The sequence below is a fragment of the Quercus robur genome, chromosome 2 (assembly GCF_932294415.1).
Source record: "Quercus robur chromosome 2, dhQueRobu3.1, whole genome shotgun sequence".
NCBI lineage: Eukaryota > Viridiplantae > Streptophyta > Magnoliopsida > Fagales > Fagaceae > Quercus > Quercus robur.
In genome coordinates, this window is record NC_065535.1 from 63,740,458 (window position 1) to 63,884,636 (window position 144,179).

The following is a 144,179-nucleotide window of genomic DNA, read 5'->3' on the forward strand; positions in this document are numbered from 1 at the left end:
ACATTCGGACACAATGTAAACTCTTTCATTAAATGAAACACTACTCAAGCTACGTCACCATTTGTATAAAGAAGTCTTCTTCTCTAGCTTTGTTCTTCTTCTCTACATTGCAAGTCTAAGATTCTATTACCTTAGATATTTTCTTGTTATCATGGTTGTATTCACAAAGGTATACACGATGGTATTCACGGCTGTAATTATGAAGATTATTAGGATAGCTGTTAAGTATTAGGGTGGCAATCCAAAGCTTATAGAATAATATTATAAAGCTCTATAAATAGAGCATGACCGTATTGTTTATGCTTTAGTGTTTTCCAACATAATTTCTTAGAGTTATTCAGATATTCCTCTCTATTTTTTCTTTGATGAAACTATACTGTTGGTTTTTTAAGTTTACCTTCTGTGCACTTTTGGTTTATGAAATTTCAAGTGAGTGCTATTGGTCCTTACAGTTTAAAATATGAGCGTTATTCGTCTCTCCGTTAACTTCCGTTAGTTTTTTTTTTTTTTTTGCCTATGTGTTTAATGGAACAATGACATGACATGTTTAACTGACATGGCAACCCTTTAATTATTAAAAAATTACACATAAGATATTCATAATTTACATGTTACAAACATCGTCGTCTATCCACTTTAAGAAACAGTGAGTCCTTCCTTCGCCATCACACACTGTCATTTTCTCTAAGCGATATTGTACTCCCCCGGTGACATCATCTTGTGAGCAGGAACAGATCCATGATTTTAAGTTAGAGGGGGCCAGAGTATAAGTCAAACTTGATCTTTGAGGCTTGTAATAAGTTCAATATTTTTAAGACCACATCCTTCTTACAAGTTGGACATATGTTCGTATCGTATCAGTTCAATACATCATGCCTATCCATTGGCAACTCCACCTCTAAGCTAGGGTGGTCATAGGACCACCCTGACTTGCAAAAAAAAAATGTATATATATTTGCCACAAAAAAAAAAAATTTATATACTACGCTAACCTATTGTGACCATCTTGATAACAATGTTGAACACTATTGAAAATCACAAGAATTTGAGTTCAAGAAAAATAAGAGTAATGATTCATCTACAATAATTTCACAATGATTTTACAACAAATCCTATGTAGTAAGCAGTTATTGATTCTAATTTGGGCCCAACACTAACATTAATTTTAAACCTACCAATAACAAGTTGTTGTATATACGTTTTTAGACCCTTTAAAACACAACCAGATTAACCTAGTTAATTAGCCAAGTGATTACTTAGTCAAATTATCAAATCTAGGTTAACACACATATATCATATTATTGTAAAGTATGGAAAATAAAGACCACAACAATATGATAACACAGGAAAACTAAACCGGTAAAAAACCTGGGGAGGATTTAACCTAGCTATCCTCAGGGTAAAAAGCAAATCCACTATGAAAGAATTGAAGTTTACACAATAGCGACTTAGACCACTAACATCCTATTGTTACCTCGAGTAGGAAACTTACTACCATGACCCCATGATAGCTCCGAGTCCACGAACTACTTCTTTCTTAGCCTTTGCAAAAACACAAACACCCACGTTTGTGACTTTGAGATCACACTCAAAGATTTAGCAACACAAACTCTCCTGTTTGTGACTCCAAGACCACCTTTGAAGGTTTAGATCATCAGCACCTTTGATGACTAGAGAAGGCAGCAACTTCTACAATACCGAATCTTGAGATTCTTCAAGGAATAACACTAGTAGAAGACATGAGAGAGCTTTTTGGGTACAAAACCCTAAATACCAAAGAGGCACGCTCTTCTCTCTCTAAAAAGCCTTATAAAAAGAAGTAGATTTGAAACCCTAATCCTTAATGGGCTTGAATTGCTGTTTGGGCTTAGTTAAAATTATGTAGATACGAATCTCGATCGGTCGAGCCTGTCTCTTGATCGGTCAAACCAGACTAATTATGAAATCTTCTTCCTGCAGGTTGTATGTTCTTGAATCTTGACTTGAATCACCTTGAGCATTGTCTAATAATACCTATAGACTCTAGGATCTATATCTAGACAAGTTTGTGTTCATGATTTACCAATTGTTCTAAACTTTTAGAACCTAACATTGTATAAGATTTGTTACAAAAATGTTGTGGACGTAGCATTCCTCTAAAAATAATTTTGGCCCCCCAAACATAATCCTTAACCCCTTAAACCCCCCCCCCCCCCCCCCCACAAAAAAAGCTTAATGACAACAATAAAAATTATCCCAAATAACAAAAAAAAAAAAAAAAAAGCCCAAAAAGAAGAGACTAAACCAAACAACAAGTGAACAAATTATTCAACAAAAAGTCTATTAAAAAAAAAAAAAAAAAAATCTTAATCATTCAAACTTATAACTCATTTCATGTTAACCAAACATAGCTTGAAAGATAGACAACCACCTGAATTTCTAGTTTTTGCGCTAATATTGTGTTGTCTACAGCTATACGCGATTATGGCGATAGTGATATATCCATAAGAGATTACATAACAATAACATTATATATATGTGGGGCTGCTCTTGATTAATGAAAATCACAGATATCTTCTAAAAAAAAAAAAAAACTCAAGAAAAAAAAATCTACTCATTTTCTCTCCCTCATTAATTATACTCACAAATACCCTAATTTTTAGTGGAAGAGAAAACAAACAAAAAATTTTGCACAGCCGTGTGTATCACTCCAATCTACCTCCACCTTGTCTCTTTACCTATGATACTTGAATAGTATTTTTCAGCCTTACAGTTACTCCTAGAGATTTCAAGAAGGTGCTGATGGGACAAGGATCAATGCCAGCAACCTAGTCTACACGTGGAGGGTGGAGATGAAAGAAGAAAGATAGTATAAAAGAGAAAGAAAACCCTAAGGGAAGGGGATCGAGGAATGGAGGGAAAAACACTATAACAGTAGGAACTAGACTTGTAGTCAAATTCAAAAGAAATATATACAAGAACTGATCTCCTCGGATTGTCCTGAGAATGATTTTCTCTCGGAACGTTGCTTTGGATGGCAGATCACACATTCTAACCTTTGCTTTGCTTAGACAAGGAGGAAGCCTCCTCGACCCACCTTCCCAAGCCTTCTCAATCGTAGTTTGCTCGTGAAGTTCTGACTCTTATGTCTTCACTATTGTTTATTTGTCCTCGGACCACTAAATGTCCTCGGATAAGGCCCACGGCCCAATATGTACTCTTGGGCCTTTTATCCTTACAATAGGCCCTCAAAATTTCCTTCTTTTTCTCCTTAAAAAAGAAAGGGATTTTGATACTTTAATCCTAATTCTGCTCTTCCCTCACATCATTCTTGTCTGTGTAGGTGTCTTTTTAACTGCCTATAAGCACACTTCTGACACTTTGGCATCTGGAACGCACCTGCAATTATTTCCTGCAACTTTATGTTTCCCATGTTCTACGGTATGATGGGGATCGAATAGCTAGGGATTTTACGGGAATACAAGCGGGAGTTTTCCCGCTCGCTCTTCTCTCATATATATACTGCTCAAAAGCTTTATCCATCTCACTTTTCGCATTCAAAATTCAAGAGCTAGTCCAAGGAGCATTTCTTCATTCTCGTAAGTAGTTCCTAGCCATTTCTTCCTTCTTTCTTCACTTTGGTCCTTCCCGTCTTTCTTTTTATTCAGAGTCTATTCTCTCCTCAACCCACTTAATTTTATTTCGTCTACCTATTCCTTTCCTTTCCCCTCTCAAATGGGTAGATTCGCCTACTTAGTAAACTCCCCTGAGAGTATAGAGAGCTTTAAAGCTCAATATCGAATCCCACCAGGAGTGTCCATTAGGCACTACAAATAGGAAGGGTGGCACACCGAGAGGCAAGAGGGAGAAGCAGTGATCCCCATGATTGCCTTCATAAAGGGAGGGATGAGAATCCCTATGGGTAGAGTTATTAGGGATTATCTTATAACTCATAGGCTTTCCCCTACTCAGTGCGCCCCCAATATGTTTAGGATCTTAGGGAGTGTAGACGCCCTCAATGAGAAGATGGGCTTAAACCTCACCCACCACGACGTTAATTGGATTTACAACTGTCACCACTTAACAGGGCATGGGTATTATCTAAAAACTAGGTACCCTGAAGTTAGGGTTATATCGTGCCTCCTCGAATCCAACAAAGGCATGAACAAGGATTACTTGATTGTCTCCGGGGAGTGGCACGATGGCCTCCACTGCCCGACAAGAAAAGGGACACCAGGTGGGGCTCGTGAGTCTAGGTTCTTTGTTCTAATGATAATACCCCTTTTTCTCACTAGTGTCTCTCGTGCTCCCCCTTCTTCTTTATTTTTTACTTGTAATTTGGTTTCCCTTTGACTTGCATTGCTTATACTAACAAGGCTCTTCTGTTCTTGATGTTTTTATAGATAAGTATTCAACCATTCTGAACCTGAACCTTGTCAATCAGCCAGATTTGAACTGAATACTTAAGTCCGAGGTATTCGTTCATAGCGATGGACAATTAAGGGCGGCACACCTAATCCTAGGCTACACTCCAATCTCATCTAGCTTCCAGGCACCTAAGTGTGCGATCAAGGCGAGGGATCCACGTCTGCACTGAATCAACATCGCGGTCCTCGGCTTCTTTGTCATCGACCCCATCCCAGAGGGCGTGCAACAGGTAGAGTTGCCATTCCTACACACTGCCGAGGAAGTAGCCACACCATCCCAACTAGCCATCAAGGAGGAGGAAGAAATAGTTGAAGTTTCGAAATCCGAGGACGATTTCGAGGTATTCAACCGACCTCAATCCCCCGAGGCTCCCATCAATGATTTCAGCCATTTCCTTTCAGCACAAATAAGCCAAACACAAGAAGACACTTCCATTCCAGAAGCTATGGGGCTACAATGCAAACCAAGAACGAGACTCTTCGATCTACTGAAGTCCCACGGTGGGGGCAACGTCCCTGAAAAGGCAGTTCAACCAAAGCCTTCCAACCTGCCCCCTACATAGGTCTCCCAACCTGACCTTGCTGATAAAAAGAGAAAGCGATATCAAAAGGAAAAGGAGGTTATGGAGGAGAGGAGAAACCCCCCACCCAAGGAAGCTGAGGTCCAAAGAAGGGGCAAGCAAACCAAGGTCATGCAGATAAGGTCCTCCAGTGAGGGTGTTACCATAGATAGGAGGGGTAACCAACAAATTGAAGTCCTTGCCTAGACCCCTTCCCTGGTGCTAGACAAAGCTCCTCTCCCCAATGATACCTCAATTAGGGATTTCCAGCAGGGCAACGCTGGATATGTGGCTAATGCAGTGGAGCAGGCTCTGCTGCTGCCCACTGATATGGCTGAGCTCAGGTCCATTAGGAAGCATGAGGTGTTCCTCAGCTTAAAGAGGGACCTAACCATGGTAAGTCCCTTAGCCCCTTTCTCTCCTTTCTCCCTTTATATATATATATATATATATATATATATATATATCTATATATATATATATATATATTTATATATATATTTTTTACAATTGTATTTCCTTCCTTGATAGGCCATCCAAGTTACGTTTAGGGCTGAGGAGATGGTAAACAGCTCCTATTGGCTGATGAAGGAAGAGGAGGGAAGGCACATTACAGTTGTAGATGCCTTCAATGTGGCCAAAAAAAGGATACTTGAACTGAAAAATAAACTGACTGAGGCAGAGAGGGACAAAAAGAGTGTTGAAGCTGCCTTAGAAGTAGCTGAAAGGCAAGCTGAGGGTTAATGAAGGCAATTTTGCCAGACCGTGGACTAGTTGACTGCCTCCAAGGAACAAATCATTACCCTAAAGAAGAAACTGGAGGAGGCTGAGAAGGCCAGGGATCAGCCGAGTAGGATGGGTATGATGTAGGGGTGGCAGAGACCGAGGAGGCCCTTAGAGCTGAGGTCTCGGAGGTATGTAGGAGCTACTACCTCCAGGTGTTGAACAAGGCCTTTAACCAAGCTAGGGTTAAGGCTTCTTTTGCACTTAGGAGAGTAGAGAGTGTATACTACCCTCCTGCCATCCTTACATCAAGCACTGCTAGCACCAAGGCTGACACTGCCTTCGAGGTGGCAGAGATTGGTAAGGACATCCCAGCCAAGGCCCCTCTCTCTCCTGACAGTCCTTCCAAGCTGGCCAAGCAGCTTGGGGTTATTGAAAAAGAAACAGACACAATCAGTGGCCCCTAATGCCATTAAGCCCCCAGTTGCTCCTTGTGAAAGTGTCTTTTTCGGGATACTCAGGCCCAAGGATCCCGAGCCTGAGTAAAAAAGAAAAAGGGGATTTGGTGGACTGGGCCTTGATTCACTGCAGCTAAATGGCTGTTTAAGAATCAAGCGAATACAGAGAAATATTCCTAACAATAAACAAGGATATCGAGGAGTGCCAAAATTAACAACGTAAGTTCAGAAAGAAAGATCAAACAGGATTAGCAAGACAATAAAAAAGAAGTACTGTGGGGATCCTGGGGACAATATTTCATTAAAGCATTATCTGTTTTGATTACAGCAAGCTTACTAGGACGTGATACAAGGTCCAATCAAGCTCAAAAATTGCAGCCTTGAATGGCTATTTCAGCCTTCAAAACTTGCGAAGTTTGATTCTTGTTGGATCCGAGTATGTGCCATAGTTGCTTTTACAGGATATCGGGAAGCAGTATTTGTCTTTCCCTTTAGTATTTTTCTTTCTGCCTAAACTTTCTGATGATTTTTCTGGTGAATCTCCTCTATTCTATTGTTCCTTTCTTTTTCTCCTGCCCTCTTCACAACCCCTCCTCCCCTTTTATAGTGGAGTTTTTCTGGGCTTCTTGGGGAATCGTTGGTTCCCCTGTTTTGGTCTTTTGTGAACAGAGTATGTTCTGTCCTCATCATCTCGGTAAGTCCCCTTTTCCGTTTTCTCTCATTCTTTCCTTCTCTTGGTTCTGATTCCTTCGAAAGTTTCTGGTTGGCCATCCTCTTTGGGGTGTGCTGAGGTATGCCCTTCTCGGCATCCTCACTTCTGGTGTCTTTTACTTCTCCGTTTCTTTCCTATTTGGGCGGAATCCTGTTCTGCTCTTTTGAAATCGTTTTGTTAACATTCTTCTTCCTTGTTTTTGGTTCCCCGACGCCTTTTCTGTCTGTGCCATGAAGGGTCGCCCTTTTGTTTTTTTCTCGTTTTTCTTTCTATCGATCTGTCCTGGTCTTCTTTTTTCTTCGCGCTCATTAATGGTGCCCGGGGATCCTTGCGCCTTATACTTTGCTGTGATGTTTTCTCTTTTTCTTTTTTGGTTGCTTTTCCTTTTCTGGGCTTCGGGATCCTCAGGGCCTTTAGTATAATACCTTTGGACTTGGTCTTTTTTTTTCTTCTGGGCTTAACTCACTCTTTCTTGGGCTTAGCTTATTCTTTCTTGGGCTTATTTTTGCTGTGATTTTTTAGACCTCAACATTTAGCCCCCCGAGCTCGTGGGTTGCCTGAAGCCCACGCGTGAGTGATTTAGGTTTCCTTAGGTTTTTGTGGGATCCCAGCTCTCTTATGCTGCTTTTGGTCGCCTCCTTTTTGCGTGTTGTGTTCTTTTACAATTATTACTTTTCACAGCTTCCTCTTTACACGGGACGTGGCAGTTGAGTATTTGAGATAAAACTCTTCTACCCACTTATCTCGTTTCCCATTGCTTCTCATTAATAACTGCTGATTAACCCCCTCTTCAAATTAAATTTTTTGCAACTGGCGCGTCTTTTCATAAACTGTTTTTCCCAACTGCTACTTGCGCCTTTATTGTAGCCGTTTCACCTTATCATTTTGCTTCTCTGAACTTTTTTCCATTCCCTGAGTTTTTTTTCTTCTCTGTTACTCTGGTCTTCCCTTCTTCGCACTTTCAATCTCTCTTCTTCTCAGAGTGTGTGCTGTTTCCATGGCTTCTTCTTCTTCTCGCAAGAGGAGAGAGCGCACCCCCAGTCCTTCTGAGGGGGAAGGTTCTTCTGGTTCTGCTCCGAGCGATTCCCGCGAGGTTGCTGAACGTCCGGCCTTCCCTTTACGGGATCCTTGGTATTCTCTCAGTTTATTTTTTCCCCATATATCTCATGGTGAGGCTCCTCCATCCCCTCACGTTTGGTTATTTTCTGGCCAAACGGGTTTCGCTGGTTCCGCTCAGGTTCCTGACCCTAGAGAGATTTTTGATCTCCAGATCAGACAAGGAATCCGAGAGGCGGTTCCTATTTTCTTTGATTTTGTTCCGGGCAAGATTCAGGGTTGGCCTATATGGGTAGACAAAGAACTGTCTGATGCTGAGTTCGTGGGTCGTTTGGAGCGCGCCGGCATCCTAAAGGCAGTGGCTATTTCCAGAAACCTTGAGGGTTTCAGAGACGCCAAAGGGCTCAGGCATCTGGTACGTCGTTGGTGTCCTTCCCTTCATACTTTTTTCTTTTCTACTGGTGAATTGACAATCACCTTGGAGGATGTGGTTAATAACTTCCTCCTCCCGGTGTTTGGTGAAGAAAATCCCTTTGATATTGATCTTTCTAGTGAGGATCTCGTGGTGGAAGAGAAATTATTTGGTCATTTTGGTGGCCGCTCCGCCTCTCCTGGTGGTAAACCGGCTAGGATGGGGAGATGGGTGATGACCCTCTCTCGTGAAAAGGATAAGGAAGTGAGGTGGGCCGGTTTCCTGGCTTTTTGGCTTAGTAAATTCTTATTCAGTGAGTTCCCTGGGTACGGAGTTAAGTCTTCATTTTTTCCGCTGGCAATCAAGTTGGCTCGGGGTACCCAGTATCCTTTGGCCCCTCTGTTTTTGGGTCATGTTTATTCTCAACTGGACCAGCTTCATGGAGACGAGGCTGAAGGTGACTCTTGCTATGTGATTACTTCATCTCTTCATTGTGCCATTCTTCAAATTTTTATGTGGGACCGTTCTGCAGCTACCTTGGCTAAGTGTAGAAATTTGAAGTTTGTGAAGGACAAATTCCAAGGATCCCCCGACATAGTGAAGGGTCTTTGTGGCAATTCTACTGATGCTTTTCCCATTATTTTTACCTGGATTAGCTTGAAGGGTGGTGGCCTTAATCTTGTGGAGTTGTTTGACCAAGCAGGGAGCTTATATTGGAGATCCCCTCGTGAATTTGGTCCTGGCTTTGCATGTGATTCTGTGTTATCTTCTTTTTTATCTTCAACAGGTAACACCTTTGACTTGCGTCGTGGTGATGAGGGCAGCCTGGCTTATCTTGCCTGCATTAGCCCCTCCTGGCTTCCCGTGCCTTCTTCAAGTGGCCCAAAGTACACTCATTATTCAGCACATCGGGTGCTTCGACAGTTTGGCTTTGATCAAGATATCCCGCCAGTTTTCAAGGATGTGGTGCCATCCCTTCCTTCCTTGGATCCTTTCTTGAGGCTGCAGGCCTTTTCTTATTGGTCTCGGAGGAGCCCCCAGTTCGTAGTGCCTAACTCCCAGAGAGGAGTCTTTGCTTCCAGTGGCTATACCGGTTATTGGAGAAGAGTACAAAAATCTTTTGTTGACTATGTTGGCACTGGTACAATTCGGGAAGTCCCGAACTCTAGCATTGTTTCTGCTCCGACAGCCAATAGACGTTTATCCCTTCCTACTGCTGGGATTGTTTCTGCTGCTGCAAGCAGCAAGACTGGGTTTGCAGAGTGGCATTCCTCCAGGGGAGGTTGGGTGACTTACGGACAGGATTTTCCTGAAGCCTGGCTGGGTGACAGTCTTATCATTGGTACCTCTTCTGGGGTACCCATCAAAAAGGGTGCAACAGAGACAATTAGTGCTGCTATTGCTAGAGGTAAGGATGTTAAGTTGAAGAAGATGAAAGCTGCTGAGGTTGGCGAAAGTGCAGGGGGTGTGGAGATAGGCTCTGAGGCAAAAAGAAGGAAATCGGGGAAATCTCAAGTACACTTGGCATCTCACGAAGGCAAGGATGTCAGGGAACCTTTAGTTTCAAGGACCCGGAAGAAGACCAAGGTAGAGTCTTCTTTTCCCCAGGTTCCTGTGACTGCTTCAGTCCATGGTTCTTTAGGATCCTCTGGTTTGGTATCCCAGCCTCCTTTAGGACCCTCTGGGCGTACTCGTAGTAAGCAAAAGACTTCCAGAGAATCTGTAGAGAGAGAGAGAAGGGCAAGACTTCTTTCCTTCTTCTCTCTTTTTTTTTCTTTGCATTCATTTTCTATTTTTGCTGACGAGTGGTGATTTTCTTTGCAGTCCAAGCGCAAGTCTGATTATAAGAAGGGTAAGAGTCAATCTTCCGGAGATGACGTGGTACGTGTGTTCCCCCTTCTTCTGTTCTTTCTGTGTTGCTAGTATTCTTGCTGTTTTCCTTTCTTTTTTTTTTTGCTTAGTATTGCCTTCTCTGCTTCTCCTTTCTTTAGGTGGAGGTATCCCCTCCTGTAACTGGCAAGGTTCTGGGGGAGGAAACTATCACAGCTCTTTCTGTCATTTTTCCTGTTATGGGGAGGAGCCCCCTACTGATGACCCTGCTGATGGAATTGGGCAGCCGATGCAAGGTTCCCAGGACTCTCAGGATCCCAAAGCTTCTAGGATCCCATCATCTCAGAGTCCCCATCTTGAACGCACTCCTAGTCCTATCAAGACTGTGTTTCCTCTGTCCTCGTCAGATAAAGATGCTTTGGGAGACACTCCTTTATCCAAACAAACAGGTAAAGCTTGTTTCTTTTGAAATAACGTTATGTTTCACTCTCTTTCCCAGTTTCTCTTGAGTTCCTTCTTTTCCTTTTAGGTCAAACCAGTGAGAAAGCCGCTCATAGTGTCGCCTCTTCTTTAGAATCAGAGAGCTCAGAAGGTGAGTGCAGGCTGTTCCATCGTGTTTTACCCCCTTTTTTTTTTATATATATGGCGAAGCCCCTTGCATCTATCCCTTCCTTTAGCCAATTTGCCATTGGTCCCTCACCTTTTCTCCAACTTGCCTTATGTTCCTTCCCAGAATCTTCGGGGAAGTCAGGAGATCAGGAAGAAGAGGTTCTGCCTCAAGAAACTGGAGCCGGTTTGTTCTTCTAGATTTGTTCTTCTTTTTTCTTTTTCTTCTTTCTCCCCTTTTTTTTTTTGAATACTGATACAGGCTTTGCAGGTTCTGAACCTGTTATCCCTGAAGGAATTGTGAGACCTGTTGGAGTTGTTGACCTTCATCCAGAGCAGAAGGCTGCAAGTCCTCAGGTTTCTGCAAGTGGTGACACGGTGATGGGGGATGCCTCGAAGGTGGCTGCATCAGATCTTGATTCGAAGCTTTCCTCTTTCCTGGCTCGCTTCGATCTTTTGGAATTCAACAGTCTTCCTGCCAGCCACTTTCATGTCTTTGGGTCTTCTTATGGCAGCTTCCTGCGCTTCTCTGTTCCTGTGGAGGGCTTGCCACTGCTAGAGAGCCTGCTCAAGAGTCACGGGGATTTTACCAGTGGCTTCAGGGGAGGCATTTTTCTAGGCAATATTCTGATGGAGTTGCTGTGTGCTGTGTTGATTTCTCTAAAGAATTCCTCTGTTGATTCGTTGTCTGAAGAAAAGCTTCTGGAATGGAGAGGTGTGGTGCAGGACCTTCTAGAGGCCAAGTTTAATTTGTCTTTCCTGCTGGATCACTTGCGTCTGCTGGCTCATATGTTGTTTCAAAGGCAATCATTCAAGAGTATAGACACTGAGATAGCTGTTGCTGAGGAAGCTTTGGCTCATGCTCACAAAGTTCTACAAGATTTGAAAGTCAAGCGGCAGAGGATCCTTTCTTCTTTGGCTGTTCCTGCTATTTCTCCAGATGCTTCTCTGTTGGCCGGCCTCATTCCTTAGCTTTTTTTTTTATTCATATGAACAATTTGGGGTTGTATAATTTTTTTTTTAGAACACTGCTCTGCTCTTTCTTTCTTGTGCATCAAAACTGCTTCTTATTTCTTGGTATGTGAATCTGCCTTTTTCCTTGGATGTATATATATTGTCTTTACTTTCTTGTGATTCTTTTCTTTCCTGAGTCCTGGACCATGGTTTTCACAGGTTTCACTGTAAGTTCTGGTCCAGGTACTTGGTGACTTATTGTGCAAGTACTGAACTGGGTACGCTAGTATCCTTCTCTGTGTATTTTTTTTTGAGATACGGTCCCAGTTCATGAACTTTTGACAGGTTCCCCTTTTGCCAAGTGCTAGGCTAGGTATCCTAGATATTTTCTTTTATTCTGTGACCCTAGACCTATGCACTTGGGACTATTTGTGGGATATCCGAAATTATTTGTGAGGTGGATCCTGGGCCATATGTAAAAAGGGTATTGCATATTCTCCCCCTCTTTTTTTTTGACTCAGGTATCCTTCCTTGAATTTATCCATGTTTGGTCTTTGCAGTAAAAAAAACTTAAATGTTGCAGAAAAAGGAATTCCATTAAAACATGATCATTTTTTTTTTGGAACAAAGCAAAAGTCTTTTGGTGCAGCATTGACCACAAAGTGTCAATCTATCACATGTTCCTGAACAAAATTATCTTAGGCTAGAATTTTGATAAAGGCTAAAAATAAAAAGACAAAATAAAAGGAACTTAGCAGATAGTGAAGTTGGTGAAAGGACCCTGAGGTACTGGGGATCCCGTTGTCCTCATGCATAATATTGCTTCAGCCATTTCCCGTTTATGGGTTCTGTCAGGACTGTCCCATCTTCTTTGGTAAGGTAATAATATCCACTTTCATGAGCTGTATTGATGATGTAGGGTCCTTCCCATTTTGGGGTGAACTTGGAAGGCCCTGGCAGGTTCCTCCTCACGTGCTCCGCCATCCTTAGCACTAGTTGCCCTTTGGTGAACACTCTTGGGCGTACTACTTGTGCATATGCTCTGGTCATTCTTTGCTGGTATCTTTGGCTCCTTTTCTTGGCCAGTTCCCTTTCTTCTTCTACTCCTTCCAGATCTACTAATCTCTTTTCATTGCTTGCGTCTTCACTTTCTCCCCGATTTTCCTCAAGAACTACCCTTGGTGTAGGAATGATTAACTCCACAGGGCTGATGGCCTCTGTTCCATAAACCAGGGAGAATGGGGAGAATCCTGTGGCTGTCTTTACGGAGCTCCTACATGCCCAAAGCACATCTGCCAAATGGTCACTCCATTTTCCTCCATACTCATGCTTCATTTTCTTAAGGATTTTTAATATTACCCTGTTGGTAGCTTCAGCTTGGCCGTTTCCTTGTGGGTAGTATGGGGTAGATCTTCCCTGCTTGATGTGGTATGCTTCAGTTAATCCCTTCACATCTTTGTTTATGAATGGGGTTCCATTGTCGCTGATCAATCTTCTGGGGATCCCGAATCTTGTAATGATGTGGTCTCGAATGAAATTTGCTACAGCTGCTCCAGTAGCTTTTTTCAAAGGGATGGCCTCTACCCATTTTGTAAAGTACTCCGTGGCTGCCAGGATCCATATATAACCATTGGATGGAGGGTTTATGGGCCCTATGAGATCGAGCCCCCAAGTATGAAAAGGCCATGGTGTTGTCATATCCTGTAGGACATTTGGGTGAGTGTGAATCGCATCCCCTAGGACTTGGCAAGCATGGCATGTTCTGACCAACTCCTCAGAGTCTCTTTTCATCGTTGGCCAGTAATACCCCAACGACAGTAACTGCTTGTGCAGCCTTCTCTTTCCTGGGTGACTTCCGCAATCTCCAGAGTGTACTTCTCTGACCACTTCTCTGGCTTCCTTTGGTCCCAGGCACCTGAGGGGATCCCCGTGGTATCCCTTTTTGAACAAAATATCATTTTGCAAGAAATACCTGCACGCCAGTTTCTTGAGCTTATGGGCCAGCTCCTTGTCGGTTGGCAGGATACCCTGAGCCAGGTATTCTATGAAAGGAACCCGCCAATCTTCTGTAACAAACACAGCGTAGCTTTCTTCTTTATCGATTGCCAAACGACATTCTTTACATTTCCCCTGTATGACTGCTGCTTCCTTGTCCATGTCTGGCCAATAGTACCCCATGCGTTGCATCCTCCTGTATAGGCTGACTTTTTCTGCAACTCCACACGTTTGGGCGTGCAATTCTTCTAATTTCAACTTTCCTTCCTTCTTGGTGATACACCTGGACAGTATTCCTCCTGGCAGTCTTCTGTACAATTCTCCTTCTATCTGAGTGTAATCCATTAGTTCTTTGATGTTCCCCCTAGGATTTACTCCTTTCATCCTTTCTTTGACTTCGTCCCTCCAGTCCCACTGTTTGGATTCCCCTGGGTACATTCCTTGGAGGATCCTCACAATAGAATGTTCCTGCTTTCCTATTTTTATCAGTGTATCTCTCCCATCAAATGGTATTTGGGATCCCAGGGTGGCGAGAGCATCTGCGAACCTGTTTTCGCTTCTTTGAGTGTATTCTATGCTGAAGGTTTGAAACTCCATTTCCAGTCTTTGTGCCCAAGTCCTGTAGGCTGCTAAGCTTTGTTCCCGTAATGCAAAGTCACCTTTTACTTGGGAGACTACAAGATTAGAATCTCCCAGCACTCTCATGTGTTTTACTCCTATGCTGAGTGCTATAGTCAACCCAGTCAAGTATGCCTCATACTCAGCTGCATTATTAGAGCATGAGAAACCAAGCTTGAAAGACAGGGGCATGACATCCCCATTTTCACAGCTTAGCACAATTCCTACCCCATTTGAAGTTGCTGTAGCTGACCCGTCAAACCTCATAGTCCATTTCTTCCCTGGGATCTCCATCACTGCTACCTCACCAGGGATCTCTTCGCTCAGCGAGCCTTCCTCCTTCCCTGGGAATTGAGCTAGCAAATCTGCTATGGCCTGGCTCTTTACAGCCTTGGGAGTTCTTGTGCCTATATCATATTGTGAGAGCAATACTAGCCATTGTGCCATCCTTCCCGTGAGGAGGGGCTGGTGCAGGAGTGCTTTTATGGGGTGGGACTTAGTTACCAAGAGGATTTGGTGAGCTGAGAAGTACCTCTTCAACCTTTGGGAGGCATAAACAATTACTAGGCAGGCTTTCTCTATTCTGGGGTACCTGGTCTCAGTATCCTTGAGTGTTCTGCTTACATAATATATGGGCTGCTCATTTCCTTGGTCATCTTCTTGCGCCAGCAAAGCTCCTATTGCCTGAGAGTTTGATGCTAAGTATAGCAACAGAGGTCGCCCACGTACTGGTGCCTGGAGGGTGGGTAGATGGTTCATGATGCTCTGAATTCTTTGAAAAGCTTCCTGCTGCTCTGTTCCCCAGGTGAATTCATTTCCCTTTTTCAGTAGTTTTGATAAGCCTGCCGTGGCTGAGGCCAAACCAGGCACAAACCTCCTGATATATGAGACTCTTCCCAGGAAGCTTTTGAGTTCTCTAACAGTAGTTGGTCTCCTCATCGTGGCAATAGCTGTGGCCTTGGCTGGATCCACGCTTATGCCTTTGTGATGTACCAGGAACCCAAGGAACTTTCCAGCAGACACTCCAAAGGCGCACTTCATGGGGTTCATACGTAGCTTGTATTTCCTGCATCTTTCAAAGACCTGCTCAAGTACTTGGAAATGTCCTGTTCTGGTTTTTGACTTGACCACAATATCGTCTACATAATCTTCCATCTCCTCATGCATCATGTCATGGAAAATGGCTGTCATGGTTCGTTGATACGTAGCCCCCGCATTTTTGAGGCCAAAGGGCATTACAGTGTAGTAAAAGTTCCCAATTGGAGTTCTGAATGCCGTCTTTTCTGCATCTTTGGCTGCCATGCGAATTTGATTGTATCCACTGTACCCGTCCATAAACGAGAACATTGAGTTTCCTGCAGCTGAATCTACAAGGAGATCGATATTGGGCAAGGGGAACTCATCTTTAGGACATGCCTTGTTCAAGTTGCGAAAGTCTACACAGCAACGGATTTGACCATTCTTCTTCTTCACAGGTACGATGTTGGAAAGCCATTTTGGGTGTTGGATGGGTTTGATAAAACCAGCTGTTAGTAATTTCTTGACTTCTTGGACTATTTGAGCTTCTACCTCAGTGTGGAAGACCCTGGCTGGTTGGACTACTGGCCTCACCCCTGGTTCCACATTAAGAGAATGGACTACTAACTCCGGGTCTAGACCAGGCATCTCATCATAAGTCCATGCAAACACATCTCTGTATTTTTGAAGTAAGGCTACCAGTTGTTCTCTTTCTTGAGCCACCAATTGACTGCTAATGAAAACAGGTTTCCGGGATCCTGGTTCTGTTCCCAGGTCTACTTCCTTCAGTTCTTCCTCGGGCTGAATCTGGGCCTCCTTAACTGGTTCTTCTGGGATTTCTTCTTGGGCCATCATGCAACTTGGTGGTCCGGGACCTTCCTGCACAATGCATTCGGGCCCCGCGCACCTTCACAAACGATAAATTAGCCTTCCCCCAGGTTCCCGCACCACCACACATTCTCGGGATCCTGAAGAGCTGGGCTCCCTCTTTTGTCTTTTTCTTTCTAAAAGGTTTCTCAGGTCACGGGTGCTCCTTCCTCCTTCTTCTTCTTCTAGGATAGGTGCCCCCGGGGTCCCTGGGGTGGGGTTCTCATCATCGGGCTCCAACTCATCATAAAACATTGTTTCTGCAAAGTTCACTTCTCCCTGGCTGAAAGGATTATGATTGGCAGGGATCCTTATGGGCCTCCCATTCAGTCTCCCTTTAATGCATTGATGGAACGTGGATGGAATAAGACGATGTTTGTGAAGCCACGGGCGTCCCAGCAGTACGTGATAAGAAACTTCTGCATTAATCACATGAAACCTTGTCAAAGCTACTATTGGCCCTACCCTTAAGGCTAGCTGTACGTATCCTTCTGTTGCTTCCACCGATCCTCCAAACCCTGTTATCTCCATGGGGGTCCCCAGGATCCTTCTGTCAGCTAAGCCAACAGCTTCCAAGGTACTCAAGGCTATGAGGTTGAGTGATGCCCCTGTATCCACCAGTGCTCTCCTGACTTGAACGCCGTTTATGGTGGCCATTAAATAAAGGGGTCTACGGTGGTCTGGGTGCTCAATCTCCATGTCCTCATCAGTGAAAGTTATTGCGTTGGTTGTCTCCAGGAAAGCTCGACTAGCATGTGACTCAGCTGTAAAACATTCCATCCCTGAATCTGCTGCTATACTCATGAGAGACTCTTTGGCCACTCTTCTTGCTTCTGGTCCGAATCCTAATTGATTGAATAGTGACCTGAACTTAGGATTCTTTTGGAGGGTCTTGACTGTACTCGGGTGGAAGGATCCTTCAGATTCTCCTGCCTCTGCTGGGTTCCCATGTATTACTACTGCTACTACCCCTTTTCCTTTGTGGTTAGGTAAGGGGTTCCTCTGCACTTCCGGTTCCTTCTGGGTGAGCTCCAGGGTTCCTTCTCTCAACTTTTTGTGGAATAATCTGCGAAGGGTCCAGCAGTCCTTGGTGGAGTGCTTCACATAGTTATGGATTCTGCAAAATAAAGGATTCTTTCTTTCTTCTTCGGTTGGTGGCCTGGACACAGTGAATGGCCTAACAACCCCATCTCCAATCCATTTGTCTAGGACATGGCTTAACTCCTCAGCTGTGCATGGGATCACTGGTGGTTCTTCAAACACCTTTCCGTCTGGTCTTTTCCTTTTTTCTCCCGTTGATGCTGTCATAGCTTGGGATGCGGGCAGCCTTTTGGTTCTCATGGTTTGCGCCGTCCTTCTGGTTCTTTGCAGCAGATCAGCAAATTGTGTGATACATAAATTTTCAAGGTTGAGCCTGTAGTCAAAAAGCATGTTGGCTATGCAGGTTTCCACGAGCTCCTTTTCTTCATGGTCTCCATAGCAGTCTAGAGACACATCTTCGAATCTTTTAATAAACTGAACAGGATCTTCTCCAGGTCTCTGCCTTACCATCTGCAGGTTCTGGAAAGTGATTTTGTCTTCACCAGGGTAATATTTGGCGCAGAATTTTTCCATCATCTCATCCCAGGTCTTGATGGACCCGGGTCTCAGCGTGGTGTACCAGGTGTATGCCCTATCTACCAAAGATTTGGCAAATTCCCTTAGACATAATTCTTTATCTCCTGCATAAGGGCCCATAGTGTGGACAAACCTGCTCACATGTTCCACGGCACTTCCATTCCTCCCATCAAAAGGATGGAACTTTGGGGGTTCGTATCCCTTAGGATATGGTTTGCCAAGGAGTTCTGGAGGGAACGGGGGATCCCGAGAGAATTGCTTGGGGATCCCTGAGAGTTTTTCCCTTTCTTGCTCCAAGAGGGCATTGACGTCTGCCAGTGTCAAATACTGAGGGTTGGCTCTTCCTCCTACTGCTGACCCTCCTTCTGGCTGGGTCCCATCTTGGTGGCCAGTAGGGGGAATGTTGTCTCTGACTTCCTGTGTTCTGCCTTCTTTGAGAAGACGAACTTCTTGCTCCAAATCCTTTAACATTGCTGTCATCCTGGCCATTAGGTCTGGTTCCTGTCTTGCGTGTCTTTGTTCCGACACAACCTCCTGTTCCACCAAGGGTATCCCACCTCCTTGCCTGGAGACTTCCTCGTTTTCTCCTACAGGTTCAGAGGCCGTAGGTGGCACATTGGTTCCTTTGCTGTTTCTTTGTCTTGGAGGCATTCTCTGTGAAGGGATTGTTTCTTCCTTCTTCTTTGCCCAGTCCCCAGCGGAGTCGCCAAAATGTGAAAGTGTCTTTTTCGGGATACTCAGGCCCAAGGATCCCGAGCCTGAGTAAAAAAGAAAAAGGGGATTTGGTGGACTGGGCCTTGATTCACCGCAGCTAAATGGCTGTTTAAGAATCAAGCGAATACAGAGAAATATTCCTAACAATAAACAAGGATATCGAGGAGTGCCAAAATTAACAACGTAAGTTCAGAAAGAAAGATCAAACAGGATTAGCAAGACAATAAAAAAGAAGTACTGTGGGGATCCTGGGGACAATATTTCATTAAAGCATTATCTGTTTTGATTACAGCAAGCTTACTAGGACGTGATACAAGGTCCAATCAAGCTCAAAAATTGCAGCCTTGAATGGCTATTTCAGCCTTCAAAACTTGCGAAGTTTGATTCTTGTTGGATCCGAGTATGTGCCATAGTTGCTTTTACAGGATATCGGGAAGCAGTATTTGTCTTTCCCTTTAGTATTTTTCTTTCTGCCTAAACTTTCTGATGATTTTTCTGGTGAATCTCCTCTATTCTATTGTTCCTTTCTTTTTCTCCTGCCCTCTTCACAACCCCTCCTCCCCTTTTATAGTGGAGTTTTTCTGGGCTTCTTGGGGAACCGTTGGTTCCCCTGTTTTGGTCTTTTGTGAACAGAGTATGTTCTGTCCTCATCATCTCGGTAAGTCCCCTTTTCCGTTTTCTCTCATTCTTTCCTTCTCTTGGTTCTGATTCCTTCGAAAGTTTCTGGTTGGCCATCCTCTTTGGGGTGTGCTGAGGTATGCCCTTCTCGGCATCCTCACTTCTGGTGTCTTTTACTTCTCCGTTTCTTTCCTATTTGGGCGGAATCCTGTTCTGCTCTTTTGAAATCGTTTTGTTAACATTCTTCTTCCTTGTTTTTGGTTCCCCGACGCCTTTTCTGTCTGTGCCATGAAGGGTCGCCCTTTTGTTTTTTTCTCGTTTTTCTTTCTATCGATCTGTCCTGGTCTTCTTTTTTCTTCGCGCTCATTAATGGTGCCCGGGGATCCTTGCGCCTTATACTTTGCTGTGATGTTTTCTCTTTTTCTTTTTTGGTTGCTTTTCCTTTTCTGGGCTTCGGGATCCTCAGGGCCTTTAGTATAATACCTTTGGACTTGGTCTTTTTTTTTCTTCTGGGCTTAACTCACTCTTTCTTGGGCTTAGCTTATTCTTTCTTGGGCTTATTTTTGCTGTGATTTTTTAGACCTCAACACTCCTCATGACCCACCCAAAGAGAAAGAGGTACCCTCCAAGATGGAGATTGTCCTGGCAACTCTCCTTGTACCTGCCAAGAAGGACCTCAAGGGTAAGGGCCCATAATCCTCAGAAGTAGCACTCACCCAGTCTACCAAGGCCCCAGCAAAAGATAAAATTGTAATAAAAAAGTAGTTTTTTAGAGTAGCCTTTTTTTTTTTTTTTTTTTTTTTTTTTTTTTTAACTATTGTTTTTGCTTCCATAATTTGTAACCGACTTGCTCTTTTGTAATCCATTTTCCTTTTTTTAAGGCTTAACTTAATGAAAATTATGAACTTTTTCTTTACTCTTGTGATATTCATACAAGTCCCAACATAGTTTTTGTTTCATTTAACACTTAACCATTATGAAAATGAGACATAACTTCATTTAGTTATCTGAATAAATGATAATGTGTTTACAATCTCAACAAAGTATATCTTTCACTTCAAAAACATACCTTAAGCAGAATTAACTCAAAGGCTCCTACATATCACTGGACTTCCTTCTAATTTTAGAAAATGATGGAGCATTTATCCCTCCAGGACTCCATATGACCTTCCACTTAACAGTAGACTTAAGGAATTGTAGATGACAATTAGCTCATGAATTGATCATAAAAACACTTGCAAATGCTTTGTCTAATGCTCAAAAGTGTCCCTTTGACTAAGTAACAACAATGAGAGTCTTTGTTACTCAGCATGGGGTAGGGCTGAGCATTAATTTTCTCAAGGCATGTGCTTCACGGAACCTAACATGGCCGAGGTTTTGTCTAGTATTCTCATAGTCAAAGGAATGTCAGCTTACCTAAGATAGGTGGCCTGAGAGACCGGACAAAACCATGGTTCTATTTAATACTTAGTCAAATGATAATAAGTATTAATTTACCCAAGGTATGTGGTCCGAGGAGCTAGGCATGACCAAGGTTCTGTTTAATACTTAAACAACTAATAAGAAGTATTAATTTACCCAAGGTATGTGGTTCGAGGAACTAGACATGATCAAGGTTTTTTTTAACACATAGAAAAATAATATGAAGTATTAATTTACCCAAAGTATGTGGTCCGAGGAGCCAGGCATGATTAAGGTTCTGTTTAATACTTAAACAAGTAATTGGAAGTATTAATTTACCCAAGGTATGTGGTCCAAGGAACTAGGCATAACCAATGTTCTGTTTAACACTTAGAAAAATGATATGAAGTATCAGTTTACCCAAAGCATATGGTCCAAGGAGCCAGACATGACTAAAGTTCTGTTTAATACTTAAACAAGTAATGGGAAGTATTAATTTACCTAAGGTATGTGGTCTGAGGAATCAGGCATGACCAAGGTTTTGTTTAACACTTAGAAAAATGATATGAAGTATTAATTTACCCAAAGTATGTGGTCCGAGGAGCCAAATATGACTAAGGTTCTGTTTAATACTTAAACACGTAATGGGAAGTATTAATTTACCTAAGGTATGTGGTCCGAGGAACTAGGCATGACCAAGGTTCTGTTTAACACTTAAGCAAATAAGAAGTGTAATGCATAATGTCATAAACAAAAATATGGCAGAAAAGACTTTCATTAATAATAATACATTCGCAGGTTATTTACATTCCAGGGGTGTGGTACAACATTTTCATCTAGATTTTCCAGATAATATTCACCTATTCCAGCGATATGATATGACCCTTTCTAGTTGGGCCCTAACTTTCCCCATGCTGGGTTCTTTGAGTCGTACCCTTGCTTGAACTTGTGTTGATAGTACGCTAATTGAACCATGACATTTTCTCTTCGCTCTTCAATTAAATCTAAACTCTCCTCTAACAGTCCATCATTGTTGCTTAGAGTGAAAGAGTTCGTCCTCAGTGTTGGGAATCCGGTCTCTAGAGGAATTAGAGTCTTGGTCATAAGTCATTAAAAAGGGTGTCCACCCTGTTGACTTATGAGGTGTAGTCCAATATATCTGAAGGACGTGTAGCAGCTCTTCCACCTATTTTCTCTTCGCAACATCCAGCCTCTTCTTGAGTCCATTCACTATGACTTTATTGACATCCTTGGCCTGTCCATTCCCCTATGGATAAGCCGGGGTGGAATACCTATTCTTAATGCCCAGGTCACAATAGTACCTCCTGAAGGCTTTGCTATCAAACTGAAGACCATTGTCCGAGATGAGAGTATGAGGGATCCCAAACCAAGTGACAATATTTTTCCAAACAAATCTCTTGGCACCCACGTCCCTGATATTTGCCAATGGTTCAGCTTCAACCCACTTGGTGAAGTAATCCGTGCCGACCAGTAGTCATCTCTTATTCCCTGCTACCTTAGGGAAATGCTCTACAATATCCAAGTCCCATTGAGCAAAAGGCCAAGGGCTGGACAAAGGATTGAGGACACCCCTTAGTTGATGAAAGTTTGGGACAAATCTTTGGCATTGGTCACACTTCTTTACATACTCTTGTACTTCTTTCTGCATGTTCGGCCACTAATATCCCTGAGTGAGGGCTTTGTGAGACAAGGATCTGTCTCCTGTGTGGCTTCTACAAACCCCTTCATGTAACTCTTTTAGGAGTAGCTTTACTGCCTCAAGTGTATGCATAGCAAATATGACCCAGAAAAAGAGCGCTTGTACAACTTTTGGTCCTCGGATAGCCAAACTGAGGAGCCTTTCTCTGCATTTTGTCAGCCTTGGACTTCCCCTCGGGCAGGATATCCTACTTAAGGAATAGCACAATAGAGTACATCTAACTAGGTCCCACCTTAATTTGATGAATATGGACCATCTCTCTCTTTATCTCAGTAGGTTTGCACAAGTCTTCGACAAGGATAACCCGAGGTAAGCTCTGCGCTAAAGAGGTTGCGAGAGTGGCAAGAGAATTAGTAAGTGTATTCCTGCTCCTAGGGATTTGTAGTAGGGTGAAGGACTCGAACCCTGATCGCAAGCGCCTAACCTAATTCAAATACTCCTGCATTCTCACATCCCTAACCTCCAACTCCCCCTCTACCTAGCCCACAACAAACCTCGAATCTGAAAATATCTCCACTGTTTTTCCTCCCATTTTCTGAACCATAGTCATCCCTACCAATAGAGCCTTATACTCAGCTTCATTATTTGTGACCGAGAAACCCAACCTTAAGGATTTTTCAATAATGATCTTCTAGGAGAAATTACAACTAGCCCCACTTTAGATCCTTTTTGATTTGTTGCACCATCAACGTATATTCTCCAAGATAAAGGCTCTTGCAAGGAGACCCTGCCAATTGATTTTCCATCCATGTTTTGCTTCTCAACTCCCTCTCCTAATGGGAATTCAGCAAACTCGGCCACCAAATCTGCGAGGACCTGGCCCTTGATAGAGGTGTGAGGCATGTATTTGATATCAAAAGCCTCTAGGATCTTACCCCACTTGGCAATCCTTCCTGTGAAATCAGCACTCCGAAATAGTGATTGAAGTGGGAGTTAGGTTAAAACATCAACTGTGTGGGATTGGAAGTAATGAGGGAGTTTACGAGTAGCATGTACTACTGCCAAAATAGCCTTCTCCAGTGATAAATAACGAACTTCTGCTTCATGTAACGACTTACTCACGTAATAAACTGGTCTCTGCACACCACTATCAACCCGTATCAACACCAAGCTCACGGCATGGGAAGCCACAACAATGTAGGTGAACAAAACCTCATCCACTTCGGGCTTGGACATAATAGGTGTCCGAGAAAGGTATTCCTTCAGCTGTTGGAAGGCCAAGACACACTTCTCGGTCCACTCAAATCCCTTCCACTTATTCAACAACTGGAAGAAAGGTCTGCATTTGTCCGTTGATCGAAAGATAAATCAATTTAAGGCGGCAGTCATTCCTGTTAATCTCTAGACTTCTTTGGGATTCCGAAGTAGCTGCAAATTGTTAATTGCTTTAATTTGGTAAGGATTGACTTCAATTCCACGATGAGTGACCACGTACTCCAAGAACTTTCTTGAACCAACACCAAAGGAGCACTTAGAAGCATTAAGGCGTAGCTTATGTTTCCTCAATGTCTCAAAGATATTCTCGAGGTCGCTAACATGCTCGGATTCTAACTTACTCTTTACCACCATGTCATCTATATAAACCTCAATATTTTTTCCTAGCTGTGGCTCAAACATCCTGGTCATCATCCTCTAATAGGTAGACTCTGCATTCTTTAAACCAAAGGGCATCACCTTGTAGTGGTAATTTCCAGTAGGAGTAACAAAAGCTGTTTTCTCTTGATCATCTGAAGCTAAAGGTATTTGATGGTACCCTCAGAAGGCATCCAAAAAGCTCATCTGAGGATGGCCTACAGTGGCATCCACCAATTGATCTATTCAAGGCATGGGGAAAGGATCCTTGGGGCAAGCTTTGTTCAAATCCATGAAATCTACACATACTCGCCATTTTTTGCTTTTCTTCTTCACCACTACCGTGTTGGCTAACCAGTTGGGGTAAAACACCTCCTTAATAGCCCCAGCATGCTTAAGTTTGATCACTTCGTCCTTGGCAGCATCAAAATGCTTTTTAGATGAACACCGAGGTGGTTGCTTTTTGGGGACGATAGTCGGGTTGACATTTAAATGATGGCAAATGAAGTTTGGGTCCACCCTAGGAGCTTCTTAAGCACTCCATGTAAACACATCAATATTCCTCTTGAGAAACACTATTAGCTCTTCCTTCTCTCGAGGAGGCAACTGAGCTCCAACCTGGAAAAACTTTTTTGAATTATCATCTATAACTATTTTCTCTAAATTCTCACACTTTGCCCCTTCTAGCACCGAATCCATAGATAACCCCGAAATCCTTGATTGCTACAAGCCCCCTTCAGTAGGGGCCGAGGACTCAACTTCAGGCTGATGCATAATTGCAGCTACCAAGCACTGCCTAGCCATAGACTGGCTCCCAACCAGCTCCTCAATCTGGTCCCTGGATGGATATTTCACTTTTAAATGCAGGGTGGAAGAAACAGCCCCCAGGGCATGAAGCTAGGGTCTTGCCATAATGGTAGTGTAGGGGGAGTAAGCATCCACCTCCACCACTTCCAAACTTGCTTGTATTGGTAATCTAATTTGACCCCTTAGAACAACAACTTTCCCATCAAAACCTAACAAAGGTGAATCATAACCTGTCAAATCCTCAGGTTTCAAGTTTAGCCCTTTATACAAATCAGGGTACATGATTTCTGCCCCGCTACCCTGATCCACCATGTTAGGACATATGTGATTTGATGTTAGGAACATATGTCAATTTAGAATTGGTTAATCCTTTGACAAAACGTACTTTACTTGTAATTGGATAGATCTAGGATGTATTTAATACTTTAAGGAACAAGGTTTTAAGTTCAAGTGTTAAAACCATGCAAGTTTGTCCAAGAAACAAGTGAGAAAGTGTTGGATTTTAAAGCTCTTAAAAAAAGCTACTGAAGCTCGAAGCTCGAAGCTCGATAGCTAGCTCGATAGATACCCTATTTGTCGAGGTTTATGAAAAACATATTTTTAGTTTTGTTTTGCGTCCAATCCGTGAGTACATGTTTAGACTTTCTTTTCTCATAACCCTAAACATATATATAGATTATTTTAAGGGCTGTCAAAGGGTGCGCAAGTGTGAAGCAAAGTTGTGTTCATGCAAATTGTGACCAGAGACAAAATTTGCCCTTGTTCATCTTTCTCTTGAAGAAGCTGCTGTGTTTGTACATCTTAGGGTTTTGTGACCAAGGAGTTTCGTGATCTTCATCATGTGATGAACTAAAGAACTTTGCAGCCAACATCTTTCTCAAGTTGGTGATTAAGTCGCGTATTAAGATCCGCGCATCTATTAGTTAGTTACGTACTGGGAGCCGTGCATTGAAAAGGAGAGATTGTCACTACAGAACAAGTCCAATTAGGTATTGGGATAAGGCTTCAATTGTAAGTTGGTATAAGGTACTGGGATTCCTTTACTTGTAACCGCTTGTTTTGATAATAGTAGATTCTCGGGAGTGGTGACCTTAAAATCACTCGGTGGGGTTTTTGCAGTGTAGGTTTTTCCCATTCATAAACAAATCACCATGTCAATTTAATTTCCATAACACTTTAGTTAATTGGTGATTTGTTTGTGCTACCATGCATTTTTCATGTTAATTGAGTTAATTAATTAACTTGGCTAAGTCAATTGGTTAATTTATCACAAGGGGTCAATACATTCTTGGCCTATCACACCAACACCCTCTTCACATCATACCCCCTATCTTAAGGGTGACCACTAGGGTATCATCATGTGGCTATATGGTTCCAACCTTGTCCTCATCCGAGAAACTCAACGGTGGTTGGACCCTCATCTTAGCCCTTTTTGGTTCAGGGGTGGAGTCCTTGGCAGGTGGCCAAGCTATGGACAACACTCGAGAGGGACAAGAACCAGTCCTCCCCAAAACAGCCAAAATAAAATTAATTGTGCCCAAATGGGCTCTCGAAGAAGCATCTCTCTGAGATCCTAATCCTGTTTGGCCCCCTTGCCTATTGGGCTGATATAAAAATTACTTTACTTTTCCTTCTCTGACCACCTGCTCCAAATGACTCCATAAAGTTCTACAATCTTCTGTGGTGTGCCTTCACTTTTGGTGGTATTGGCAATGAAGGCTTTGATTGTGCTTCATAGGGTCTCCTCCCAACTTATTTAGCCATTTAAAGTATGACTCATTCTTAATTTTTTCCAAGACTTGATGCACTGGCTCACGGAACACTGTGCCGACCACCTGAGTAGCAGTAGACCCAAATTGCCCAGCAAAGTCTCTTCAAGGCCGGTTATTGTTGTATCTGTCTAACTTGAAATCCCTCCTATCCTATGGGATAACCTTAGCCTTTCCCTTCCCTTGTTGTTGATCCTCCTTTACTCGTTTATACTCATCAATACAGTCCATGAGTTGGCGCACACTTCTTACAGGCTTCCTCATTAAAGATTTTCTCAAATTATGCTTGGCGGGTAGGCCGACCTTGAAAATCCTTATAGCTACGTCATCAAAATTCCCATCAATCTTATTGAACATCTCTCAATACCTATCAGAGTATGTTTTCAAGGTCTCTCCCTTTCGCATAGTCATGGACTACAAAGAGTCCAAGGGCCGAGGAACTCTGTTGCAAGTAACAAAACGAGATCTGAATGCCTGGGTAAGTTCCTTAAAGGAATTAATAAACCTACTCCCAGGCCATCAAACCACCTCATTATCACAGGCCCCAAACTGGATGGGAACACCTTGCACATCAGGGCCTCATTTTTGGAGTGCACAACCATTCTCTGGTTGAAGTGGCTCACATGCTCTACAGGGTCTGTTCGACTATTGTACATGGTGAATGTTGGCTGAGTAAAACACCAAGGAAGTTTTCCCCCCTCAATTTTGTATGTGAAAGGTGATTTGGAAATTTGGTTTAGCGCTCTACTCATAGTGTCGTTTCCCAGGCCTTTGCAAGATGGGCTCTTATGTCTGCACCTATGGTGGTGATCTTCATCACACGAGAAATACTCACTAGGGGGAGTCCTCGACTTGGGCCTGTAATTGCCATTCCCATCATCATCAAAAGAGAAGTCAGAATTTGAAGGAGTCCTCCTCCGTCGTTTGCAGCGCAACCTCCTTCGTAAACGGTTAATCTCCAGTTGCATGCTTCTAGTATTCTCTTTATGAGAGATGCGACTCCCACTTCGCGACTGGCTCCTACCAGTATTGGTGGTATGCACACGAACCTCTCGGTCCCTTCTCCGTTCAAGGTCGAGAAACTAGTCTTGACATTGGGAACCAACAGACTCCCTTCGATTCAGACTTGAACCTACCATAATTGAACGTTAAACTCACTACAACACAAGAAATTCCCATAAACGACGCCAATTGTAAAGGCACGTTTTGATCCCTAAGCCCAAATGGTGAAAGGATTTAGGCCCAAAGAGTCTAATACAATAAATTTGTCAAGAATGGGTTAGAAAACTAGGCTCTAATGAATTAGACAACAATTATAGTGGGTCAAGATGACAAGAAAGTAAAGATAAACTGGTTTTATCCAAAGAAAATCATCCTTGACACAATTCGAGGAGATCAGTTCTTGTATATATTTCTTTGGAATTTGATTACAAGTTTAGTTCCTGTTGTTACAGTGTTTTTCCCTCCATTCCTTGATCCCCTTCCCTCAGGGTCTTCTTTCTCTTTTATACCATCTTCCTTCTTTCATCTCTACCCTCCACGTGTAGACTAGGTCACTGGCGTTGATCCTTGTCCCATCAACACCTTCTTGAAGTCTCTGAGAGTAGCTGTAAGGCTGAAAATTACTGTTCAGGTATCACTTCCACATTATACGGTCAGAGAGTTAGCTGCAAAGCATTTAATGCGGTGGTGGTAGCAGCTTTCTCTTAGATATTTCATAACTTTCCTTTGTCCTTTGCTTTCATGATGTGTATCATTATCAATAGAATCTCCTAGAACGTTGCTCTGGATGGTAGACCACACCTTTTGACCTCTGCTTTGCATAGTCGGGGAGGCATTCCTTCTCGGCCCACCTTCCTAAACCTTCTTAGTCGTAGTTTGCTCATGAAGTTCTAACGTTTATGTCTTCACTATCGTTTATCTGTCCTCGGACCACTAAGTGTCCTCGGACAAGACCTACAGCCTAATATGTACTTTTGGGCCTTTTATCCCTACAGAAAGAATGATAAGAATCAAATATCAACTGTCCTCCAAGCAAGCAAAGTGTGATTGACATTCAATTTCATCTCTTTGTTATTAAGTCTCCAGGCCAAAGTTCATTTACTCTACCTCTTCAATCTTGCTCCTCGTTGGAGACCTCCTCAATGGCGGTTGGAGAGTGAAATTTATCTATAAAAAAATCAAAATCAAAATTTTTAATACACTTTCTTTCTCTACCCAAATTACTTCTCCTCCGGTCCTACTTCTACTTCTTACCCTTTTATGTTTTCTCTTTCTCCAATCCATATCTATGTCCTTATGGACCTTAACTGTGTGTCAAACCGTGTTTAGGTAGCTCTTCATGTTGTAATATGCGATTTGTAAAGTAAGGGTGATTATTTATGTTGAAAAACTTTTAATTGAGCTACTTAACATATCTATATACTTCTATGCTTAATTTGTTACATAAATAGTGTAGGAGGTTAAGGGAATTATTATTAAGAAGGGCGAAAATGTATTGTGACATGAATAAATTAGTAGTATCTTAGTATTATGCCTTGGTGAGCTATACTACTTTTATATGCCATGTTCATCATACAGCAGAAGAACCAAATGTTATTTTTTAATTTTTTTTTTCAATGTCCTTCTGTAGTGTTATCTGGGTGTTCGAATGGTTCCATGAAATGACATGAAAATTGGTTTTTCTTTTCCGGTCAGGTGTCTATTAAGGATAGTTATTATCCTCCTCAGTCCTCACACAAAATTAGAGGATAATTTTGATTTTACCCTTTATAATTTTAAATTTTTTATATATCCCCTAACATTAGACACCGACACCATTTGTAAGAAAGCTCTTTTGTCTGTGTTAGGTATTGATGTATTAGTTAAGTGTCACCTAAGATTATCAGTCTATCACATGTACTAGTTGACCCAATAAATTTATGTCATGTCAATTTCATTTTACCATGTAATTAAATAGCCTCAAAAATTAATCAAAAAAAAAAAAAAATAGCCTCAAAAAAATTTAAAACAAATTAAAATAAATCCCTAAATTTTAATATTTTCTGGATGAACTAACTGCATGCTGATTGTACTCTTCTTCCATTCTTTTCCACGTTCCATTACATTACATTCAAAGAAATTAATCCATAAAAATTGTTCGAAGGAATTGGAACCCCAAAATAAAAATTAGACAAAGATAAAAGGAAAAAAAAAAGTTTAAACCCAGCAAAGCTTCACCAATCAATCCCCCTCTGAAACCCCTTTCCAAATCATTCTCTGTACACAACCTTCACCAAAATCATTCAACCAAACCCTAAACACCAAATCACTCTTGCCCAAAAAAGAATTCCAATGTACAGAAAAAAAAACTGTGGCGTATTTGTTTGTGATCCAACACGGTATCAAAGAGACAACCCAAATGAAATATGGATCATTGTCTTTTCCCTTGGGTAAGGTCTTTTGCTTTTTCAACGCAGCCCATTACCTCAAAATTACACGAAATCGTCCTTTGCCCCACTTTACCTCCAAATTGTCTAATTTTTGCTCATATTTGCAAATCTCTGTGTCTTGCCTTTCTTGCATTTACAATTAGACTCATGTCGAGCCATTGTCTTAGTCGTCAACTGTTTTTGTTAGCACAAGTTAAAGAAGGAACCAATAGTAGTCATTTTTTTACTGAGATTAATAGTGCTCATTTCAAATTTCGGGACCAAAAGTGCATTATTGGAAAACTTAAGGTACCAACAATTTAGTTTCACCTTCTTCTTTTCACTATTTTCGTTTCTTTCAAGCTTACATTCTCACAGTAAGTAACATTCAAGAGAAGCCAGTTTTAGTTTTAGGCAGTAAGTCTTGTTGATTAGGGACGGAACTAGGATTCGATGTTGAGGGGGCCAAAGTATAGACCAAAAAAAGTTTACGAAAATCAAAACTAACATCTATTTTAATGTTTGTCAAATTTCATCACCTTCATTAATGTATTATCTCATATTTGCACAGTTTGGGATCACGTTGCAGTGGACCAATATTGATTTCATCGATGGTGATCTTCTGGGAATTTTGTTTGAAAAATTTCAAGAATTGGGACATCAACGTTGGCTTTTGAATTACTCGTATTTGTTTTCTTTTAAATAAATGTTTCATTTTATAAATCAAATAAATGTTTCATTATTTCCATATCAAATAGTTCTAATGTTTTAAAAATTAGTCCCAAAAAAAAAAAAAAAAAAAAAAACCAGACAAACGAACATATACCCCCACAAGCTACAACAAAATTAATGTTAATAAATTGTTTTCTAAAAATAGCTAATACTTCATAAAATAAACCAACAAACAAACATTATCAATTAATATTTAATAATGTATATTACTCTTCAGTAAGTATCCAAACATTTGATTCATAGCTCCCACAAGCTTCACTTTTTCTTTGCCGCAACTTCCCAGTTTTTCTATGTTTTTATTTATTTCTTTTCTTATCTCATTTGTCCTTTATATTTTAAAATTTTCAGTTAGATATATATACAATGCTGTATTTTTTGATTTTTTTTTGGGGGGGGGGGGGGGGGGGGGGGCATGGCCACCCTCAACCCTGACGTGGGTTCGTCTCTGTTGTTGATAATATATTTGTTCATTAACAAATTAATATTTCTATTGCCAAGGGATGCAAGCTTGCCTATAAATACAAGGACATTTATTTGCATCAACACAAAATTCTTAATTCTCACTGCAGACACAAATCTATGCATCTATGTTCACCACACACAAAAATGCAAGGACCAATAAAATGGAATACTCAACGCTTAACTAGGCTTAGTATTCCAAGTCCACCCCCCCCCGTTTTTCAAAGATATAAATTAAAATTAAGAAAAACATTATTGGAACCTTTCAAAATGGTTTTAAAAAGGAGAAAAGGAGTTGAAATCTTTTTTTGAGGAAGTAATTAATGCGTTAAGTTGGAACTTGGATACAAGACGGATGGATCTATTAAATGGTGCATGGTTTACAGCATAATTCGTTCTATGAATGTACCAATTTTATTTTGATTATAGCCAAAATTTGTAGATTAACATCATTCCCAAACTTTATTATTCTGGGCATCATTATATGAGTTACATTGGGCTACCTCAGGGACACTGGTGTCAATATTAAAGGATTATCAATTTCTTCTATATGCAAATAATTCATGGAAGAGGATTTCAACTTCTACTGCATATCACGTGCGGCTTTATGCCTTTAGCCATTGGATGAAGTTGTTGAAATTCTTTGAAGACTGACCATTATCTGATATATTATTCATCAACATTTTCTTAAGCTCCAAAGATCTTGCTCTTATGCTTTCATCACCAAGTAGTTGATCCACCTTCCTCTTAACTTCTTCCCGCAATACAATTCCATTTTCATCTAGCTCAAATCCTAGTCCAACCTTCCAAACATCACAAATGTAGATCCGGTCAAGGAATTGATCAGCAAAGTAAGGCCAGCACAAGAAAGGTACCCCATTGCTTCCACCTTCTATAGTAGAATTCCAACCACAATGGCTAATAAAACAAGCAATGGAAGGGTGATTTAAAACCTTAGTTTGAGGTGCCCAACCTACGATCTTCCCACGAGTGCCTTGAATTTCATTTGTATATGCAGTTTTTGACCAATCAACGATATCCAGACGTACCACCAAAAGGAAAGGTCTATTGGTAAGCTCAAGACCAAGAGCTAACTCTTGGAATTGAGTTGGTTCAAAAACTGTAAAGCTACCAAAGGCAACATACAAGACTGAGCAGGGTGGTTGCTGATCGAGCCAGTTTAGGCATGAGTGATCTACTTGCCAAAATTGTCCCACTGAATCTTCAATGTGTTCGCTTGACATCAATGGACCAATTGGTAGGAGCTTTGGAGCCAAAGAAAATGTTACGGGCTCGAGTTCAGGAACCGTGTTGCAAAGCCACCAATCTCCTAACTTCAAAGTTTGCATGTATTGTAAAATATATTTGAAGACAATCTTTTGACAAGTTGAATCACCTATACGAATCCAAGGAATATAGGCTGTGTCCATGACAGGCATGCCTGGGAGTGGTTGAATCATCTGTCTTTGGGTTGGGATTCCTGCAAGGCAAACAAAGAAATCAAGTGCTACTGATCACATTAATTGACTAATTGGATCATCACTACTACTAATATTTCCAAAGACACCCTTAGCATGATGAAATATTGTTAGGGTTTTAGCCTTTTAGATTCCAATTGTGATTACTTTACCTAGTTCTTAGCCAAGTGAAAAATTAGATTAATTATGTTCCAAATATGAATTAGTAAACATCAAATGATTACCTAGGAAAATCAATAGAACAAAATGTCCCACAATAAAAACCTAAGGGGATTTAAAATTACAATCCCAAGGTATATAGATCCATTAGAATAGAATTGAAATTTGTACAATAGGTTGCCCTAAGTCTATTGCTACCTCATGTAGTACTTATTAACATGACCACATGTAGCTCCAAATCCATTAACTCTTCTATTTTGGATCTGTTGCACTTGAATGTCCACACAACTTTAAGTTTACCTCTCAAAGATTTAAACCAAGAAAATGAATGTAGACTAGATGTAGGAACTTCACTTTATCATTGAATCTTCAGTATGAGTAAATATTTGGTTGATGCTTGTTGAGGCCTAAAAAATCACAATAAAATAAGCCCAAGAAAGGATAAGCTAAGCCCAAGAAAGAGTGAGTTAAGCCCAGAAGAAAAAAGACCAAGTCCAAAGGGATTATACAAAAGGCCTTGAGGATCCCGAAGCCCAGAAAAGGAAAAGCAACCAAAAAAGAAAAAGAGAGAACATCACAGCAAAGTATAAGGCGCAAGGATCCTCGGGCACCATCAATAAGCGCGAAGAAAAAAGAAGACCAGGACAGATCGATAGAAAGAAAAACAAGAAAAAAACAAAAGGACGCAAGCGACCTTTCATGGCACAGACAGAAAAGGCGTCGGGGAACCAAAACAAGGAAAAAGAATGTTAACAAAACGATTTCAAAAGAGCAGAACAGGATTCCGCCCAAATAGGAAAGAAACGGAGAAGTAAAAGACACCAGAAGTGAGGATGCCAAGAAGGGCATACCTCAGCACATCCCAAAGAGGATGGCCAACTAGAAACTTTCGAAGGAATCAGAACCAAGAGAAGGAAAGAATGAGAGAAAACGGAAAAGGGGACTTACCGAGATGATGAGGACAGAACATACTCTGTTTACAAAAGACCAAAATAGGGGAACCAACGGTTCCCCAAGACGCCCAGAAAACTCCACTATAAAAGGAGAGGATGGGTTGTGAAGAAAGGCAGCGAGAAAAAAAAGGAAAGAAACACAATAGAAAGAAGAGATTCTCTAGAAAATTATCAGAAAGTTTAGGCAGAAAGAAAATACCAAGGGAAAACAAATACTGCTTCCCGATATCCTGTAAAAGCAACTATGGCACATACTCGGATCCAACGAGAATCAAACTTCGCAAGTTTTGAAGGCTGAAATAGCCATTCAAGGCTGCAATTTTTGAGCTTGATTGGACCTTGTATCACGTCCTAGTAAGCTTGCTGTGATCGAATAGATAATGCTTTAATTAAATATTGTTCCCAGGATCCCCACAGTACTTCTCTTTTTATTGTCTTGCTAATCCTGCTTTTCTTTTTTCCTGAGCTTACGTTGTTAATTTCTGGCACTCCTCGATATCCTTGTTTGTCATTTTTGTGTGTTGTCAGGAGTATTCTCTGCATTCACTTGATTCTTAAACAACCATTTAGCTGCGGTGAGTCAAGGCCCAGTCCACCAGATCCTTTCTTTTCATTCAGGTCCGGGATCCTTGGGCCTGAGTATCCCGAGAAAAAGCACTCTCACATTTTGGCGACTCCGCTGGGGACTGGGCAAAGAAGAAGGAAGAAACAATCCCTTCACAGAGAATGCCTCCAAGACAAAGAAACAGCAAAGGAACCAATGTGCCACCTACGGCCTCTGAGCCTGTAGGAGAAAACGAGGAAGTCTCCAGGCAAGGAGGTGGGATACCCTTGGTGGAACAGGAGGTTGTGTCGGAACAAAGACACGCAAGACAGGAACCAGACCTAATGGCCAGGATGACAGCAATGTTAAAGGATTTGGAGCAAGAAGTTCGTCTTCTCAAAGAAGGCAGGACACAGGAAGTCAGAGACAACATTCCCCCTACTGGCCACCAAGATGGGACCCAGCCAGAAGGAGGGTCAGCAGTAGGAGGAAGAGCCAACCCTCAGTATTTGACACTGGCAGACGTCAATGCCCTCTTGGAGCAAGAAAGGGAAAAACTCTCAGGGATCCCCAAGCAATTCTCTCGGGATCCCCCGTTCCCTCCAGAACTCCTTGGCAAACCATATCCTAAGGGATACGAACCCCCAAAGTTCCATCCTTTCGATGGGAGGAATGGAAGTGCCGTGGAACATGTGAGCAGGTTTGTCCACACTATGGGCCCTTATGCAGGAGATAAAGAATTATGTCTAAGGGAATTTGCCAAATCTTTGGTAGATAGGGCATACACCTGGTACACCACGCTGAGACCCGGGTCCATCAAGACCTGGGATGAGATGATGGAAAAATTCTGCGCCAAATATTACCCTGGTGAAGACAAAATCACTTTCTAGAACCTGCAGATGGTGAGGCAGAGACCTGGAGAAGATCCTGTTCAGTTTATTAAAAGATTCGAAGATGTGTCTCTAAACTGCTATGGAGACCATGAAGAAAAGGAGCTCGTGGAAACCTGTATAGCCAACATGCTTTTTGATTACAGGCTCAACCTTGAAAATTTATGTATCACACAGTTTGCTGACCTACTGCAGAGAACCAGAAGGACAGCGCAAACTATGAGAACAAAAAGGCTGCCCGCATCCCAAGCTATGACAGCATCAGCACGAGAGAAAAGGAAGAGACCAGATGGGAAGGTGTTTGAGGAACCGCCAGTGATCCCATGCACAGCTGAGGAGCTAAGCCATGTCCTAGACAAATGGATTGGAGATGGGGTTGTCAGGCCATTCACTGTGTCCAGGCCACTAACCGAGGAAGAAAGGAAGAATCCTTTATTTTGCAGAATCCATAATTATGTGAAGCACTCCACTAAGGACTGCTGGACCCTTCGCAGGCTCTTCCACAAAAAGTTGAGGGAAGGAACCTTGGAACTCACTCAGAAGGAACCAGAAGTGCAGAGGAACCCCTTACCTAACCACAAAGGAAAAGGGGTGGTAGCAGTAGTAATACATGGGAACCCAGCAGAGGCAGGAGAATCTGAAGGATCCTTCCACCCGAGTACAGTCAAGACCCTCCAGAAGAATCCTAAGTTCAGGTCACTATTCAATCAACTAGGATTCGGACCAGAAGCAAGAAGAGTAGCCACAGAGTCTCTCATGAGTATAGCAGCAGATTCAGGGATGGAATGTTTTACAGCTGAGTCACATGCTAGTCGAGCTTTCCTGGAGACAACCAATGCAATAACTTTCACTGATGAGGATATGGAGATTGAGCACCCAGACCACCGTAGACCCCTTTATCTAATGGCCACCATAAACGGCGTTCAAGTCAGGAGAGCACTGGTGGATACAGGGGCGTCACTCAACCTCATAGCCTTAAGTACCTTGGAAGCTGTTGGCTTAGCTGACAGAAGGATCCTGGGGACCCCCATGGAAATAACAGGATTTGGAGGATCGGTGGAAGCAACAGAAGGATACGTGCAGCTAGCCTTAAGGGTAGGGCCAATAGTAGCTTTGACAAGGTTTCATGTGATTAATGCAGAAGTTTCTTATCACGTGCTGCTGGGACGCCCGTGGCTTCATAAACATCGCCTTATTCCATCCACGTTCCATCAATGCATTAAAGGGAGACTGAATGGGAGGCCTATAAGGATCCCTGCTAATCATAATCCTTTCAGCCAGGGAGAAGTGAACTTTGCAGAAACAATGTTTTATGATGAGTTGGAACCAGATGATGAGAACCCCACCCCAGGGACCCCGGGGGCACCTATCCTAGAAGAAGAAGAAGGAGGAAGGGGTACCCGTGACCTGAGAAACCTTTTGGAAAGAAAAAGACAAAAGAGGGAGCCCAGCTCTTCAGGATCCCGAGAATGTGTGGTGGTGCGGGAACCTGGGGGAAGGCTAATTTATCGTTTGTGAAGGTGCGCGGGACCCGAATGCATTGTGCAGGAAGGTCCCGGACCACCAAGCTGCATGATGGCCCAAGAAGAAATCCCAGAAGAACCAGTTAAGGAGGCCCAGATTCAGCCCGAGGAAGAACTGAAGGAAGTAGACCTGGGAACAGAACCAGGATCCCGGAAACCTGTTTTCATTAGCAGTCAATTGGTAGCTCAAGAAAGAGAACAACTGGTAGCCTTACTTCAAAAATACAGAGATGTGTTTGCATGGACTTATGATGAGATGCCTGGTCTAGACCCGGAGTTGGTAGTCCATTCTCTTAATGTGGAACCAGGGGTGAGGCCAGTAGTCCAACCAGCCAGGGTCTTTCACACTGAGGTAGAAGCTCAAATAGTCCAAGAAGTCAAGAAATTACTAACAGCTGGTTTTATCAAACCCATCCAACACCCAAAATGGCTGTCCAACATTGTACCTGTGAAGAAGAAGAATGGTCAAATCCGCTGCTGTGTAGACTTTCGCAACTTGAACAAGGCATGTCCTAAAGATGAGTTCCCCTTGCCCAATATCGATCTCCTTGTAGATTCAGCTGCAGGAAACTCAATGTTCTCGTTTATGGATGGGTACAGTGGGTACAATCAAATTCGCATGGCAGCCAAAGATGCAGAAAAGACGGCATTCAGAACTCCGATTGGGAACTTTTACTACACTGTAATGCCCTTTGGCCTCAAGAATGCGGGGGCTACGTATCAACGGACCATGACAGCCATTTTCCATGACATGATGCATGAGGAGATGGAAGATTATGTAGACGATATTGTGGTCAAGTCAAAAACCAGAACAGGACATTTCCAAGTACTTGAGCAGGTCTTTGAAAGATGCAGGAAATACAAGTTACGTATGAACCCCATGAAGTGCGCCTTTGGAGTGTCTGCTGGAAAGTTCCTTGGGTTCCTGGTACATCACAAAGGCATAAGCGTGGATCCAGCCAAGGCCACAGCTATTGCCACGATGAGAAGACCAACTACTGTTAGAGAATTCAAAAACTTCCTGGGAAGAGTCTTCTATATCAGGAGGTTTGTGCCTGGTTTAGCCTCAGCTACGGCAGGCTTATCAAAATTACTGAAAAAGGGAAATGAATTCACCTGGGGAACAGAGCAGCAGGAAGCTTTTCAAAGAATTCAAAGCATTATGAACCATCTGCCCACCCTCCAGGCACCAGTACGTGGGCGACCTCTGTTGCTATACTTAGCATCGAACTCTCAGGCAATAGGAGCTTTGCTGGCACAAGAAGATGACCAAGGAAATGAGCAGCCTATATATTATGTAAGCAGAACACTCAAGGATACCGAGACCAGGTACCCCAGAATAGAGAAAGCCTGCCTAGTAATCGTTTATGCCTCCCAAAGGTTGAAGAGGTACTTCTCAGCTCACCAAATCCTCTTGGTAACCAAGTCCCACCCCATAAAAGCACTCCTGCACCAGCCCCTCCTCACGGGAAGGATGGCACAATGGCTAGTATTGCTCTCACAATATGATATAGGCACAAGAACTCCCAAGGCTGTAAAGAGCCAGGCCATAGCAGATTTGCTAGCTCAATTCCCAGGGAAGGAAGAAGGCCCGCTGAGCGAAGAAATCCCTGGTGAGGTAGCAGTGATGGAGATCCCAGGGAAGAAATGGACTATGAGGTTTGACGGGTCAGCTACAGCAACTTCAAATGGGGTAGGAATTGTGCTAAGCTGTGAAAATGGGGATGTCATGCCCCTGTCTTTCAAGCTTGGTTTCTCATGCTCTAATAATGCAGCTGAGTATGAGGTATACTTGACTGGGTTGACTATAGCACTCAGCATAGGAGTGAAACACATGAGAGTGCTGGGAGATTCTAATCTTGTAGTCTCCCAAGTAAAAGGTGACTTTGCATTACGGGAACAAAGCTTAGCAGCCTACAGAACTTGGGCACAAAGACTGGAAATGGAGTTTCAGACCTTCAGCATAGAATACACTCAAAGAAGTGAAAACAGGTTCGCAGATGCTCTCGCCACCCTGGGATCCCAAATACCATTTGAAGGGAGAGATACACTGATAAAAATAGGAAGGCAGGAACATTCTATTGTGAGGATCCTCCAAGGGATGTACCCAGGGGGATCCAAACAGTGGGATTGGAGGGACGAAGTCAAAGAAAGGATGAAAGAGGTAAACCCTAGAGGGAACATCAAAGAGCTAATGGATTACACTCAAATAGAAGGAGAATTGTACAGAAGATTGCCAGGAGGAATACTGTCTAGATGTATCACCGAGAAGGAAGGAAAGTTGAAATTAGAAGAATTACACGCCCAAACATGTGGAGTTGCAGAAAAAGTCAGCCTATACAGGAGGATGCAACGCATGGGGTACTACTGGCCAGACATGGACAAGGAAGCAGCAGTCATACAGGGGAAATGTAAAGAATGTCGATTGGCAATCGATAAAGAAGAAAGCTACGCTGTGTTTGTTATAGAAGATTGGCGGGTTCCTTTCATAGGATACCTGGCTCAGGGTATCCTGCCAACCGACAAGGAGCTGGCCCATAAGCTCAAGAAATTGGCGTGCAGGTATTTCTTGCAGAATGATATTTTGTTCAAAAAAGGATACCACGGGGATCCCCTCAGGTGCCTGGGACCAAAGGAAGCCAGAGAAGTGGTCAGAGAAGTGCACTCTGGAGATTGCGGAAGTCACCCAGGAAAGAGAAGGCTGCACAAGCAGTTACTGTTGTTGGGGTATTACTGGCCAACGATGAAAAGAGACTCTGAGGAGCTGGTCAGAACATGTCATGCTTGCCAAGTCCTAGGAGATACGATTCACACTCACCCAAATGTCCTACAGGATATGACGACACCATGGCCTTTTCATACTTGGGGGCTCGATCTCATAGGGCCCATAAACCCTCCATCCAATGGTTATATATGGATCCTGGCAGCCACGGAGTACTTTACAAAATGGGTAGAGGCCATCCCTTTGAAAAAAGCTACTGGAGCAACTGTAGCAAATTTCATTCGAGACCACATCATCACAAGGTTCGGGATCCCCAGAAGACTTATCAGCGACAATGGAACCCCATTCATAAACAAAGATGTGAAGGGATTAGCTGAAGCGTACCACATCAAGCATAGAAGATCTACCCCATACTACCCACAAGGAAACGGCCAAGCTGAAGCTACTAACAGGGTAATATTAAAAATCCTTAAGAAAATGAAGCATGAGTATGGAGGAAAATGGAGTGACCATCTGGCAGATGTGCTTTGGGCATGTAGGAGCTCTGTAAAGACAGCCACAGGATTCTCCCCATTCTCCCTGGTTTATGGAACAGAGACCATCAGCCCTGTGGAGTTAATCATCCCTACACCAAGGGTAGTTCTTGAAGAAAATCAGGGAGAAAGTGAAGACGCAAGCAATGAAAAGAGATTAGTAGATCTGGAAGGAGTAGAAGAAGAAAGGGAACTGGCCAAGAAAAGGAGCCAAAGATACCAGCAAAGAATGACCAGAGCATATGCACAAGCAGTACGCCCAAGAGTGTTCACCAAAGGGCAATTAGTGCTGAGGATGGCGGAGCACGTGAGGAGGAACCTGCCAGGGCCTTCCAAGTTCACCCCAAAATGGGAAGGACCCTACATCATCAACACAGCTCATGAAAGTGGATATTATTACCTTGCCAAAGAAGATGGAACAGTCCTGACAGAACCCATAAATGGGAAGTGGCTGAAGCAATATTATGCATGAGGACAAGGGGATCCCCAGTACCTCAGGGTCCTTTCACCAACTTCACTATCTGCTAAGTTCCTTTTTATTTTGTCTTTTTATTTTCAGCCTTTATCAAGAATTCTGGTCTAAGATAATTTTGTTCAGGAACATGTGATAGATTGACACTTTGTGGTCAATGCTGCACCAAAAGACTTTTATTTGTTCCTAAAAAAAAATGATCATGTTTTAATGGAATTCCTGTTTCTGCAACATTTAAGTTTTTCTTTACTGCAAAGACCAAATATAGATAAATTCAAGGAAGGATACCTGAGTCAAAAAAAAAGGGGGAGAATGTGTAATACCCTTTTTACATATGGCCCAGGATCCACCACACAAATAATTTCGGATATCCCACAAACAGTCCCAAGTGCATAGGTCTAGGATCACAGAATAAAAGAAAATATCTAGGATACCTAGCCTAGCACTTGGCAAAGGGGGAACCTGTCAAAGTTCATGAACTGGGACCGTATCTCAAAAAAAAAAAAACATACATAGAGAAGGATACTGGTGTACCCAGCTCAGTACTTGCACAATAAGTCACCAAGTACCTGGACCAGAACTTACAGTGAAACCTGTGGAAACCATGGTCCAGGACTCAGGAAAGAAAAGAATCACAAGAAAGTAAAGACAATATATATACATCCAAGGAAAAAGGCAGATTCACATACCAAGAAATAAGAAGCAGTTTTGAAGCACAAAAGAGAAAGAGCAGAGCAATGTTTAAAAAAAAAAATTATACAACCCCAAATTGTTCATATGAATAAAAAAAAAAGCTAAGGAATGAGGCCGGCCAACAGAGAAGCATCTGGAGAAATAGCAGGAACAGCCAAAGAAGAAAGGATCCTCTGCCGCTTGACTTTCAAATCTTGTAGAACTTTGTGAGCATGAGCCAAAGCTTCCTCAGCAACAGCTATCTCAGTGTCTATACTCTTGAATGATTGCCTTTGAAACAGCATATGAGCCAGCAGACGCAAGTGATCCAGCAGGAAAGACAAATTAAACTTGGCCTCTAGAAGGTCCTGCACCACCCCTCTCCATTCCAGAAGCTTTTCTTCAGACAACGAATCAACAGAGGAATTCTTTAGAGAAATCAACACAGCACACAGCAACTCCATCAAAATATTGCCTAGAAAAATGCCTCCCCTGAAGCCACTGGTAAAATCCCCGTGACTCTTGAGCAGGCTCTCTAGCAGCGGCAAGCCCTCCACAGGAACAGAGAAGCGCAGGAAGCTGCCATAAGAAGACCCAAAGACATGAAAGTGGCTGGCAGGAAGACTGTTGAATTCCAAAAGATCGAAGCGAGCCAGGAAAGAGGAAAGCCTTGAATCAAGATCTGAGGCAGCCACCTTCGAGGCATCCCCCATCACCGCGTCACCACTTGCAGAAACCTGAGGACTTGCAGCCTTTTGCTCTGAATGAAGGTCAGCAACTTCAACAGGTCTCACAATTCCTTCAGGGATAACAGGCTCAGAACCTGCAAAGCCTGTATCAATATTCAAAAAAAAAAAGAAGAAAAAGAAAAGGAAGAACAGATTTAGAAGAAGCAAACCGGTTCCAGTTTCTTGAGGCAGAACCTCTTCTTCCTGATCTCCTGACGTCCCCGAAGATTCTGGGAAGGAACATAAGGCAAGTTGAAGAAAAGGTGAAGGACCGATGGCAAATTGGCTAAAGGAAGGGATAGATGCAGGGGGCTTCGCCATATATATATAAAAAAAAAGAAAGGGGGGAAAGAAAAAGGAAAACACGATGGAGCAGCTTACACTCACCTTCTGAGCTCTCTGATTCTAAAGAAGAGGCAACACTGGGAGCGGATTTCTCACTGGTTTGACCTAAAAGGAAAAAGAAGGAACTCAAGAGAAACTGGAAAAGAAAGTAAAGCATAACGCCACTTCAAAAGAAACAAGGTTTACCTGTTTGTTTGGATAAAGGAGTGTCTCCCAAAGCATCCTTATCTGACAAGGATTGAGGAAACACAGTCCTGATAGGACTAGGAGTGCGTGCAAGATGGGGACTTTGAGATGATGGGATCCTAGAAGCTTTGGGATCCTGAGAATCCTGGGAACCTTGCATCGGCTGCCCAGTTTCCTCAGCAGGGTCATCAGTAGGGGGCTCCTCTCCCATAACAGGAAAAATGACAGAAAGAGCTGTGATAGTTTCCTCCCCCAGAACCTTGCCAGTCACAGGAGGGGATACCTCCACCTAAAGAAAGGAGAAGCAGAGAAGGCAATACTAAGTAAAAAAAAAAAGGAAAACAGCAGGAATACTAGCAGCGCAGAAAGAACAGAAGAAAGGGGAACACACTTACCACGTCGTCTCCAGAAGATTGGCTCTTACCCTTCTTATAATCAGACTTGCGCTTGGACTGCAAAGGAAATCACCACCCGTCAGCAAAGATAGAAAATGAATGCGAAAAAAAAAAGGAGAGAAGAAGGAAAGAAGTCTTGCCCTTCTCTCTCTCTCTACAGATTTTCTGGAAGTCTTTTGCTTACTACGAGTACGCCCAGAGGGTCCTAAAGGAGGCTGGGATACCAAACCAGAGGATCCTAAAGAACCATGGACTGAAGCAGTCACAGGAACCTGGGGAAAAGAAGACTCTACCTTGGTCTTCTTCCGGGTCCTTGAAACTAAAGGTTCCCTGACATCCTTGCCTTTGTGAGATGCCAAGTGTGCTTGAGATTTCCCCGTTTTCCTTCTTTTTGCTTCAGAGCCTATCTCCACACCCCCTGCACTTTCGCCAACATCAGCAGCTTTCATTTTCTTCAACTTAACATCCTTACCTTTAGCAGTAGCAGCACTAATTGTCTCTGTTACACCCTTTTTGATGGGTACCCCAGAGGAGGTACCAATGATAAGACTATCACCCAGCCAGGCCTCAGGAAGATCCTGTCCATAAGTCACCCAACCTCCCCTGGAGGAATGCCACTCTGCAAACCCAGTCTTGCTGCTTGCAGCAGCAGAAACAATCCCAGCAGTAGGAAGGGATAAACGTCTATTAGCTGTCGGAGCAGAAACAATGCTAGAGTTCGGGACTTCCCGAATTGTACCAGTGCCAACATAGTCGACAAAAGATTTTTGTACTCTTCTCCAATAACCGGTATAGCCACTGGAAGCAAAGACTCCTCTCTGGGAGTTAGGCACTACGAACTGGGGGCTCCTCCGAGACCAATAAGAAAAGGCCTGCAGCCTCAAGAAAGGATCCAAGGAAGGAAGGGATGGCACCACATCCTTAAAAACTGGTGGGATATCTTGATCAAAACCAAACTGTCGAAGCACCCGGTGTGCTGAATAATGAGTGTACTTTGGGCCACTTGAAGAAGGCACGGGAAGCCAGGAGGGGCTAATGCAGGCAAGGTAAGCCAGACTGCCCTCATCACCATGGCGCAAGTCGAAGGTATTACCTGTTGAAGATAAAAAAGAAGACAACAGAGAATCACACGCAAAGCCAGGACCAAACTCACGAGGGGATCTCCAACATAAGCTCCTTGCTTGGTCAAACAACTCCACAAGATTGAGGCCACCACCTTTTAAGCTAATCCAACGAAAAATAATGGGAAAGGCATCAGTAGAATTGCCACAAAGACCCTTCACTATGTCGGGGGATCCTTGGAACTTGTCCTTCACAAACTTCAAATTTCTACACTTAGCCAAAGTGGCTGCAGAACGGTCCCACATAAAAATCTGAAGAATGGCACAATGAAGAGATGAAGTAATCACATAGCAAGAGTCACCCTCAGCCTCATCTCCATGAAGCTGGTCCAGTTGAGAATAAACGTGACCCAAAAACAGAGGGGCCAAAGGATATTGGGTACCTCGAGCCAACTTGATAGCCAACGGAAAAAGCGAAGACTTAACTCCGTACCCAGGGAACTCACTAAACAAAAATTTACTAAGCCAGAAGGCCAGGAAACCAGCCCACCTTACTTCCTTATCCTTTTCACGAGAGAGGGTCATCACCCATCTCCCCATCCTAGCCGGCTTACCACCAGGAGAGGCGGAGCGACCACCAAAATGACCAAATAATTTCTCCTCTACCACAAGATCCTCACCAGAAAGATCAATATCAAAGGGATTCTCTTCACCAAACACCGGGAGGAGGAAGTTATTAACCACATCCTCCAAGGTGATTGTCAATTCACCAGTAGAAAAGAAAAAAGTATGAAGGGAAGGGCACCAACGACGTACCAGATGCCTGAGCCCTTTGGCGTCTCTGAAACCCTCAAGGTTTCTGGAAATAGCCACTGCCTTTAGGATGCCGGCGCGCTCCAAACGACCCACAAACTCAGCATCAGACAGTTCCTTGTCTACCCATATGGGCCAACCCTGAATTTTCCCCGCCACAAAATCAAAGAAAATAGGAACCGCCTCTCGGATTCCTTGTCTGATCTGGAGATCGAAAACCTCTCTAGGGTCAGGAACCTGGGCGGAACCAGCGAAACCCGCTTGGCCAGAAAATAGCCAAACGTGAGGGGATGGAGGAGCCTCACCATGAGAAATATGAGGAAAAAAATAAACTGGGAGAATACCAAGGATCTCGTAGAGGGAAGGCTGGACGCTCAACAACCTCATGAGAATCGCTCGGAGCAGAACCAGAAGAACCTTCACCCTCAGAAGGACCAGGAGTACGCTCTCTCCTCTTTCGAGAAGAAGAAGAAGCCATGGAAACACACACACTATGAAGAAGAAAAGAGATTGAAGGTGCGAAAAAGGAAGACCGGAGTAACAGAGAAGAAGAGGAAAAGAAAGAGAAACACAGAGAGCGAAATAACCCAGAGAAGCAAAGTGATAAGATGAAACGGCTACAATAAAGGCGCAAATAGCAGTTGGGGAAAACAGTTTATGAAAAGACGCGCCAGTTGCCAAAGAATTTAATTTGAAGTAGGGGTTACAGCAGTTATTAATGAGAAATAACGGGAAACGAGGAAAGTGGGTAGAGGAGTTTCACCTCAAATATCCAACTGCCACGTCCCGTATAAAGAGGGAGCTGCGAAAGAATAAGGGAATACAACACGCAAAAAAGAGGCGGCTAGAAGCAGCAGAAAAAGAGCCGGGATCCCAAGTAAATAGGAAGGGAACCCAGTAAAAGTTGAAAAGGGGGGATATCACAAAAACCTAAGGAAACCTAAATCACTCACGCGTGGGCTTCAGGCAACCCACGAGCTCGGGGGGCTAAATGTTGAGGCCTAAAAAATCACAATAAAATAAGCCCAAGAAAGGATAAGCTAAGCCCAAGAAAGAGTGAGTTAAGCCCAAAAGAAAAAAGACCAAGTCCAAAGGGATTATACAAAAGGCCCTGAGGATCCCGAAGCCCAGAAAAGGAAAAGCAACCAAAAAAGAAAAAGAGAGAACATCACAGCAAAGTATAAGGCGCAAGGATCCTCGAGCACCATCAATAAGCGCGAAGAAAAAAGAAGACCAGGACAGATCGATAGAAAGAAAAACAAGAAAAAAACAAAAGGACGCAAGCGACCCTTCATGGCACAGACAGAAAAGGCGTCGGGGAACCAAAACAAGGAAAAAGAATGTTAACAAAACGATTTCAAAAGAGCAGAACAGGATTCCGCCCAAATAGGAAAGAAACGGAGAAGTAAAAGACACCAGAAGTGAGGATGCCAAGAAGGGCATACCTCAGCACATCCCAAAGAGGATGGCCAACTAGAAACTTTCGAAGGAATCAGAACCAAGAGAAGGAAAGAATGAGAGAAAACGGAAAAGGGGACTTACCGAGATGATGAGGACAGAACATACTCTGTTTACAAAAGACCAAAACAGGGGAACCAACGGTTCCCCAAGACGCCCAGAAAACTCCACTATAAAAGGAGAGGATGGGTTGTGAAGAAAGGCAGCGAGAAAAAAAAGGAAAGAAACACAATAGAAAGAAGAGATTCTCTAGAAAATTATCAGAAAGTTTAGGCAGAAAGAAAATACCAAGGGAAAACAAATACTGCTTCCCGATATCCTGTAAAAGCAACTATGGCACATACTCGGATCCAACGAGAATCAAACTTCGCAAGTTTTGAAGGCTGAAATAGCCATTCAAGGCTGCAATTTTTGAGCTTGATTGGACCTTGTATCACGTCCTAGTAAGCTTGCTATGATCGAATAGATAATGCTTTAATTAAATATTGTTCCCAGGATCCCCACAGTACTTCTCTTTTTATTGTCTTGCTAATCCTGCTTTTCTTTTTTCCTGAGCTTACGTTGTTAATTTCTGGCACTCCTCGATATCCTTGTTTGTCATTTTTGTGTGTTGTCAGGAGTATTCTCTGCATTCACTTGATTCTTAAACAGCCATTTAGCTGCGGTGAGTCAAGGCCCAGTCCACCAGATCCTTTCTTTTCATTCAGGTCCGGGATCCTTGGGCCTGAGTATCCCGAGAAAAAGCACTCTCACAATGCTTCAAGAGAGCTTGGAAAATTCTTAAGATTTGTGTAAAAAAAAAAAAAGTCCCAGCTCTCAAAAAGTCCTAAAAAACATGCTATAGGGTTGCTTATATAGTATATAGACTTGAAGTGCACGTAATCCTAGATCAAACGGGTTGACAGAAAAACCTTCAAATACAAACTACACAAATCTTGATCAGTTGAGATTTCTAGTTTGACTAGTCAAGTTAAGTAAAACTCAATTGATCGAGTTATGTCGAAATGTAGTACAATAACAGTTATGTTTTTGAGATCCTTAAAAGTCTTTCATAGCTTGAATCTTAACTTGTCTTTTTCTTTGATATATTTTCAATATTAAACCAAGACTAACAAAGATTCTAAGTGTTACAATTGTTCACAGTTTGTCAACACAATTCTATGGACGTAACAAATACCATATAACTTGATAGTATTCTTATGTTAAGGATGATAAATTATCAATTGTTTGAAAACCTTAATTCTTTAATTTATTAGGAAATAATGAATTTAATCTATCATTTCCCTGTTATGTGTAGGTCTAAATTGCCCTTTTTAAGTAGGACTGAACATGTGAGAATTTTTTAAATGGGAGGTAAGATGGAGATATGATTTGAACTTAAGACCTCCCAATTTGATTAAAAGAATTGTCAAATTTAATTAGATACCCATTTTTACCCACACACACACAAAAAAAAAAAAAAAAAAAACCTTTGTGGATTATCATGTTTATTTTGCTTTTTACCAATGTTATTTGGGTCACGAGTTTGGCTTATATGTGGTAAAAGCTAAAAGGCATAAATAAATACTATCAAGTATGATTAAAATATAGTTCACACCAAGTTAGGGTTTGAGTTTTGTTGAGCTGGGGTGCAGGCATTTCATGGTTAGTTGATGTCTTCGAACACATGAACTAAGCTCATAGTAGAATTCATTAACCAAGTTCAAACAGTTTTTTTGAATCAGTTCCAAAAATTTTGAGGCCAAAGTACTAAAAGAATCATGAGTCTCCATATAAATTTGGTTGCTATGTTTCACACTCCGTTATCTGCTCTAGCTATTGGATTTTTCCTTTCAATTTGGACTAGAAAAATTAGTGCATGCCAACATAGGTATGACAAGGATATGGTAAAATTAAATATACACTATACCAAAAAAAATATTATATTAGATATACAAAGTCTTAATCTTAACTAGTCAAATCCCAAATATGTTAAATAACTCTAATTTATTTTCATTATTTCTAATCCTACCTAGGTGCAAACAAAATAATAATAATCTTACTTATAGTTACGGGTGTCCATGACTCTAGTTTGGTCGGATGGGAGGTCAACTTGCAACCAACCTGAATGGATTGGGTTCAACAAAACTAGACCGATTGTTGATTTAAATTGAACAAGTATTTAAAGTGTAATCATCAATGAAGAAGATAGATTTGGGGCTTGAAGAGGTTGAATAGTGAGGTGATGGATCATAGTCTATAGTTGACGGGTCCATTTGGATGGGCTTAACAGATCATGATGAATGGGCTGGAAGTGGACGGATCTGGTATGAACGGATCATGGTTGACGGACCAGAGGGCCACGTGGTGCTAACTTGGTCATTCTGTGGTCTCCAAGGAATCTAAAATGGAAACAACTTGTGTCTCACAATTAATCCTAGCCCATAGAATCCCAACATGAATAGAATTTTAATGCGAAGAAGATTCTGGAAAATACGCCCATTAATGAGGATCTTCCCTATATGGAAAAGACTTGTTACGCAAGCATAGGAGTTTGATTCTACACTACTATAAAAACCCAAAGACCCTCAGAAAACAGGTACGCTTAATTGACCCGCTCTGGCACTCTAGAGTTGTGAGAAATTCTAACTTGACCTTCAAAGGGTATTTGGTTGACCCCACACCGATGCTCTCTGTTAGGTCTTCTCTGTTTATTGTGTAGGTATTGTTTTGAGCGCGCGAAGTGTGTAGCTCACTGGTGATTTTTCGGCATCATCAGTTGGCGCCGTCTGTGGGAAAGACAGTGACTTGAAAGCCATACAAACGCTTCCCAGACAAAGAGTTGCATGGTACTTACTCGCTCGATGGCAACCACCAACAACGTTTAGGGAGACAAGCCACGACTTATTGCCTTGGAAAGACAGGTCCAAACCCTTACAGCAGCAGTGGAATGCCTCACTAGACAAAACCAAACCCTAGAGTAACAGCTGCGACAAAAGAACACGGCGATGGGAACCCAAGAGGAAGATCAAGAAGGTACCAGTGCTAACCGGAGGAACCAAGAGGGGCCGGAGGGTAGTAACACCCCTAGTAGACCGGATAGACAAGAAATGAGCCGTCCATCCGTTACTAATACGGCCTTGCCCCACATTGTTGAAGAGATGCAGATGATGAAAGAATAGATGGAATGCATGATGAACGCGCTCAAGGGAAGAGTTTCCAGTGATCTTAACGATTTGGTCCACCAAACAGATTCACCATTCACAATGTCCGTCAACTCTTTCCCCCTTCCTCTAAAGTTTCGTATGCCATAAGTAGAAAACTACGACGGAAACAAGGACCCGCTGGATCACTTGGAGTCTTTCAAGACCCTGATACACCTTCAGGGGATATCGGACGAGATCATGTGTAGGGCCTTCCCCACCACGCGAGGGCCCCGCAAGGATATGGTTCAGTAGGCTGACGCCCAACTCCATTAGTTCCTTCAAAGAGTTAAGCGCCCAATTCGCATCACACTTCATCGAGGGACACAGGTATAAAAAGTCTACTGCATGTCTGATGAATATTAAGCAGCGGGAGGATGAGACATTGAGGTCCTACATAACTCGTTTTTATAAGGAAGCACTCTCAATCGACGAAGCTGACGACAAGATCCTCGTAGCAGCCTTCACGAACGGATTACGAAAGGGTAAATTTTTATTCTCCTTATACAAGAATGACCTGAAAACCATGTTAGATGTGCTTTATAGGGCCACCAAGTACATGAATGCTGAACATGCACTATTGGCATGCGAAGAAAAACCCAAGAAGAGAAAAAGGCAAGAGGAAGCCCGGCAGGATAAGGGTAGGAAGATGGCTAGAACAGGAGATAAAAGAGATGATCGACGATCCAAGCCCCCGACGGGGAGGTTTACAAACTTCACCCCCCTGAATACCCCGATTGATTAGGTCTTGATGCAGATCAAAGATGAAGGAGCCTTAACTTTCTCCGGCAAATTAAAAAGGCGATCCCAGCAAGAGGCCCAGGGATAAGTATTGCCGTTTCCATCGAGACCACGACTACAATACGTCTAATTGCTATGACTTGAAGTAACAGATAGAAGCCCTTATTAGGCAAGGAAAATTGCAAAAATTCGTTAGCAAGGAAGGAATAGAGCAAAACTAAGGCGCACCAGCCCAAAGAGAAAACGAGCGACCTAGGCCACCCATGGGAGATATAAGAATGATCACGGGGGGCAGCAGTTCCTCTAAGAAGGCACGTAAGGCATACCTACGGATGGTTCAGAATATTCAACTAACAGGATACGCCCCGAAAATGGCGCGGGTTGACAATCCTGTCATTAGGTTTACAAAGGAAGATGCCCTACGTCTCCACCACCCATATGATGATCCACTCGTAATCAGTATAGGGGTAGGAGACTATAATACCTACAGGGTGCTGGTAGACAACGGAAGCTTCGCTGATATTTTGTACTATCCAGCCTTTCAGCAAATGAGAGTAGAAAAGGAACGATTGATCCCAACCAACGCCCCGCTCGTAGGTTTTAGAGGAACAAGGGTGTACCCACTAGGAGTGGTCACCCTACCAGTGACAGTTGGAGATTACCCTCAGCAGATCACGAGGGATGTAACCTTCCTAGTCGTTGATTGCTCGTCCGCATACAATGCCATACTGGGGCGTCCTACTTTGAATTCATGGAAGGCTGTAACATCAACCTACCATCTGATGATCAAGTTCCCCACTGAGTATGGGGTAGGAGAAGTAAGACGTGATCAAGTAGCAACATGTGAATGCTACGTTACGATGCTAGAAATGGATGACCACCAGTAAACCATGTGCACGGAGGAACAACGAGTGGCAGAGCCTATAGAAGAACTAGAAGAAGTAACCCTTGACGACTCCAGACCTGAGCGGATGACTAGAGTGGGCATGTTGGCTAGTCAATCAATTCGAAACGAGCTCATGACATTTCTAAGGGAGAATCAAGACGTATTCGCCTGGAGTCACGAGGACATGCCAGGGATTGACGCTTCAGTCATAGTTCACAGATTGAATGTGTCGCCCTCATCCTTTCCTGTTCGACAGAAGAAGTGCGTGTTTGCTCAAGAGCGAGACAAAGCGATAGCGGAGGAGGTTCAGAAGTTGCTAGAAGCAGATTTCATTCGAGAAGTATACTACTCGAACTGGTTGGCAAAGGTGGTTATGGTTAAAAAGGCCAATGGAAAGTGGAGGACGTGCGTAGACTTCACGGACCTCAATAGAGCCTGCCCCAAGGATAGTTACCTACTTCCATGAATAGATACCTTGGTAGACTTGACCACGAGACATCAGCTACTGAGTTTCATGGACGCATTCTCTGGATATAACCAGATTAGAATGGATGAGGCTGATTAAGAAAAAACTTCCTTTGTTACAAGCTAGGGACTCTTCTGCTACAAAATAATGCCATTCAGGCTCAAGAACGTCGGGGCGACATACCAAAGATTAATGAACAAGATGTTTGCACAACAGATCGGGAGGAATGTTAAAGTTTATGTAGATGAGATGCTGGTGAAAAGCTTACAAGAAGACGAACACTCGAGCGACCTCCAAGAGACCTTCGACACCTTTCGGACGTACAAAATGAAGTTAAATCCAAGCAAATGTGTATTCGGGGTTACAGCGGGAAAATTCTTGGGATTCATGGTATCCCAAAGGGGTATCGAAGTCAACCCAGAGAAAGTACGAGCTATAATAGATTTAGCCCTTCTGAAGACAGTCAAGGAGGTGCAGAGCCTGAATGGCAAAATAGTGGCATTGAATAGGTTTGTCTCAAGGGCGACAGATAAATGCCTACCTTTCTTCCGTATATTGAAGAGATCGTTTGAATGGACAGACAAATGCCAGCAGGCGTTCGAGAATCTTAAGTTGTATCTCTTGACTCCTCCCTTACTCAATCCATCCAAACCAGGGGAAGAGCTCTATTTGTATTTAGCCATCTCACAAGCCACGGTCAGCGCAGCTTTGAAAAGAGAAGAGGACTGGTTGCAGAAACCAATTTACTTTACGAGCCGAGGGTTTCGAGGAGCAAAAGAAAGGTATCCTCAAATGGAAAAGCTAGCGTTCGCGTTGGTGACCGCAGCACGGAAACTCAAATTGTATTTCCGAGCTCATACTATTGTTGTCTTGATAGATAAGCCTTTGAGAAGAGCCATGAGTAGCCCCGAAGCTACAGGACGGATGGCATTATGGGCAGTCGAGTTTAGCGAATTTGATATATGATACCGTCCGCGTACTGCTATAAAGGGGCAGGTGGTAGTTGACTTCATCGCTGAATTCACACTCATGGAAGGCGAGGGGGCAGAGGTAGTTCCACAATGGAGCGTCTATACAGACGGATCTTCAAATAGGCAAGCTGGAGGCGCTGGTGTGGTACTCCGCATCCTGGAAGGAGATAAGATCGAGTGCATGATCCGCCTGGACTTTCCTACGACCAACAATGAAGCAGAATACGAAGCTTTAGTTGCAGGATTGGACCTCGCAAGAGCAGCAGGAGCTGAAAACATGGTCGTATACTGTGACTCCCAAGTCATCACTAGTCAGGTTAATGGTGACTATGAATGCAAGAACGGAAGAATGAAGAAATACCTTGAGGAGGTGAAGGGTCGAATCAACGGTCTCCAAATCAAATTCGTCCAAATCCAGAGGGAGGAGAACGAGTACGCCGACCGCCTAGCAAAGGCCGCCTCAGCAGAATACATGCTCATCCCCGACCAGGTACTATCCTTCGTTCAAACTTCTTCACTCATAGATGAAGTAACGAGTGTGCAGGAGATAGGTAACGAGAACAACTGGACCACGCCATTAGTCTCCTACCTAAGGCATGGCATGCTACCGGACGGGAAGGATGCCGCTAGAAAATTGAAGGTCCAAGCATCGCGCTTTGTTCTAATAAAAGAAGTCCTATACAAAAGAGGTTTCTCCCGCCCGTACCTAAGGTGTTTGGGACCTGAGGAGACAGACTACGTCGTGAGAAAGGTCCATGAGGGGATCTGCGGGAACCACTCGGGGGCACGATCGTTGGTAAACAAGCTGATTCGAGCGGGATACTATTGGCCTACTATGCAGAAGGACGCACAGACTTATGTCAAAGCTTGCGACAAATGCCACAGATTTGGTAACATCATCAGATAGCCTTCGGAGGAACTCACCCCTATGACAGCCCCGTGGCCGTTCGCTCAATGGGGATTAGATATCATGGGTCCCTTCCCAACAGCAATCAGGCAGCTAAAGTTCCTAGTAGTTGGCATCGACTACTTCACCAAATGGGTGGAAGCAGAAGCCCTAGCCACTATTACAGAGAAGAACATCCGAAGTTTCGTCTGGAAGAACATCATTTGTAGGTATAGGATACCCAAGATGCTTGTCTCTAACAACAGAAAGTAGTTCGACAACAACACATTTAAGGATTTCTGCTTGGAGCTAAGGATCAAGAACCACTACTCGTCACCTGCTCATCCACAAGCCAATGGATAGGTTGAAGTTACGAATCGATCCTTGCTCAAAATCATCAAGACTCAGCTCGAGGGGATAAAGGGCATATGGCCATAGGAACTACCAAGTGTTTTATGGGCATATCGGACAACAATAAGGACACCTACAAGGGAGACGCCATTTCGACTAGCATACGGGAGCGAGATAGTCATCCCAGCAAAGGTAGGGCTCACAAGCTACTAGGTGGACAACTATGACAGAAGTAAGAACGATGAAGCCCTTCGCTTGCAACTAGACCTGGTGGACGAAGTGTGGGCAACAGCAGAGCAAAGGTTGGCACGATATCAGAACCTTATGGCAAAGAACTACAACTCCAAAGTCAGGCACAGAGACTTCCAGGTCGGAGACCTAGTCTTAAGGAAGGTAATAGGCGCAGCCAAGGATCCTGCCCAAGGAAAGCTCGGCCCCAACTGGGAGGGACCCTACAGAGTCGCATCATGGCAAAGAAAAGGAACCTACCATCTGGAGACGTTAGACGGGCAATAACTGCAACATCCATGGAACGCTAAGCATCTACGAAAGTACTGCCAGTAAAAATGACGACGTGGAAAGCAACATCCGACGAATCCTCATTTTATTCACATTTTGCTAGTTTTGAGTTAATTATTGCAACATTCTCCGATTTCCTAGTTTTAACTACATAGACAGTTTATTTTTGCTACAATACTCTAAGCATTATTTTTAAGCTTCTTTTTCCCTTTAAATAACTACTTTTGGTTTAATAATAAGAGGAATATTCAGATATGACTGATGTGTTTTCTACGAAATTTTATTAAGTCCATAAAGTGGACAGTCCATCCAAGAAGGAAGTAAATTTTATTAAGTCCATAAAGTGGACGGTCCATCCAAGAAGGATGGAAACTTGTCCATAAAGTGGATGGTCCAATAAGGACGGAAATTTTATAAAGTCCATAAAGTGGACGGTTCATCTAAGAATGATGGAAACTTTATTTAGTCCATAAAGTGGAAGGGTCATCCCTGGAGGATGGAAATTTTAGTCCATAGAATGGACGGATGAAAGTTTTATTATCCACAAGGTGGACGAATCACCCACCCATGAAATGGACGGATCCAATATTGCTAGTCCATTAGTGGACAAGTTATCCCTAGAGGATGGAAATTATAGTTCATAAAATGGACGGTTGAAAGTTTTATTATCCAAAGATGGATGGATCCAACATAAAGACAGATCAATATTGCTAGTCCATTAGTGGACGGGTTCTGATTAGAATTCAGAGTACCGAACAGGACAGGTTAGATGTCGGACAGATCCAACTTAAGGACAGGTCCAATTCAATAAATATTCACAGCCCATAAGTGGACGAACTCATCCTAAAATGAATGATAAGAACCAAAGTCCATATAATGGATGGATCCAACTTATGGTTTAATCAAAAGCTTCTAAGTCCACAAATGGACAGACTTGTCTTATCATGTGAATACATCCATATAAGATTAGGTAATAATAATAGCCCGTCATAGAGGACAGATCTAAATTAGCTTAATTAATTGTAATCATTGTGCGGACGGGCTCATCCTAAAGGACGGATCCCCAGTGAAGACAGTTATAAAAAGTTGTTATAACAGGCTCGACAAAATATTAAAATTAACAATTCACATTTCACCAGAAGATGGATACGTCTAAAAAGTTGGTCTTTAAATCATTAGCTACATATCCAAAGTATTGTTTTTACATGCCACAAAGTGACGGATAAAAATTAAAAGATTGTTCCCACAAAGTGACGGACGTCACCATCAACAAGTTGGGCTTGGTTCTTGAGAGGAACTGACTCCCCGTCGCCAGGGGCTGCATTGTCAGCAAATAAGTCCTCCGTGCTCTCAAAGGTGATGGGTTGACCAGTAGCTTGGAGTTGTGTGTCTATGCTAAGTTGAGAAAAATCAACGTTGGGATAAGCCTTCTTTGCCTGACAGATAGCATCGTCAAAACCGTTCGCATAAGAGGTCCCAAGCTCCTCTAGGAGGCCGTCGGAGTCGCGATATTCACGGATCGCTGCCTCTTTTAACTGACGGAGTTGGTCCTTGGCATCCTTGATTTCTTTCTCTTTATCTTCCAAGACCTTCCTCAACGTTTCAACCTGCTGATCAAGTTCCTTCCTGACCTTCTCCGAGAGGGAGAGTTTCTTCTCCATACCAACTCTCCAAGTCTTAAGACTGTTCAATTCCTCCTCCGTCTCATTGGCCTTTGCCCTAACGCGGTCCAGCATCGTCTCGTGATTCAAACACTGTCCCATCAACCCGTTCATCATCACCATAGCCTGAAAATAAAGGTTATTAGTGACAGAGATAAGTGAATGAAAAAATAGGAAGTGGACAGCATAACATACCTGGGAAATACTAAACAACTCCGTCTCCCCCATGGCCTCAATAGCATGATTGCCTAAGTCCTCATAGTCATTGGACGACATGATGGACGAAAGCTTCTCAAGAGCGTATTTGGAGTCCTCTCGGAGGAGGACGGGTGGCTTTTCTTGGGTTGTGGACGGGCCCTTCATTAAACCCTTCCCTACTCCATGCTTTGCAGGAGTAACCGTCTTCCTGCCCTCAGCCTCTAAACCCACGACGGGCTTTAAAACAGTTTTGGGTTTCTTAGGTAGGCGACCTTGTTTCTCTGGGAGCTTTCTTTTTGAAGACAGATTGGACGAGCCCGTCTCCTTAGGTTGACCTTCAACCTCTTTCTTTTTGGTGCATGTTGCATGATGACGGCTCTTCTTTTAGCAGCATCCATTTCTGCAAAATAGAGGACGGACGTTGAAATTTGAGTAAGTATAACAAAAACTCAAAGTGATGAACTTACGTGCTTTAACTTGGGCTTCGTATCAAAGGGCGGCTCTGGTTGGCTCTAGTCCATCACAGTACCAATGCAGTGTGTTGAGATTGACCAACTTAGCCCACGTCCTCTCTTCGAGCTTGGTTTTGTTAAAAAACTTCCCCAAAAAACTGAATTGCTCAGGTGAGACTGGAGGATGGTCTCAGGCTGCATAGAAAGACGAATCGTTATGCATTAAAGAAAAGTTGAAACATAAACAAGTATTTGCTAACAGAGGCATACCCGACGGTGGCATTATGCCCCATGTTTTGTCAACGGGCATGAATTCGGTGTCACCAGGGTGACACATCCATTCGTCACCCTCAAAAAAGAAATAACGACTCTTCCAATCTTTGTTGTAGTTAGGATTCTCACAAATGAGCCTTAGTAACGGGCCCCTGGGCGTGAAGTTGTACATGCCCTTGGATTGGGTAATCTCGGTAGGACGGTAACAGTGGAAAAATTCTTCCACCATCAACCTCCATGCCCTATCCGACATAGCACCATATAGGACCTCTACACTGAGGAAGACCCTCCAAGCATTTGGGAAGATCTGGTTGACGGACAATCCAAGATATTAGGGGAGACGATGGTGGAGGGTGCTTGATGGAAACCTGAGCCCTGCCTTCAGCATTTGCTTATAAATCCCTAGGTCTTCAAGACCCTCGTAGTAACACTTCTCTGATTTATAGGGTAGACGCATGGATATATTGTCGGGTATTTGATATTTATCCCTAAGTGTTTTGAAGTGTGTTTCTTTGATTTTGGAAATAAAATCGTTGATTGTCCATAAGGGGAGAAGGATGAACTCCTTAAGCCCATCAGGTCCTATGACGGATTGGATTGGGGGGTTAGCATCCATTAAATCGTCACTAGAGTCACCGTTTAATTCCTCAATCCCTGGATCCTCGTATATTGAAGAGGAAGCTGACGGACTCCTTTCCTCACTAGGACTGTCAAGGTCTTTGTGACCTGACGGGTACACTTCATCGTAGCTGACTCCATTGCGGACAAACGATTGGTTACTTGATGCACTAGACATAACCTACACGTGACGGTAAATCCTAAGACTGACAGTACTATAATGGTTGACGGTTGTGTAAAGGTCTAAAGAAGTAAAAATGCATGAAAATTTGAAGTAAAAGGAAGAGGATGCTTACCAGGACGGAGTCAAACAATGAGGAGGTAATAGTGACGAATGCAACAGTTGAACGGTACAGGCTTCTGACAAGGGCGACAGGTGCGCTCTGATCTTGAATTTCAGAAGAAAGTAAAGTAATGAACAAAAGAAGTCTCAGTTTATATAGGGAGAACGGCGCGGAAGACGAAGGGGCGCTTCGATCCCTGTGAGCAACCATTCAGTAAACGCCATGCGTCCATCATTAATTATCCTAGGCCAGCTTGTCCAAGCGACATTTGTCAAAAGTTCAAATTAAACCGTCACCCTGCGTGTCCGTCCACTCACGGGGTGAGGGGGAAACTGAAGAGGATGAATAGTGAGGTGACGGATCAGAGCCTATAGTTAACAGGTCCATTTGGATGGGCTTAACAGATCAGGATGAATAGGTCGGAAGTGGACGGATCTAGTATGAACGGATCATGGTTGACAGACCAGAGGGCCACGTGGCACTAACTTGGTCATTTTGTGGTCTCCAAGGAATCTTAAATGGAAACGACTTGCGTCTCACAATTAACCCTAACCCATAGAATCCCAACATGAATAGAATTCTAATGCGAAGAAGATTCTGGAAAATACGCCCATTAATGAGGATCTTCCCTATATGGAAAGACTTGTTGCGCAAACATAGGAGTTTGATTCTACACTACTATAAAAACCCAAAGACTCTCAGAAAACAGGTACGCTTAATTGACCCGCTTTGGCACTCTAAAGTTGTGTGTTGTTTCGAGCGTGCGAGGACTGTGTAGCTCACTGGTGATTTTTCGGCATCATCAGGGGTGGTATCAATGAGGCACAACAGTTCCACAAACTTTGAGTGGCAATTAAGGGTGAAGGAGAAAGGTAGGGCATCGATGAGGCATGAAAAATATGGGTTGACATTGTTGACAACAATTGCAAATTTGGGGGGTAGTGGTGGCAAAATGGAGGAGGGAAGATGCCTTTGATTGGTTGGATCATAAAATTGGTTGTTTGGCAACAAAATTTGATGTCTGATCAATTTGATTTTGGTCTAGTATGTACATTGAAAACTGCAATCGTCCAAAGGAAGTTGTCAAAACCATTAGAACTTTGTCGGTCTAGGTCAAGCTAGTTGGTGGAATATATGGATACCCCTACTAGTGCAACAATTGTAACTTTAAGTTTGCTTGGTTTAAGATCTAAAAATTATAAAAGACATAGTTTTCCTCCAAATCAGTTTGAAATAAAGTTCCTACAACTTACTATGTGGCACCTCAAAATATTATTTACATGTATTTTTATACATTACCTACTTAATAATTAATCATGTGACTTATATAAATGATTTAATAAATTATGTGATTTAATATGTGGTCAGCTGCTTCATCCTTGCTACCAACAGATGCACTATTCTTTCAAATGAGTACTATTATGTATTAAAATAGGACAAATAGCACTAGGGGTGTCCACCTGCCCAACCCAGCTTGTTCGGCCCAAAAACTTGCCAACTCGACACCGGTGATGGTTGGCGGCGAGTCTCCACCCCCAAAACCCAAGACTGGCAGGTACGTTGGCGGGTCTGAGCATGGAAAACCAATTTTCAACCAACCCGACCGTCTACACACTGGAAACTAGCCATTCTTTGCCGATTGGAGAGGTTGGCTAGTCTTTTTTTGTTCGATTTGTCGAAATAAAAAATGGCGGAATTCGGCAAAAACCAATTGATTTTTGCAAAATCCGACAATGTTCACACAGTCCAAAATTGACCGAAAACAGACCGAAAATCGAAGACATCCGACCACCCGAACCGCCTCCTTCTATTGGTCGTGACGGGTCCAGGTATGGGAGACCCAACTAATTGGGTCAATTCTGGGTTGGGCACAAATCCGACCCAGACCAACCCGTGGACAACCCTAAACAACGCATTTGAAAAAACATATGCATGATCATAAAATAAAATAAAATAAATGCATACATGTTCAAACTAACATAAAGATCAAATAGTATAACAATTATCTTACCATCAGAATTTATAATGCCACCATCAAGCAGCCTTGGGATGCTGAATTGCAAGGCAAGCGAAGCTGCTGTCCCAGGCCAGAAGAAAGCTCTTTTAATTCCCATCTTAATGCCAACTTCAATGGCCCACCCCATACCTGCAGCATTGGCTACTATACAACTGATCTTGTCATCACCATTTGAAGCATTAATATAGTTTATGAGCTCCTCAAGCTTCTCAGGCATGGTGCGTAACATAGCTTCACATAACTTGCCCAACTCATTTCGGTCATCCTCAGGACCTAATCCATCTGGGATAGACACCAAACTAATGTTTGAATCCATGAGACTGTCCAACGCACCCACAACACGGTTGTGGTTGAAGTCTGTGTTTACAAATGTGATTTTGAACCCATGCTTCACTATTTTTCGTGACAAAAGCATCAAGGGGTTCACATGGCCTTGTGCTGGAAATGGTATGACTAGAATATGTGCCATGGCCATCTCTCTCTCTCTCTCTCTCTCTCTGCTAGTATTGCGTTTGTGTCCGAGTCCCCGAGAAGATAGACGATTGATAGTACATGGACACTAAAATTTTTTTTTGTAAAAGCAAAGTCAAACTTGATCTTTGGGGCCTGCACCAAGTGCAAATATTTTTAAGACCACATTCTTCTTACAATTTGGAGACGTGTTCGTATAGTATCAATTCAATGTACTGTGCATTAAACCATGCCTATCTTCTCACAATTATTTGCTACAACTTGCATGTTACTCGTACTAAGTGACAAAAAACTCGTACATAAACCTTTTACACAACAAGTCTACAATAATCTATGAATGAATTCCCTTTGACTGTCATTGTCCGTTCATTGCTGGAAAATGGGACCAATTATTTGCTACAACTTGCATGTTACTCGTACTAAGTGACAAAAAACTCGTACATAAACCTTTTACACAAGTCTACAATAATCTATGAATGAATTCCCTTTGATTGTCCTTGTCCGTTCATTGCTGGAAAATGGGACCCAAGCTTAGTCGATCAATCAGAACAGCACTACTGCATTAGTGGTTTCACGTGGGCTGCTGAAAACGGCAGGACAAGACAGCTATGCTGTACCATCTCTCCCCCTTTTTTGTTTTTTGTTTTTTTTTTTGGTGGGATGGGAACAAAACATGGGCGGCTTTACATTAAGGTCAGGGGTTCATTTGAACCCTGATGAACCCCTGACCTGGCCGAAACAAAATTTTTATATATAAAATTTTTAATTTTTTTTTTTTTCATTTTGACCCCTAAAATAAAAATTTGAACACCCTAATCCTAAATTTTGTTTGAACCCAATTGAAATAAGCTTGAAGCTTGAATATGATCATCTTAATTTTAATTTCACAATATTTTTACAATAATATGAGGCAAATTGCAATTGCTTTTTATCTGGACCCACAACAAACAATATTTTTTTTTTATCTACCTTTAACAATTGGCCACCTAGATTTTGTTGTGGAATTTTTTTTGAAAGTATCGTGTCAGTTCCAAAAATTTTGCTTATTCATTAATATATATATATATATATATATATGAATATTCTTTCCATAATTCTGGCTTACCTTGCAGTTGACAACGAAGTGAAATTGTTTTTCCTTGCACTTTTCTTCTTTATTAATAAAAAAAATTACATCACTATTACAACCAACACATCTGTACAAATTTATATCTATATCTGTAAGTTTTTCCTCATTCTCTCTATCTCACTTTCTCCCTTCTATTTTTTTCTTACTTTTTCTTTTTATCTCCAACTATCTCCAATTCAAAGAGAGTAACTATGTCTATGTGTATGTTTAAGAAGTCATCCACTACAAACGCAAAATTTTATATCAATTACTATTTTATTTTCTTAGTTTCACATTTACTCCTAGTCCTACTCCTAAGTATGTTACTAGTCTTCTCCTTCTTTATCATATATTTTTATATAATTGATATTACATATAAATATAATAAGTTATTATATATATATATATATATATATTTTTTTTTTTATGTGAAACTCATTACTTTAAATTAAGCTAAAACCAAAGACAGTACATCTTGGGACACCAGCTTCTCAATACAGCCTGGTGTTTCCTCAACCCAAGCATTTTGGTCTGACACACCTTTAGCAAACTGGGCTAACGTGTGTGCAGCCTTATTCCCTGACCGACCCACATGGCTAAATTTCACCTCTCTAAATCTATAAAGCTAGGACAAGGACCCAGTAATAACATTAACAATAGACGAGGGAGCCTCTGTGCGTCGCAGCATGGCGTTCACCACAGTGAGGGAGTCGCTTTCAAATAGGCAGTCTCGGATTCCCATGTCCCATGCAAAACTGACTGCTTCCTCCATTTCTTTGGCCTCTACCTCCATAGCACCCAACAGAGCCTTTATCCTCTTGCTAAGTGCTGCCACCACCTCCCCGTGATGGTCCCTTATCACCACCCTGATCCCGGTTTCCTTTTACTAAGAAAAAACTGCACCGTCCATGTTGGCTTTGTACCACGGAGGCTTGGGAGGTTGCCTCGTTGCTTCCACAGGATCTTTGAATGGCCGTGTAGAATGGTTAGCCATCACAAAGTTCTCCAAGAGTTCTTTTGTCCACCGAACGAGAACAGATGCTGGTTTTCTGCTCTTCCCGTGGCGCACCTCATTCCGGTTCGTCCAAATGCCCCATGCCGTCAGACCCACGTCCTCCTCCGGCCACTGCTTCACGTTTCGGGCATACCACAATAAGTCCAGGAATTCCGGGCATTTGTCCATCACCTTATCTGTATCCAAGCTTACTTCCTTCCACACTTCCTTCGCATGGTGACAGTGCCAGAGTGCATGACCTGTTGTTTCTTCAAAGCTTCCACATACCTCACAGGTATTATCTGCCGTTATCCTTCACCGAAAGAGGTTATCCTTTGTGGGTAGGATATTCCAGCATGCACGCCACGTGAAGTTTCGAATCTTATTAGGGACATTCAATCGCCAAATAAACTTCCAAAACTCCTTCATGCGTGTTGAGTTTGAGCTCTCCTTAGCGTCGTTGCCAGCTCTCTCATCAAGTGCCAATCTATAGGCTAACTTCACTGTGAACTTCCCTGAAGAAGTCAGCGCCCAGATAAGGCTATCGTCAGGCAGAGTCGGGCTCAGTGCAATGGAGAGAGTCGATTCAATATCCTTGGCCATGAGGGTTCGTTGTAGGGCTTCCAAGTTCCATTCTCCTTTCTGGTAGTCGATTAACGAAGCCACTAAAGCTTCATCACCACCACTCGGGCATGGTGTGACAGCTTTATAATAAGTTATTATTAACTTGACAAAAATGTATGATTAGTAATTTAATTATATTAATTTATGCATTCAATAGTTGTTGTCTTACCTATTTTATAACAGTTTTAGACTATTGTATAATATAGTTATATTGTATACTAAATTGTATTTAGAATATTATTTTAAATTATTGTATATAATATGGAATTTTATCTATACAAAAAAATATTAATCATTTAATTTTTTACTCAATCCTCATGACAAATGACGAATTCCTAACTTTGCCATTGCTAACCCCCCCTAAAAAAAATCCTGGAGCCACCACTCAACAAAAAGAAAAATAGAAGGGAAGATAAAAGAAAAATGGGTCCAGGAAATTAAAAAGACTGTAAATAGAATTAGTTATTTTTTCATAAAAACTTTTCTAAAACGATTTATGAACGTATGCCTAAAACCTAAGAAAAATAAGGGAGAAATAAAATATTTGTTAACTTGAAAGTTATTTCACAAAAAAAAAAGTCCAAACTTTTTGAGGATATATAAGAATAATTTTAGAATAGAAAAAATTGTGAGCCCAGCCCCCACAAAAACTTTTTCCCTCACATTCTCATTTCTTAGGGCATTCACAGTAAAAATGTTAAAATTGCTAAAAAGCTATTTTAACACCCCAAATCATAAAAACATGCCTACAAAAAAAATTCTATAGCTAAAATATTTAGCTATATTTTTTGCTTTCTGCTACAGTAAACTGTTATCAATAACTCACTGTAGCTTGAAAGTAAACATTAAAATCAATTTTTTATTCCCAACGTCTGTTTTGTCAACACTTCTATCTTCTCTCTCCTCTCTCACTTCACTGTTCTTTGTTCTCTCTTCTCTCTCACTCCCGTGACTTGCGATTGTTCTTCGTGGTTTCATGGTTGTGCTCCAGTGGTTCATGGGTCTAATTTCGTGGTTGTGCTCTGGCGAGTCGTGGGTCTAATTTCGTGGTTGTGCTCCGACTGGTCGCTGGGATTCGTGGGTTTTTGTTGGCTGTGATATGGGTTTGAACTTTGTGGTGGTTAGATTCGTGGGTGAGGACGTGCTCGATGGTGTCGTTGTCAATTTTGTCGTGGGTCGTGGGTGACTGTGCTTCGATGGTTCCGATCAATTCATGGGTTCGACTAGTTCATGGTTCGTGGCATAGTTGTCAATATCGTATGATATGCGATACATATCGTACGATACGCGATACGTATTGTACGATACATATCGTATCATGTGAAAAAAGTTCTGTATCGTATCGACGTATCTTAAGTGCTCATGAATCGTACGATACAGTGTGCATATCATATGAATCGTATCGTATCGTAAAATTGTACGTATCGTACGATACATAGACAAATACTTTAAAATGAGATTTTTTGTTAAACTTTGTACTTTTATTTGAATCTAACAAGTTGTTAAACTTGTTTTTAGCAAAAACTTATTAGTTTACTTAATTTAGCCTACTAAAATAACATATTCATAAGTTTTTTCCCCCTCTCTCCTATAATTGGACTACATAGTACACACTTACCTTTCACTTTAATATTTAAAAAAAAAAAATTAAAATTTTTTTATTTTTTATTTTTATTGTTATTGTTATAAGTCCAAGAATCTAGAATGCCAAAAAAAATTTATAAAAAAATTATTAAAATAAAAAGAACAAGAAGAGATAGTAAATGTTAATGACGAATAACAATGGAGAAAATTTTAATGAAGAAATAAATTTGCAAAATTATAAACATGATGATAGTGTTGACTTAGATGGGGTTGATTAGGCAATTTGATGAATATGATGAAAATAAATTATTATTTTTGGTTCATTTTTAATATATTATCACTTTTAAATTTAAGTAATTTGAATGTGTATGTTATAAACACATGCTATTTTGATTTGTTTAGTTAGCTTGTTAAATATTATTACATAAATGATGAATAAATTAGTCGCTAGTTGAATACATTCAAAATTTATAATGAGTATACCCTTTATATATGTATATTTATAATTTTTTATAAATTTTATTAAGTGTTTGTGTATCTTACGATACACGATACGATTTACGTTTTGACAACTATGGTTCGTGGGTTTTTTTTGGCTGTGGGTCGTGGTTGATTTGGTTCATGGGTTTTTTTTTTTTTGGTTGTGGGTTGTGGCTGATTTGGCTGTGGTTCATGGTTCATGAGATTTTTTTGTTTGGCTATGGTTGGTGGTTGCAGATAGAGAAGTGGTGGAAGAGGAAGGTTGTTGGGTTGTGGTTGCTATGGTTTGTGGTTGTGGCTAGTGGGGCAACAGTGGAGGTGATGGAGGTGGTTGTTGTTGTTGTCCTATGATGGATTTTGTGGTGGCTATTTATTATTATTTTAATAAATTATTTATATTATTTTAAATGGTTAAAAATATAAAACATTTGTGGTAGGGTGTATTATAAAGTGAATTGTTAAAATAGATAAAGTAGTATTTTGAATGGCTAAAAGCTAAATTTTATACATGCCTTACTGTGAATGGTCTTAGTAGTTTTCATTTTAACCAAACAAAAAAAATATTTCATTTCTCTTCCCTTCTTTTCTCTTATATGCAAACAAACATAGCCTGAAAGATAGACAACCATACGAGTTTCGACGCTAGAATGTCTTGTCTATAGCTCTATGCGATTGAGACGAAAGTATTATACCCTTAAGAGAGTACATAATAATAATGTTTTATATATATAGGGTCCGATTAATGTGTGTCCTTAGGGCATACATTAAGTCATCTATTTTTTTAAACATTTTCTCGGAAATTGAAAAAATTGTCAATACTTTTTCAATTCCTGAGAAATTTTTTTTCAAAAATGGTTAATTAATGTGTGCCATTAGGACACACATTAGCAAAATCTATACTGCTCTTGATTAATAAAAGTTACAGATTTCTTCTTAAAAAATAATAATAATAATAATCTACTCATTTTCTCTCTCCCTCATTAGCAAAATCCATGCTGCTCTTGATTAATAAAAGTTACAGATTTCTTCTTAAAAAATAATAATAATAATAATCTACTCATTTTCTCTCTCCCTCATTAATTATACTCACAAATACCCTAATTTTTAGTGGGTGAGAGAAAATAAACAATAAATTTTGCATGACCATGCGTATCACTCCACTCTACTTCCACATTGTCTCTTTATCTGTAACTCTTTTTCTCTCAACTGTTTATTTCTTGGTTTTGTGCTCGCCGAAAATTTGACTCAAGAATTTGAGAGAGCTAAATTCTTTAACTTGATTAAAAGAATAAATATCAGAGAGCTAAGTAAGAGCAAACCCCATTCAATTTTTCATTTTCAATTATTAAATTGTTAAAATCTTTATTAAGAAAGAAAAAAAATGAATGAAAGAATGATAAGAATCAAATCAGCTGTCCTCCAAGCAAGCAAAGTGATTGACTTTCAAGTTCATCTCTTTGATATTAAGTATCCAGGTCAAAGTCCATTTACTCTGCCTCTTCAATGCAAAGTGGTTGACTTTCATGTTCATCTGTTTGTTATTAAGTATCCAGGTCAAAGTCCATTTACTCTGCCTCTTCAATCTTGCTCCTCGTTGGAGACCTCCTCAATGGAGGTTGGAGAGTGAAATTTATCTTTAAAAAAAAATCAAAATTTTTAATACACTTTCTTTCTCTACCCAAATTTCTTCTCCTCTGGTCTTACTTCTACTTCTTACCCTTTATGTTTTCTATTTCTCCAATCCATATCTATAATCTTAACTGTGTCAAACCGTGTTTAGGTAGCTCTCCGTGTTGTAATGTGATTTGTAAAGTGAGGATGATTATTTATGTTGAAAACTTTTAATTTAGCTACTTAACATCTCTATATACTTCTATGCTAGTTTGTTACACTATAAATAATGTAAGAGGTTAAGGGAATTATTATTAGGAAGGGAGAAAAGGTATAGTGACGTGATTATAGTAATATGCCTTGGTGAGCTATGCTACTTTCGTGCCATGTTCATCATACATCAGAAGTATCAGATGTAAGATGTTATTATTATTTTTTTTTTCAATGTCATTCTGTAGTGTTATCTGGGTGTTCGAATGGATCCATGAAATGACAGAAAAATTGATTTTTCTTTTCTAATCAGGTCTGTTCAGGATTGTTATTAGGGTGCGGCTTGTGTCCAGTGATAACTTTCACTGGCTACAAGCCATTCCCTTGTTATTATCCTCCTCACACAGAATTGGAGGATAATTTTGATTTTGTCCCCTAAGGTTTTAAAATTTTGATATACTCCCCTAACATTAGACACCATTTGTAAAGAAACTCTTTTATCTGTGTTTGCTATTAATGTATCTGTTAAGTGTCACCTAAACCTATCACGCGTACTAGTTGGCCCAATAAATTCATGTCATATCAATTTCATTATACCATGTAATTAAATAATCTTAAAAAAAATTTAAACAAATTAAAATAAATATCTAAAATTTAATATTTTCTAAAATTTAGAGAATTTTATTTGTCTAAGTACTTGAGATACATTCCAAGAGTGAAAAGGGTGAATGAAGCTTTTGATTGATCACATTTAACACATCGCCATCCAGCATGACAATAGTCACTCCTACCTCGAGTGCTTTAGTTACCACCATAAAAGTTGCCTTTGCTTCTACAGAAATTGGATCTTCCCCTTTAATTAATTCAGTTCATACATGCTTAACTTCTCTCTTGTGGCCTTTGCACACAGCCACTAACCATGTAAAATGATCTAGAGCAACCACATCAAGTTGATGACAAAATCAGTTCTCTTATAATCTGCATGGGTTCAATTTGACTTGGGTTTTCAATTGACTGTTCCTTTTTCATCCACAACATATCACTACATGCTGCTAAATAAAGAGTGCTGTAGCTTCCCTCTTCCTCATGAGGGATACCAGGTAGTCTTTGATGGGCAAGAATCAAATTTATCGAGTCACAAATTGATGACAAAATTAGTTCATGGAACCTGATAGACCTAGTTGAATTTACTGTACTATCTCGTGAGGGAATATTTTACAAAGAGATGCTTTGAAGTTTCATCTGTCTCTTCACAAAATAAAAGCCAAAGATCTTTCATTATGAGTCTTGAATTTAGTATTGCTTTTGTTGGGAGTGTGCTCCAATATAATTTTCAAAGCAGAAGTTTAACCCTTCCAATCTTCTTTGGTCAAACGGACCACTTCCGAAGAAGTTTTCATTTACCATCCAATAGGTGGAGTTTGTAGAGAAATACCCATTAGAGTTGGGGGTCCATAAAAATTCAGCCATTTGTAGGGTTGAGGGAAGGTGAATTTTGAGGATATCCACAACAGATTCTTGGTCAAAACATTAATAAATCTTGCTACAATCCCGTTGTATTAACTCTTGGACAATCAAATTTGAGACCTACTTCATTTCCATGATGTGCTTGTTTGATTGTCTTGATTTAAATCCTGTGTTTTTAAGACCCATGGGGAAAAACATCACAAGCCATAACATCACCTATCTTGAGACAAGCCCCGGTCACAACACTTAAAATTTGACTTTGACGCTCAAGAACATTTTGTCATAAATGCAGAATTCAAGATGGATCTTCCTCTGAAATGTTTTGCTTGAAGTGATTTTGGATAATTGGAACTTGAGTTATGCAAATATATGAATATAATTTTGGATGGAGGTTTGGATGAACGATTGCTGTTTTGGATGGAACTTGGAAGAATAAGTGTTTTAGCTTAATAACTACTCTGATAACATTTATGCGAAGTAACAAAATGTGGAAAGTAACAAAATGTGGAAGAGAAAACTAATTTTTCTAGGCTGCCAAAAGAGGTGTCTATAGTTGTCGTTGGGTTAGTGTAGCTTTTAAGGTTAAGTGTAGGGATTTTGGGCTTTGGTTTAATGATGTAATGGAGGGTTTTTTGGCCCAATTTTCTAGTAAAGTAGGAAATGATTTGTGGAGGCCCAAAATGATTTGTAGAGGTGATTTGTGTATTTTTGCTGACTAAGTGAAATCCAACGAGGTTGGGACACGTCACACGTGGCATGTGGAAAATTTATCTGTCAAGAGTCATTATGCTTTTATTTGTGAAAATTTTGATGTGCACAATACTATTGGAGGGTGGAATAGGGACTTTTGCCATACTTAATTGTAAGATCCGAAAACAATCCAATAGACAATAATAGAAGTAAAATTATGTTGATGCCAATTTTTGACAAAAAAACTCAATGGCTGAAGAAGCCCAACAATAAGAAAGATAGGAGGAAGATAGAGTATAAGTGGTAAAAGTAAGGTAATAAATTCAATGGGCCAACGTGGCAGGAATGATAGCCAGCAAGCTCATAAACGCAATAAGAGGTAAAGGTAGAGTTGGGTCGGGGAAGTCTAAGAAGAGAGGTAATACTGTCAATGGGCCAACATGGCAAGAATAACAGTCAACAGGCCCTTGGGCACAATAAGAGGTAAAGACAAAGTAAAAGGGCCGAAGAAACCCAAGAAAATAGGTAATAAACCCAATGGGCCAATGTCGCAAGAATGACAGCCAACAGGCCCATGGGCTTTATAAGAGGTAAAGACAAAGTAAATGGGCCAAGGAAGCCCAAGAAAATAGGTAATAAACCCAATGGGCCAACATGGCAGAAATGACAGCCAGCAGGCCCGTGGGCATAACAGGAAAAGGAATGGTAGAAATAAAAGCCCAGTGGGTTGGAAGGGCAAAAACTTCTACCCAGACAATACCCAATCCATAAGGATATGAAGGGAAGCAATACAAGCCCAAAAGCCCATGCAACCTTCATACCATGGGAGATAAGCACAAGCCCAACATGCGTAGCAAAAGGAGACAAGGCAAGAATGGTAGGAATGTCGTGGAAGTAGAAGAAGACAAATGCAAAGGATAGTGGAGCTCACACAAAGGCTGGAGCACCACCTACTTGTACCCAGGCAATACAAAGGAGGTAGGCTCTTAGTCAAGGGATTCAGAGGGTGTGGTTTGATGGTGGAGAGAAAAGAGGGTTTATTCTGGAGTTCCTGCTGAGGCTTCTTTTGGGAGAAGTACCTTGCTAGGATGGCATTTTGCCCAAAAAAGGCAAGCAAAGGGCTAGGGCCATTTGATGCATGCCATAGAGGTAAGTGGTGAGGTAGCCTAATCCTGATCCATTAAGGGAGGCAAAATTTGAGAGAGGGGAGAAACTAAACAAGGAATTTTGTTTGGAGGTGGGGAGCGATGCAGCAAGCACGCTCTGAGCAAAGGTAGTGGCTGGGCAACCAAGTGGTTAGTGGGCAATCTTGGAATGATGCCCACAAAAAATTAAAAACGGTTGGTAAAGCCTTAGGGACAAAAGGAAGAAATCTCATAGGGTCAAGCGGTATAAAAGGGAAGAAAGGTAACCATGAGGGAGGGGGGATGGAAGTAAGTCGGAGAGAGGAGTAAGAATGAAACTAAGAACCAAAGAGCAAAAGAAAACTAAGTGGTAAAAAAAAGAAGGAAAAGAGTCAACATAGTAAAAATAAGGGCATGCATCAATAGACCACATTTTCTCTCCCTCATGACATTCCCACCCTTTGAGACTTTGTGAATCGGAACCCAAAACCATTTAGGCCCTTTCCTAAGCACGGGTAATTTCAATGGCAGAAGTCTGTAACGAGGTTGCCCGTATTAGGGTTTGGTTCCCTTTTTGGACCCCTTCCTACTAAACAATTCAGCCCAGGATTAGGAAAGCAATCCATTTCTATTATAGTTACTTAGAATTGTTGTTACTACCCTGTGGTGGCGACTTTTTATTTGACATTTCCATTGTTATTCATTTTGCCGTAGCGTTTTATATTATTGGTCATTCTGCTATGATACATTTTACTCTTTCTATCGTATCAATTGTTCTATTGTAACCCCTTTTTATCTGTGGTATTAGTTATTTTCTGCTATATCTGTTGTTCTGTTGTAACCCCTTCACTTAATGCATTTTATTGTAGAAGTCATTTTGTTGTAGTATTTTTTGCTATGCAAGACAGTTATCCCACCACGACCATACCTATTATGCTCAGCCTGTCGTACTATTCCTGAGTTGCCTCAACATTGGGCATGCCTGGCTTGTGCACAAGCTGGCCTGCAGTATAATTCCCAAAAGGCCAATCCCAACTCCCTTACCCACTAACTCACAAGCGTTAGTGTAGCAGACGGGCCCAAGCCCATCAACATAAAAAGGCCCCCACAAATTACATTTACAAATTAAACAACAACAAAAAAGTAGACATAAACTAACTAAGGAATCCTTACATTAACATTTCGATAAACTCAATTAGCCAAAATCACAAATTCTAATGAAAACCTAATTCTAAGCGATTTAAAATCTAATTCAGAAGTATAGTTTGTTGTCCTCTATTAGAATTTCCTTCTCTATTGTTGTAACTATTGAATTATAAATACAATAAAATAAAATAAAAATCCAGTTCTAACTAGGAAGTCTTTGTAACTTGCATCACCATTTTCTTCACAGCTTCAAGGGAAGCAAAGTTTCCCGATGTCCTTCTTGTTTGCATACCACTTAGGTATCAGCCTTGAAGCATAAGGGTGAAGATCCTTGAATGTCCCTTTGATGGTCGATTCTGAAACTTCAGCACTAAGTACAATATCTGCATCCATATATAATGGCTTTAATAAAAATTCATGGACATAATATATGTCACCCAGAAGAACCAATGAATGCTTGGATTATTAAAACATATCCAACAGTAACTGTAAGTGAGTCAAAATTATTTGATTAAAAAAAGGAGATAATTTCGGAGCATCTAATATAAACTTGACATGAAAGAGTTTGTTTATTTATTTTCGTTAACAAACGAAGAATTTCTTTGAATGACATGACACACAGTTATTAGATTATAACAGAGTCTAATATAAAAAATTATTAAATTTGACATGAAAGTTTTTTTTTTTTTTTTCATTAACAAACAAAGAAATTCTTTGAATGACATGACAATATGACATAAAGTCATTAGATTATAATTAGATCGTCCTGCAGATTGTTCCTAATTCTTTTTTTTTTTTTTTTTTTAATAGAGATAAGATAGAATTTGAATCAGTTCAAAACACAAATTGTTCCTAATTCAATAATTCAAGGAAAAAAAAAAACCACCACCTTGTTGGCACCGTTTATATTTCAATAGTTAATTGTGTTTTCCCATAAGAAATCGTTTTGTGCCCAAATTTAAAAAAATAAATAAATAAATAAAAAAGTGGTTATCATTGTGTTTTAAGAGGAATGTATGAAAAGATTAGGAGTGGCAATATTCAGGGTTACACACCTCGAAGAGAGCACTTCCGATCTGAAAGCTGTGTTATCATATAAATAATCGTTGCTAGAATAGATGTAGAGGTTCTCCTTATGTCAAACTCTTCAGATTTCTTCACGGTTTCTAGCACAGCCTTTGTTACTAGATTGTTCAAACCAAGATTGGAACAATAACGTCTTGCAAGATCCCCAGCATGTATTACTTTGTTACCAATCTCTAACTTTTCCTTTACCAACCTTTTGGCTCTGTATATATCCTTCCTTGTTGCTCCCTCAGTAACCATGGCAATCTCCTTCATTGTCCTTGGACAACCCTCTTCTTGACAAGCATAGTACAAGCAAGCAGCCATTATGGGACTCAAGTTCCTTCCCCTACAAGCATTTTGATCAGTCACCTTCTTGTATAACTCTTTGGCATGATTCTTAATAGTCTCCATTAGGCCTAACGTATCAGCCATGTTACCAATCCTTTTGAAGTTATTGATAAGAGAGGCATCTGGGTTTTGTGCAACTTTCTGCCACTGGTTAATTACTCTTGAAGATGAAAAAGAAGAATCACAAGAAGCACCAATCTTGGTAATAACCGTGCCAAGCCCGCCACCGAAGAGCAAAGGGTCTGAGGGGGCACCAACACGGTTGGGATCTTTATCTCTGGACTCATCGGCAAAGGTTCGCCACTCCGAGGTTTCATCTATGAAGCGGGATTCAAGAACGAGTCCACACTCAGAGCATATTGTGTCACCTGCCGTGTGATCAAACACAATAGGTGTATATGCCTTGCAATCTGTACAAAACCCGTCTGTCATCTTTGTGACTTTTTTTGGTTTTGGTGATTTTGGTATTAGAAATCACTTAGGGTTTCTCTCTATCGGTATGTAATCACTTTAGCAAGAATAAATTTGGTACTAAGGGATGTGATATTTATAGAGAAAGAGAGCGAATTTATTTATCCGCTAGTATTTAGGAGTTAGGACTCCAAACCGACTTGAAAAACAAGAGTGCAAACCGACTATATAGAGAACTACTAGTACTAGTACAAGTCGATATAGGATAAACTATTTTTCAGCCTGACATGTAGAAACAAATATTGGTGATTTTTAGGACCACACTCCACGAAATTATCACAAACACAAAGTCCAAAAAAAAAATATTCAATCAAAGTTCAACAAGCATACGATATCCATGGCTGACTAAAGGTGGTCCAGGTCCCACTTTCCACGAGGCAAAAAGTGCAATGGTGATGGGATATTGATGATGGCAAAATTAACAGTGTTTTGTTTTGAAAAAAACTAATACACACACCCCACCAATGTTTGTCAGCAACAATTACAAACTCTTTGGGAATCCACTTGTCAACCAATCAAATTTATCCTCGTGTATCATGGATAAGGAAACCCCACAAAGTAATATCATTTTCTAACACTTAAAAATTAGTTTTTTTTTGTTTCTTGTTCTTTATTCTTCTGCCACTGCACCATTGGAATTCGGTTAAATATTTTTTCGGCTTTCTTTCTCATATCACTTTCCCAATCATGAGTGGATCAGGTACAGATACTGATACAGATGGAGTTGACAAAAAAGTTTTTAGTTATTACAAATCGTCTGACGTGTCAGTGCAGCTTTGCTTTCAAGAGTCAATTTGATGAGAGAGAATGACAATCAAGTACTATGAATCTTCTCCAACCAAAAAAATACACACCCTCGTGTCACGTACAATAAAAGTCTTTCCTTGTCTTTTACTCCATCCCAACATAAAAATCCTCTTTTTTGTGACATTGAGGGACACAGAATCGATGTCTGAAACCTTGTACTTTTCAAAGAAAACAAATGGGTTTGTAAAGTTGTTAGTAAACAGAAGCTTCCGTGTCCTTTTCAGAGAGATCTTTTGCTCCCCCAATAAAATGAAAGCTGAACAACATTCACACGTGACTGAGGGAGAAGAAAATAATTAATGAACAAGTGCAAAGGTCACAGAAGCTTTTAATAATTTTCCATGTTTGTTGGGGATTCTTCAGGGAAGCATCTGATAAAACTTCATTATATAAATTACAAAGAGCTGTACCTTTCTAAAATATTTTATTTGACTAACTAATTGCTTGCTCTTCAAGATGCCAACACTCCTGTCTCCCAGCTCAATGCAGAACCAACCTGAAAAGTAGGTTGGGGGGGGGGGGGGCAAAAAGTAGGGAAAAGAAAAAAAAAACTACAAAACCATAGCTAAACAGATATACCTATAAATTATGTATATATGTAACAACTTGAGACTAGAGGCACATCCATACCAAAGACCTCTTTGCTATTTCAAAAGATTACTTATGGCACTACCTATTCTCCTTGGAAATTCATCAAAATATACAAGAAATAATATGTACTTCCTCAAAAATGACAACAATCAACCTCCGCTCAAGATTGAACGAGTGGCCTTTTACTTGGGGGTTGACTGGCTTTGCATTCTGTCAATAAATCCTCTTCCTTCATGGTGCCAGTACATATGTTGATGAAAGAGATCAGAGGTGGGCAGGATATGGAATGTATAGCTTAAATGAAAGGAGCATTCAATTGGGAAGGGGATCATGTAATTGATAATCACAGTGAAAGACATGGTACCCCCTCTGGTAGATTCTTAGGTATTGGATGCGCAATGACATATCTCTGAGGAGAGGGTTTTGGTGCAGGGGCAGTACTAGGTGAAGATGAGGTCGCGGAGGAATCTGCTGGTCGGACATGGAATTTGGCAAATCGGTTGATGACAGAAAACTTTTCCAACTCCTGGCATTCCACTCTTACATCTAAAATTGATGCTGCTGCCTTGTCCAGTCTGTATCATCAAAAGGAATGTATTAAAACATGACACAATTTTTATTCCTTTTCTTTTAACTAGAGGCCAACTGCATTTTTCTTTTCCTTTTTGCCTATGTTCCACAAGAACAAGAGAATAAACCCTAAGAATAGGATCCAATTTTCTTTGCAGTTGTGTAAGGGTTCAGGCATTTAATTTTGGTTTCATAAGCATCAAATCTTCTTTACAAAGTAAGTTGCAGATCTTCTGGCACATTTATAAGGTCATTATTGTTTATAAAATTATTGTAGGGTTTGCCACATCCTTTTATTAACATATAATTGCAATTTTCTTTATGCTGAAAGTGTCAAAATGATTACATGATTGCCAATACTTGTCTCATACCTTAATAAGTCATTTTCCAGCTTCTTTGCTCTAATGCTGAAGTCTTCCACAACTTCTGAAAAGCGATCATCGATACTCTCAAAACCTTTGAGCTTCTCTGAAATCCTGAACATATTTACAAACAGAAGTTATCTTTCTGGAGACTCGAAAAATTTTTTTTTATACACAAGTATTCCATGAGAAATTATATATTCATGCATTGATGATAGAACTTTTTAGTTCATTTTTAGAGTGCCCCATGATACCCACCCAACCCAACACCCCCCCCCCCCCCCTCCCAAAAATATATATATATATATATATAGACAAATCCTCTTACATTTGAAAAAGAAGCATAAAAATCCAGAGGAGCTACACTTACAAGTTATTGTTGTTCAGTGGTACACGAGACAAACCATTTCTTGTGTGAGAGTTCAAGCAGCATGCATCCCCTAGTGATAGCTTAGCAACAAAGTATGCCATAGTATCATAATGTGAAGCAGCATTTGCTGAGAGAAAGGACACTGGTGCTGGGCAAAGCAATTGCTGCATAAGCTGTGTTGTCAAGATAAGTCTTCTCTTTGATCTCAGCATTGACTGCCCATCTTCAATGAATTCAACATCATCTTCCACCTGCCATTAGAAATGAAAATATTACAAAAAATATTGATTTCCAGATACAAGAATATTTAAAGAGTGAGAAGGAGCAAACCTTCTCTATAAGTCGATTTGTCGCTAGCGCCCAGTCATGTTCTGCAACACTGCAAAAGCAAATGCACTCTTATACATTTACAAAATTAAAGGAGAAAGTAACCAGTGATTGAAATATATTATGGATAATTTCTTATATATATATATATAAAATGAAAAAGAAGAAGTAAAGAAAGTTAGAAATATTATATTTTATTCACCACCAGTCTTAAGTCATACGGTTAACAATAATTCTCAATTCCATCCAGGGGGAAAAGAGAAAAAAAGAAAGATAAATTAACAAGAATATCAGAAATTTTCAACACTTAGTTCTTTCTTTTGATCCGTCTTCTAAGAAATAAAAGTGAACATAAAAGGAAGTACTATAGCAAACAAAAGGGCTATAATGGCAAGTACCTGATATTTTGAACCCTTCGAGAACCATGTGTGACTTCTTTGTGCCATGGTGGAAGGTCAGACGTTGCCGTTTTGCGCTTCTTTGGTCTCACAATAGCCATACATTGATCAGTGTCATCTGAAGGCAACAAATAAGGGGCTGATAATGAATTGAGCTGCTGGGCTGCTGGGTTGAGCCAAACTCTGCCAGTCTGACTAGCATCAGCATCCATCCGTTCCACAGATGAAAATGTATCCAAATTCTGGGATGGCTTCCCAAGAAAGAACTGTGCTGCAGCAGTCTTTGCAAGTCTTGCATCATACATTGGTTGCATCTGCCCATTTCTGAAAGTTTCATGCTGTTTAAACCAGGAGGGTGCCATGGGCAGATTAACCTGCGGATGTTCTGCATGACTAGATACCACATTACTACTAATAAATTGACTTTGAGAATCACTTTGACCAGATGCAACAATCTCATGAGGTCTATCTACGAGAGCAGACTTTGGTGAAACATTTATGCCAGAATCTTCTCTTGCTTCTGTCAAGAAGCCTTGCATCTTGGGTTCCACAGATGATAATGAGTTGAGCTGGGATGCTGAAGTCAGTCCAGTATCCATTTGGTTTCTGGACCTGGAAACATGTTCATATATGCACTGCTGTCCATCATGCTGAACATCCTTCATTGTCTGCACTTGGTGCATTAAAGAGTAATTCGGATGGAGAACATGTGATGGTTTTAAAGAATGGCCAATAGACCCAACATTTGTACCAGAGGCAGCAGGGGCATTGTTGTCTTCGTATTGCATTCTTACAAGGTCTTGCTGGAGTGAATGAGCCAACAATGAGCCAGAGGCAAAAGCATTTCCATCAGGGATATCCGTTGCCAAACTATCTGTCGATGAAACATCAAGTATCCCAGATGATACTCGTAGCTGGGACCTCTCTTTCCCCGGTTGATCTGCCCCATCTTCAGAGCCTTGTACATTCATAGGACGTGCAGGGAATTCTGATGAACCATATCCAACTTTCAGGGAATTTTGATCATTTAGCCCCTGTGCAGCCAATGAAGTTTCCATTCTATTTGTTGATGTATCCATAGAGGGAACCTTCTGAGATTCCACACAAGGAAGACGTTGAATGGGTACATTTGTCCACACATTTTGTGGTTTCGCTGAAAATGCATCCTGCTGGTGCATGACTGACATACCAGAAGAATTGGCACTTATCTGTGCAGAACTATCTTGAGCAAGGTTGAAGGGTGGATATCTGTTAACTGTACCAGGAAATGTTGCCTGTGAAGATGGACGTGCTACAGGTGCATTGGGCATGAGTTGCATTTGAGCCTGACTTCTTATATATGGAGGACTAGATGTAAAAGTTGCAACAGAACTTCCATGCATATATGAAGATGAGGGGATGCTTGCCTGCCCCGAAGCACAAACTTTATTATCCCAATGTGCTCTTTGAGTTGACTCCTGTGATGAAGGCAAAAACTGAACGGATGGGGAAGCTAACCAGGTCTGGCTTTTCTCTCCTAACTCAGAATTGGCTTGCCTGAAATTCATATTACTTGCTACTTCCGAAAATGAGATAAAAGGGTTCACATTGGACAACTGTTGAGATGGGGGAGCCAATTTCAAAGTGAAGCCTTGAGAAGCAGGAGACTGATGATGATACTGTTGAGAAACAGACGCATCTGGCATTTCTCCCTCAGGCACTAATGAATTATAGCCTCTAGCTCCAAGATAAGGTATTGTGCTGTTCTCCTTTGACTGGTCAACCTTATGAAGAAGCTCAAGCATGTTTTCACTGCCATGATTAAGTCAGACAAAGCCTCCATAAGACAGACAAAAATATAAGTGAAAGAGTGGTCCCTAATGTGACTAGTTTTAGATAAATACTGAAAAATAAGATAAATAATAACTTCTGCAAAACAATAGGGATACAGGAGTACAGAAACAGAAGGCCAGTGCGATTTATAAGCAAGGGATGAACTAGATCAATAAAGGTTTGACTTATAAAGCAGTGAAATAATAACAATTAGTAAATGCAAACCCACATTTCCAAACCATCATTATTTCATAATCAACTACCTTGTTTGACCAGTAACATTTGCACAATGAGGACCAACTGATCTGTCAAAGGTAGTAGATTTATCAAGATCACCTCTAGAAGGCACCTTCTCTGAGGCTTTTGAGTGTCCTTGACCACCCCATTTATGAAAATCGTGTAAGTGCCCCTGTAACATAAGAAAATTACATCATCAACAATGGAAATCTGAAACAAAAAATCAACAGAAGTATCATAAATGGATATATATAAAAAAAAACCAGTATTCACCTTATCCAGGTTCATAGCACTGCTAGAAACATTACCAATGAATTTGAGCTGCCCTGCATGTTCTTGCTCTTGCCTGCCCAATCCTTTGGAACCATAGTTTTCATAAGAGTTGTCCTTTTGGTAGTAGTTCTGCTGCATCTCATACATTCCACCTGCTCCCACATGATAGTTATGCAAAACATGAGAACCATTACTCATCTGATGCTGGTTTTTTTCCATGCTCTGATTTTCCTTGTTCCTAGATACATCAACATGCTTAACGTAATCAAGTTGATTACTATGTTGGACTTGTTGACTTGTTTCCTGACAGGCCTTAGAAGGGCTTGAATTTGGTAGAGCAGCAAAGTTAAATATCTGAGAACCTTCTCTGTTGGGTAGAGTGCTATCTGCGCCAGAGTGTAATTGCTCCAATCCTCCAGTTGATCTAGAAAAAGAACTTACCCCACAATTACTATCAGCCTCCCACGGACATTCCTCAGAATCCCTCTCCTTGTATGTAGTAGCTTCATTAACATCACCTGTCCAACAATTGTCCAAAGTGTTCTCGTTATTATGAGTGCCAAAAATAGCAACACTAAAATGGGTGATCAAGACATAATATTCCTACCTTTTGGTCCACTGCATGTTTGGCTAACATTGTTACATGAGGCTATTCTCAGCTGATGGGCATCCGTTTCTGGGTGCTCGAAAATCTGACCAGCCCATGCATTGTCCAAATGCATAAGCGGTTGTACAGGTTGAATTCCTTCAATGGATGGCTTTTGTTTAGGATTGCAATCTAACCACTCACCAGTGTTTTTGGTGGATTTCTGAATTGATTCATGAGAGTCAACTGAGCGCAATGCATCTCTCTGCTCCATCGAGAATTGGACACCTGACTGCTGAAAGCCGGGAAAACTAGAGTTCACACTAGAATCATTAAACACAGGAAAAGGTTTAGAATTTGAGGAGGTAACCAGCAGGTTGCTATCAAGCCAACCCGTTTGTTGCTTTTCACTACCCATAGCATTTGACAGCTGATTGTCAGTTGAGGGTTCTGTATTTTGAAAAGTCAAGCCACTCCACTCCTCCTGTAGTCCAGTATCACTACTAGAAGCTTCTGCTACAGCAGACTGCATAAGAGCACTCCAGCTTCCACTTTGTAAGGAAGGAAACGTATTTGAATAATCTGTATGTTCCACTGTAGGCCCAAAACCTCCAGCACCTATGTCATTGCGCCTGCCGAAAGAAGCATCCCACATGTTATCATCCATATTGTACAGAATCTTCTCTTCCATCGGATCCAGGGGAACCAAACCCTGAGGAGGGCCAAGCTGCATCTTTTGCTGCAAGGTTCCAGGCCAACCAGCTTGCTCTTGCCTCCCATTAAATTCCACTGGGGATGCATTTTTTTGTAAAGTATTCCCCAGCTGGATGTTCCCTGAAATAACTCCACTACTCAACCCCTGAATAGGAACCTGTCCAAAAACATTTTTTCCCTGAAGTCCTTGTTTGGGTATGAAAGCTCCTTGGGGGAAGCAAACCCGATCTGAAGAAACATTAACCTGATCACCTACAAAGGTGTTACTGAAGGCTGATGACTGCATCATAGGTTTCTGTGTTTGACCACTAGCCTTGGTCAACAGATTGGTAGAATCATGAGACATCCCTTGGAGATGGGAATATTGGCCCATATTTCCTCTTGCACTTGTGATTGGAGTACCATATAAAGATACATCAGGCTGCTGAGAAGCCAGACCAATGGAACGCAAAGCCTGACCTTGATCTTGTGAAAATATAACCCTGTTAGATACACCTTGAGCAGTGGGAGGCGTACCTCGCTGCATCCAGTTCATAAACATTTGTGATGAGTCATTAACAGGTGTTCCATTGATGACAGGTGAAATCTGAGCCCCAGTAACCTGTTTAGTCAATGCAGAAATCTGGTTTGAAGAATTCTGTTGCCTTGGGTCACCAAAGTGCTGAAGTTGTTGCTGCCTCTGAAGTTCCTGCAACTGCTTGAACATTCTGTGCTGCTGCAGCATCTGCATATCACTGTATCCAGACTGCTGCATTAGGTGAGTTTGTGTTGTATCTGGTTGTTGGCCTCTCACAAACTGATGCTTCCCACCAACAAAGTTAAAGTCAGTGGAAGATTCAGTAATTTCTGACCTTTCTGAATTTGTTGTCAAGGTGGGACTGTCCCCAGATGCATTTTCTTGCTGTGGTATAAGGAAAGAGATGCCTCGGGAAGTTAAATTATGTGGATCATAAATTGTATTTTCCCCCAAAAACTCTGGTTGACTTTGGCTTGCCTGGAATTGCTGGCGTCCAAACATATATCCATTTGAATTCAGCTGCTGGTTTCGGGAGTAACTGTTGGGATACTCAGGTCTTGGCGTCAACTGTGTATGGGTTTGGTTGAACAAAGAATCTGCAAATATCAAAAGACATACAGTGTTATATATAAATAAATAAATAAATATATATATATATATATATATGATCAAATGATCTATTAAAAGGCAACACTATACAGTTTGTGTTATAAAGAGAATGAAATGGCTCTTTCAAATTACCATAAATAAATTTTGACTCAATGACTTAGAAAGCAAAAGGGTGAAAAAAAAAATTCCTCTTATATTGCCACTGTCTTCAATACAGAGTGATAAAGAGTCATTAAAGTAAAGATTATTACAAATAATATAAATCGCTGATACCTAATTGTTGAGTGTTGCTGTTTTTCAGCTTGAAACTTGGAGCTTCCCCAATCTGCCTCTGTTTTCCAACCCACTGACTGTAGTTAAGCACTGGCCAATTTCCATCCAAAGCTTGAGAGTGATACTGGCCTTGGGAAGAATTGTCTAGCTCATATAAATTATGGATCCTCTCTTCAACTTCGTTACCAGGCATTAAAAATCCAGCCACCAAGATTCACTCAGTTAATTCTTTTTGTGGAAAGTAGTTCTACCCATATATAAACATCATCATGTATCAAACCACCTCACACCAGCAAATCTACGATACAGCACATCTGTTCAAACATTACCCTGCACAAGAATGTTGCAGTTGATAAATGAGACATACTAGTCAACAATGCCGAGTAACAAAACATGATATTTATGGCAAATCATTTGAATGTACAAAAAAGGCACATTGAAACGAACCACACATGCAAAAGCAAAAGAAAATCCTAGTGTAAAGTAGTATCACACCATCACATTAACAGACATGATTAAATTTTAAACCAAGTTTATTATACTCCATTCTGCACTCGATACAGATACAACATATTTTGGAAACCAGGCTTTAAATGTCAGCCAATTGTCATCGACCATCACCAAAATGAACAAACCCCACAAGAGTTTAAACTTTAAACTTTGTGCTTCAATCAATTGCCAAGAACATGAAAACTAGGAGAAAACATTCAAAACAAAAAACCCAGAAAGATTTCAAAACTTCCTTCACTTTCTCAACCACCATTTAAGTAAACAATTGGAACTACTCCAAAAACATGATCTTCAATTGTTGTATTCCAGACCCAGAAACCACCAAGAGGCAAATTCAGTAAAATTTAAGCTAATGTGAGCTCTTTGAGACAAAAAACAATATATCAGAAACAAAACAAATTGCACACAAACACTATGCTTTAGACTTAAAAGACTACAATTCAAGCATAAAATAGCACAATTCTAGTGAAATTGAAAACCCAAACCCATTTACTTCAAAACCCTAAAAAAAAAAAAACCCACTACGTCCACACCAAAAAACCCCCAAAATTCTCAACAAGAAACACCATGCACAAACATTTCCAAGCAAATTCAACACAAGAAAGCACAAATTAATGAAGTGAATTCACAGTGAGGTAGAGAAAATTACTGAAAGGCCCACCAAGGAAGTAGAAGGTGCAGTTTGACTTGGAGAGAGGGAGAGAGAGAGAGAGATTGTGATCTGAGCTGAGCTGAGCTATGGCTAAAAAAGTAGAGAGAATTTTAGGGTTCTTCAAAGAGAAAGCGAGAGAGAAAGAGAGACTTACGGCGTCGTTTCCTAAAAGCTACAAGTAGTAGTAGTTGTAGACTTGTAGTAGTAGTAGTAGCTGATAGCTGATCAAAACAAAAAAAAAAATGTTTTTTTTTTTTTTTTTTTTTGGTTTTATAATTTATAGACTAAACTAAACACTAGAGTGGTTATAAAAGCTCCAAAACGACGACGTTGTAATGGCTCACAGTTTTTCTCTCTCTTTCTCTTTCTGGCTTTGTTTTAAAAGAACACTCTCTTTCTCTCTCTCTCTCTCTCTATCTCTGTCTAAAAGGACTTGCAGAAGAGAAGAGCGAGAAAGTTTGGATTTTCGGAACAGAGCCGAAGATAAAGCGATCCAAACAGTGACTTGGAATATTTTATTTCTTTTTACTTTTTCTTTTTCTTTTTTTTTAGTTTTCAACTAGGCGATGAAAAAAACGCCGGTCTAGGCCCGGAATCCGGGCCTTAGGTTCGGTGTACTATCCGAACCTAAACTAGATGAGAAACGTTGTCGTGTTTCGCGGGTCCATGTGGGTTAATGGGGTTTCGGCCGTTTGATTGAGATATTTTAGGAATTTTGGACGGTGTGGATTTGAATAGAACGTACTTTTGTTGTTGGAGGAGGAAAAAGTGGGGATGGGGATATGCGGATTCCACGCGCTTTTCGACACGCGTGGAGGTCGTGTACTTTTTTTTTTTCGCCAGTCACTTTTGGAGCTTTGTGGTTTTTTTTTTTTTTTTTCTTTCTTTATTTTTTTAAACCAAAAAAAAATTTTGTAAAATGTATAACGTAATGCTTCGAAATTGGGAATTTGCCTTTAAAAAATTGTTTTGGGTGTTTTTTTTTTTTTTCCCGCCGCCAGGTAAAGAAATCAAGATGAGAAACATGGTGGGGGTTAAATGGAAGATTTGTATATAAATCTATCTAGGTTTGTTATTTATTGGGCCAGCTTGATGATTAGCCCACTTGTCCTATCTAACCTTTTAGGCCCACTTCAGAAGCCATTTTCAACTTGTATTTTTTTTTTTTTTTTATATAGTGGAAACTTCATAGTAAATTAGAGTTTGTATTAACAGTTGGGGAGAGAAACAATAAATTAGTATTTCATGAATTACTTCACAAATCGTATTCAGATGCAGGCTGTCAACCAAATCTTAAGGAAAAAAAAAATTGACTCTAAACATGTTTGAAGTATCAGGTTTCAACATCCAATAAAAAGATGAAATGTGTTTTGTTATGTGTAACGCACATGACTCACTTGGTTAGTTGAGTTAAGTGAGTTATGTGTAACTATACATAATAAAAATAAATGTCAACTTTCTGGTGTTTAAAACCAAACTCAATACCAAAAAAAATGAGAATATAAAGTGATAAGCTAAAATTTCCTTGCGTGTAAACAGCAAACTCGGCCACAAAATAAATAATGGCAAAATTACTATTTTTGTCTCTAAAATGCGGGGAAAAAGTAAAATTTACCACTTGTGGTAATTGATGTACTTATTTTCGAGTTTTAAATTAATCCTGCTATGAAAATTAGAATCTCAAAAGCCCAGTATTCCAAACTGTAAATTCTTTTGAAAATAGTACGCAAGTCATATAGAATGAAAGAGTAAGAGGAGACATAAATTATTCAAGACACTCACCACAGCTTGTCTAAGAGTGAGACCCAAGCTTCAAGTTCTCATCAACTTTTACTGAGTATTTGAGGCTGCATAAGTTTCTTGAGCAAAATATCTGACTGTCCGAATGGCCCCAAAAGATTTTTAGAAATCAATATTGCTCAGGAAAAAAAATCAATTTTATAATTTAAAAAATTTAGTAACAATGTTATCTTTTATTTATTTTTTTATTTATTTTAAGATCATGCTAACGAGTGCCCTTAAGGCAATGGTTAACAATCCATTTTAAGTAACAATGTTATCTTTCTTTAAATGGATTGTTAACCATTGCTCTAAGGGCATCCACTAGCATTTCCTTTTTTTTAATACAAAATAGAAATTTTAGTTTAACTTAATCTAAGTGTGTGTGTATATATATATATATGTATGTGTGTGTGTGTGAAGTTCTCTCTTGGATATTTAAATCATGACCCTTGTCCCCCTTAATAATGACTTCGATGTTCCTAATTAATACCAACAATTGCATCGGATAAAAAGTATGAAGAATCTATGAAAATCACTTCAGAATTACATAATGAATCACTTTTTTCCTATTTGACTATCATAATTCTCCCTGCGAACATATGATATATATCATCAATGGAGTTACTAAATTGGAAATTCTCCCCAATTCCCTGCATGGATTGAATCAAAGAATACATCAAAGTAGCTACTTTCTCTTTCCTTCATCTAGTGTTCCCTTAATAGAACTCTTTGATGCAATTAACATAATCAAATCTAACTTTTTCTTTCCCTTATCATGGCTAGTTTCAAATATCCTTCTCTTTATGTCCTTTGACCAACCCTTTCCATATCATACTCTAAAATCTGCCCTCTCAAACTGCCATTTAGACTTCCTTTTTACCACTTTGTATTTTTCCAAAAGAATTATTCACATTGAGCAATTAAAAAATTGATAAATAGCAATATAAAGTTCATATTTTGCATACAAACCTCTGCAATTAAGGCAGCCACTACAGCTGCAGCTTGAGTTGTGAGTGAAAGTTCAAGAAGATAGCAGCCAAATTTTCGTAGGGCAACTAAAATGACTGGCTATACAAATAAAGCAGATACTTAGCAAGAAGAAACATACAAGGCACGTGCTTGGTTTATTGAAGACTTCATTCTATCAGGTGATGCTAGAATTTGGCACGTCATATTAAGGGGGTGTTTGGATCATCAATTTCCATAACTCATAACTCTGTTTTCATAACTCATAACTCAAAAATGGTGGAACCCATAGCTAGAAGTCCGTTTGGCACCACTATAACTCTGTTTCCATCACTCAATTCTTTGATTTTTGAGTGATGAGGTATGGAAACTGAAAACACATTTTAGCTGTTTTCAGTTTCCATAACTCATAACTCAATGACATTTTTGTAATTAAACACACATGGGGGACCCACTGGTCATAACTCAGCCGCACCTTTTGACTAATCTACCTTTTTTATTTTTCCTTTCTTCTCTTGGGTTCGGTCTCAGGTGTGGGTTCGATCTCAAGTATCTTCCTTTTTTTTCTTTTCTTTTTTTTCTTTTTTTTCTCCTAGGTTCGGTCTCGGGTGTTCTTCCTTTTTTTTTTTTTTTTCCCTTTCTTCTCCTGGGTTCGGTCTTGGGTGTTCTTCTTTTTTTTCCTTCTTCTTTCACTAGGTTCGGGTTTCTAGGTTTCTTTTTTTCTTCTTCTTCTTCTTCTTCTTCTTCTTCTTTCACTGGGTTTAGGGGTTTGGGTTTCTAGGTTTCTTTTTTTTTCTTCTTCTTCTTCTTCTTCTTTTACTGGGTTTGGTGATCTGGGTTTCTTCTTTTTCTTTTTTTCTTTTTTTTTTTTTTTCCTTTCTGGTTCGGGTTTCTGGGTACTTAAAAAAAAAAAAAAAAAAAAAAAAAAGCTACACCGAGTGACAAATATGGGGCCCACAAACAGTGTGAAAAATATTGAGTGATGGAAAGTGAGTGATGGTGCCAAATGGGTGTGGTATTTTAAAGTGATAAGTGATGAGTGACGGAAATTGAGTGATGAAAAAAAGCCATCCAAACAACCCCTAAATATTTAAATAATCAAGAAAATAGCAGCCATTTGAAAATGAAAAATATTGAGAATTCAAGTGATAATCCAATAGTAATGATAGTGTCCTAAATTTGTGGTTCAATTTTCATCTCTCTTCTCTCACTAACTTACCTATCTCAAAAAAAATAAAAATAAATAAACAAAGAGCAATGTTTTTATACAACCTAAATTGCAGGAATTTTTATGCAACCCACTAAGTGGTGGTTAAAAAAACCATCCACTTATATTATTTAAATATAAGTCACGTGACTTATTAAAAATGTCATGTGATTATAACCTCTATCTAATACATTTAAAAGAGATCTGGAGTTCAATCTCCGCCTACACCAAAAATTAATTGATGTTTTAGTCTGATGATAAAGGGCTATCATCAGGAGCGGACACCATAAATTGAAACTCTCTCTCAAAAAAAAAAAAAAATTCCCCTTAAGAATTTTTTTTTTTTTTTTTAAATTCCCGTCTCATCATTCCAGATGAAATTAGATTTAAAAACTTTTCTATTATTAATTATAACTAGCCTGATATGTTTCGGATGAAATTAGATCTAAAAACTTTTCTATTATTAATCTATATATAAAATAATAGGTGAAGCAGAGAGAGTGTGAAATTGAATTCCAAATTAGAACTCTAATTTTGTGCCATGTGTCTAGAATCTGAAATTGAAGTTGAATTTTGCATCATGTGGCTAAATGTATGTGGGCTCATTCTCATTAAAACCACTTCTATGTATCGGGTCAAGTGAGTTACTGTGCTAATTAAGTTTTTTCTTGATTTTGTAGTCAAACGTGAAAACCAAAGAGATTAATATTGGCGATAAGAACTTGGTTTGGGTACATTGCATAATTTCCAAAAAGATAGCAAAGCCAGAGTTTGCATCTTTGTTATAAATTGCTTACAAAGTTTGCATCTTTACATTTGCATTGAGTTTCGGATTAAAGTGCTTTCTTCTTGGTTCTGACATTAAGTATTGTTTACTGTGAGAGTGTCTTTTTCGGGATACTCAGGCCCAAGGATCCCGAACCTGAGTGAAAAAGAAAAAAAGGGATTTGGTGGACTGGGCCTTGACTCACCGCAGCTAAATGGCTGTTTAAGAATCAAGTGAATGCAGAGAATGTTCCTGACATCATACAAAAGGACGACAAACAAGGATATCGAGGAGTGCCAGAATTAACAACGCAAATTCAGAAGGAAAAATTAAGCAGGATTAGCAAGACAATAAAAAAAAGTAAATACTGTGGGGATCCTGGGGACAATATTTCATTAAAGCATTATCTGTTTGATTACAGCAAGCTTACTAGGACGTGATACAAGGTCCAATCAAGCTCAAAAATTGCAGCCTTAAATGGCTATTTCAGCCTTCAAAACTTGCGAAGTTTGATTCTTGTTGGATCCGAGTATGTGCCATAGTTGCTTTTACAGGATATCGGGAAGCAGTGTTTGTCTTTCCCTTTAGTATTTTCTTTCTGCCTAAACTTTCTGATGATTTTTCTAGTGAATCTCTTCTTTTTATTGTTCCTTTCTTTTTTTCTCGCTGCTTTTCTTCACAACCCGTCCTCTCCTTTTATAGTGGAGTTTTCTGGGCGTCTTGGGGAACCGTTGGTTCCCCTGTTTTGGTCTTTCGTGAACAGAGTATGTTCTGTCCTCATCATCTCGGTAAGTCCCCTTTTCCGTTTTCTCTCATTCTTTCCTTTTCTTGGTTCTGATTCCTTCGAAAGTTTCTGGTTGGCCATCCTCCTTGGGGTGTGCTGAGGTATGCCCTTCTCGGCATCCTCACTTCTGGTGTCTTTTACTTCTCCGTTTCTTTCCTATTTGGGCGGAATCCTGTTCTGCTCTTTTGAAATCGTTTTGTTAACATTCTTCTTCCTTGTTTTGGTTCCCCGACGCCTTTTCTGTTTGTGCCATGAAGGGTCGCTTGCGTCCTTTTGTTTTTTTCTTGTTTTTCTTTCTATCGATCTGTCCTGGTCTTCTTTTTTCTTCGCGCTCATTGATGGTGCCCGAGGATCCTTGCGCCTTATACTTTGCTGTGATGTTCTCTCTTTTTCTTTTTTGGTTGCTTTTCCTTTTCTGGACTTCGGGATCCTCAGGGCCTTTTGTATAATACCTTTGGACTTGGTCTTTTTTTCTTCTGGGCTTAACTCACTCTTTCTTGGGCTTAGCTTATTCTTTCTTGGGCTTATTTTTTGCTGTGATTTTTTAGACCTCAACATTTAGCCCCCCGAGCTCGTGGGTTGCCTGAAGCCCACGCGTGAGTGATTTAGGTTTCCTTAGGTTTTTGTGGGATCCCAGCTCTCTTATGCTGCTTTTGGTCGCCTCCTTTTCGCGTGTTGTGTTCTTTTACAATTATTACTTTTCGCAGCTTCCTCTTTACACGGGACGTGGCAGTTGAGTATTTGAGATAAAACTCTTCTACCCACTTATCTCGTTTCCCATTGCTTCTCATTAATAACTGCTGATTAACCCTCTCTTCAAATTAAATTTTTTTTGCAACTGGCGCGTCTTTTCATAAACTGTTTTTCCCAACTGCTACTTGCGCCTTTATTGTAGCCGTTTCACCTTATCATTTTGCTTCTCTGAACTTTTTTCATTCCCTGAGTTTTTTTCTTCTTCTCTGTTACTCTGGTCTTCCCTTTTTCGCACTTTCAATCTCTTTTCTTCTCAGAGTGTGTGCTGTTTCCATGGCTTCTTCTTCTTCTCGCAAGAGGAGAGAGCGCACCCCCAGTCCTTCTGAGGGGGAAGGTTCTTCTGGTTCTGCTCCGAGCGATTCCCGCGAGGTTGCTGAACGTCCGGCCTTCCCTTTACGGGATCCTTGGTATTCTCTCAGTTTATTTTTCCCCCATATATCTCATGGTGAGGCTCCTCCATCCCCTCACGTTTGGCTATTTTCTGGCCAAGCGGGTTTTGCTGGTTCTGCTCAGGTTCCTGACCCTAGAGAGATTTTTGATCTCCAGATCAGACAAGGAATCCGAGAGGCGGTTCCTGTTTTCTTTGATTTTGTTCCGGGCAAGATTCAGGGTTGGCCTATATGGGTAGACAAAGAACTGTCTGATGCTGAGTTCGTGGGTCGTTTGGAGCGCGCCGGCATCCTAAAGGCAGTGGCTATTTCCAGAAACCTTGAAGGTTTCAGAGACGCCAAAGGGCTCAGGCATCTGGTACGTCGTTGGTGTCCTTCCCTTCATACTTTTTTCTTTTCTACTGGTGAATTGACAATCACCTTGGAGGATGTGGTTAATAACTTCCTCCTCCCGGTGCTTGGTGAAGAAAATCCCTTTGATATTGATCTTTCTGGTGAGGATCTCGTGGTGGAAGAGAAATTATTTGGTCATTTTGGTGGCCGCTCCGCCTCTCCTGGTGGTAAACCGGCTAGGATGGGGAGATGGGTGATGACCCTCTCTCGTGAAAAGGATAAGGAAGTGAGGTGGGCCGGTTTCCTGGCCTTTTGGCTTAGTAAATTTCTATTCAGTGAGTTCCCTGGGTACGGAGTTAAGTCTTCATTTTTTCCGTTGGCAATCAAGTTGGCTCGGGGTACCCAGTATCCTTTGGCCCCTCTGTTTTTGGGTCATGTTTATTCTCAACTGGACCAGCTTCATGGAGATGAGGCTGAGGGTGACTCTTGCTATGTGATTACTTCATCTCTTCATTGTGCCATTCTTCAAATTTTTATGTGGGACCGTTCTGCAGCTACCTTGGCTAAGTGTAGAAATTTGAAGTTTGTGAAGGACAAGTTCCAAGGATCCCCCGACATAGTGAAGGGTCTTTGTGGCAATTCTACTGATGCCTTTCCCATTATTTTTCGCTGGATTAGCTTGAAGGGTGGTGGCCTCAATCTTGTGGAGTTGTTTGACCAAGCAGGGAGCTTATATTGGAGATCCCCTCGTGAGTTTGGTCCTGGCTTTGCATGTGATTCTGTGTTATCTTCTTTTTTATCTTCAACAGGTAACACCTTTGACTTGCGTCGTGGTGATGAGGGCAGCCTGGCTTATCTTGCCTGCATTAGCCCCTCCTGGCTTCCCGTGCCTTCTTCAAGTGGCCCAAAGTACACTCATTATTCAGCACATCGGGTGCTTCGACAGTTTGGCTTTGATCAAGATATCCCGCCAGTTTTCAAGGATGTGGTGCCATCCCTTCCTTCCTTGGATCCTTTCTTGAGGCTGCAGGCCTTTTCTTATTGGTCTCGGAGGAGCCCCCAGTTCGTAGTGCCTAACTCCCAGAGAGGAGTCTTTGCTTCCAGTGGCTATACCGGTTATTGGAGAAGAGTACAAAAATCTTTTGTTGACTATGTTGGCACTGGTACAATTCGGGAAGTCCCGAACTCTAGCATTGTTTCTGCTCCGACAGCCAATAGACGTTTATCCCTTCCTACTGCTGGGATTGTTTCTGCTGCTGCAAGCAGCAAGACTGGGTTTGCAGAGTGGCATTCCTCCAGGGGAGGTTGGGTGACTTACGGACAGGATTTTCCTGAAGCCTGGCTGGGTGACAGTCTTATCATTGGTACCTCTTCTGGGGTACCCATCAAAAAGGGTGCAACGGAGACAATTAGTGCTGCTATTGCTAAAGGTAAGGATGTTAAGTTGAAGAAGATGAAAGCTGCTGAGGTTGGCGAAAGTGCAGGGGGTGTGGAGATAGGCTCTGAGGCAAAAAGAAGGAAATCGGGGAAATCTCAAGTACACTTGGCATCTCACGAAGGCAAGGATGTCAGGGAACCTTTAGTTTCAAGGACCCGGAAGAAGACCAAGGTAGAGTCTTCTTTTCCCCAGGTTCCTGTGACTGCTTCAGTCCATGGTTCTTTAGGATCCTCTGGTTTGGTATCCCAGCCTCCTTTAGGACCCTCTGGGCGTACTCGTAGTAAGCAAAAGACTTCCAGAGAATCTGTAGAGAGAGAGAGAAGGGCAAGACTTCTTTCCTTCTTCTCTCTTTTTTTTCTTTGCATTCATTTTCTATTTTTGCTGACGAGTGGTGATTTTCTTTGCAGTCCAAGCGCAAGTCTGATTATAAGAAGGGTAAGAGTCAATCTTCCGGAGATGACGTGGTACGTGTGTTCCCCCTTCTTCTGTTCTTTCTGTGTTGCTAGTATTCTTGCTGTTTTCCTTTCTTTTTTTTTTTTGCTTAGTATTGCCTTCTCTGCTTCTCCTTTCTTTAGGTGGAGGTATCCCCTCCTGTAACTGGCAAGGTTCTGGGGGAGGAAACTATCACAGCTCTTTCTGTCATTTTTCCTGTTATGGGGGAGGAGCCCCCTACTGATGACCCTGCTGATGGAATTGGGCAGCCGATGCAAGGTTCCCAGGACTCTCAGGATCCCAAAGCTTCTAGGATCCCATCATCTCAGAGTCCCCATCTTGAACGCACTCCTAGTCCTATCAAGACTGTGTTTCCTCTGTCCTCGTCAGATAAAGATGCTTTGGGAGACACTCCTTTATCCAAACAAACAGGTAAAGCTTGTTTCTTTTGAAATAACGTTATGTTTCACTCTCTTTCCCAGTTTCTCTTGAGTTCCTTCTTTTCCTTTTAGGTCAAACCAGTGAGAAAGCCGCTCATAGTGTCGCCTCTTCTTTAGAATCAGAGAGCTCAGAAGGTGAGTGCAGGCTGTTCCATCGTGTTTTACCCCCTTTTTTTTTTATATATATGGCGAAGCCCCTTGCATCTATCCCTTCCTTTAGCCAATTTGCCATTGGTCCCTCACCTTTTCTCCAACTTGCCTTATGTTCCTTCCCAGAATCTTCGGGGAAGTCAGGAGATCAGGAAGAAGAGGTTCTGCCTCAAGAAACTGGAGCCGGTTTGTTCTTCTAGATTTGTTCTTCTTTTTTCTTTTTCTTCTTTCTCCCCTTTTTTTTTTGAATACTGATACAGGCTTTGCAGGTTCTGAACCTGTTATCCCTGAAGGAATTGTGAGACCTGTTGGAGTTGTTGACCTTCATCCAGAGCAGAAGGCTGCAAGTCCTCAGGTTTCTGCAAGTGGTGACACGGTGATGGGGGATGCCTCGAAGGTGGCTGCATCAGATCTTGATTCGAAGCTTTCCTCTTTCCTGGCTCGCTTCGATCTTTTGGAATTCAACAGTCTTCCTGCCAGCCACTTTCATGTCTTTGGGTCTTCTTATGGCAGCTTCCTGCGCTTCTCTGTTCCTGTGGAGGGCTTGCCACTGCTAGAGAGCCTGCTCAAGAGTCACGGGGATTTTACCAGTGGCTTCAGGGGAGGCATTTTTCTAGGCAATATTCTGATGGAGTTGCTGTGTGCTGTGTTGATTTCTCTAAAGAATTCCTCTGTTGATTCGTTGTCTGAAGAAAAGCTTCTGGAATGGAGAGGTGTGGTGCAGGACCTTCTAGAGGCCAAGTTTAATTTGTCTTTCCTGCTGGATAACTTGCGTCTGCTGGCTCATATGTTGTTTCAAAGGCAATCATTCAAGAGTATAGACACTGAGATAGCTGTTGCTGAGGAAGCTTTGGCTCATGCTCACAAAGTTCTACAAGATTTGAAAGTCAAGCGGCAGAGGATCCTTTCTTCTTTGGCTGTTCCTGCTATTTCTCCAGATGCTTCTCTGTTGGCCGGCCTCATTCCTTAGCTTTTTTTTTTATTCATATGAACAATTTGGGGTTGTATAATTTTTTTTTAGAACACTGCTCTGCTCTTTCTTTCTTGTGCATCAAAACTGCTTCTTATTTCTTGGTATGTGAATCTGCCTTTTTCCTTGGATGTATATATATTGTCTTTACTTTCTTGTGATTCTTTTCTTTCCTGAGTCCTGGACCATGGTTTTCACAGGTTTCACTGTAAGTTCTGGTCCAGGTACTTGGTGACTTATTGTGCAAGTACTGAACTGGGTACGCTAGTATCCTTCTCTGTGTATTTTTTTTGAGATACGGTCCCAGTTCATGAACTTTTGACAGGTTCCCCTTTTGCCAAGTGCTAGGCTAGGTATCCTAGATATTTTCTTTTATTCTGTGACCCTAGACCTATGCACTTGGGACTGTTTGTGGGATATCCGAAATTATTTGTGAGGTGGATCCTGGGCCATATGTAAAAAGGGTATTGCATATTCTCCCCCTCTTTTTTTTTGACTCAGGTATCCTTCCTTGAATTTATCCATGTTTGGTCTTTGCAGTAAAAAAAAACTTAAATGTTGCAGAAAAAGGAATTCCATTAAAACATGATCATTTTTTTTTTGGAACAAAGCAAAAGTCTTTTGGTGCAGCATTGACCACAAAGTGTCAATCTATCACATGTTCCTGAACAAAATTATCTTAGGCTAGAATTTTGATAAAGGCTAAAAATAAAAAGACAAAATAAAAGGAACTTAGCAGATAGTGAAGTTGGTGAAAGGACCCTGAGGTACTGGGGATCCCGTTGTCCTCATGCATAATATTGCTTCAGCCATTTCCCGTTTATGGGTTCTGTCAGGACTGTCCCATCTTCTTTGGTAAGGTAATAATATCCACTTTCATGAGCTGTATTGATGATGTAGGGTCCTTCCCATTTTGGGGTGAACTTGGAAGGCCCTGGCAGGTTCCTCCTCACGTGCTCCGCCATCCTTAGCACTAGTTGCCCTTTGGTGAACACTCTTGGGCGTACTGCTTGTGCATATGCTCTGGTCATTCTTTGCTGGTATCTTTGGCTTCTTTTCTTGGCCAGTTCCCTTTCTTCTTCTACTCCTTCCAGATCTACTAATCTCTTTTCATTGCTTGCGTCTTCACTTTCTCCCCGATTTTCCTCAAGAACTACCCTTGGTGTAGGAATGATTAACTCCACAGGGCTGATGGCCTCTGTTCCATAAACCAGGGAGAATGGGGAGAATCCTGTGGCTGTCTTTACGGAGCTCCTACATGCCCAAAGCACATCTGCCAAATGGTCACTCCATTTTCCTCCATACTCATGCTTCATTTTCTTAAGGATTTTTAATATTACCCTGTTGGTAGCTTCAGCTTGGCCGTTTCCTTGTGGGTAGTATGGGGTAGATCTTCCCTGCTTGATGTGGTATGCTTCAGTTAATCCCTTCACATCTTTGTTTATGAATGGGGTTCCATTGTCGCTGATCAATCTTCTGGGGATCCCGAATCTTGTAATGATGTGGTCTCGAATGAAATTTGCTACAGCTGCTCCAGTAGCTTTTTTCAAAGGGATGGCCTCTACCCATTTTGTAAAGTACTCCGTGGCTGCCAGGATCCATATATAACCATTGGACGGAGGGTTTATAGGCCCTATGAGATCGAGCCCCCAAGTATGAAAAGGCCATGGTGTTGTCATATCCTGTAGGACATTTGGGTGAGTGTGAATCGCATCCCCTAGGACTTGGCAAGCATGGCATGTTCTGACCAACTCCTCAGAGTCTCTTTTCATCGTTGGCCAGTAATACCCCAACGACAGTAACTGCTTGTGCAGCCTTCTCTTTCCTGGGTGACTTCCGCAATCTCCAGAGTGTACTTCTCTGACCACTTCTCTGGCTTCCTTTGGTCCCAGGCACCTGAGGGGATCCCCGTGGTATCCCTTTTTGAACAAAATATCATTCTGCAAGAAATACCTGCACGCCAGTTTCTTGAGCTTATGGGCCAGCTCCTTGTCGGTTGGCAGGATACCCTGAGCCAGGTATTCTATGAAAGGAACCCGCCAATCTTCTGTAACAAACACAGCGTAGCTTTCTTCTTTATCGATTGCCAAACGACATTCTTTACATTTCCCCTGTATGACTGCTGCTTCCTTGTCCATGTCTGGCCAATAGTACCCCATGCGTTGCATCCTCCTGTATAGGCTGACTTTTTCTGCAACTCCACACGTTTGGGCGTGCAATTCTTCTAATTTCAACTTTCCTTCCTTCTTGGTGATACACCTGGACAGTATTCCTCCTGGCAGTCTTCTGTACAATTCTCCTTCTATCTGAGTGTAATCCATTAGTTCTTTGATGTTCCCCCTAGGATTTACTCCTTTCATCCTTTCTTTGACTTCGTCCCTCCAGTCCCACTGTTTGGATTCCCCTGGGTACATTCCTTGGAGGATCCTCACAATAGAATGTTCCTGCTTTCCTATTTTTATCAGTGTATCTCTCCCATCAAATGGTATTTGGGATCCCAGGGTGGCGAGAGCATCTGCGAACCTGTTTTCGCTTCTTTGAGTGTATTCTATGCTGAAGGTTTGAAACTCCATTTCCAGTCTTTGTGCCCAAGTCCTGTAGGCTGCTAAGCTTTGTTCCCGTAATGCAAAGTCACCTTTTACTTGGGAGACTACAAGATTAGAATCTCCCAGCACTCTCATGTGTTTTACTCCTATGCTGAGTGCTATAGTCAACCCAGTCAAGTATGCCTCATACTCAGCTGCATTATTAGAGCATGAGAAACCAAGCTTGAAAGACAGGGGCATGACATCCCCATTTTCACAGCTTAGCACAATTCCTACCCCATTTGAAGTTGCTGTAGCTGACCCGTCAAACCTCATAGTCCATTTCTTCCCTGGGATCTCCATCACTGCTACCTCACCAGGGATCTCTTCGCTCAGCGAGCCTTCCTCCTTCCCTGGGAATTGAGCTAGCAAATCTGCTATGGCCTGGCTCTTTACAGCCTTGGGAGTTCTTGTGCCTATATCATATTGTGAGAGCAATACTAGCCATTGTGCCATCCTTCCCGTGAGGAGGGGCTGGTGCAGGAGTGCTTTTATGGGGTGGGACTTAGTTACCAAGAGGATTTGGTGAGCTGAGAAGTACCTCTTCAACCTTTGGGAGGCATAAACAATTACTAGGCAGGCTTTCTCTATTCTGGGGTACCTGGTCTCAGTATCCTTGAGTGTTCTGCTTACATAATATATAGGCTGCTCATTTCCTTGGTCATCTTCTTGCGCCAGCAAAGCTCCTATTGCCTGAGAGTTTGATGCTAAGTATAGCAACAGAGGTCGCCCACGTACTGGTGCCTGGAGGGTGGGTAGATGGTTCATGATGCTCTGAATTCTTTGAAAAGCTTCCTGCTGCTCTGTTCCCCAGGTGAATTCATTTCCCTTTTTCAGTAGTTTTGATAAGCCTGCCGTGGCTGAGGCCAAACCAGGCACAAACCTCCTGATATATGAGACTCTTCCCAGGAAGCTTTTGAGTTCTCTAACAGTAGTTGGTCTCCTCATCGTGGCAATAGCTGTGGCCTTGGCTGGATCCACGCTTATGCCTTTGTGATGTACCAGGAACCCAAGGAACTTTCCAGCAGACACTCCAAAGGCGCACTTCATGGGGTTCATACGTAGCTTGTATTTCCTGCATCTTTCAAAGACCTGCTCAAGTACTTGGAAATGTCCTGTTCTGGTCTTTGACTTGACCACAATATCGTCTACATAATCTTCCATCTCCTCATGCATCATGTCATGGAAAATGGCTGTCATGGTTCGTTGATACGTAGCCCCCGCATTTTTGAGGCCAAAGGGCATTACAGTGTAGTAAAAGTTCCCAATTGGAGTTCTGAATGCCGTCTTTTCTGCATCTTTGGCTGCCATGCGAATTTGATTGTATCCACTGTACCCGTCCATAAACGAGAACATTGAGTTTCCTGCAGCTGAATCTACAAGGAGATCGATATTGGGCAAGGGGAACTCATCTTTAGGACATGCCTTGTTCAAGTTGCGAAAGTCTACACAGCAACGGATTTGACCATTCTTCTTCTTCACAGGTACAATGTTGGAAAGCCATTTTGGGTGTTGGATGGGTTTGATAAAACCAGCTGTTAGTAATTTCTTGACTTCTTGGACTATTTGAGCTTCTACCTCAGTGTGGAAGACCCTGGCTGGTTGGACTACTGGCCTCACCCCTGGTTCCACATTAAGAGAATGGACTACTAACTCCGGGTCTAGACCAGGCATCTCATCATAAGTCCATGCAAACACATCTCTGTATTTTTGAAGTAAGGCTACCAGTTGTTCTCTTTCTTGAGCCACCAATTGACTGTTAATGAAAACAGGTTTCCGGGATCCTGGTTCTGTTCCCAGGTCTACTTCCTTCAGTTCTTCCTCGGGCTGAATCTGGGCCTCCTTAACTGGTTCTTCTGGGATTTCTTCTTGGGCCATCATGCAACTTGGTGGTCCGGGACCTTCCTGCACAATGCATTCGGGCCCCGCGCACCTTCACAAACGATAAATTAGCCTTCCCCCAGGTTCCCGCACCACCACACATTCTCGGGATCCTGAAGAGCTGGGCTCCCTCTTTTGTCTTTTTCTTTCTAAAAGGTTTCTCAGGTCACGGGTGCTCCTTCCTCCTTCTTCTTCTTCTAGGATAGGTGCCCCCGGGGTCCCTGGGGTGGGGTTCTCATCATCGGGCTCCAACTCATCATAAAACATTGTTTCTGCAAAGTTCACTTCTCCCTGGCTGAAAGGATTATGATTGGCAGGGATCCTTATGGGCCTCCCATTCAGTCTCCCTTTAATGCATTGATGGAACGTGGATGGAATAAGACGATGTTTGTGAAGCCACGGGCGTCCCAGCAGTACGTGATAAGAAACTTCTGCATTAATCACATGAAACCTTGTCAAAGCTACTATTGGCCCTACCCTTAAGGCTAGCTGTACGTATCCTTCTGTTGCTTCCACCGATCCTCCAAACCCTGTTATCTCCATGGGGGTCCCCAGGATCCTTCTGTCAGCTAAGCCAACAGCTTCCAAGGTACTCAAGGCTATGAGGTTGAGTGATGCCCCTGTATCCACCAGTGCTCTCCTGACTTAAACGCCGTTTATGGTGGCCATTAAATAAAGGGGTCTACGGTGGTCTGGGTGCTCAATCTCCATGTCCTCATCAGTGAAAGTTATTGCGTTGGTTGTCTCCAGGAAAGCTCGACTAGCATGTGACTCAGCTGTAAAACATTCCATCCCTGAGTCTGCTGCTATACTCATGAGAGACTCTGTGGCCACTCTTCTTGCTTCTGGTCCGAATCCTAATTGATTGAATAGTGACCTGAACTTAGGATTCTTTTGGAGGGTCTTGACTGTACTCGGGTGGAAGGATCCTTCAGATTCTCCTGCCTCTGCTGGGTTCCCATGTATTACTACTGCTACTACCCCTTTTCCTTTGTGGTTAGGTAAGGGGTTCCTCTGCACTTCCGGTTCCTTCTGGGTGAGCTCCAGGGTTCCTTCTCTCAACTTTTTGTGGAATAATCTACGAAGGGTCCAGCAGTCCTTGGTGGAGTGCTTCACATAGTTATGGATTCTGCAAAATAAAGGATTCTTTCTTTCTTCTTCGGTTGGTGGCCTGGACACAGTGAATGGCCTAACAACCCCATCTCCAATCCATTTGTCTAGGACATGGCTTAACTCCTCAGCTGTGCATGGGATCACTGGTGGTTCTTCAAACACCTTTCCGTCTGGTCTTTTCCTTTTTTCTCCCGTTGATGCTGTCATAGCTTGGGATGCGGGCAGCCTTTTGGTTCTCATGGTTTGCGCCGTCCTTCTGGTTCTTTGCAGCAGATCAGCAAATTGTGTGATACATAAATTTTCAAGGTTGAGCCTGTAGTCAAAAAGCATGTTGGCTATGCAGGTTTCCACGAGCTCCTTTTCTTCATGGTCTCCATAGCAGTCTAGAGACACATCTTCGAATCTTTTAATAAACTGAACAGGATCTTCTCCAGGTCTCTGCCTTACCATCTGCAGGTTCTGGAAAGTGATTTTGTCTTCACCAGGGTAATATTTGGCGCAGAATTTTTCCATCATCTCATCCCAGGTCTTGATGGACCCGGGTCTCAGCGTGGTGTACCAGGTGTATGCCCTATCTACCAAAGATTTGGCAAATTCCCTTAGACATAATTCTTTATCTCCTGCATAAGGGCCCATAGTGTGGACAAACCTGCTCACATGTTCCACGGCACTTCCATTCCTCCCATCAAAAGGATGGAACTTTGGGGGTTCGTATCCCTTAGGATATGGTTTGCCAAGGAGTTCTGGAGGGAACGGGGGATCCCGAGAGAATTGCTTGGGGATCCCTGAGAGTTTTTTCCTTTCTTGCTCCAAGAGGGCATTGACGTCTGCCAGTGTCAAATACTGAGGGTTGGCTCTTCCTCCTACTGCTGACCCTCCTTCTGGCTGGGTCCCATCTTGGTGGCCAGTAGGGGGAATGTTGTCTCTGACTTCCTGTGTCCTGCCTTCTTTGAGAAGACGAACTTCTTGCTCCAAATCCTTTAACATTGCTGTCATCCTGGCCATTAGGTCTGGTTCCTGTCTTGCGTGTCTTTGTTCCGACACAACCTCCTGTTCCACCAAGGGTATCCCACCTCCTTGCCTGGAGACTTCCTCGTTTTCTCCTACAGGTTCAGAGGCCGTAGGTGGCACATTGGTTCCTTTGCTGTTTCTTTGTCTTGGAGGCATTCTCTGTGAAGGGATTGTTTCTTCCTTCTTCTTTGCCCAGTCCCCAGCGGAGTCGCCAAAATGTGAGAGTGTCTTTTTCGGGATACTCAGGCCCAAGGATCCCGAACCTGAGTGAAAAAGAAAAAAAGGGATTTGGTGGACTGGGCCTTGACTCACCGCAGCTAAATGGCTGTTTAAGAATCAAGTGAATGCAGAGAATGTTCCTGACATCATACAAAAGGACGACAAACAAGGATATCGAGGAGTGCCAGAATTAACAACGCAAATTCAGAAGGAAAAATTAAGCAGGATTAGCAAGACAATAAAAAAAAGTAAATACTGTGGGGATCCTGGGGACAATATTTCATTAAAGCATTATCTGTTTGATTACAGCAAGCTTACTAGGACGTGATACAAGGTCCAATCAAGCTCAAAAATTGCAGCCTTAAATGGCTATTTCAGCCTTCAAAACTTGCGAAGTTTGATTCTTGTTGGATCCGAGTATGTGCCATAGTTGCTTTTACAGGATATCGGGAAGCAGTGTTTGTCTTTCCCTTTAGTATTTTCTTTCTGCCTAAACTTTCTGATGATTTTTCTAGTGAATCTCTTCTTTTTATTGTTCCTTTCTTTTTTTCTCGCTGCTTTTCTTCACAACCCGTCCTCTCCTTTTATAGTGGAGTTTTCTGGGCGTCTTGGGGAACCGTTGGTTCCCCTGTTTTGGTCTTTCGTGAACAGAGTATGTTCTGTCCTCATCATCTCGGTAAGTCCCCTTTTCCGTTTTCTCTCATTCTTTCCTTTTCTTGGTTCTGATTCCTTCGAAAGTTTCTGGTTGGCCATCCTCCTTGGGGTGTGCTGAGGTATGCCCTTCTCGGCATCCTCACTTCTGGTGTCTTTTACTTCTCCGTTTCTTTCCTATTTGGGCGGAATCCTGTTCTGCTCTTTTGAAATCGTTTTGTTAACATTCTTCTTCCTTGTTTTGGTTCCCCGACGCCTTTTCTGTTTGTGCCATGAAGGGTCGCTTGCGTCCTTTTGTTTTTTTCTTGTTTTTCTTTCTATCGATCTGTCCTGGTCTTCTTTTTTCTTCGCGCTCATTGATGGTGCCCGAGGATCCTTGCGCCTTATACTTTGCTGTGATGTTCTCTCTTTTTCTTTTTTTGTTGCTTTTCCTTTTCTGGACTTCGGGATCCTCAGGGCCTTTTGTATAATACCTTTGGACTTGGTCTTTTTTTCTTCTGGGCTTAACTCACTCTTTCTTGGGCTTAGCTTATTCTTTCTTGGGCTTATTTTTTGCTGTGATTTTTTAGACCTCAACATTTACTATTCACTTACAAAGTTTGCATCTTTACATTTGTTATAAATTGCTAATATGTGATTAGATGCACATTATGCCTAAAATTCACTATCCTTATATTTGGCTTTTTGTTCAGATTTGACACTTATAAAATAAAGAAAGCACTGCTGTGGACCGATGGATGATACTTTTTGCAGGCTGTAAAGGAACTTAGTGATCAATGGAATCTCACGCAAATTGGAGAGGACCCGGCTGTAGATGTCTGGATGGCAGATGTGAGTCACTATGTTTTTAAAATGTTCAATGAAGTTAAAGGTTATGAACAATGTAAATTTTCTGGAGAGAGATTTATTATTCTATATTTACGCAAGTTTGGTCGCCTTCTTGGAGTGGATCACTTCACCCTGTCTTTCTATTGAAATTTTTTATTCAGATTGTTACAATTTAATTCGAATTTTTATTTGAATTTTCCTATTGTTGTTACTATCATATATTATCATTCCAATTGTTCAATTAGAATCTGAAATTGGAGTCCAATTTTACTATACACGTGTACAATCTAATTATTTTTAATTTTGCTGTCATGTGCAAAAGCCAATAAGATGAAATTAATAACACATTAAACATTCATGCTTTGGGAATTGGTAGTACCAATCTAAATCTATTGGACCTGCTTCGTGATAATACAACTATGAAGGACGTATAAAAACACGCACAAACCCCTCTCTCTATAAAAAGAGATTGGAGAGAATTTCCTTTTTCAGCCATGAAACTTCAGAGGTTTTTTCTTCACACAAATGCCTATCATGTTACAAAATGACCCATCGTAAAACTACAAAATGAGTACAACTCTGAGAGTTTTTTTATTTTTTTTTAATTTTAAATTTTTTAAGCTGTGAAAATTTCAATCACCAATAGAGATTGAAGATTCAAAAGCGTGAATGGATCTTTTGGATAAACATTGTCACCAAGGTTCATCTTTCTATGTAAAATATATATACTGCTAAGTTTTGTTAATGAAATTTTCTGGTTAATAGTATGAATTTAGACTTAACTGAGCCTTTTAAACATGAATAAACTCATGATTAATAATATATCCATTCCCGTGCGATAGCACAGGGCTACATACTAGTTGTAACTAGCTTGATATGATGTGATTAAAGCACGCATACATTTATTGTGAATTTCTTCTTGAACTCCATCACTCTATGGACACTTGTTTCATGTGATTAAAGCATATAAAATACCGCTTTGTAGCTCAACAACTACCATCAAGGTTCAAATACATCTGCTTCAACTATTGAATTATCATATATATATATATATGTCTATATATGTATATATATATATCAATCTATTTTTTATATAAATTTTCGTGTGAAATATTGGAGGAAAACTCAGTTACTTCAAACCTATAGTTTAAAATTCTTTACAAAATCTAATCTCGTTTTTCCTAGTTTAAAACTCTTTACAAAATCTAATTTTTACAATTTTCCTTTTTTAAATTTGTGATCTTCTCCGTTTTTCTTCTTTCAAGTTGTATGTCTAATCGTGATATTTAATTTGATTGATTCATTTACTTTAAATTTGTGATCTCTAATAGTGATATTCATTTACTTTAAATTTGTGAATAGTGAATTTACATCGCAGCTACTTCGCCATTCTTACATGGCAGAAGCTCTTTACCAATGATAGAACATTATTCTTCTCTAGGGTGTTTAGACATGGTGGAGTTTGGGTGTGTAAAAATATGGTGGAGTTTGTTAGCACATATTGCAAGAATCTCTATTGTTTGAGAGAAGTGTAGCCCGTCGTTTTCGCCATCAAAATAGTCAAGATTTTTTTTTTTTTTTTTTGATGAAAAGACGATAATATTAAAACTAAGCACCAATATAAGGTTCAGGATATATCCTATTAAAATACATCCCATTGAGGTTACCCTAAAAAACATCTAAAATGTCCACAGGCGAACTATCATTAATAAGAAAATCAGTAGTCATCCTAAAGCTCATCCTAGCTAAACCATCAACACATTGATTGGCTTGTCGGAAGCAATGATTAATATGGACTTGATGGAAGCGGGTAAGCAGCTGCCTGCAATCATCCAAAATAAGTGATATAATGTTATTAGCATAATCTGCATTCCGTAACACATCAAAAATAGCCTTGGCATCTATCTCAACTACAAGACAATGAATATTCAAATTGCAGCACAGCTTGAGGCCCTCATGCAGCCCCCATAACCTAGCAGCAAAGCTGTTGGTGACCCCAATTCGCTTATTGAACCCAGCTACCCATTCTCATTCCTCACCACTCCCCCACAACCAGCCAAGCCGTGAAGCTCATTGCATGACCCATCAATGTTCAATTTCATCCACCCTTGCAATGGACGCTCCCACCTAATTCTCCTTAAGACTCTATGGCCTTGCATCCTTGGAGTAGCCACACAATGAAGATACTCCATAGCTTGATACACAATATCCAAAACCAAATTTTGATTCCAACCTTTCCTATTGAAAACGATGTCATTCCTACTCTTCCAAATGCTCCAAAGAGCAAAGGGAAAAACAAGTTTCCAAGGGGTACCCGTGACATGCAGCTTATCATTAGATTTAACATTAAGAGACAACCAATCCAACAAATTAACATGCCAGAAATCATAATTAGAAGCTGTGACCCCTAACTGGTTCCAAATATGTTTTAGGTGAGAGCAATCTCTCAAGGCATGCAAGATAGTTTCAGCACCATTGTAGCAAACAGGGCACACTTCATCTTGAATCACTCATCTTCTTCCTAAACAAACCTTAACACCAATACTATTGTAAGCACACAACCAAAGGAACATTCTCACCTTTGGAAGCAAATCTGCCTTCCAAATCCAGCTAGTTGTAAAAGCAACTCATTGGAAGACTCCATAGCAAAACCATATGCGCTTTTGACATCAAAGGACCCATTGGATGATCCTGCCCAAGCCAATTTGTCCGAGCCACCTCCTAAAGTCGACATGGGAATTGCACAAATCAATCCCTTGACTTCATCTGGTAACTTAAAGGTTGTTTTCTCCCAATCCCAGCCCATATCAAGCATAATATCCTTAATTTCCAAAAGATTGGCTTCTTGAGAAATAGGCCCTTGGATAAACTTCCTAAGGGGTCCTCCATTCGTCCAATTATTATGCCAAATATTCAAAGTGCTATTTTTTGTCACCAACCATCTACAACCCTTGTTAAAAGTGCCCATCCCTTTCTTCATAGCTGCCCATATTGAGGAGCAAGGGAGACTATTTGCATTAGCGGCTGCTCTCCTTCGATGGTTGCAATACTTCATCTTCAACACATTAACCTACAATGCCTCCCCTTCCATATGAACTCTCCAATTAAGTTTGGATAAAAGCGCCACATTCCTACCCTTGGCTATTTGCAACCCCAAACCACCTTCCTCCTTGGATTTTGTCACCTTCTCCCAACCAACCAAATGAATCTTCTTGGCTGAATCTATAGACCCCCAAAGGAAGTTCCTATTCACTCTATCTAGTCCATTCAATACCCTTCCCGGAAGGTAAGAGCACTGCATAATGTAAGAGGGGATAGCAGCCAATGATGACTGAATGAGCACTCTACGGCCAGCCAAAGATAAAAGGTTAGCCTTTCACCTGAAAAGTTTTTACTTCACTCTATCCAAAATAAAGTCATAATCATGTGAAGAAGAACCCGAATGTTTTAGCGGGAATCCAAGGTACTTACCTAGATACGGCATTGACGCAAACCTCAAAATGTCACAAAGGGACTCCCTAGTATCCCTATCGACATTTGGTGAGAAGTACACCCTTGACTTAGCTTCACTCACTGTTTGGCCAAAAATGCTACAAAAGGTATCCAAAACATCTGTAATAGCCGCACAATTAACCCAATCAGCTTTGGCAAAGAGAATTAAATCATCTGCAAACAATAGGTGGAAAAAAGTTGAACCACTCTGAGATGCCTTCACTGGCTGCCACAACTTCCCACTACACTTCTCTTCAATCAGCTGCCCAAGATAGCCCATGCATAGGATGAACAAGTATGGAGATATCAGGTCTCCCTGCCTTATACTCCTAGAGAGATAGATCGGGTCAAGGGCTTCTCCATTGAATAAAATAGATGTAGAAACTGTAGACACACAACTCATTATGACATCTATAATATCCATTGGAAGATTAACCCGAATACGCATATCTCTGATGAAATTCCATTCAAGCTTATCATAAGCTTTCTCCAAATCAATCTTAAGCGCCATTTACCCAGTCCTTCCTTTCTTCTTCCCAAGGGAATGAATGATCTCCTAGGCAATAATAATATTATCAATCCCTTTACGACCCAACACAAAAGCCGTTTGCATAGGAGAGATGAGTTTGTTCAAGTAAGGTCGCAACCTTGCCACAATAATCTTAGTAACCACCTTATACACCGTATTACACAAACTAATAGGTCTATAGTTACCCAAAGTTTCCAAACCCTGAATTTTTGGAATTAAGGCAATGTGGGTACTATTCAAAGTCTCCGGCACTCTTCTATCATCAAAAACCTTTTGAACCTCTTCAATCACGAATTTACCCACAATATGCCAAAACTTTTGGAAAAATCACGCATGAAGCCCATCCGGTCCCAGGGCTTTGAAAGGTTTCAAATCTCTTCTTCAGAAGCCCCCCCACTAATACTCACCTTCTCCAAATCCGAAAGCCTAAGCTGCCATTGAGAAATAGCGGGATCCAGCCTAGACACACAAGAATGAGAAGATAAGAAAATTTACTCAAAGCCACACCTAATGAAATCTTTTATCTCCCCCTCCTCATGGAACCAATCCCCCACTACATTCTTGATAGCCATGATTTGATTCCTCTTTCGTCTAACCAAGGTTGAAACATAATAAAAGTTTGTATTACGGTCACCTTGTATCATCCAATTCACCCTTGATTTTAAAGCCCACAACTCCTCCTCCTGACTGAGCACAAGATCCATTTCCCTAAGGAGCTCATCTTCCAACTTCACAAGAAATTTCGATGGTCTTAAAGCTAGAACTCTTTGAATACCATTCAGTCTCGACATCAAATTCTATTTTCTAGTGAAAATATTCCCGAATTGGTTTTTATTCCACTCCTTAGCTTTCTGCGTAAACCAATTAATAGCATCAACCAACCTATTATTACTTTCCCACGCTTGATGCACTATCGGGAAAAAAGGAGGATCCAACAACCACCCCATTTGGAAACGAAAAAGCCTACTCCTCCCATTTTGGGTTCTCGGCTGCACCTCCAGAAGCATTGGACAGTGGTCAAAGTGACACTGGGTTAAATGAGTTATCTTAGCATTAGGATACAACACACATCAACTTGGGTTCACAAAAAATCTATCAATTCTCTCTTGAATCAAAGCTTGCACCTCCCTTCTGTTTGCCCAAGTGAAACGTGGACCCACGAACCCAATATCCAACATATTACATTTATCTAAACACTCCTTGAACAGTAAAGACCTATTAACACTCACCGCCCTACCCCCAAATTTATCCTCGCTAAGGAGGGGTTCATTAAAGTCATCAGCTATAACCCAGGGCATATTATGTAATTTAGCAACACTCATCAAATTTTTCCATAAAACTTGCCTTTCGGCATTCCTAGGACTAGTATACACAGCAAAAAGTAACCAGCTAGCGTTTGTGAAACGTACCTTCACCTCCGCATGAATTTTCTGCTCAGTCCTTGAGAGCAAGGCAATTTCAACCCTGTCAGCATTCCATAGAACCTAGAGCCCTCCTGCATAGCCAATGGTGTCGGTATGGATTGCTTCATCAAATTGCAACAAGTTTGTAATCTCCCTAGCTCAATCTCCCCCAACATGGGTTTCCATAACAACCAAAATAGCTGGATTGTGATTCTGCACCAAATCTCCAACTCTCTTCTTAAAGGAGGGCTTCAAGGCACCTTTGCAATTCCATATAATAATGTTCATCATAATTTTTTTTTTTTCCCTAAAGGAATGAGACAATTAGCACTGAGGCTCCTCAATTTTGCCTCCTCCTTCAAGCTCCATACTGTCCGCCCTAACACCTCTCTTGTCTGAACTTCCCTTGGAAACAAAGTACCCATGAGCTGCCAAACCCCCATCTCCATCTCCTTTGGTAACTTCACACTGCATAGCACATGGCCTACCCACGCCGGATCCAAGTATTGTAACCTCTCCATCTACACCTTTATCTCTGTTACTGTCACTATACACGTCTATGCTTTCATACAATTGGAACTGAACCACCTCATGGTTTGGATCGACCTCACCCGCATCTCGCACTTGATTGCCCACCTAAACCACCTCATGGATTGGATCAGCTTTGCTTGCATCACAGCCTTGGAAACCCACCGTTGAACCCGTGGAGGCATAGGAAGGAACCCTATCAGCTACTTTCACACTTGCCACCGATTTACTGCACTGACCAAAATTCCCCTCCGTGTCAGCACTCACCTCAGGCTGACTGGGCATGTCGCAAGGTGAGTTTAACCCCTCAACGGCATTGCTATGCTCTCAAAATGTAAACCCACTACGAGCTGCACCTTTCTTACCCTTCACCGATGAAAACCTCTGTGATATGTGAGCTGACTTGGGTTGAGTGGAAGTGGGCTTAGAATCACCATTTTTTAACATCAAACTTGGGCTATATTGGGCTTGCTTCGGTCCATCACTTCTCAATCTCTGGACAACTGCAGTTATTTGGGCCCTATCTATAAACTTCGAAGGAGATAGCTTTCTCTTCACTTCCCTTGAAGACCCATAAAGTGCATCAGCCCGTACCAAACTCTCTTTCTCCACGTTACCATTATCCCTGAAGCTGAAACCACTACTCTGTCTAGGTGAGGTCCCACCACTCTTTAGATGTTTTGTCCCATTCTTTCTACAAGCCACCATGATCCATGGCCCGTACACACCTTCATGCATATCATTATGTTCTGCGTACTACTCTGACCCAACCAATATAGCGCTGGTCCCCTCCCCGCTCCTCAACATGTCAGAGGCATGAGTTTGGCGTGAACTTGAAACTGTCTCACCACCTTCCTTCACCCCCATCTCCGAGGCCATTGGTTCTTGCCGGATAATGTATGGGCATTGCTCCTTCTTATGCCCTAATCGACCACACCCAAAACACATTTTATGAATTCCTTCGTAACATATCTGTTGTTCAAGTCTCCCTATCATAATCGCAATAGCCAGAGGCTTTCCCACATCCACTTGCACACAAATCCTAGCAAACCTCACTCTAGTTTCAGACGCCGTGAATGTGTCGATTCTCAGAACGTTACCGATAGCTTTCCCAATAATTTGCAACGCCTCTGCATTGTAGTACTCAATGGGGAGCTCGTTTAATCTAACCCATACCGCAATGGATGATACACTTGCTAAAGCAGGCTTAAAATTCGGTCCCCATGGTCTGATAGAAAGAAAATGGTCTCCAATGAACCACGAGCCTTTTCTCAAAACATTCTCATAGTCTTCTCCTAAAGACAGCCTCGTGAGGAAGAAACCATGACCCAAGTCAACACAGTCTAATCTACCTGCAGGTTTCCATAAAGCAAGGAGTTTTCGCTTGAATGAAGTTAAGCCCCACACTCCATACATAAACTTTCACGATAAAAGCTCTAACCCACGGCTTCCGAATTTTTTGTTTAAACTCCCTAGAGAGTTTCACCAATAACAGCCCTTGCCGGAGCGTTTCCACCTCCTCATCTGACTCAACATCATCATCTATACCATCCTCGAAGCTAAAAGCTTGTGAGAACACCCCTGGAATTTCTCCCACCAACTTATCTCTAAACGAAGTATTTGGATTCCACGCTCCCTCATCGTGATTTGGTGACACAGGACCAGTGCTATGGCCTTCACAGAAGCCAGCATGGCCCACATCCTTTACTTTCTTCTTACTACATGCAAGCTCCTCTTTTTCCTCACTTGAGAGAGAGCGTTCCATCTTTCCCTGAATATAATTATTGTAATCCACTAGAATTTTCACATCTTAGAAATCAAGTCTTGCATAATTCCTCTAAGAGCCTAAAACTAAAAACTCATAGGGTATGGAAAATGACATAGGCCACTCCCTTGATTAGTATCTCTTTCTTGGCTTGAAATAGCAACTTCTCTTTCCACTTTTGAAGCTCATATCGATTAAGATTTTGTTAGATATTCTATATACTCTTCCAAAGACTTCTCTACGCGGTGAACAATTGTGTTTACTTCCATTGTTTGAGTGTGAAGGAGAGAGATAGGCACAAAGCTTCGTCTTGTAAGAGAGGTAAAGGCTAGCTTTGCATGGTGAGTTAGTGTGAGAGCACCTTCCGTCAAACCCTTTGCAACAATATATATTTATAACACTTTCAATCATATTCTTTAATGTATATTTGTCTTCCACACCAAGAAAAAACCATGTCAAAGAAACTCAAACCAAATAGAATTAGGAGTTTGAAGCATTATTAACATTACTCTATTTAAAAAAAGGTTCAATATTTTTTTTACAGAGTTTGATTAATAAAATTTCTTTGCTCACCTCGGCCAAAACCTTAAGTATTGGTTTTTTTTTTTTTTTTTTTTCTTTTTTCATTTTTCTTTTTTGGTGTCATGTTTGTCCTGTACCATGGCATCCATTCAGAGGCATGCCTGTTCCTGTCCCTGTCCCTGCCATTACCAAATGAATTACAGCCATAGATAGATTAAAGCATTTAAGCACTATGTCTGACAAAACAAACGCTGATTCAGGTGTGTATTTCAAAGGTTATAAGCGGAACTATTATAATGGAAAAGTATTTTGATAATTTATAAACCAAGTGCAATAAATAAAACGTTCAACGGCTGAAATAAAGCCCATTAGAGATCATACATCTCACTTACATCTCTCTCGTAAGCAAAATTGGATTGAACCCAACAAACCGAAAAAATGCTCCTCCAAAAAGGATAAGAATCATGAAAGTGTTCAACTTCCCTAAAGCCATTAAAGAAGAGGTGTCAGCGCAGACTTTAGAAAGCAATATAGCAGTAGAAGAAAACAGGGTATATCAATATGGATACCAAAAAATGGTATGTTATAAACAGCTAAGCGATATATGGCTTTCAGGTCAATAAAATTTTAGAAGCTAGTATAAGATTGATATAGCTACAACTCCATCTATTCCTACCCAAACAACTCTCATATGCATGACTCAATAATACCCCATGCCACAATGAAACCTAAGCAGACTAAAAAGCTTCTCTCAGGCTGTTCCTTGGGTATATATGTAGCACCAATATGATAACCCTCATCCCAGCTTCTCTTTATGATATTTACTCCATAAAATCCCCTTTTGTCTTTACCTCTTAACTCATCAACAAAACATTCCCTCATAACTTCGATTCCCTCAACAAATCCCCTTAGCCGCATTTTGTCTCCCCCTCCCAAAAATACATGAACCCGAGCTCTCAAAAGTCAAAACCACCCATTCAATTTTTGCAAATATCCTACAGGCCTACAAATTAAATGCAAAGGCCAAATTCTTTGTGGGCTTGATATTTCTATTACAACATTTTATTTTCACATATGGTCTAAGCCTAAGTATTTTATTTGGAGAATTGAAGGAGTGTAGTTTGGAGGGTAAACAGTGAATCTATTTGGGCCATATCAAATTTCAATGGTTGATATGCATAATGCATTCTTACAAATTCAGACTTAAACCATGCGATTAATTATTTGTGGTCGCTTCTCAAAAAAAAAAAAAAAAAATTTATTTGTGGTCGGTCCTTAATTTGATTAATAAAAATTAATCACATGTAGAAATCTCATTGGTTTAATTTTCAAGACAATAATGCAATTAAAGTTATCAAACAAATTCTACAAGATAATTATACTTTTTTATTTTACATCTTTGTGTAAAAAAACATTTAATCAAAAGTTAAAAATTACTTAGAGAACACTCTAATCTTTAAGTGGTTGAAAATAGACTTTTAAATTCATAACTATCGTTGCACAAATATGAAAAGTTAGTAAAAATAGTGCAAATTTCAAATTGAGGACCAAAGGAGCCTATGATCGGCACTTGATTGGTCTTAGTTTTTAAGCAAAATCGAATTTTTCATTTATCAGCTGAAAGTTCAATTCAATTGTGCATGGGGGTAAAAATAAGTTCAAAAATTCCAAGAAAAATGGAAGGCAAGAAAATTTAAAATCCCTAATCTATTCACCTCTAGAAATACAATACCCCTTCGTCAAATTGGGGGATTCCAACCCAAATTTCATATTAGAAAATTCTATATAATTTCTAAAAGAGGTATGAGAGAGACATTAGATTGCTTCATGCAACATTAGTCTTCAAGTCATCTAATCCTAGCAACTCTATTCTCTATTCTCTTCATCCACATCCTTCAAACACTATATCTATATCTACAAATCATCACAATCATTCACAAATCATCCTACAATCTACAACGCACATTCATATGCACAACTCCTTTAGGCTTTCAAGTGAAAGATCTATGGATTGACTCTAGGAGGCAAGCACAACAAGAAAATTTGCATTGGTGGAGAAAATTCGCTATCACATTACTTGAAAGAGGTCGTACATGCATGTATAAACCTTAATCCATTTTAATCTTTATGACTGCACATATATAACTTGTTTTTCAATATAATTGGCTTGATTAGAATAATCGTACATCTAGGCAGTGGCGGCGCCACATTCATGTTAAGGTGTTCCTGAGAACACCAACCTGAAAAAAAAAATTATATATAATAATTTTAAAAAAAATTTATTTGTTTACCCTCTAAAAAAAATTAGGAACACCCTCAAATAAAAAAAAAAATATATATATATATATATATATATATATATATATATTTGTTCTACTTTCAAGCAAAAAAAAAAAAAAAAAAGCCCAAAAAAAAAATGATCGGTACAAGACTAATTGGTGCAAGCCCAGCAAAGAGCAAACTCATGGATTCTCAACAAATATAATAATAATACCCAATCATATTTTAAACTAAAACAGTTCCTAACCTAATAAGAACCTCACGTCCTCACTTAAGTAACTTCTCAGTAGCAGCAGCAACTCAGCAAGGCAGCAATTCTCAAAAAAAAAAAAAAAAAAAAGACTCAGCAAAGCAACAACAGCAACACCGAACACCCAGAGCAGCTCTGCGATGGTGAGATCGGAGATTAACTTGACCCAGATTGGAGATTGTGAGATCGACGACGGCAAAAGCGAGATCGGGAAATAAGAACCTCAGCCTTCAACGTGCCACGGCGGCGCCGCCCTTGACCTCAGGCAACATCAAGGTATTTCAGTTCTCTCTCCTTTTCCCTATATCATCTCTGCTCTCTCTCTCTCTCTCTCTCTCTCTCTCTCTCTCTCTCTCTCTCTCTCTCTCTCTCTCTCTCTCTTAGTCTGACTTGTGTAAAAAAATATAAATATATGTTATTTTTAGTTTTTTTTTAGAAACCCCGAAACTCCTTAAAACGGTACGTCGAAATAGATCGGTATCGAAATATTCCGTTCCACTAAACAAACTGAAATAGGGTCCAAAACGGTATTTATAACATTGCTTTCAAGCAAAAAGAAAAAGCTAAAAAAAATTTGAACTAAAATCTAAAAAAGAAAAAATTGTAACAGAGCAAGCCCACCCAAGAACACCCTGAGAAAAATTTTAGGAGCTACCATTGCATCTAGGGCATGTTTAGTAGACTGTAATAGACACTGTAATATAATAGTTATTCCAATGGTTTAGATATTCTTTAGTTTGGTTATGTTTTTATAACAAGGAATAATCATTCCTTATGAATAGTTATTCTTCAAAATGAGGAATAACAATTCATCTTTAAAAGGGTTGTATTAGCTATTCCTTAATAAGTGTAATAGTTTCAAAATTTAATATATTTCCAAATAAACAAACTTTCCATATATATCTAACAATTATAAAAATAAAAATAACATATATCTCTCTTAAATTTAAAAAATAACAATTTTTAAGAAGATATAATTGTATGAGTAAGATATTTCTTAAAATAAATCTTAAGTTTTATTCTAATGTTATAATTCACAACCAAACTTATGAATAGGTTTACTTATTACATTACAACACATTTTATTCCTAGTAATAAAGATTACAATTCATGTCGTAATTTCCATTCAGTGTACCAAATGTACCCCTAATAATATGATTATTCTTTAGATCTAGTTTATTATTCTATTAAATATCACATGAGCTTATTTAAATACAAGTGATGCATAGCATGATGACATGTTGGATGAAAGTGCACAATCATAACCAAAAAAAATAGTGCATAACCTAACGTAACCATCAATTTCTCAAAGACTGGTTTATGAATTAGGCAAAATGGGTGTCTAACACCTTATTCATCTTTGTAATCTAGTTTCCAAATTCAATTCTTGAATATGCAGATGGAGTCTTTATCATTCCTTGGTTTTCTAGATTGTAACTAGGATATAAAATCGATATATTTTCCTTTTTTTCTAAATTGTATTTAGGATCAAAACCATATAATTTTTCTCTTTATTAATTATTAAAGTAATATTCAAGGCATTCAATAAAGATGTATTATTTCAGGAAGATTTTCTTATTTTTTCATAATAAAATAATTGAAAATTTATATGCACATATTATTAACACATCATTCCCCACCATCCTCTCTCCAAGCGTGTGGGGGAAAAAATGCAAATATATTGAGGGCTACGCTTTATATGAAATTGATGGCTATTTGTAATACGTTTGTTTGGACTTTTTTGGTTAAAAGCTTTCCATAATTTTCATTATTGCATGATTACGCATCATCAATTCTAAAAAGACTTTTATCTCTCTTGAGAATCTAAAATTGAGTAAAAAAAAAAAGATTAGCTTCACTATATGTTCACTAAACTAATAATTTAATTCCCCTAAAAAAAAAAAAACCAAAATAACCCCCTAAACCTAAAAAATGACCAAAATACCCCCTTGAAACCTAAGAAATGACCAAAATACCCTCGAAACCTAAAAATTGACCAAAATACCCCTAAAACCTAAAAAAAATACCAAAATACCCCCAAACCTAAAATACCCCTAAAACCTAAAAAATAACTGAAATACTCCCAAAACCTAAAAATTGACCAAAATACCCCTAAACCTAAAAAATGACCAAAATATCCCTGAAACCTTAAAAAAAGACCACAATACCCCCAAAACCTAGAAAATGACCGAAATACCTACAAAACCTAAAAATTGACCAAAATACCCCTAAACCTAAAAAATGACAAAAATACCCCCCAAAACCTAAAAATGACCAAAATACCCCAAAACCTAAAAAATGACTGAAATACCCCGAAATCTAAAAATTACCAAAATACCCCATAAATCTAAAAAATTACCGAAATATCACCAAAACCTAAAAATTACCAAAATACCCCCTAAACCTAAAAAATGACCGAAATAGCCACGAAACCAAAATACCACCTAAACCTAAAAAATGAATGAAATACCCTTGAAACCTAAAAATGACCAAAATAACCTCGAAACCTAAAAATTGACCAAAACACCCCCTAAACCTAAAAATGACCAAAATACCCCCTAAACCTAAAAATGACCAAAATAACCCTAAACCTAAAAATTACCAAAATACCCCCTAAACCTAAAAATGACCGAAATACCCCCTAAACCTAAAATTGGCAAAATTACCCCCTAAATCTAAAAATTGACCAAAATACGCCCTAAACTTAAAAAAGATCGAAATACCCTCAAAACCTAAAAATTAACCAAAATACCTTGGAAACCTAAAAAATGACTAAAATATCCCAAAACCTAAAATGACTAAAATATCCCGAAACCTAAAAAATGACCACAATACCCCAAAACCTATAAAATGACAAAAATTCCCCTTAAACCTGTAAGACGATAAAAATACACCCTAAACCTATAAAATGACCAAAATCCCCTCTAAAACTAAAAAATGACCAAAGTACGCCATAAACATAAAAGATAATCAAAATACCTCATAAACGTAAAAAAATGACTAAAATACTCCCGAAACCTAAAGAATGACCGAAATATCCCCAAAACCTTAAAAATGACTAAAAGAATTCTGAAACCTAGAAAATTACCGAAATAGCCCCAAAATCTAAAAATTAATGAAACACCCCTAAAACCTAAAAATTTAGTGGCATTCCCTCGAAACCTACAAAATGACTAAAATACTCTTAGAACCTTTAATTTGACCAAAATACCCGAAACCCCTATTTTGGTAATTTTAGAGGTTTCGGGTGTAGTTTGTTCATCTTATAGGATTAGTGGTATTTTGGTCATTTTAGATATTTTGAGGGGTAATTTGGTCATTTTATAGGTTTAGAGCTATTTTAGTCATTTTAAAGGTTTTAGGGTATTTTTGGTAATTTTAGATGTTTTGGGTTATTTGTGGCCATTTTAGAGGTTTTGGGTTTATTTGGGTCATTTTAAAGGTTTAGGGGTATTTTCATCATTTTATAGGTTTAAGGGTATTTTGATCATTTTTTAGGTTTCAAGGGTATTTTGGTTATTTTTTTAGTTTTAAGGGGTATTTTGGTAATTTTTAGGTATCAGGGGTATTTTGGTCAATTTTTAGGTTTCTGGGGTATCTTGGTCATTTTTAGGTTTTAGGGGTATTTTGGATAATTTTTAGATTTCGGGGGTATTTTGGTCATTTTTAGGTTTTGGAGTTATTTTGATCATTTTTTAGATTTCGGGGGTATTTCGGTCATTCTTAAGGTTTCAGGGGGTATTTCGGTCTTTTTTTAAGGTTTAGGGGGCATTTTAATCAGTTTTTAAGTTTTAGGGGTATTTCGGTCATTTTTTAGGTTTCGGTGGTATTTTGGTCATTTTAGATTTCAAGAATATTTTGGTCATTTTTTTAGGTTTCAGAGATATTTTGGTAATTTTTTAGGTTTTGGGGGTATTTCTATCATTTTTTAGATTTCAGGGGTATTTTGGTCATATTTAGGTCTTGAGGGTATTTTGGCCATTTTTTAAGTTTCAGGGTATTTCGGACATTTTTTAGGTTTCTGGGGGTATTTCAAACATTTTTTAAATTTCAGGGGTATTTTGGTAATTTTCAGTAATTTTGAGCATATTTGGTCTTTTTTTAGATTTAGGGATATTTTGGTAATTTTAAAGGATTTTTAGGAGTACTTAGTCATTTTCAAGTTTTAGTGGCATTTTGGTAATTTTGATTATTGGATAATTGGGTGGGTTGGGGTTTACCCATAATAATTGGTTTGGGTTGGGTTTGGGTCAAGAGTAATTAGTTAAATGAGCAATAAATGGGTAAATGGGTTTTATGTACCCAACCCAATTATGTCAACCCCAAACCCACCCATTTGATACCCCTAATTTCAAAATAGAAAATGTTCAATTGATAATGATGTTCAATTCTAAAATCAACTTGCTGATGGCCAAAAAAAAAAAAAAAAAAAATCTTTAGGTGAAACCAGGTAATGTCCTACTGTCATGGGCATTGCAGTACTTGGAAGAATATTATGCAGCAGTGGATTTGGTTCAGACTCCCTTGGCTCTAGCGACACAAGTTTTATCATGGATACCTCCAGCTACTCCTAGTTTCAAAATAAATGTGGATGGGGAGACATTCTCGGAGCAAGGAATAGTGGGGATAGTGGTGGTTGTTAGGGATGCTTAAGGTCAAGTCGCTGCAACATTGAGCAAGAAAGTTTTAGCCCCACTAGGAGCGCTCGATACAAAAGCAAAGGCCTTGGAAGTTGGAGTGCAATTTGCTAAGGACATTGACATCCAAGATTTTATCCTAGAGAGTGACTCTCTTGTTCTGTACCGTGCTATCACTGGATTGGCTCAGCCTCCCTCCTTTATAGACTCGATGGTATTAGGAATACAAATGCTATGTAGAGAATTCTGGTAGGTTTCCTTCTCCCATGTACGCTGACAAGGTAATAGACCGGCTCACCTTTTAGTAAAACATGGATACCTCCAGTTGCTCCTAGTTTCAAAAATAAATGTGGATGAGGCAACATTCTCGGAGCAAGGAGCAGTGGGGATAGCGGTGGTTGTTAGGGATGCTTAAGGTCGAGTCGTTGCAGCATTGAGCAAGAAAGTTTTAGCCCTACTAGGAGCGCTCGATACAAAAGTAAAGGCCTTGGAAGTTGGAGTGCAATTTGCTAAGGACATTGGCATCCAAGATTTTATCCTAGAGAGTGACTCTCTTGTTCTGTATCGTGCTATCACTAGATTGGCTCAACCTCCCTCCTTTGTAGACTTGGTGGTATTAGGAATACAAATGCTATGTAGAGAATTCCGGTAGGTTTCCTTCTCCCATGTACGCCGACAGGGTAATAGACCGGCTCACCTTTTAGTAAAACATGCCAAGGGCATTGTTGACTTCTCCACTTGGATAAAGGAGAATCCTTATTTCTTAGAACAAGCTCTTCTCCATAATGTACTTTCTAATGTTATGAATTAATAATATTTGTGATCTTTCAATAAATAAATAAATAAATAAAAACCCTGAAAGTGTCATACAAAACACGGTTATAATACATAAGTATTTTTTTTTTCTTTATCAAATATTTTTTTTAGGGGATCTATTTTTGTTTTGTTAATAAAAATGGATTTTAGTTTTTTTTTTTTCTTTTTATTTGAAAAGAGCTACTGGCCACAAATAGGTGGTTATTTTAAAATTTTGGATTTTTTAGACCAAATATCAATTTTATAATATATGAAATTTTCTATCAAAAAGAAAAAAAAAAATAGAATACATGAAATTTTTTTAACTAGAACTTTTAAATATTAAATATTAATATATAATAATTACTATTTGTATTTTTCCTTCCAATAATCCCAAAAAGGGGATGGCCCTCTGTTCCCTTATCCCATTCAACCCGATTCCAAGGGATATCGATCTACCTCAACTTCCTCAAGTAAATCACCAATTGCTTTGGCCACATCAAAACTCATGCTCTTACATTCTTAATAGAGATGTTGGAAACTTCAATCCAAAACTGAACTTTATCAAAACTCACATCAGGGACCCTTACCATATATCACCCAATTTGTTTTTAAGGTTCTATGCCAGATGTACGTACAGTGGCTTTCATGGCTTCAGAAAAACAAGAAAAGTGTGTACATCAGAACGTTGCAGAAAAGAATGTAAACAAAATGGTTAAAGGTAGGTAGAGACAGACTGAGAAACATTAGGGAATTGAGACCCCACATAGAACGGAGATAAGGTTCAACGAAAAGGATTCTCAAAAAAAAAAAAGGTTCAACGAAAAGACATCTTGATAGTAGATATAGGGGACAAAACTGACACTATAACAAACTGAAGAAAAAACCTCTTAACGGTATACGTAAAAATCTACATGGGAGTTTGCAAGTCCAATCCACATCTACTTAGATAAAGACTCCTAAAGCAACATTTCATTGAGCAAAGGGAAATCCTTAATTCGGATTACACTGAGTTTTTGAAGACCAAAAAAAAAGCCTGGGGTTTATTTTATATATATAAATAAATATGGCTTATAGTTTTTATTTATTTAATTTAAGAGAGGGTGTGCCTCCTGAAATCAAAGAAGAAAAGAAAAATACAGTGACAGCACAGCCAAGGATGCAGCATCATAAAAGAAATAGTGAGTAGAGTCAACTCGGTGTTGGCTCCGGCAAGAAAAAACGAGCTATTTATTTAGCCATGGGACATACACTAAGGAACATGAATTTGCAGTTCTCTCTCAGAAAAACTTTTATTGGTGCTTCAACTAAAACAATGAGTGAAGACCTCAGGTAAGTTTACATAAATTTTTTATTATATTTGAGAGTATCTCAAGTTAGGCATAAAGTTGAGAGAACATCCTACTTAATTTTAGGACTTTTACATGTTTATATTTTATTTACAATATAAACTTATATTGTATACTTTTTGCAAATATGTACGATATTTGTCACTTTTTATGTCTATAATATAAGTTTATATTGCAAGTTCAATGTGAATATAAAAATTAATTTAGAGTTTGTCCCATGATTTTTTTCTTCAAGAAAAATGTTCTTTCACGTAAATTGTGTTTGTGTTTTCTTATCCTTGGGTGTGCAATTGATATCTTCATTTAGTGATTTTGGTGATAACATTTTTGGAGATCGATTAAAATTATCAGTTGATTTTCTTAATTCACAGATTAGGATCTGACTAAGAAACCACTCAATCGTAACCTTTAAATCTGGGAATAACTTCTTGAACGAATTTTTTGTTGATAGATTGAATTTCAGCTCGATCCAATTGCTTAGTGAAAAGAAAAAGAGATGGTATTCCTCATGAGGATCAATGGCATAATTGTCCTATACAAATTCTCTTAAGAATGGATAAGAAGGCAAATTATAGCTCCCATTAATTTTTTTTTTTTTTAAATACTAAGTATTTTTAAAATATACACAAGAAGAGAGGAAAAAGTTTTTTAAATTCCCCTATGTGGTTGCAGTTTGAAAATTTGAACCGTACAGTTTTCCTAACATATATAGTACATATAGGAATAATGAAGTCGGATATAATAGGCCTTTAATTATGATTTTTAACCCTGTAAAAAATACAAAGTATTATTCACGTTTTGGACACCATTATGTTACTGTATCTGTCCCTAATTAAGCATTACAATCACATCAGTACCCGTAACCAAACTCATTAATAAGTTTACAAGCTACAATAATTTTATTAGTTGAAAGCATGTGAGCTATGAACCACAATAGAAGGCTTAAAATGATAATTTGAGGGACTGAGTTGCAATGATAAAAATTGTTGTCGATTGATGGATTGGGTGAAAAAAATATTTAACAATATTTTATGTTAGTTTTCCTTCTTCTTTTTTTAGCTGAATTAGGATTTTTTTTTTCTTTTTCCTAATTTAAAATGTTTTTCTCACCTCAAAAAATTTAAAATGTTTTCCTTTCTCTGGTAGAAGTGTATGACTTTTTCTAGGAGTAGGAAAAAATCTGTTCCCATAAATACTTTTTAGAAGGAGGTGATGATTAATTGATTATTAAGGTGTTATTAATAAAATTTCTTCCTATAGAGAGAGATTGCCAAAAAAAAAGAAATCATGAGCTATGGGGTACCCTTAGTGGCTTCGCTACTGCTTATAGCTAACCCAAAGTCCATTTTGAACCAGACAAGCCGTAAAGGGCTTTCAACTTCAGAGAGATAACATCATAGCCATGAAGATGAGTTCCACTATCAAAAACAAATGGAGGTTCTGTACATTTGCAAGTTTCATAAGTTGCATTATTCTGTTATCCGTTCTGAATCAAGGACATGACAGTGAAAAGCTATCCCATGTTCAAAACATAACATTATCAACAACATCATCTAATGACTCGGCTCACCAGCCAGCAGCAAGCGCGCAGATTTTAAAACCATCAAACATTGGAGAACATGAAAAAGAGACAAATGAGAAAGAACATGGCAGCAACTTGTCTCATCATCCAACAGCAAGCATGAAATTTTCGGAGGAACCATCAAACACTCGAGAACATGAAAAAGGGTCAAATGAAGAAGAACATATCTGCAACATCTTTGATGGAAAGTGGACTTATAATCCGACAGCAAGTCCTTTGTATAATTGGTCACAGTGTCCATTTCTTAGTGATCAAGTCAGTTGCCAAAGGAATGGAAGGGCAGATTTTGAATACGAAAGTTGGAGTTGGGAAGCTAAGGGGTGTGAGATTCCTAGGTAAGTTAAAAGCTTGCCAACTTTAACTTTGTTTTTATTTCAATTAATGCAAGTTCATCCATTGTTGTTTGTTGACAAGGTTGGTTTTTAAGGTTTAATGGTACAGACTTGTTAGAGAGACTTAGAGGGAAGAGAGTGATATTAGCTGGAGACTCACTCAACAGAAACCAGTGGGAATCTCTTGCTTGCCTTATTTACTCTGCTATTCCTATTCCTTCTTCACAAGCCTATATTAATGTGAAAAGTAATGCCAACAAGGTTCTTAGAGCAAAGGTAAAATGACTGTTTCACCATATACTCTCTCTTCTACGTATTTCTGTACCTGTTCATACATAGTGACAGCTAAAATCCTTAACAAGATGAATAATCTGCAATGTAACAGGACTATAATTGTTCGGTGGAGTTCTACTGGAGCCCCTTTCTAACACAAGTGAAAGAAAATCGTGGTAGTAAAATTATGAGGTTAGACCGACTTTCAGCCGCACAGAATTGGCATGGTGCTCATATTATGGTATTTAACACCGGTCACTGGTGGGAACACCCTTTGAAAATCAAAAAGTAAGCTTTTTTTGTGTTGTGTGAATTATTATGAGAGGCTCATAAACTTGCACTATAAAAACATGGGAAAAAGATTGTGCGGTTATATCCTAATTGGAGTGACATTTGCAGGTTGGACTTCTTTCAGTATAGAAAAAAGGTGGTGGAGGTGGATAAAATGGAGACTGAATTAGCATTTGAGATGGCCATGAAGACTTGGGCTCGCTGGATTGATAAGAATGTGGACATGAACAATACCAAGGTCTTTTTTCGAAGCATATCACCAGAACACAAAGGGAAGCAGTGGTGTTACAATGAAACCAAACCCATCATGGATGAGTCCTATGAAGTAAAATTTCCAAAGTCAATGGTAGAGATTATTGAGAGAACAATTGGTAACATGAGAAAACCAGTGAGGTACTTGAACATCACAAAGCTATCTCAGTATCGTAGAGATGCACATCCATCAGTTTACAAATCAAAGAAAGGAACGCTATTGACACCAGAACAAACTGGGTTTCATGCCGATTGTAGCCATTGGTGTTTGCCTGGATTGCCAGATACATGGAACAGGCTACTGTTTGCATCTATGGTCTTAGACAACTCCAAAGAAACTTCTAGTTCTTAATATGTATTGTTTGATTTTGAATTTTTTGTATGAAAAAATGATTCCCATTGTAGAAAATTTGAAACTGCCAAAGAATTTCTAAGGCGGGGTATTTTATTATATTTGGAGTGAATCTCAAGTTAAACATAAACTTGCAAGTATTTGTAATTAATTTTATAATAATAAATTATAGTATTTGTATTCGTTTTAGTAGAACCTCATGAGAATTAATGGCATTAATGTCCTATCCAATTCTCATAAGAATGGATAAGAAGGCAAATTAAAGCTCCCATTATTAAATTCCCCTAATGTGATTGCAGTTGGAAAAATTGAACCTATATATAGGTCACAATTTTCATATGTTTAATTTAAAGGGATTCATGTCAAAGCAAGTGACACGTTTTAACATCATTAATAAATGGGTCAATTGCGGGTAATTAACACGAAATGGCTTAATTCGCATAATTACATATCATTTTTATCTAACATAAATTTGAACTCTAAAAAGAATTGAGTAATTAAAAGAATTTTAATGATTATATTGATAAATTCTTCATTGAAACTAAAAGTCCTAACCCTTTTACCGAAAACAAAGGGGAAAAAAACTTAGATTGTATATTAAAAGGGTTAAAATAGGTTATGTCATGTTAGTCAGCTTAATAAATGAGTAGTCTTAAGGTTGAGGGGTTTTGATTCGATTATAAAATGAGTCGAGTTAGGGTTAAGCTATATAGTCTAATACCCATTCATCAACATGACACGAACATGACCTATTAACACAAGTAATTGCCCCTACATATAAGGATGATGAAGTCATATACAATAGGCCTCTATGATTTTTACCCAATAAAAAATAAAATGTATTATTGTAAAAGCGGAAGCTTTAATACCAATTTGTTGAGAATAGTGGAAGCGCATAAATATCTATTTGTTTTGTGTATTCAAATAACAAAACAATCACATGGAACACAAAAATTTACATGATTTAGCTTTTGACCACTCTCACAAATACATCCAAAAGAGCCTTCAATCACTAGAAGCACATGACTAAAGAAAACCTAAATTTCTCTCAAAACAAAGCACAGCTTAGAACTCTAAAATAATATGCGGCTGCCTTTAATCACTAATAAATCAATTGCTGCATAACAAATATATTTATACAAAGTATAAGTTGGCTAGGGTATATTATGTGAGAGAATATCACAAAGTCCCCTATACAAGTCCTAATATAACTACGACTTGGTTTACAAATTCTTCCAAGACAAGGACTATGCACTATCACGTGCACTATTCAAGCCACCAATCATACCACGTATTATTTATGTTTTGGACACAATTATGTTACTGCATTTGTTCCTAATTAAGCATTATGTTAGTATCTTGTAGAACTTAGGTTTGGGGAAGGGTTGTAGCTATTCTGTGTTAGAGATTCTTCTTTTACCTGCATCAGTTGGTACCTGATGCATCAGAGATATCTTTATTTCTATGGGGTACCCTTACAGTGAGAGAGATTACAAAAACTTCATGGGCTATGTGGTCCCCCTTAGAGAGAGAGATTACAAAAACATAATGGGTTATGGGGTCCCTTAGTGGCTCCGCCACTGCTTCTAGCTAACCTAAAGTCCATTCTGAACCAGACAAACCATCACGTGCCTTCAACATAAAGAGAAATAACCCTGCCTTCAACTTATGAGAAATAGCATCATAGCCATGAAGATAAGTTCCACTATCACTGACAAATGGAGGTTCTGTATATTTGCAAGTTTCCTAAGCTGCATTACTCTGCTAGTTTGTTTGAATCAGGGCCATGACAGTGAAAAACTATCCGGTGTTCAAGACATTACATTATCAGCAACAACATCTTCCAATGACTCGGCTCAGCATCCAGCAGCAAGCATGCAGCATTTGGAACCATCAAACGTTGGAGAACATGAAAAAGAGGCAAATGAGGAAGAACATGGCGGCAACTTGGCTCAGCAGCCAGCAGCAAACATTCAGTTTTGGGAACCATCAAACGTTGGAGAACATGAAAAAGTGACAAATGAGGAAGAACATAGCGGCCACTTGGCTCAGCAGCCAGCAGTAAGCATTCAATTTTTGGAACCATCATATGTTGGAGAACATGACAAAGAGACAAATGAGGTCCACAGCGGCAACTTGGCTCAGCAGCCAACAGCAAGCATTCAGTTTTTGGAACCATCATATGTTGGAGAACATGAGAAAGAGATAAATGAGGAAGACCACAGTGGCAACTTGGCTCAGCAGCCAGCAGCAAGCATTCAGTTTTTGGAAAAATCAAACGTTGGAGAACATGAAAAAGAGATAAATAAGGAAGACCATAGCGGCAACTCAGCTCAGCAGCCAGCAGCAAGCATTCAGTTTTTGGAACCATCACATGTTGGAGAACATGTAAAAGAGATAAATAAGGAAGAACATAGCGGCAACTCGGCTCCGCATCCAGCAGCAAGCATGCAGTTTTTGCAACCATCAAACGTTGGAGAACATGAAAATGAGACAAATGAGGAAGAACATGTCTGCAACATCTTTGATGGAAAATGGGTTTATGACCCGATAGCAAGTCCTATGTATAATAGGTCACAGTGTCCATTTCTTAGTGATCAAGTTAGTTGCCAAAGGAATGGAAGACCAGATTTCGTATACGAAAAATGGAATTGGGAAGCTAAGGGGTGTGAGATTCCCAGGTAAGTTAAAAACTGGCCAACTTTTACTTTATTTTTATTTCAATCAATGCAAATTCTTCCAATGCTGACAAGGTTTTGTTTTTTAAGGTTTAATGGTACAGACATGTTAGAGAGACTTAGAGGGAAGAGAGTGATTATAGTTGGAGACTCACTCAACAGAAATCAGTGGGAATCTCTTGCTTGCCTTCTTTACTCTGCTATTCCTATTCCTTCTTCACAAGCCTATGTTAATGTGAAAAGTGGTGACTACAAGGTTCTTAGAGCAAAGGTAAGATGAATGCTTCATCATACTGTCTCTTCTACTTATTTCAAATAGTTGTTCATACATAATGATAGCTACAAATCCTTAACAAGATGAATAATCTGCAATGTAACAGGACTACAATTGTTCTGTGGAGTTCTACTGGAGCCCCTTTCTAATAGAATTGAAAGAAAGACGTGGTAAAAAAATTATGAGGCTAGACAAACTTTCAGCCTCAGCACAGAATTGGCATGGTGCTCATATTATGGTATTTAACACCGGCCACTGGTGGAATCACCCGGGGAAAATCAAAGAGTTAAGCTTTTTAGTCTTGTGTGAATTATTATAACCAGCTCATAAACTTGCACTACAAAAACATGGGAAAAAGATTGTGTTGTTGTATCTAATTGGAGTGATATTAATTTGCAGGTTCGACTTCTTTCAGTATAGGAAAAAAGTGGTGGAGGTGGATAAAATGGAGACTGGATTAGCATTTGAGATGGCCATGAAGACTTGGGCTCGCTGGATTGATAAGACTGTGGACATAGACAAAACCAAGGTCTTTTTTCGAAGCATATCACCAGAACACAAAGGGAAGCAGTGGTGCTACAATGAAACTAAACTCATCATGGATGAGTCCTATAAAGCAATATTTCCAAAGTCAATGGTGAAGATTGTTGAGAGAACTATTAGCAGCACGAAGAAACCAGTGAAGTACTTGAACATCACAAAGCTATCTCAGTATCGTAGAGATGCACATCCATCAGTTTACACATCAAAGCAAGGGAAGCTATTGACAGCAACGCAACGAAGACAACCTTGGTCTTATGCTGATTGCAGCCACTGGTGTTTGCCTGGATTGCCAGATACATGGAACAGGCTAGTGTATGCATCTATGGTCTTAGACAAACTTCCTAGATATTTCTAGTTCTTAACATCTAATTGTTTGCTTGAATATATGATCTTTTTTTCAATGTAGAAATATTGTAATTCCAAGAGAATTAAGTAATGTGCAATTCACATGGGCTACATTTTTATATATATATATATATATATATATATATATATTTTTTGATAATTATAAATGAGCTCTAGGTTTTTTTTTTTTTTTTTTTTTACTCCTACTTTGATGTCAAACAAGGTTCATATGTGATTTTCTTTCTAAACCATTTAGATTTTCACTTACACGTATTTTTAAAAAAATTAAAAATTTTTGTTTAAACACACAAACCAAAAAGGCCCATAATAACCTAAAATACCTTATTTGCCCCTACACAAAAGACAAAAGAAATTTCTCAATTCACCGTACCTTTTCTAAGAGCATCTCCTAGGGGTGTGCAGAAAATCCACCGACTCACCAAACCCGACCCGACCCGCCGGGTTGGGTCGGTTTTTATGGCTTGGTGGGTTGGGTTGGGTTACAAAAAAAAAATTTTATGGCGGGTTGGGTTGGGTCTGGGTCATAAAATTACAAACCCGCCAAACCCAACCCAACCCACCCATATTTAATATATATTTAAAATATATTTTTATATTTAATAATTTTTTTTAAATCAATTGTAGGGAACTTATATATATATATATATATATATATATATTTAATAATTAAAAAAAAAAACAGTTGTAGAACAGTATTTCCTCAGTTCCTCCTACTAATACTAATTTAATATATATAAAATATATTATATAATTAATAAATTTTTTTAAATAGTCAGTTCTTCCTATCCTATATAAAAGCTAATTAGTTCACACAAATCCTAATAAATTACTATTGTTGTTTAGTCATTAGTGTTGTTTGCCTTTAAGGAGTTACATTGATACTAATCTTTAGGTTTTTTTAATATTTTAATTTTTTTTTACTCAATTTAATAATAATAATAATAAATTTCAAACCCATGGGTTCAACCCGACCCAACCCGACCCATGTGGGTTGGGTTGGGTTGGACTTATGTGATGGGTTGGGTTGGGTTGGGTTTTTTTTGACCCACCATGGTGGGTTGGGTCAAAAAATCCCCTCAACCCGACCCAACCCGACCCATGCACACCCCTAGCATCTCCAATAAAGTAAGTAAAACCAAAATATAAAGAATGAAACCAGAAAAATAGGAAAAACAAGCTCCAACAGCTTCTTTAGAACTTAAAAAAAATTTGCTAATGAAGAAATAATATTTAAATGAGATAGAGAAAAGATAGAAAATCTATTGGAAGATGTATTTGAAAAAGCAGATTAGTAAAAAATAAATGTTACTGTTCATTGTCCAAACAGTACAAAAATATAGAGAAGCTGCTGAAGATGCTCTAAGTAGACTTCTACACCTACTACAATTCTAATATATAAACTAATGGGTCCCACTTAGTAATGATTAAAAATAAAAATAAAAAATCTCTACAATGATTCATTGAATAGTAGTCTGAACACAAAAGCTTAATGGAGGAGACAAAAAAGTACTACAAGTGGGTCCGTAATTATTAAAAAAATAATAAATGACAACCTTGCAACTGGCTACACCTTCACGGAATAGGATTCATTACTAACATAGGACTCTGAAAAAAAAATAAAAAATAAAAATAAATAAATTAAAAAAAGGTATGTAAGAGGTGGAGTTTGGATACAGATTATTCAGTACATGTCTGCGCCTGTCTTTAAAAACAGTGGATCCCATGCACTGTTCACAGAATCCACAAACTACTTTTTTCAACAAAAACAACTTTAAAACTGAGTCTCACAGTACTATTCACACATTTAAAAATTACTTTACAACAATGTTTTTAGTTTTCAACAATAAATAGTATCCAAACAGACCCATAAAGCAAATAAAGCTATTGAGTGTAAGGATGGTAGAAATGATGGTAGAAATGAAAATGTATGTTTCATATCCATTGGTTTACTCATTAGTGACTTTGGCATTAATCTTACCATTTGCAATAGCTACTGTTTAAAAGCTTTTTTTTAGCAATGAACATAATTAAAAATCGATTACGTAATCGAATAGGAGATCAGTGGATGAATGATTGCTTAATCACATATATTGAGAAAGATATATTTAAGACTATTGAGTGTGAAGAAATCATGGAGCGGTTTCAAAATATGAAAAATCATCGAGGGCAATTGAGTAAAATAAGCTAGGGTGTGAAAAAAATAAATTAAAATTTACATTTTATGTTAGATTCTGTACGACAATTACATAATCATATAGCTGTTTATTTATTTTGTTATTAATATTGATTAATTTTTTTAGATTAATTTTTTCCTTTCAATCTTGTCTTTTAATCTTGCCTCCCGACCTAAATTCCTGGCTCCGCCACTGGTAGTAATAGCCTCATGGTGGTTTATCCACCAACAATGCTGGTAATTAACGACAACCGACTGTACATAAACTCATTAGCTCAACCCAGCCAGCAATGCAAAACTTGTCAAATGTGGTTCGGTAAAAGTCTAAACCAGTACCATTGAGCTTGATTTGGTTCGCAGGGACCATTAGAACCAAATTGAAGCATTATACTCGAGTGGGTACTGGGTACCCTTAAAAAAAAAAAAAAAAAAAAAAATTACTGGCCCTTGCAATTTTGAAGGGTGAGAGATAAAGGCCAGAGAAAGAAACTGAGGAATATGTGGCTTGAATTGCCACATGGATTGTGTGGTTTTTGGAAAAACCTTAGCCGAATATCTTTTCTTTATTTTTTTTAAGATACCCCCCAAGCTGGTTTTATTTCATTCATAAACTCATTAGCTCAACCCAGGTCCCAGCAACGCAAACTGGCCAAATAGTTAGTTTGGAAAGTCTAAACCAGTACTACCGAGCTTGAATTGGTTCTCTAGCTGAAGCTGTTAGAACTAGTAAATTGAAGTATTATACTCACGTATGTACCCATAAAAAATAGATAAATGCAAAATTACTTCCCTTTACTATTTTGAAGGATGAGGGGTAATATAAAGGAAATGTTCAAGATTTTTAAAGTCAGACAGAGATTTGACTGAGGTCGAATTATGATAATGTCATAATTAATTTAATAATTAAATAATATAAAATAAATATGAAAAATTAGCAATATAGACTAAAATAGTATTTATAGTTGATTAATTATATATGGATTAAAGATAAAAATAAAATTTTCTTAATTAATTACGAAAGTTAAATAAATATTATCCTACTATTAGTTTAAATATTTCGACAAATCCATACTTATAATAATATTTCAAAAACTTTAATTTACTAATATAACTGAATAAAATTATACTTTAAATTTAAATATATGAAATGATATAGGAATACTCCAAGTCTCCAACTGTGAAGTGAGAAACAGCCCGCACAAAAATGCAAAATTTAGAAAAGAAAAGAAAAAGTACACTAATGAATATTGACATGACAAGAGGGCAAAGATATTTATGTATTTTTTAAAAATCCCTATTTCCCAAAAAAATAAACCACTCCCAATGCATTAGACTTGAGACTTTATTAGAGCATCAGCATTGAAGAATGCTATTCTATCCTATTTTACCATCTCAAAAAGTTACTTTATCAATTATACCATACCATTTTACAATACACCCTACATCCAAAAACTCTATTATTTTACTTTTTCATTAAAATATTATTTTTTTAATCTTTCTTTATTATTTCTTTCACATCATCACTTTTTTTTAACTAAGGGATGGAATAAAATATATATATATTTTTTAGCATAGTGCTACAGTACAATTCTAAGTTTAGAATTGTACTGTAGCACTATTGCAAAAAATTTTGCAATAGTGTGGTTTAGCATTGTTTGATGCAAGTGTTTTTGTCCTCTAAAATATCAAAAATGCCTTAAATATGGCTTTAGCATTTTTCAATGCTAGTGCTCTTACCATCTCATTATAACATTTCAGAAGTTAGAAGAAGCTACCTTCTCTCCCTCCTCTCTTTCTCCCTCTTTGTCTTTCTTGTCCCAGTCTCTCCAAAACAAATCTGAACCTCCCAAACCAGTAAAGATCCAGGGACTATAAGCTATTGGAGCTTCATAAGAGATTCATGGGGCTTGGGCTTCAATCGAAAACCAACAAGATACTGCTCCGGCCAAAAAGGGCTATCTACTGGCCATTTTTCAGAGAAAATTTTTGGGGTGGGCTTTGAGGTCTGACCGGTGAACCTGTGCTCGATTTAGAAACCCAGACAATTTAACCACGGGTCAAGTGGTTCACAAAAAATTTTAATTTTCCCGTTTCTTAGTTAAAAAAACCGGTGTGATGACCGGTTCCCGGTTAACCCGGTCCGGATTTCAAAACCATGGCTTGAACGGTCACATATAGATTCTATGGTAAAAGGTTTGATTGTGTTTGTTCTGTTTAAACCCCTTAAACTAGATTGTTTAACCTGATTAATTAACCAAGTTGATTATTAGGTTTATTATTTAGATTTAGGTTAAACAAACATATATCATATCATGTACCGCGGAAAAGTAAATAACACCACAATATGATGACCCAGGAAAACCAATAAAACAAACCATTTCAAGGTAAAAACCTAGGGGGATTTGACCTAACTATACTCAAAGTAAAGCAAATCCACTATAAGAAAATTGAAGTTTTTACAATCAGATTTAACCCTAATTCTATTGCTACCTCCAATAGTAATTTACTGACACAATCACGTGCAAGCTCTGAATCCACGGACTCCTTCTCCCCTTAGATTTACTGCAACACAAGCACCCACGCTTGAGACTTTGAGATCTCACTCAAAGGTTTCAAATCACCTTCAGTTGTTGATCTTTGTAGCAGCAACTAGGTTCTACCAATGCTTGATTGTAGATCTTATTCCGCTAGACGCTTATGTAGTTAGAAGGTATAGCACCTCTCAGATCTCACAAAGAGTAACACACAAGTCTTCCAAAGATCTCCAAAATGTAGCTAGGGTTTCCCTTTTATATGTGGACAAGTTAGAATGAAACCCTAAATGATTTCACGGGCTTAGGCCTAATTTAAAATTTTGTAGAATTTCTTTTTCTGCGATTCTTGATCGATCGAGCTTAGCAGATTATGACTTCCCTTTTCTATAGTCAGCTCGAACTTGATACTTGAAACCTACACCTTTTAACATTGCCTAACACATAGACTAGACATGTTTTGTTCTCGGTTTGGCAACACATACAAAATATGATTCTAAATATTTAATTCTAAATCTTCAAAACCTAATAGATTGGTTTTTGGAAGGTTAGCTTAGCCGAAATATCTATTCTTCTCCTTAACAAATAATTTTTTTATTCCATTTTCATCCAAGTCATCTATTTTCATTAATATTCATATTCTAGTGATATTTGGCATTATATGAGTGACATGACTTAATGGGCAACATTTATGCTACACTTAATGATCAAATTACTAACAAAATTGAATGATATGACCTATATGAAAACAAAAACATATATAAAAAATCAAAATAAAAATAAAAATAACCCCAAACTTTAAGATCGGAAAGTGTACTTTATTCTAAAAAAACTTACGCATGACAAGTTACAAAAACAATCAACATTATCATAATAAATTTTAAGAAACTTCAATTTTAAATTGGCAATACACTTGCACAAAATACTAGTACATGTGGTTGCTTATCCATCGCATTGTTCCATATAAAATGGTCTAAATGACTAATGAAACGAAAGTCTTATGAATTTTCACAACTAATCAATCATCTATGTAATGCATTGAAAAGTTCAACAAAATATGAATATATATATATATATATATATATGGATTTTGATAATTATGATAGTTATTTATATATAAAACTATATATTCTATCATTTAAAGAATATATAATTTGGCAAAATTCTATTAAAGGGATTTTCTTGGGGTCCTTATAAAATAAGTAATGTTAGGGATACTATAAATTTACTATATAGCCTTACAAATTGATGTATAAGCAATCACATAGAAGTAATTTAGATGTTCATTTATTATGTTTTGAAATCCACCACTCACATTCATTATTATGTCAGTTTATAAATCTAATGTAATAAAATTCTTAGTATTTTTAGCATTTCCTTAAAAATTTAAACTCAATTATATATATATATATATATATATAATGATAATCGAAGGGAAGTGATTTTCTGAGTATGCTCCAAGGGCCACAAAACATAGGCCCAGTAAGAGAATAAGGCAGTCTGAGGTACCAGGCCTAGCCTGTGTCCTTTGGGAAGTAAGACCCAAGTTTGAGAGGGGAATGACTGCCCAATTGGGAAGTGGCTACCCATTCACGGAGGAGAGCTGATGAAGTTCATCGCTCCTCAGTTAGTATTGGCCAAGGAAAAATGATCAATGAAGTGGCCGAGGAGAAGATTGAACCCAAAAATCCGGCCGAGAAGCTAGGTGAGGTGGCTCATAACTCAAGCAAAAATCACCTCTGCATTAATTAGGTGTTCCCATCTAACACAAACTACATTTAATGCTGAATGACTGGCCTGAATAGTACTTTACAGTTTACATCCTAAGAGTTCATTTTCATCATTAAAATGGGGGAGAAGACACTTAATGGGACAAGCATCTTCTAAATTCTATCATGACAGCCCATTACTGAAGGGAGGCATTTGGTGTATAAATAGGGTCTTCCCCCCATAGGAAGAAGTTAGTAGGAACATTTAGAGAGAGCTTGTATCTGTCTTTGGTTTCTTGTAACCTCAGCAAGAGAGTAATCATACCAATAATCAATAAAGTACTCATTCAAACTTAGATTTTACTTGTTTAGATCTCCCATTGTAGATTGCCTTCCTATTTTACAAATTAGCTGTGACGGTCAGGGTATTGGTAGAGGTCTCGGCCCAACCTAATGTTTCTAGCCCCCACAATAATGAGGTGGAAAAATGTGAATTTTCAGAAGTTTACGTGAAAACATAAAATAAATAAATAAAAAATAAAAAGAAGAAGAAGAAGACAAAATACTATAGATATCACCACACCAAACTAAAATATAGAAGTTTCTTAATTGTCAATTGCATTGTGCACCTATTTGTTCAAAACAAAAGGTTTTTGCTTATTAAACCCACATATGTTTGTGCTTAGTGCCATATATTTAGTTCATATGCAATCCCAAACCTAGGTAAAGGAGGAAGGTTGCGGTAAGTTGACAATTAATGTAAAATTAAATCACTATAATATGAATGGATCCAATATAAATAAATGGTAGGGCACCCCTACTAATGATGCACTGCATCGCACTCGACAACAATGAAAAGTGGGCAAGAGTTATCAAGGGTGTTCCCCATAAATGATGCAATACATTGACAGTTGAGTGTAGAATGGGCAAGAGTTCCCACACTCTAATGGATAGGTACGGGTAAAGAAGTTAGTCCAAGATACAATTATTAGATAAAGAATAAACATACGGTTTTCAAGAAACTAAGTGGGTAGGCGAGAAATCTAGATAACTTAAACATACAAGGTATAAAGAATCTTACCTTTTTACATAATCAAATATGTTAATTGGACTATTTTCAAAAATTTATAAAATATATTTTTAAAAACTGCTAATTCTAAAAATAGATCTAAACAATCAGTATTAAAATAAATATCATGTTTGAGATGGTTATTGTCTATCTTGGCAATATTGGACTTTCGGCATTGAACAACAGAATTCAATAATGAATTTGTCCAAAAAATTAATAATTCTAATTTTAATTGTGATAGAGAGAAAAAGGAAGAGTAAAAATTTGTACACTCATAAACTATCGCAAAAATAGAAAAACGTATTAACAAAATTCACAACATTCAAAAAGAATATAATATCTTTAAAAATTATTTTATTCATTAAACTTTTGGGTTGTAATTAAAATTTTTACATTGTAAAATAGATAAACAAGGCATTCTATTGGCCAATAGAAAAAATCTTTTTCTTTTTTCTTTTTTTGCTAGGTGAGAGGTCTTAATTAAGTTTGCAATACTATAAAACAAATAAGTATAAAATATTTTATTTTCGGGGACCTTCTTCCATTCAGGTCCTTAGGCCATTGCCTTAATAACCTATGAATTCCTTTCCATTCCACTTGAAATGGCCGGAATTTTCTATTCCAATTAGTTAATCGGTACAAATCACACCTCTATTCCATCTCGTTCCAAATTTCGGCCCATTATGCTTCATTCTACCTGTTTTGGTCAATTGCACTAAATTTCACTCGACATGGTGATTTCAACCAGCATGTAAATGAATCATTATTTTTTTTCCTAAACCATTTTTTTTAATTACTTCACTTCTCTTTCTTTTTTAAAAAACTTTTATTACTTCACTTACATATGACATTTTATTGTTATTTTCCTTTAATAATGTGTTTTTCTTGTTTACTTTATTCACATATGACATGGATTTTTTCTTCATTAATATACTTATATGTTAGGACATATGTGATTCACTTATTAGGAACATATATCACTATTTTATGTAATTGGTTAATCCTTTGACAAAACGCACTTTACTTGTAATTGGGTAGATCTAGGTGTTTTTAATATTTCAAGAAACTGTATTTCAAGATCAAGTGTTGAAGTCATCAAATCTGTCCAAGAAACAAGCTGAGAAGTGCAAGTTCATTAAAGCTCGACTTCTAGCATGTGTCAAGGTTTAAGAAGCTGTTCAGCCCGTGTGCTCGACAGCTGCTCAACACCTTCTATCTGTCGAGGTTTAAGAAAGAATTAGTAATTCTAATATGTTTTCTTGGAATCCTTGAATGTGTCTTTGAGACTTCTTTTCTCTTAACCCTAAACATATAAAATGATTATTTTAAGGGCCGTCAAAGTATTCACAAGTTGCACAAGCTTTGAGAAAAGTTTATTTAAGCAAATTGTAACCGGAGACAAAGTTTTGCCCTAGTTCATCTCTTCTGAAGAAGTTACTGTGTTTGTGCACCCTTGGATTTTGTGACCAAGCATCTTCTTGATCTTCATCGTGTGGATGAACTGAAGAACTTTGCAGCCAACAACCTTCTCTAGTTGGTGATTGAAGTCATGTACTGGAATCTGCGCAATTGGTGTTGAGGACTGTTTTTTCGGCCCACGTGGCATTACTTCATTGGCACCCCATGTCACATCAACACATTATTGTTTTTTTCGGGTAAATCTATTTAAAGCCCAAAATAAGCTCATATCTCATTCAACTACATGGATGGGGCTCACATGGCCTGTGAGATCCTTACTTCAAGAAACGGATTCATAGTCCACATTTCCTTTTCATCAATTGGGATCATAACCCATGATATAATCAACATCAACATATGGATCGAGCTCACACAATGAATCAAAGCTCACGGCCCATATTATCTCTCTTACACTCATGGCAAGCGGCTTCTTCAACAAGAGCCTATATTTACACAAAATGACAACAAAATCCGAGGTACGTCATCTCATCTTCGGCTTATGATCCAAGCTCATAAGTCTCTTTAGGGAAACTTTGAGAGTCGTGGTTTAGAGGGCCAAGAGGTATGTTCAGTAAAGTTCCAGCGGTTTAAAGTTGATAAAAGAAACATGTTGCTTGGCGTGTCTTCTCCAACTTCCTAAACTCTGATGAGTCTGTGTGTAGTGGGTAATATATGGTAAGCATCTCTTATCACATAGCACTTTAAATGATAAAATTCCCCATTGCTCTTTTCCTAAAGCTTAATATTCATCATGTGACAAATACTTAATATCTCCAGCCATCTAACTGCTAGGTAAATGTTCATTCAATCCCCAGCTGTTGCTATACAAATTTAAAAACTTCATTATATTATTCTACATAAATCTCATTACTACTTTCAGCTAAAATCCAACTCAAACACATGGCCTAATCTGATTAGCTATCTTTTATCTCCAACTATATACAAAATATTTATGATATTTTTTATACCCAGCTATTGTCTACCACAATCAGACCACATATGTCTCTGCCAGCTGCTAGAATAGAACATTAAATACCCTTCTTCCTCACCAAGATTATGTCACAACACAATGAGACCTTGACCAAATCTCTAAAACTTCCTTAGCCTTCAACCAATCCTTCTATTACTTGCTAGAAATGTGTTGTAATGGAACCTTGAACCAAAAACACAAACACCCGAAAAGGAAACATTTCCAACTGAACCCCAGCAATGCATTTAGCACTTGACACTTGGTTGGAAGTGATATCATCAGTCATTTAATGCTGAAATCCCAGCAACCAGCTGTTATACCCAAAATAGTAAGATACCCTTCAAAGAGATCTTACCATTTTTCAACCAAATCCATCCAATAAATGCTGAATGTCCTTTCCAGCAGTCTGAAAGCACCCATCTGAGCTCATTGACTTCTGCCCAAAGCAAACAGCTTTTTTATGATAGCTGTGACAGCTGTCTCATGATAGCTGTCACAGCTTTTCCTGGCAGTTGGAACAGCTTTTTCATGATAGCTGTCACAACTTTTCCTTACAGTTGGGACAGCCTTTTTCAGAACAGCTGTGACAGCTAACCCAACAGCCTAAACATCACTGATTTTTCCACATTTGGCTAAAACCAAAACCAACTATTGAAACTACCTTTCTCTTACTAAAATATCTTCCTTTTCTGTTACTTTTTCCCCAGCAACTCTTACCCAAAATAGCAAGAATATCTTAAAGCTAAACATGCCATTTTTGGCTAAATCTTAAGATGGATTCTCTGAAAATTTATTGCTATTTGGGACAAATTTTGGCTGATATTATTTGCTAAAACACCCCTTTAAACTCAGCTAAATGGAACCCTTCATCAACACCTCAAAAGAGGACACCAATGGAGAACAACTCTCTCATAAGCTTCCCCGTTCTTTCTCCCTCTAAGAATCTTCTGAAGCTCTCAATCAAGTACTAAGCTTCTGAGTTTTTAGTTTCCAAATTAGGAACTAAACCCTTCAACCCTTAGCTCATAAATGCCTTCATAAGCTCTCATACATTCTCCAACAGCCTGAACATCACTGATTTTTCCACATTTGGCTAAAACCAAAACCAACTATTGAAACTACCTTTCTCTTGCTAAAATACTTTCCTTTTATGTTACTTTTTCCCCAGCAACTCTTACCCAAAATAGCAAGAATATCTTAAAGCTAAACATGCCATTTTTGGCTAAATCTTAAGATGGATTCTCTGAAAGTTTATTGCTATTTGGGACAGATTTTGGCTGATATTATTTGCTAAAACACCCCTTTAAACTCAGCTAAATGGAACCCTTCATCAACACCTGAAAGGGGGACACCAATGGAGAACAACTCTCTTATAAGCTTCCCCATTCTTTCTCCCTCTAAGAATCTTCTGAAGCTCTCAATCAAGTACTAAGCTTCTGAGTTTTTAGTTTCCAGATTAGGAACTAAACTCTTCAGCCCTTAGCTCATAAATGCCTTCATAAGCTCTCATACATTCTCCAACAGAAAATCTCAGTAGCTTTGCTAAACACACTACAATACTATTACTCTCATATACTCATTATCTCACTCTCTATATTCTGAAAATACATATATCTTGCTGCCCATATCTCTAAACATCTTTTTCTTCACTTCTCTTATATAATCTCATACATGCTTACTACACCATTACATATAACACACCACAACTCTTCTAAGCTCCACTCTTATACTCTCTCACTCTGAAATTCTATTGTTTTGCTGCCCATAAATGCATCTCAATACTCTTCTACACCTATCTTACTGCTTCTATCTCCAAATACCTAAACACATCTCCATGCTCTTCTCTTACAAAATCTCTCCTCTTGGAAAGTAATCTTTGTAACTTCTCCAGTAGTTATAATCTCATATTTTTACTATCTTTAACTACCATATCTCTCATACTTCCATATATCATATATATTACAAATACTACATCTCACAAAATATTTATGTCTTTATCATCTCCACACTTCTCAAGAGATGCCAAACACTCATACTAAAAGCACTTCTCATGAAAGGTATGAACTTCTATTACTAAAGTACTTCTCCTAGAAGGCACCAAGATCTTATATCAAAGTCCTTCCCTTACAAGACACAATTACTTCTTACAAAAGTCCTTCTCTTAGAAGGCACAACTACTTCTTACATAAAGTCCTTCTATTAGAAGGCACATATACTCCATACAAAAGCCCTTCTCATGGAAGGCAACTCTATTCATAACTTCACAACAATTAAAAGAGCATTGTTAAAGGCGAAACTCATTTAAGTGCATGATAAGAGGGGCAAGCTTAACCAGCCTCTACACACAACTGGACATACTCTCTCTCCCTCTAATTGCACCCATTTTTCCCCTTTAATCACGAAGTTATCATGGCAAACTGCCTCTCTATCACTGGGGTCACTCTATTGGGATATTATCAACTCATAGAAGCTGTACAGCTAGGCTGCAAACCATCAGAGATAAGTGACCTTGCTTCCTTATCTTTAAATTTACATCATTGAGTATATGATTATTTCACATTTAAATACATATTACTTTATTCCAACTACTATTACAACTATTAACCAAGGCCTAAACTCATTTAAATGCATGATAAGAGGGGCAAACTTAACTCATAGAACCATTAGAGATAGGCTGCAAACCATCAGAGATAAGTGACCTTGCTTCCTTATCTTTAAATTTACATCATTGAGTATATGATTATTTCACATTTAAATACATATTACTTTATTCCAACTACTATTACAACTATTAACCAAGGCCTAAACTCATTTAAATGCATGATAAGAGGGGCAAACTTAACTCATAGAACCATTAGAGATAGGCTGCAAACCATCAGAGATAAGTGACCTTGCTTCCTTATCTTTAAATTTACATCATTGAGTATATGATTATTTCACATTTAAATACATATTACTTTATTCCAACTACTATTACAACTATTAACCAAGGCCTAAACTCATTTAAATGCATGATAAGAGGGGCAAACTTAACTAGCCTCTACCACTGCCATTCTGTTAGAATCCCATCAGTTCACTGATGCTACACAGTTGGGCTGCAAACCATTAGAGATAAGTGACTTTGCTTCCATATCTTAAAATTTACATCATTAAGCATATGATTACTTTACTTCTGAATAAATACTATATTCCAATTGTTATTACGACTACTAATCAAAGCTATCATATCAAACGCATATTACATATTTATTCGACCATTATCGCAATTCTTAGACTTTGGCTTTAATGATTTTATAGGCTTAAAAAAATACGCCAGTAGCCGTTGGACCACGTGGCCCAATGTTGAGTTCCGGACGCAACTCCCCAAAAAGAACTCGGGCCTAATAAGGTCATCCCTTCAACGGACCACACATGGCTGGGCATCCGAAAAAGGCCCCTGAACAATTGGTTAGTCACATACTTAAGAGCCGTGCATCAAAAGGAGAAATTGTCACTACAGAACAAGTCCAATTGGTTATTGGGTTAAGGGTTCAACTGTAGGTTGGTATAAGGTACTGGAATTCCTTTACTTGTAACCGCTTGTTGTGATAATAGTGAAATTTCGGGAGTGGTGACCTGAAAATCACCTAATGGGGTTTTTGCCGTGTAGGTTTTCCCCATTCGTAAACAAATCACCATGTCATTTATTTTTCGCTGCATACTTGGTTTAATTGGTGATTTATTTGTGTTTCCACGCTTTTGCATGTTAATTTGATTAATTAATAAACTTGACTAATTAATCAATTAATTCATTACAAGAGATCAATACGTTTTTGGTCTATCATTATATATGGCATTTTCTATAACTTATATTATGTAATGAATGATGATATTAAGTATGTACATTATGTGAAATTTACAAAAAATAAATAAATAAATAAATTTAGTAGAATGAAATTTACAAAATTGATATGTCGTCCATTACAACTTTATTATGTCTTTTATGTGAACTATTATGGAGTAAGATTTGTAACATTTTCTTTTTTATTTTGATTAGTTTTCTATAATATACTATTGAATTAATATATATCTACAATCTTTTTCTTTTTTTTTTATCACTATAATATCCTTGCTTCTAATATTTATTTTATTTAAATTCTTGTTGGGGGCTTGACACACTTAAACTTTGAGTTATTTTAGGTTTATAAACTTAGTCATAACATTTCCCATGACTATCCCATGTGATAGGCTGTGACTGGCTACTAGTCACTTTCACATAGACTCATCACTTATTCTCCACCAGTCACAATTAGCCACATAAGATAGTTGTGATAAAGGTTATGATTAAATTTGTGGTCCTAAAATTATTATATTTTAGTCTAATAATAAAATTAAAAAACAATTATTAAGAAATATTGTATTTTTTTTTTTTTTTTGAGAAACATGAAATATTGGACCTAAGTTCAAATGCTACCTCACTAATTGGTGTATTACTTGGCCTAATAATAAAGAATAATCATGCTTACACAAAAACCAATTTGTGTGTTATGACTTGGGTTCAAAACTTGCATACATTAAGAATTCAATTGGTGTGTTGGGACATGGGTTCGACTCCTACTAACACCCAAATCAGCGGGTGTGACTTGTGAGCATAATGATTAAGACTTAAGTTAAGAGTTAAGCCAAAGTTAAGAGTTAGGACCAGTAATCATGGATAATTTAAAAAAAAAAATAGAACAAATAAAAACAACTATACATTAAGATAACACCATCCTACCAAGAAAAAAAACCCCATCAACCCAAAACAACGCCGCATCATTTCTAATCTGGCACACCCACCACCACCATCACTCTAGAAAAACTCATTAAAAAACAATTATTATTAAAATATTGGAATTTCTTTCTCTTTTTTTTTTTCTTTTTTTTTTTTTTTTGTTTGTTTAGAAACATGAAATATTGGACCTAAGTTCAAATGCTACCTAACCAATTGGTGTATTACTTGGCCTAATAATAAATAATAATCCTGCTTACACAAAAACCAATTTTTGTGTTAGGCCTTGTGTTCAAATCTTGCATAGATTAAAAATTAAATTGGTGTGTTGGGACATGGGTTCAACTCTTGCTAACGTCCAAATTTAAGAGTTAATACCAGTGATCAAGGATAAAATAAATAAATAGAACAAATAAAACAACTGTACATTAAGACAACGTCATCTCACCAAGAAAAAAAAAACCTCATCAACCTAAAACGACACCACATCATTTCTAATCTGGCACACCTACCACCACCATCACTCTAGAAAAACTCGCAAGTCTTTCTTTCCCAAATCTTCCCAAGACTCTTCCCCACTCAAACCCCAGAGAGAGAGAGAGAGAGAGAGAGAGAATCTCAATGAGTTAGTCATGGAAATGAAGCACCTCCTATCGCTATCTAGCCGGTCTCACATGGCTATAACATTAGCTCTATCCAGGCTGTTCGATCATCCTCATCCTCACCCGCAATCGTCACGCCTTCATCATCTCCAACCACTTCCCCTCCTCCACCAACTACCATGATCTACAACTGCTTAGCCAAAGCCAAGATCAAGCATCTTGACAACCCAGACCCCCGGTTTCTCAAATATGGGTCACCCTACCCAGAACTAACGGACCACACTTAAATCCTTTTGGCTCTGGAGGCCCGCATAACCACCTTGCCTAACGGCTTCCGTGTCGCCACAGAATCAAACCTGGTTGCGAAGACTGCCACCTTCAAGGTTTGGATCGATACCGGGTCGAGATTCAAGACCAATGAGACCAACAGCACGGCACATTTCTTGGAGCATATGATATTCGATGGAGAAGTGGACCACGAGGCTGTTGTAAGAGAAGATTGAGAATATGGGAGGCTATCTCAATGCCTACACGTCAAGAGAGCAAACTACATACTATGCTAGAGTCATGGACAAGGACGTGCCTCGGGCGCTTGATATCTTGGCCAATATCTTGCAGAATTCGAAGTTTAATGATAACCACATTAACCATGAGTGCAATGTGATTCCTAGGGAAATGGAGCAGGTAATATTGTTAGGGATACCAAGTTGTTTCATTTCCTTTATTAAAAGGTCTATGCCAATGATTAAGACTTAAGTTAAGAGTTAGGCCAAAATTAAAAGTTATTACCAGTGATCATGGATAAAATAAATAAATAAAATAGAACAAATAAAAACAACTATACATTAAGATGGCATCATCTCACCAAGAAAAAAAAAAAATCAACCCAAAATGACGTCTCATTATTTCTAATTTGGCACACCCACCACCACCATCCCAAATCTTCACACAAGGCTCTTCTCCAACTCGGGAATACTTTGGTAGGCCTGCAAGACAATACAAGTATGTCATCGGGGTAAAGTTGATAGGAAATAGAAACAAGAGCAAAAAATTAAACAATATATACGAGCACGCCCTCCCTCTTTGCCCCTAATACCAGGGCATCATCTTCCCATTGCATCCAGTTTTACATATCCCCAGGAAGGAGTAAAGCCTCCCCCACACAGTTAGCCACGTAGCATCCCTGACCCTCGTTCCATGACCTCACTTTCTCAATTATAGATAAGGGCTCACCATCAAGAAAGAAGGCTCGCACGTATGGCTCGACGGGAGTGCCAGCACCTCCCAATTCACCCGAGGTGGAGGAGAGGGTCCCTACAGTCGGGGCGGGACCTTCAGTTATAAAGGTTTCGGAATCTGGTATCTCTCTCCTCAGACGTTTTCCACTCCCCTGTGCTTCCTGGGTCGGAGCAATGAGAACAAGTGGAGGCTGAGCAGTCAGGGTCCGGACTTGGGTAGACATGGTCATCCTAACACCTCTGCAAGACCTACATTACGTCTTTGGATAGACAAGTTGAGGGGAATGCCTTCAATGAGGGCTACTTATTCGGCAGCTGGTTCCCTGGATGATGCGATCCTCAAGTCGCTCCTTCTTCTTCTTGTCAATTCAACAGTTGGAATGGCAATGGTCACACTGAGATCAGCTAGAGTGAATGGTGGAGGAGAGTGTCGTCGGCGTAGTGGCAGAGCCACATTGGGGCTAGGGGGGATTTTACTTACTAAAACCAAAAATTATAATAAAATCTACTTACCAGCCCCCCTGCAATTTTGAGAAAGAAAAATTTACTACTAATTTAATCCCTCTATAAATTTATTTCAAACTCCTCAAATTTTAGAATTGATACATAAAAATCTAAAAAATAAAAATTGATACAAAAAACCCAAAAACAAAACTATTATATGGGCCCAAGCCCCTCCAAAGGAGAAATTATTTGTTCCTCTGGGAGGACCACATCAGTGGTCCTCCCTGCTCCTGCTAGCCAATAAAATAGTGCCACATGGTTATTTTTTCTGATTCAGCTCCACATGCTCAGACTCATTTCCCTTAACTCTTGTTAACAAAACCAAACCAAGGTTGATACTAAAACAAACTCAGCAACCTTCTCACCGTGTTAACTCAAAATGATTTGTACACTTCTAAGTTCTAACCCAAGTTCTAACTCAGCAACCAAAACTTTCTTTGATTTTCTTTTAAAAAATTCTTTGTTCCTAGCACGACTATTATTCTGGTAAAAAATCCAATGCACACTCCAGGTAACAATCCACCTAACTAATTTTGGTTTTGCATCCATGTGTAAATAAATTATCTTGACAACAGCCTGAGGATAAAATATTCATATACACTTGTGAACTCAGTTGTATATGGTCAAATATTCATATTGATTAGATTTTTGGAAAAATTATCATCAGTTTCACCTGTATTTTCTTTTTCAGTCTGCTTCAGTATAGCCTGTATAGGTACTCCATAAAAAGGCAGTCAGTTAAAAACTGCAAAACCATGAAACCCAACAACTAAAAGCCTCACAATCACAATCACAATCTAGAGTTAAAAACTAGGACTTAGGATATTAAACTCCCCACATTACAAATTCAAAAAAACTTAAAACATCTGTATGCCTTCATCTCATCAACCCCTGTTAAGATCGAATGGGCATGAGTCTTAAAACCAAAACCCAAAATTCCCATGACCACCAAATCCGATACCAAAACCGATCAGAGCTTGTGGCCTTTGGGTCCTATCTTTGCTTCTCGGCAAAGATGCTGGTTGAGAGAGATCTACCTTATCAGGATGAAGGTAGACCTTGTAACAAAAGAGAAGAATGACGCCGGCTTCGTCGAGAACTTGAGCGAAAGCGGCGGCCTCTTCGTTCGATCTAGCGACGCCCATGCTCTTGCACGCTTGAATGAGCTCAGAGTATCCGATAACCTCTTTGCTTTCCATACCGAGCTTTCTCTTCAACGCTTCCACGTTCACCAATCTCATCAGCCTCCTCGCCTCCGCGAACGACATCGCACTATTTTTATCTTTATCTTTATCATTATTGTTGCCGTTGCCGTTGTTGTCGTTGTCGCTGTTGTAGAGGGGGAATTTCTTCTAGAGAGATATTGGGGAAATAGAGCTAGAGGGAGAGAGAAACAAACAGGCAGATGTGTTTGAGAGAAATTTTGATCTTGGCCTTGATCTTGGTTTGGTTTCAGAAATTGGGTGAGAAGGTTTTGGTTCCTGAGTTAGAACTTGGGTTAAAACTTAGA

At 39.6% G+C, this 144,179-nt stretch overlaps 7 protein-coding genes across 8 annotated transcripts; 3 read left to right on the top strand and 4 right to left on the bottom strand.

Moving 5' to 3' along the window:
- Window positions 1–31,424: 31,424 nt before the first annotated feature.
- LOC126714445 (UDP-glycosyltransferase 83A1-like) lies at window positions 31,425–60,132 on the bottom strand. The gene is made up of 2 exons (XM_050414598.1): window positions 59,465–60,132; window positions 31,425–32,513 (listed from the first exon to the last, which is right to left on the bottom strand). Exons 1-2 carry the CDS (start codon window positions 59,943–59,945, stop codon window positions 31,639–31,641), a joined length of 1,356 nt encoding a protein of 451 aa, XP_050270555.1. The 5' UTR covers window positions 59,946–60,132; the 3' UTR covers window positions 31,425–31,638.
- An 11,021-nt stretch (window positions 60,133–71,153) lies between these two features.
- Window positions 71,154–72,827, bottom strand: LOC126706958 (transcription initiation factor IIB-like). The gene is made up of 2 exons (XM_050406553.1): window positions 72,035–72,827; window positions 71,154–71,362 (listed from the first exon to the last, which is right to left on the bottom strand). The coding sequence occupies exons 1-2, from the start codon at window positions 72,825–72,827 to the stop codon at window positions 71,229–71,231; spliced, it is 927 nt and encodes a 308-aa protein (XP_050262510.1). The 3' UTR covers window positions 71,154–71,228.
- Window positions 72,828–73,969: 1,142 nt separating this feature from the next.
- Window positions 73,970–82,929, bottom strand: LOC126714446 (uncharacterized). Of its 2 annotated transcripts, none has more exons than XM_050414600.1 (10): window positions 82,484–82,929; window positions 81,313–81,642; window positions 79,221–81,026; window positions 78,614–79,131; window positions 78,367–78,512; window positions 76,292–78,082; window positions 75,897–75,945; window positions 75,567–75,817; window positions 75,206–75,310; window positions 73,970–74,839 (listed from the first exon to the last, which is right to left on the bottom strand). In XM_050414600.1, the coding sequence occupies exons 2-10, from the start codon at window positions 81,503–81,505 to the stop codon at window positions 74,608–74,610; spliced, it is 5,091 nt and encodes a 1,696-aa protein (XP_050270557.1). In that variant the 5' UTR covers window positions 81,506–81,642; window positions 82,484–82,929; the 3' UTR covers window positions 73,970–74,607. The 2 variants fall into 2 exon arrangements, with proteins under 2 accessions (XP_050270557.1, XP_050270556.1); XM_050414599.1 differs by having other exon boundaries at window positions 82,472–82,929.
- Window positions 82,930–90,907: 7,978 nt separating this feature from the next.
- LOC126701777 (uncharacterized) lies at window positions 90,908–93,119 on the top strand. The gene is made up of 5 exons (XM_050400141.1): window positions 90,908–90,991; window positions 91,300–91,356; window positions 91,468–91,756; window positions 91,837–91,899; window positions 93,085–93,119. The coding sequence occupies exons 1-5, from the start codon at window positions 90,908–90,910 to the stop codon at window positions 93,117–93,119; spliced, it is 528 nt and encodes a 175-aa protein (XP_050256098.1).
- Window positions 93,120–107,880: 14,761 nt separating this feature from the next.
- On the bottom strand, window positions 107,881–108,889 carry LOC126701785 (uncharacterized). The gene is made up of 2 exons (XM_050400153.1): window positions 108,611–108,889; window positions 107,881–108,507 (listed from the first exon to the last, which is right to left on the bottom strand). Exons 1-2 carry the CDS (start codon window positions 108,887–108,889, stop codon window positions 107,881–107,883), a joined length of 906 nt encoding a protein of 301 aa, XP_050256110.1.
- Window positions 108,890–120,124: 11,235 nt separating this feature from the next.
- LOC126701791 (protein trichome birefringence-like 42) lies at window positions 120,125–121,804 on the top strand. Its single transcript, XM_050400165.1, has 4 exons — window positions 120,125–120,639; window positions 120,732–120,912; window positions 121,022–121,197; window positions 121,309–121,804. Exons 1-4 carry the CDS (start codon window positions 120,125–120,127, stop codon window positions 121,802–121,804), a joined length of 1,368 nt encoding a protein of 455 aa, XP_050256122.1.
- Window positions 121,805–123,456: 1,652 nt separating this feature from the next.
- LOC126714447 (protein trichome birefringence-like 33) lies at window positions 123,457–125,755 on the top strand. The gene is made up of 4 exons (XM_050414601.1): window positions 123,457–124,485; window positions 124,573–124,753; window positions 124,863–125,041; window positions 125,156–125,755. The coding sequence occupies exons 1-4, from the start codon at window positions 123,473–123,475 to the stop codon at window positions 125,652–125,654; spliced, it is 1,872 nt and encodes a 623-aa protein (XP_050270558.1). The 5' UTR covers window positions 123,457–123,472; the 3' UTR covers window positions 125,655–125,755.
- Window positions 125,756–144,179: the final 18,424 nt, after the last annotated feature.

Excerpts from the sequence above, each read along its gene's own strand:
- LOC126706958 (XM_050406553.1), bottom strand. The coding sequence starts at position 72,827 with ATGACAGACGGGTTTTGTACAGATTGCAAGGCATATACACCTATTGTG. Across the intron at positions 71,363-72,034 it reads TCGGAAGTGCTCTCTTCGAG|ATATTGTACTTAGTGCTGAA; the intron begins GTGTGTAACCCT and ends ATATGGATGCAG.
- LOC126714446 (XM_050414600.1), bottom strand. The coding sequence starts at position 81,505 with ATGCCTGGTAACGAAGTTGAAGAGAGGATCCATAATTTATATGAGCTA. Across the intron at positions 81,027-81,312 it reads CAGCAACACTCAACAATTAG|ATTCTTTGTTCAACCAAACC; the intron begins GTATCAGCGATT and ends TGATATTTGCAG. Across the intron at positions 78,513-78,613 it reads GTGCTATGAACCTGGATAAG|GGGCACTTACACGATTTTCA; the intron begins GTGAATACTGGT and ends CTTATGTTACAG.
- LOC126701777 (XM_050400141.1), top strand. The coding sequence starts at position 90,908 with ATGAAAGCTGCTGAGGTTGGCGAAAGTGCAGGGGGTGTGGAGATAGGC. Across the intron at positions 90,992-91,299 it reads GGAAATCGGGGAAATCTCAA|TCCAAGCGCAAGTCTGATTA; the intron begins GTACACTTGGCA and ends TTTTCTTTGCAG. Across the intron at positions 91,900-93,084 it reads AGAATCAGAGAGCTCAGAAG|GTTTCACTGTAAGTTCTGGT; the intron begins GTGAGTGCAGGC and ends TGGTTTTCACAG.
- LOC126714447 (XM_050414601.1), top strand. The coding sequence starts at position 123,473 with ATGAGAAATAGCATCATAGCCATGAAGATAAGTTCCACTATCACTGAC. Across the intron at positions 124,486-124,572 it reads AAGGGGTGTGAGATTCCCAG|GTTTAATGGTACAGACATGT; the intron begins GTAAGTTAAAAA and ends TTGTTTTTTAAG. Across the intron at positions 124,754-124,862 it reads ACAAGGTTCTTAGAGCAAAG|GACTACAATTGTTCTGTGGA; the intron begins GTAAGATGAATG and ends GCAATGTAACAG.
- LOC126701785 (XM_050400153.1), bottom strand. The coding sequence starts at position 108,889 with ATGGAACGCTCTCTCTCAAGTGAGGAAAAAGAGGAGCTTGCATGTAGT. Across the intron at positions 108,508-108,610 it reads TCCGGCAAGGGCTGTTATTG|CGAAAACTCCTTGCTTTATG; the intron begins GTGAAACTCTCT and ends ACTTCATTCAAG.
- LOC126714445 (XM_050414598.1), bottom strand. The coding sequence starts at position 59,945 with ATGGCCATGGCACATATTCTAGTCATACCATTTCCAGCACAAGGCCAT. Across the intron at positions 32,514-59,464 it reads TGGCATTATAAATTCTGATG|GAATCCCAACCCAAAGACAG; the intron begins GTAAGATAATTG and ends TTTGCCTTGCAG.
- LOC126701791 (XM_050400165.1), top strand. The coding sequence starts at position 120,125 with ATGAAGATGAGTTCCACTATCAAAAACAAATGGAGGTTCTGTACATTT. Across the intron at positions 120,640-120,731 it reads AAGGGGTGTGAGATTCCTAG|GTTTAATGGTACAGACTTGT; the intron begins GTAAGTTAAAAG and ends TTGGTTTTTAAG. Across the intron at positions 120,913-121,021 it reads ACAAGGTTCTTAGAGCAAAG|GACTATAATTGTTCGGTGGA; the intron begins GTAAAATGACTG and ends GCAATGTAACAG.